General features: G+C 42.3%; 6 protein-coding genes, 1 long non-coding RNA gene and 1 other non-coding gene across 22 annotated transcripts in view; 3 read left to right on the top strand and 5 right to left on the bottom strand.

The window, feature by feature from the left end:
- MECOM (MDS1 and EVI1 complex locus) overlaps nt 1-4,326 on the bottom strand; it is a 445,868-nt gene extending 441,542 nt beyond the window's left edge. For 2 of the 5 annotated variants that reach the window (XM_043522425.1, XM_043522426.1), the window contains exon 1: nt 4,120-4,285. In XM_043522425.1, the coding sequence (XP_043378360.1) occupies nt 4,120-4,156 (37 nt within the window). In that variant the 5' untranslated portion in view covers nt 4,157-4,285. Of the gene's footprint in view, nt 1-4,119 lie in introns of all 5 variants that reach the window. The other 3 variants (XM_043522424.1, XM_043522423.1, XM_043522430.1) reach the window with 3 other exon arrangements.
- Nucleotides 4,327-27,361: 23,035 nt separating this feature from the next.
- On the bottom strand, nt 27,362-45,818 carry LOC122461791. The gene is made up of 3 exons (XR_006283970.1): nt 44,391-45,818; nt 37,564-37,655; nt 27,362-28,607 (listed from the first exon to the last, which is right to left on the bottom strand). It is a non-coding gene; the product is annotated as an uncharacterized LOC122461791 (long non-coding RNA).
- Nucleotides 45,819-46,747: 929 nt separating this feature from the next.
- ACTRT3 (actin related protein T3) lies at nt 46,748-52,214 on the bottom strand. The gene is made up of 2 exons (XM_007055500.3): nt 52,012-52,214; nt 46,748-47,712 (listed from the first exon to the last, which is right to left on the bottom strand). The coding sequence occupies exons 1-2, from the start codon at nt 52,212-52,214 to the stop codon at nt 46,794-46,796; spliced, it is 1,122 nt and encodes a 373-aa protein (XP_007055562.1). The 3' UTR covers nt 46,748-46,793.
- Nucleotides 52,215-54,790: 2,576 nt separating this feature from the next.
- TRNAV-AAC lies at nt 54,791-54,863 on the top strand. The gene has a single exon. It is a non-coding gene; the product is annotated as a tRNA-Val (tRNA).
- A 6,332-nt stretch (nt 54,864-61,195) lies between these two features.
- Nucleotides 61,196-78,355, top strand: MYNN (myoneurin). Of its 4 annotated transcripts, XR_006283600.1 has the most exons (9): nt 61,196-61,461; nt 65,140-65,942; nt 67,781-67,940; nt 68,710-68,888; nt 69,252-69,335; nt 70,011-70,097; nt 72,368-72,693; nt 76,842-76,973; nt 77,408-78,355. XR_006283600.1 is itself a non-coding variant. In XM_037908325.1 (7 exons), the coding sequence occupies exons 2-7, from the start codon at nt 65,216-65,218 to the stop codon at nt 72,634-72,636; spliced, it is 1,506 nt and encodes a 501-aa protein (XP_037764253.1). In that variant the 5' UTR covers nt 61,196-61,331; nt 65,140-65,215; the 3' UTR covers nt 72,637-78,355. The 4 variants fall into 4 exon arrangements, 2 of the variants coding, with proteins under 2 accessions (XP_037764253.1, XP_007055560.1); XR_003563752.3 differs by having other exon boundaries at nt 72,368-76,973; XM_037908325.1 differs by having other exon boundaries at nt 61,196-61,331; nt 72,368-78,355.
- LRRC34 (leucine rich repeat containing 34) lies at nt 61,343-105,016 on the bottom strand. 3 transcript variants are annotated; one of them, XM_037909624.2, is made up of 13 exons: nt 104,896-105,016; nt 104,122-104,198; nt 98,225-98,345; nt 94,941-95,062; nt 94,723-94,787; nt 93,530-93,613; nt 92,103-92,231; nt 89,850-89,945; nt 88,378-88,532; nt 87,067-87,222; nt 82,752-82,878; nt 82,225-82,433; nt 61,343-61,471 (listed from the first exon to the last, which is right to left on the bottom strand). In XM_037909624.2, the coding sequence occupies exons 2-12, from the start codon at nt 104,141-104,143 to the stop codon at nt 82,230-82,232; spliced, it is 1,281 nt and encodes a 426-aa protein (XP_037765552.1). In that variant the 5' UTR covers nt 104,144-104,198; nt 104,896-105,016; the 3' UTR covers nt 61,343-61,471; nt 82,225-82,229. The 3 variants fall into 3 exon arrangements, with proteins under 3 accessions (XP_037765552.1, XP_043377907.1, XP_043377908.1); XM_043521972.1 differs by lacking the exon at nt 98,225-98,345 and having other exon boundaries at nt 104,896-104,958; XM_043521973.1 differs by lacking the exons at nt 94,941-95,062; nt 98,225-98,345.
- LRRIQ4 (leucine rich repeats and IQ motif containing 4) lies at nt 104,910-116,833 on the top strand. 3 transcript variants are annotated; one of them, XM_007055496.3, is made up of 6 exons: nt 104,910-105,044; nt 108,768-109,892; nt 112,627-112,800; nt 113,703-113,841; nt 114,851-115,047; nt 116,301-116,833. In XM_007055496.3, exons 2-6 carry the CDS (start codon nt 108,789-108,791, stop codon nt 116,448-116,450), a joined length of 1,764 nt encoding a protein of 587 aa, XP_007055558.2. In that variant the 5' UTR covers nt 104,910-105,044; nt 108,768-108,788; the 3' UTR covers nt 116,451-116,833. The 3 variants fall into 3 exon arrangements, with proteins under 3 accessions (XP_007055558.2, XP_043377906.1, XP_043377905.1); XM_043521971.1 differs by lacking the exon at nt 104,910-105,044 and adding an exon at nt 105,053-106,739; XM_043521970.1 differs by lacking the exon at nt 104,910-105,044 and adding an exon at nt 105,053-107,199.
- Nucleotides 116,834-122,204: 5,371 nt separating this feature from the next.
- LRRC31 (leucine rich repeat containing 31) lies at nt 122,205-139,877 on the bottom strand. 4 transcript variants are annotated; one of them, XM_007055515.3, is made up of 9 exons: nt 138,740-139,874; nt 136,439-136,588; nt 135,879-136,046; nt 131,927-132,094; nt 130,756-130,923; nt 129,223-129,390; nt 127,382-127,549; nt 124,523-124,690; nt 122,205-123,136 (listed from the first exon to the last, which is right to left on the bottom strand). In XM_007055515.3, the coding sequence occupies exons 1-9, from the start codon at nt 139,041-139,043 to the stop codon at nt 122,817-122,819; spliced, it is 1,782 nt and encodes a 593-aa protein (XP_007055577.2). In that variant the 5' UTR covers nt 139,044-139,874; the 3' UTR covers nt 122,205-122,816. The 4 variants fall into 4 exon arrangements, with proteins under 4 accessions (XP_007055577.2, XP_043378714.1, XP_043378716.1 ...); XM_043522779.1 differs by having other exon boundaries at nt 122,212-123,136; nt 124,523-124,759; nt 136,511-136,588; nt 138,740-139,877; XM_043522781.1 differs by lacking the exon at nt 138,740-139,874 and adding an exon at nt 137,116-137,150 and having other exon boundaries at nt 122,212-123,136; nt 124,523-124,759.
- Between the last annotated feature and the right edge of the window lie 3,414 nt (nt 139,878-143,291).

Raw genomic sequence — 143,291 nt, 5'->3', positions numbered from 1 at the left:
GCTAGAGACAATAGCGCTGATCGTAGTACGTGTCCAGGTCCTCCCTTTACCCGGGCCCCCTTTCCCAAAAAGCAGGACTGAGAGTTGAAGAACCCCTCTCTCCTTCTCTGGAAGGCCACATCAAATCACTCAGCTAAACGGGACTCCTGTCAACTACTCCACATGAATCGCAATTTGTGAGGTGGGGGGGGGGGGGAACGACTAGGAAACCCGTCTGTTTCCAAGCCATACAAAAAGTGTTATGGTTGGTGTGGATGAGTTGGATGGGTGTGTAGTGCATAAGCTACAGATATCATGTATCATCTGTGAAATATACATATCCAGAAATCCATTTAGCTATGAATTGGCCGAATGCATAGCGATATAGATGTGGAGGGATTTTTTTACCGTCAAAATAAATGGAGAGAAAGAGTATCTCCCTCCATCTTTTCCTTAATGAACCGTCTCTTTCCCCTACCCCACTATTTCAAAATAGAGCGACGCGTTATTAACCTTCCTCTAAACTTAGAGGGTTTCTTTGACGAAGTATACTGAAATGTTTTAGGAGACTATTTACACAAAGTGCCAAGTGCAATAAAGAAGTACTAAGCCAGAGGTAATGGCAAATAAACAGCCTTGCTAAAGGGGGCTGAAAGCCTGGACACTGGCAAACATTTCCCTTTTCAAAAACAAATTCCCGGACAGAGTCTTAAACAGGCAAATAAACTTGCCAGGCTTTTAAGTAGTAGAGAGGCAAGTTACAGGCGCAGGAAAACCTGCTGGAACTCGGGAAAGTGTTATTTTACTATCTCAGATGGTTAGATAGCTCTGGACCTGCACTAAATTGCCTGTTTAAAAATAAAAACCCGGTGATAAAGTGTAAAAGTAACAAGTGCCCCCTTATTCACGTGCATTCTCCTAATCTGATCACCTTCTGTCTCTTTACGAGGCTACTGGGTGGCTAATGGCTACCACTGGTTTAGACTGTACAGCTTGTTCGGTGCACGGGGCTGAGTTCTGTGAAGTGTCACTCTTCAGGAGTGATTTTCAGACAGGGATACAGTCGGACAAAAAAAAAAAAACCGCCACAGTGTGACACCCCTTATAGCACAAATGCTGGTCGCTGTAAATTACTGTCGCCATGCAGGTGCAATCCTAGAACTCTAAAAAGGTGCAGCGGTGTAGACACTGTCTTTGCTCGGGAGCTTTGCAATTTGCACCCTTCTTTTTCCCATATTATATTCAGACTTCATTTCGAATATGCCTTCAAAAAGAAAAAAAAATGTCTTGCCTCTTTTCCTTTCCTTTATTTTTACAGCTGGAGGTTTAAAATATTCACTAACTATTCATAACGTGGCTTCTTTTGTTTCGTCTGAGATTTTTCAGGTTAGCAAAAGTCCCTAAACTGCTATTTCAATATATAGAGGGAAAATATAAGCATCCAATTTCCCTTGGTTAATTATGGGCAGAACTTTCCCGACTACTGGTGTTAGTCACAATTTGGGGGGTGTTGTCTCTAGTTTATTTCACACACAGAGAGGCAAAAGTGGAATAATAAGAGAATTCCAATTGTATCCCGAGTGGGGTGTTTTTCCAAGTAAGTTACAGCCACAAAACGTTTCTTTTTTTTTCTTCTTCACAGCTCCGCAATTAAATCGTGAAGAGAAGGGGTCACAGGATGAAACCAAAAGCTGAAAACTTTTCCTGTTGAATGATTGAATTACAGGGGTCACCACTAATTTTCCCCCACCAGCACAGGCGCGCATACACCACGCCATGAAACTCACACGGTATTCGAAGGAGAAATTAAAGGGGTCTCAAAATACAAAAATCTCAACTTTTTAATACGATTTCCTTTATGAGCGTATTGTAACCGAAGGATTATATAATGCAACGCATCTGTCTAGGGAAAGCTGCTGCCGCTGCTGTGACTGCCAATGAATGCAGCCCAAAGAAGAAAGTTTGAAAGTGATCAAATCTAAGCATTGCAAAGCAGCAGCAGCCCAGAAACGTTAGGGGAAATTTATGATACATATGTGCTAGTGAATGTAACACACAATTTTCACAATTAGCCTAAAAGCAGGGATGGTGACCTGGAAGCTTATTTGTTTTCAAATTGTGCTGATGGATCTACTTTAAAATCAGCTAATCAAATATAGGTTGTTGTTAAGTTTCACAGAAAAGTAGATGAAGATCCAAAGATCTTTTGCTTTCCCTTTTCTCTAGTCACATATTTTTTCACTAGTAGACAAAAACCGATTGTTAGTTATTTAAGATGTTATGCAGCACACATTTTCCAGCACACTTTCAGATGGAAATTAAAGTTGCAATTGAGATACATATCAAATGAAACTTGCATATAGTATATCCCTACTCACACACACAAATAAAAGACATCAGTTGTATTTAAAATAAGACACGAAGGCAGGGTACTTTTCTTTTTTTTGCAACTGTTGCAATTAAAAGATCATTATCGCTGTCAAAAAGGAGAAGATGGAGTGCCTGTAAAAATAAATAGAGCAGTATTTATGCCGATTGCTGAGACCCAAGCTAACACAATATAGACCTAGTGCAGCCGAACTGAATAAACTGCGAGAAAACGCCTGAAATTACAATATTTAGATCAACTTCATCGTGTGGCTCCAGTGGGCAGAGAGCTGAGCTAGCGTTTAAACTGGGCTGATGGCCCAATCACTTCTGCCCTCTCCCCAGCTCCTCACATATACTCCATTTACGAGGAGTCACGGCAAAACGCTGCCACTCTGGGCTAGTGCTGAGACGGAATGTATTATTCGTCTGAAGCAGGCTCCGGGATTTTGTTGTTTGTTTGTTTTTTAAACCGACCAGAGCACTCGATCCCAAGGAGACATAGTGGAAAGTTGCAGGAAGCCACTGAAGAACGAAACCGTTTGGCCTCGTTTTGCAGCCAAAGCCCTGCTACCTTGCACCTTCAGATTGCACTGGCAGGAGATTTTTTGAGCCTTTGCCCCACGCAGGACGAATTTAACTTACACTAAAATCAAATGCATCAAAATCTGGTCAACAAGCCTTGTCCACTGTCACTCGGGACGCTCTGCGTTTGACAGCGTCTGCAATGTTGCACACAGGAAATAAACTGGAACATTTCCTCCACAACTATTTCTTTCTGTTTCCTGAGTGCATAGGAATGGGGCGGGAGGGGTCCCCATTAACGCAGCGTTTCCAGCGGGTGTGTGTGTGTGTCCCCATTAATGCAGAGTTCCCAGCCGATCCATTAAGCTAAGATTTTACTTTCTGCGTCTTCTCATTACCACCAATGCAAGAGGGGAGGGAGCCCGGGAGCTGCCTCCCTGGGCGCAGAGATTGCAGCCTCACAACCCAGTGTCGAGAAAACAGAGAGTCAAAGCCCCAGGCTAAAGGTCCCTGACCAGCCCCCCTTCGGAGAGCTCTGCTAGCTACCTGTGCAAAGCACTAGCTGGGATGCCCTCCTGGGAGACCTAGAGGGAGGGGGGAGCTCTCGCTTCCCCTTGCCCCCTCCCCCCCCCCCCACCTGCCTGGACTCTCCTGCTTTGCCCGCTGGAAGCTCAGAGCGAGACCTGCAGCCTGACTCCCTCCCCCTCCCCTGACCCACACACCCCTCCCCTCCCCTCCCGAGCTTGCCGAGAGCCGACAGCGCCCACTATGGTCTCAGCTGCTCTTCGCAGCCCCGGCGGCGGCAGCCACCGCTCAACTTCCAGCGCTCGCCACTGAACTTTTCCTCAACTCCTTCTCCGCCTCCCAGCGCCCCCGCAGCCAGCCCGAGCGGCCGGGCAGCGCCTCCTCAGCGACCCCGCAGCCTCCCCCTCCTCCGAGATGAGCACAACCCCCCCCCCCCCACCGCAACCCAGCGATCTGCCTGCTGGAGGGACTGCCTGAAATCCTCCCCTCACCCCCGCCTCTGATCCCCCCCCCCGCCCCCCAGCCAGCACCCCCAGCCTGAGCCTGCGTCCGCTCTCCCAGCCGCTGCGCTGCGCTCCGGGATGCGCTCCCCGGCTGGGCTCCGGCGCAGGGGTGCTGGGATGCTGCAGGTTGCGCTGCGCCCCAGACCCCGGCGCATCCGACATTCCACGCAACATGGCAGAGAGCGGGTGAAAAGCCAATGGAAAGGGATATTGCACCTACTTGTGGCCAGTTTTCTTGCCCTGCCTTTGGATCTCATGCTGCCAGTCCCGCGCCGCTGCTGTGGTGGGTGGGTGGGGGTGGGGGTTCCCTCTCGGATCTTTTGCTCCTTTTTCTCCCCCCTCTCTCTCTCTCACTCTCTCTCACACTCTCTCTTTCTCTCAATCCAGGCTCGCTATCTCTCCAGCATTGTCAGTTTGGACACCTTCGCACATGCGCACGGGCGGCTCCCCCCCCCCCCCCCCCCCCACTCTTCCACATCTCAGCGCCGCCAAAAAAAGTTTGGAGCGATCTATCACTTCGATTTCAGGATCTTGTCAGCTGGCAATCGGTGGAGGGGAGGAGGCCGCCCAGGGAAGGGAGCGAGGACACCTCTTCCTCTCCAATAAAAACAACCTGGACAGAGCCAACCAGTCGCAAACAGCCAGATGCCCGAATTCTTCTTCTTCTTTATTCCGCCATCAACCCCCAACAGTTATTATTATTCATTAATAAACCGGCATCGGGGTAACACACTCTAGAGCTTTTCCTGTCCCAATCTGCTGGAGAAGGAATGGATTCTGAGCCTCTTTTCATTGACTCGAGGGGCGGCAGTGAGGCAGATTATTTATAACAGAAAAAAATCTCCCTGCTCTTGATGTCCCAGAGTTTTAGAGTAGAATAAATGACACTTTCTTTCTAGCTGTTTATGTAAGATTAATGATACTCTGTCATCTTTGCAACATGTTAATAGTTTATTCCGACCCACTCGTAATTATCATAGATCTGTGGATTTAAACAGACACACAGATATAATTAAATTATACATTTTATGTATGCATATAATTAAATTACATACTCTTCCAAACACACACACTCCCTTTCCCACCTTCAGCTTGAGTTCAGTTCCCCCCCGCTGGATAAAAGAAAAAAGCACTTTAGAGATGATAATCCGTATTGTTTGAATCTGTTTTAATTACAGGGTTTGCCAATCAACAAGGGGACCCGCTGAAACTGGAAATTCCTTCAGGGGATGGCTCTGTTCAAGGTATGAATCAGTCCAAACTACATATAGATTTTCCTCTGGTACAACCTCCTTGCATTAAACAGTTTTGTTCAATACCTTCTATGCGCTATTTATGTTCCCATTAATATCTGTTGCAAATCCTGCCAGACACCATAAAAGAAAATTACAATCTTTCAGACTCGGTGCTGCGCCAGTACATACATGCTGCTCAAGTTTTGGTTTTAATAAAATCTTAAGCATCACTCGCTCTTTTTAAACAAAAATCCTGCTGGTGTTCACGGTCAGAATCATGGCCATTCTAAGGCGAAACAGCAGAAAAGAGCCACCCCTGCCATAAGGTTACAATGGCCAGCAGAACATAAACATTGCAGAGCACAGTAAACCTAATGAAGACGTGTTTGTTTTAGAAGCAACCGCTGAACTTAGTTTAGATTGTGGCAGCACATTTGCGAACGCTACGAGCCTTTGTCCACCCCACAGAAACGTGTTCCGCAAACACCTAGATGATACATGCACACACACGAAACAAATTGAAATGACTGAATAGCAAAGGGAATTTCTCATGTTTCCCTCCCGCCTCTCCAAATGAGGCACAAGTATTTGAAAACCCACCGGAGAGCGAACTTCTTGAACCTCGCCATTATTTTTAATATGTGAATAATAATAATAAAAAAAACCCACCATGCAGCTGTTTTTTGTAGGGGGGAAATTCAGCAATCTAGCGGGAGTACTAATAAAGCCCGACCCCTTTGCATTACAGAGCCCAGCGTGGGGTGGAGGAGAGAGGGACTCCTTCTTGGAAGGTTTCAGAGTGGCAGCCGTGTTAGTCTGTATTCGCAAAAAGAAAAGGAGTCCTTGTGGCACCTTAGAGACTAACAAATAGTCTCTAAGGTGCCACAAGGACTCCTTTTCTTCTTGGAAGGGTTAGGTTAACACACCAAGCTGCGCCAACGCAGAACTTCAGCAAAAGTAGCTGTAAAGTGACCCGACTTCTCTTCTTCTTTCCTCCTCCCTCTGCAATCACCTGTTTCTTTCCATGCCCCCCTCCCCCGATTCTGTGTGTAACCGAGACAAACTCAAAAGCAACATCACACTGACATCCAAAGAATCCCGCTTCAGTGCGCACCCTAGCTTGGGTCTGTGCCCCGCAGCCTGGCCCTTCCATGACGCGCTGCGAACTGGGAAGCTGGGCTTTTAGGACACTTCTTATCAGCTGGCCAGCAGGGACAGCCACGCACCCACCTACCCGCAGTGTCCGGGGGGTGCTACAATTATTTCCCTCGTCTGCCCTCCTTTTAGAAATGATTAGAAGCATTTTGGTTTCCTGGTGAAAGGCTATGAAGTGATATGCGGTGAACTAACTGACCCGCTCAACTAAATGGTGCCCGTGGAAAGCATTAGGCTGGGAGCACAGCACAACTGGAGGGGAGGGGGGAGAAAGAAGAAATTAATTCTGGGAAAGAAGAAAACTTGAGGAGTGGGACTCTACACCTTTCCGGCACTGAACCCCCTTCCTTCTCTATCAGACATTGTTTTCTGTCGGGTTCTTCAAAAGAGTTTCTTAAATGATAAAGATGAATGAACTAACCCAGGTGATGCCAGCTTTCTAACCCTAATCGAAAATGTCTGAGAACTTTTACAAAACTTTTTTTAGCAACAGTCTCAAAGTAATTGTCCAATGGGAAGTATATTTCATTAGCCTTTCTCTGAGATCCAGAACACCACCAAGACAACAAAAACACAAGACTTTCGATTGCTTTGCAGACCTACTGAGGTTATTTAAACAACCCCTTGGCCCCTTGTAGCACATCTGCACCAGAAAAGCAAGCGTCTGTATTTGTACGCCTTTTTGCGACAGAAGGGGAAAGCGACAATCTAATATAGTTAAACAGAGGGATCTGTGCAGATATAGATTCCTCTAAGCAGCCCACTTGGGTCTCTTGACCTTGGAAGACACCAGCTTTCTCCTCCAGCTTGACAGTTTCACCTGTTTAAAGTCCCAAGCGATCACAAGACCCCGAACAGGTGTCTTTCTGTTTTCCCGAACACCCAGCAAACATCTCGATTTTCATTTCGGTTGCATCAAACAGATTTTTCTGATGTCTGATCTATCAGTTGCGGACAGAACCTTCATAAAGTTTGCCACCCTCCCAAAGAGTTCCCTGCTAGACCCCACGAGAAATCCGTTTAATTTCGGTTGGTCACGTTTTTAAGCGTTTCTAGCCCTTCAAGTTGGGGAAATTGCTGACTAGTGAACACTGGAATTGTTGGGGGGGGGGGGTGTTTGTAGTAGAATCAGAGCCACGAAAAAATATTTTAAAAGAGGGGGGATGAAATCTATTTTAATACATGCTGGGGGTGTGGGGGAAAGCAACCCTCAGGTTTCAATGCATTCTATAGAACAGGAAATTTTCTCTTCCTCACATTATAAATGAATAAGCCCCGCAGTGTATTCGGAGGCAAGTTGGAATTCTTCATCGAGCTATTTGCTGTGCTATTGTCTTTGTGCAGTGAACTTTACATCGTGTTATTCAGTCTCAACCTATATTCTCCTAGCTACCCGTAAGATTAATTTAATCATTGTAATGCAATTATTAATACTGTTTACCCAACGCTTGATTTCGGCTTTGCTGTTAAGAAATTAAACCTCTTGCTGGGTGACCAAAAAGCTATGCAGGGGCTTCCAGTGCTTGTTGAAATGAAACAGTCCTCTTTATTTAGTCTCAGAATTCAGCTTTCAGCCATGGGCTCAATTAGGCAAAATGGAAACAATTTTCATTCATTGCAATAACTCACTGTTCTGCAGATCACTTTCAAAATATACACTTTATTATTATATGCTGGCCTCAATGCCGTGAAGTGGCAAGGCTAGAAAGAGGCAGAGGGATCTCTCTAGCCCCCTTGGGCTGTAATTATTAGAAATTAATTGGGTTCAGGACCCTGGGAAGCATGGGTAAATTAATAGCTTGTCTGGTTGTTTAAATCCGAATTCTCAGTCCACAGGAGAAAAGGGGAGGGAGACTCTCAAACGTGAAATTCAGACCCAAGAGACATTGAGTTTACTCGCAAGTTCAGTATCTATTAAACACTAGTGCACAGCATACATGGGGTGGGGGGGGAGCTGAGTGCGCAACGGAGACTGCGAGAGAGTTTATTTTCCTAAGATTTTCTCCAATGCATTGTTTTCGGGGGGCTATTTAGGGGTTAAAATAAAAAATAAAGATCCTGTATACTTGGAGCTGTCGTGCTGGAGTAAAAGTGAAAAGGGAGCCTTAGGCAAAAGGAAATTACTGCAAGCCCGCGTGACCTTTCAGAGAGGTAATCAATCAAGTGATCAACAGGGATATTTATCATTGCTAGATGGGGCTACTTTACAAATGCACAGAAAGGGGGGGGGGGGTATGAAAGAGAGACACACACGAAACTTTGGATCAACCCGATGTGCCTAAAGACAAATATGTAGACTTTAATCAATGGGAAGATTGCACTTTTTCCCCCTTGTCTGGCATTCTCGAAAGGAAGGGGAACCACTAGGAAGTTTCCCAGTAGAAAATGCCTCCTCCGTTAGGTGTTCGCTTTAAGCTGTCTACTTAAAACTGTGGGAAAGGCTGGCAATGATAGATGCGATTTAAAAAAAAAACAAACATCTAAACACGAGAGAAAAATAATACAAAAGGAGTGAGGCTTTTCTACCTGGGCACTGTGTTAAGAAAGGTATCTTGATTTGTTTGCTTATTAATGTGGGATTGAAGAATTTGCATCGGAGAACGCGATCCTTTCTGCTTTTAGTCCCAGACCTTTAATGGTTAATTTAAAACACACACACACACACACACTCTCACACATACACACACAAACCATGCCCCATGTTAAATGAAATCGTCGATCTTGTTCAATTAAACTTGCTCTCCATGGCATAAAGCATCCACCACAACACAGGCAATGAAAAGCAACAATAAAAGCAAATGCATTTTCTGCACAGTTTCCTTCACCCTTGTAAAACATGCCGTCTTGTAAAGCACCGGACATTTAATTTTCCTTCCTATAACTCACCGGATTCCTTAGCAAACCTTTCATTGTTTATTTAGTTGTTTGTTTGTTTGTTTAACATTGTGTTCGTCCCCCCTGCTCTGTGCTACCCCGGAAGGGGATTACTATTATTATTATTTTACTTGATGTTGATTGCTCGCCTCTCTCTTTAAATGACTTTAAATCAGAGTCACAAAATGTGGGAGGCCTTCACGCAACTGAATTACTATTAGTCTGCTAGTCTTCGGAGAGAAGTTAGAGGCTCACGATTGCTGAGCGCAATCACGGAGCATGTAAACGGCTGGCTTGTGCGGGAGAAGCAGCACTGCTAGATGGACACATAAATATAGAGGTCGTTTTAAGATGCCTCCCAGGTAGTCCAACGATCCTCTTGGGGTGTGGGAATGTGGTGCGTTGCCAGCGCTGCTCAGGTTCACACCAGATGCTGCTCTGCTAACACCGCCCCTTTCTCCCCAGCCTCCCACAAACAGGCGAGTCTCAGCTTCACAAGCTACCGGGGGGCAAAGACAGATCGGTCTGCGCTGCCCCCGTCCGGTGTCAAGGGGGAACTGCAGCGAGCCAGCACTATTGGCCGCACGAGCACTGGGGAGTGATTACCTTCTCGGCCCTCCGCCCGTGCCCCCTACTCCTAGCTAAGGCCATTAAACGCATAGCGCGAGAGAGGAAGGAAAGCGGTGGAATGCGCCCCACGCCTGCACTATGCGAGAAGGGAGCGAGCCACGCTGGCAGCTCAAACATTAGCACAGGCACCTTCAGCTGCGCCTGCAGTGCAATGCAAACAGCCCAACCTGCGGCTCAGCAGCATGCTCCTGCTCATTTCCCCTCCGCTCCTGCTGCTACCTTTCCGGAGGAGCCCCCTTTCTCTCTTTCTGGGATCCCCGCAGAAAGCTGGAGCTGGAGGAAAGCAGCAGGAGCAGGGCTGAGGATGTAGCTTAACAAACCACGTGCGTAGGTCTACTTGCGTGAAGGTAAAGTGTATGCAGCTATATACCCAGTGGAGGTTCCAGGCACTGCCTGCTCTTTACACGGCTAGATGCAGTGTGATTCCTAACAGCTTCTGTAAATAGTCTTTGAATGTACCTTCCCATTTTCAGACATCACTAGCCTCCATTGTATCCCTCTAGATATGTTCCTTGTTCTTCCTAGGTATGCCCCAGCTAGGCATGTGTGTTTCTATTAAGACTAGATCAGCCAGTTCAGAGTAAAATAAGTACTTCCAACACACCTCCGCCCAAACCGTTGCCCCAAATACTAATCCATTTCTAAAACCTACCTCCAACTTCACCTTTCTGTTAAGATTCAGAAAGATCTTCATGTTTGTAATTTTTGCAGTCCTTCTCTCTTGCCCTTCTGGGTCCCAGTGGGAGTGAAGCACCAGGAGAGTTGTCCATGCTGCAGCTGGGATCAAACGTAGAAATCTGAAAAATTATAATATATGGTTCACAGAAGATTTCCACCCTGATCTCATAGATCTGTAGAGTGCAGATAAGCATCCAAGCTCTGAACCTTTTGAAGTTCATCCATTATGACTATCAGGCATTACACAATGGGCCTGATCCAATGCTGATTGAGGTCAAAGGAAAGACCTCTCCACGCTGACTTCAATGATCATTGAATCAGGTCCAGTATAAGCATAGTGATTATTATTTTTATAGTCACAAGTTTCTGAACACTTTAAAGATAAGAGCTAACTAGGGGTAAAGTCTGAACTTTCTGCTATCCACATTAGTATTGCTGGAGTTGGGTATTACCGATCAGTACTGAGGTAAACCATCAAGGTAATGGGGAAAAGATTGTTTGTTTTCTTCCTCCAAGAAAAAGCCTTACCTGGCAGCATTGGGCTTGGCTTGGGAAGATGGTATTCCATACGAATTTAATATCTGACACCTCTTGCGATCAATGAAGACAATTAACTAAAAATAGATGTTAAACTGATTTAATTGATGTATATAATGTTAGATTGAGATATTTGAGGAAAAGCAAAACCTGCATGATGTCTCAAAGAAGCCTGAGATCTAACCCATACTTGGCATAACCTTTGCTGAAATCTGTGAAATTAACCCGGGATGTAGTTGGTCCCTACTGAGGAACAAAATACAAGATGCCAGTAGGCTATACAAAATATTGCACTGGGGGAATAAAATATGGAACAAAACGATATGGAGGATGTATGCCTACTACATACAGCTACAAGCAGGACTGTGAATTTCACAGTACACACGGGGAGAGAAAAAACAGGCAGTGGAGAAAATTACCAGGCTTCTATCTGGAAGAGACAAGAAAAAAGGACTGGAGGTTGAAGAAAGGATCAGAGGGTGGTTAGGACACTCCCTGGGATCCAAGAGATCTGGTTGCAATTCCCTGCTCTATAACTCTGGACAAGTCATTTAATCTCTCACCTCTATTCCCCATATGTAAAATGGGGATAATAGTACTTCCCTACCTCAGAGGGGCATTGTCAGGATAAATACAGTAAAGGCTTGATGTTAGGGTGCTGGGAGGCGGACAGTACATAAAATAAAGATGACACAGAAGTCTATCCCCAACCTCCATTCTGTAGCTTATACCCTGGCAAACCTTTGACCAAAGCTGGGACCAGACACTGTTGGGTTCACAGTAATCTGAAGGATTCAGATAGACCTTGGATTCACTTTGAGTTGTTATCCCATAGAAATTAACATTCTAGTTCATCTAGTAGGGTTTTTTGTCTTTAACTGACCAGTAACAGGTGTTTCAATGAAAGGATTCCCCTAAGGCACAATTATGGATAACCTGCTCATTATTATTTATTCACGGAGTTCCTATAAGTCAGAATTTAGATATACACTATGAACGTAGTCTTTCCCCGCCAGAATTTACAGCATAAGAATAGATCTGACAAGATAAAGGATGGTCAAACAGAGGGACAGGTGGGGCAAATGAGGATTAAAGTTACAAATGCAAGGTCATAGCCCAGAAGCATTATAGATCTTGTTACATTTTCAAAGTGAATTAATTATATAGTCAGACTATGCTGAGGAGTTTTTGTGGGGAGACAAGCTGATAGGAAACTGCTGTGCATGAACTGGAGGTGGGGGAAAGGAGAGACAAGGAAGAGACAAGTGAAGAGTGACAGTTATAGGGCAGCAGGTAGCAGTGAGCATTAGGATAATGATGGTCATGTACATGGTCAGATGACCATAAAAATAGGCTGAATGTTGAGAGATGCTTCCTAACTTCCATCACTTGATTTATATATTTTATATTACAATGCAGCATTTATTGAGGGTGGAGCTCAAGGGAAATCTTGGAAAGTGGACTTTGCAACACTTATTACAACAGTATTTGCACTCCTGTTAGCTGACCTGTGTAGGTTAGAGTGGTATCTCTTTCAGTGCATGCTGCAATGTGAGCTGAGTCTACAGATGTATGGTCTAGCAAAAGGAGTGTGACATATTAGAGAGGCCCTAGCCCTACATCCTAAATATTAAAGACAAAATCCTAGATTCATTCAAGTCAGTGAGATGGTTTGCCATTGACTACATTGGTGCTAGACCTTCACTCTCAGAAAGTGGCATATGTCCTCTTCAGGGTTAGCAGGAAATCCCAGTGCTCCTGGCTCCTCCACCAAACATATATTACACTCATCTGCATCCCAGAGCCTAAACAGCAGTAGAACTCAAGACCAAGCCCCTTTTATTAGAAACAAATGCCACTAAAAGATACCAATACCTTCAAACTTTCAAGGTCTGCAACTCTTTCCTTTACCAAAGACTAGACTGATTTCCTACTGCTGACCTTTGTTTTATATCATGGAGAGGATTCCCAGACTGCCCTGCTCTTAAAGGGACAGCATAGTGCAGACATAATATTTTGGAAAATTGAAAAGAAGGGGTGGGGGAAATACAGCAAACAAAAGAAAAAATATTTGGAATGTAGACAAAACATTAAACAAATGGGAATAATACAGCAGTTCAAAGTGTAAGTGGAAAGATCAACAGAATGTGAACTTCATGTTAAGTGAAATTGGAATAAAATTTTATCACAGGGAGATAAAACAAACAGAGCAAATAAAAGAGTATGTGAATCTGCGTATGGGCCCAATCCTACAGCTCCTTCATAGCCATTTAAGTCAATGGGTGAAATCCTGGACCTACTGAAGTCAATAGGCATTTTATCATTGACTTCAATGTGGCCAGAATTTCACCCCATGAGTGTTTTGCCTGAGTAATAGCAAGATTGGACCCTATATCTGAAAGGAACAGGACAAGGTACAGCAAACTAACGGGTACAGTAAAGGATAATTTCAACAGAAGAAGCAAGGCAGGGGAAAACCTAATTATATGACCCTCACATATTAACACTATAATAATATAGGTACATGACCCACTATGGACTCAGTCCTGCTTCCACTGAAGTCAATGGGAGTTTTACCATTGGCTGAGGTCTGCTCAGACTTCAGTTTCATCAAGTGCAAAATCTGTGGTCAGACCTGGTGTCCTCTTGCCTATGCCTCAGCCTCTGAAATGGGGACTTCCTATGGGAAGCATGGCAAACGTAGAGTGGAGGAGGTCCCCAGTGCTGGAGCCATAAAGTAATGTACTGTATTCCTGGGGAGGGATGAGGGGAAAAGGGGAGAGACAAAAAGCAGCAGTACTAAGGAACCCAAACTGATCTGTTTTAATGGGTAAGTAAAATACTTGTTTTAAAGCATAAAAAAAAGGAGTACTTGTGGCACCTTAGAGACTAACCAATTTATTTGAGCATGAGCTTTCGTGAGCTACAGCTCACTTCATCGGATGAAGTCCGATGCATCCGATGAAGTGAGCTGTAGCTCACGAAAGCTCATGCTCAAATAAATTGGTTAGTCTCTAAGGTGCCACAAGTACTCCTTTTCTTTTTGCGAATACAGACTAACACGGCTGTTACTCTGAAACCTGCTTTAAAGCATGTTTCTTGTACTAAAGCCACTCTTTGAAACAACCTTGTACAATAGTTTGCAAGTCTGGGCAAGCTATTTCTTTGGTTATTGAGCTATTTAAGTAAGATTTTAGTATTACTGAATACAAGAGCTATTACCCTATAGGGTAAAGTCTTTACACTGATAAAGTCCTCTTTGAGCCTAGTCCTCTTTCTCTGAAGTCAAGAGCAAAGCTCCCACTTGCTTTAGTGGGAGCAGAACAGGGGCCTCTATCATCAAGAATGTTCCCAGTTCCTCTAAGTCAGTGGTTTATTTGCATTTATCTGTAGTAACATTACAAGACAAACAGAATTCTGCTTTTCTTGCTAAGGAGCCACTAAGTAAGGCAAACTCTAGCACATTTGTAAAACCAACAAACCTGTTTTTTTCTTTAATATGTAAGGAACACATTTATATTTCACTCCTATTTCATTCCAGTACAAAAAACACAGTGTCAGAATTAATGAATAAAGTATTTTTGTGACGTTTTGTATTGCATCACATTGTATTGGCATTTATACAGCGTTTTTCACAGGCTTCATGTCAAAACCCTTTACAGGGCAATACCTTTCCTGATGAAATTGTATGCAGGGCATAACTGTGTAAGATCCTGTAACGGTATTTCCCAGAAATGGATATAGGTCTTCCCAATTGAATACCCTACAGAATATAATGTCTTTAGCACCCACTTGAACGGGCACTGGAAACAGATTCACAAGACCTAACATTAACATTTTATGGAAAAGATTCTGTGTATTATGGTGTCTGTGTTATCCACCAATCCATGTCTTATTGTGGATTGTGCACCGATAGCTTTCTGGCCACCGGCAAAATTGTACAAAATGTCTGTCTACACTGATAACAAGAGATTCTTAAAGTTTTTTTCCCTCCATGAAAAATAATAATGGTTACTTACTAGACTAAACCTAATTACAACAATTTTAGATCTAAATTATTAGTATTTAAAATATAACCCCAAACGTAGATTTCAAAATGAAGCAAGGCATCTCTGTATTTCTGTGGTTTGTTTCTCCTTTGCAGTTTACTCCTAAGCTTAAAAGAAGTGCCAGAGGATTGACTATATGACCCAACACATTGTTTCCCTGTAATCTTCCTTTGATTCTTCAATTCCTACAGTATTCCCAAAGCAAGGTTTGGGTAATACAGAGTAGGGACTCACAAATTATAGTAAAATAATTGTTAATAAATATTATCTATGTTTATGTTGCATGTTTCATCCTCGAGAATCACAAAGTGCTTTACTTACATAATAATCTGGGGTGAAATTCTGGCCCCACTGAAGTCAATGGAAGTTTTTCTCAGATTTCACCCTGATATACTAGGATCACACCATCCATCGCTGAAATGCAGCCACCTCTAGGATGCAACACAGCAATGACTTAAGAGAACATGGCAACATTTTACAACTATTTAATAGAATTAGAAACCATTTTAAAACTACCATTCTACCCAGGCTAGTCAGAAAACATTTTTGAAACCAGTACCAACATTCCTTACACCTATTTACACTGGTTGATGGTTAAAATGCATTAGAAACTAGGTTAGCTGGAACTTAATTTATTGGCCAGTTAAGCTGTTAGAGTGGTTTCTAGCCTGTAACAAAGACACACACAAATTTTGCTCTCCAGAAGACTTTACTTTTGTCCTTTCTTGGTTTTGATATACTCAATCTAAAACAAAAGTCATTCAGCTGAAAATACTGTGTTTGCTCTTTTCGTGTATGTAAAAACATAGCACTGAGCACCACTAACTTTCACTGACTACAGTGGAAGTTGAGAGCTCTCAGCACCATCCAGGAGGCAATCAGCACCTTGCAGGATCAGGCCATTAGGTAGACAGTATAACTATACTAGTATAGCTTTTCCTTTCTTCTAAGTACCAGCCCACACTTAATTCATAAGAGGTCAAATTCACACATGACCCAAGATCACACTGTTGTACTCTGATGATAACATAGCAACATAGCATAATTTGAACTCCTGATCCCTTGTCTGTATATGAGTCATTTAGCAGTTTCAGGAATAATCTGTAAATAATACACATGCACAGACTTTATTGAGATGGATGACTTTGATAATTAAGATAGTCTTTTCAGTGGTGGACACCATCAGCAGGTCAATAGTTAAAGTGGAATTTTAAGAGTAACCAATGCATTAGAGCTTGTCAATTCTATTCTTTCTGGCAGTAATACATTCTGGAGATTAAATTAAACCACATTTGTTACAATGGAAATGGATTTATGTTAGCATTCAGGATTATGTTCCTAGTCAATTTTTATTATGTTTTTGTTCATATTTATTCTTGAGGTCTCACTTCATCATTTCCATCATTTTTGATCAATTAGTTTAAACTGGAAACCATTTGTTTTTAATTTTTAAAAATTACTATTTATTCTCCTTTGAAACTTTGTGCGTTATGGTCTCTGAAGTACAAAAGAAGAGAGAAACAAGAGAAGAATAATTTATTATATAATCCATCTATGGTATTTCTAAGGTACCTATTACCATGATATCAAAGTACTGGATCTTTGATCTTTACATTGGACTCTTTATAGTATTTTTAATTAAACTTTTTCTTCGATGCCAGCAGTACCTAACATGCGAACAACGCTATATAAAACAAAAAAACCTATGAGCACAAATAGTAGAAAATGGAGGCCAGTTATGGCATTTTTATAACAACATTACAAATGGTCCAATCCTCTAATCCTTACTCAGTAAAAATTTCCAGCTATTTCGGTGAAAGTTTTGCCTGAGTAAGAATTGCCAGATTAGTCACAACGTAATAAAGTAATAAATCTACTAAAACTAAATGAATAAAACAAGCTAAAGTATATGTTAGAGGCCAATTTAAGGTATTCACTTTCAGAAATTATTCAGAAAAGCTCACACCTCCAGGCATGCATTCTAAAGCAGGATTAGGCCCTACAATACATGGCAAATATTTTAGGTCACTCTGTAGGCTTTAAACAAAAGAGCTTTGTTTAGGACTCATTTCTATACCAGTATTTCAGACATTCTCCTTCATCTTCTTTTATTTTCTGCTTGAAAAGTTACACCACAAACTCATATAACATTCATTACTACTCAAACACACAGACATTAAATAATCTTTACACAGCAGTTGAACCCATGGTTGATTTAGCAAGAGGACTATTTTTAAGATAAAATAAAAGGGAATAATTAATTGTATCTTCTTTTGAGTATTATCACTATTTCTACTTCAGATCTATTGAGGCTAATATGAAGACACATTCTGAAGTCTATTCTTCCACTGAGGCATGGAAAATATACACGGATAACTCTCCATTAATGCTAATGGAAGTTAAGTGTGTATATTTCCTCATTCATCAGTATGAGAATCACTTTCTTTGACCTGATATTCTGCTAGTTATATTCAGCTGTAGAGCCAAATACTGCCATCAGTATTGAGCTGGGTCTACATCATCAGATGTAGGTGATCAAGAAGAAACAAGTACAGTTCTGGATTTGTGGAATCCCAAAAGATAAGACTAAATTCTGCTGCCCTTATTCACACTGACCACCAACCTATTCCACAAGGCCCACTGTTTTCAGTGGGACCCCTCATGAAATATGATACAACTCAAAGGTCATATTATGATACCCTTATACTGAGTGGTGTCTTCTCCACCAGGAGCCCCACTAACATATATTCTATTCTTGGTAGCTTCTCATACTGCACTCATCACCACAGTATGAATGCCTTCTAGTAGTGCATTAAGCATCATGACTAACAGCTGTCATGTGTGATTGGTTCTCTCTCTCATCCTCTTCCCAGGTGGAGAACTGTGTGGATAGAATAGCATTTTGGTTTGGTAGGATTTTTGTTTGTTTACTTTGATTTTGATGTGACCCAGTGAATGTACCATTTGATGTGAGTAAGGGTATCACAGTCTGGTCCCTTTGCATAAAGACAGCAGAACTAAACAGATACAGCTCTGGGGACAGGCTCCTTGAAACTGGTCTCTCTAAAGAAATGGACAGTAAATGTCAGTTTATTCACACCAGTGTGAGATTAGAATCAGACCTTCTGTTTCAACATCCAGACAGATTTAAAAGGCTTTAAGATTTCCTTAAGCTTTGAATAAATCTATTATTAAGCATTATAAAAAGTTAAGGCTGCGCCAAAATCAGAAAGTGAGTAAATGACATAACAAATGCTAGGTTGCAGGAAGAACAGCAGATGGCAATTTTCATTAAAAAATGTAAATAATCAGAATTTTAATAGTTATTTTTAAATAAACCTTATGTATTCCTGGCTGTTGATCCAAGTAAATGTGTGGTTTCCCTTAAACTGAGCAGTTTTCAGTGTTGTCAATTATCAGTGGATCAAACACAATGTTGCCAACACATAGGCTTCTCTTTCACACATTTTGCTGACTCTGCAGTCTGGAGCAGTTTAGAAACTCAGTAAGTTCCTTAGACAGTGTTACCACAGCAGTGTTCCATTTTATTTCAGTTTTGAGCAAGTGCAGATCTCCATCAATGGAAAGCACCTGGATCAAGCTATCATCAGTATCAGTGACTTCCTGAATCAGCATTTCAGAAGGATAAATGATAATAACCAAACTGGCCATAAGATTCCAGCGGATGGGCTGGAGAACAAAGATCTTTGCCTTTCTCTCTTGCACTTCCAGAGATAGCTCAGGTTTAATCTTTTAGTTTTATTTCTTCAGGAAAGCCTATTAAGCCTATTTCACAGCAACTTTTATGTCTGAGAGCTCTTTCATCAAAAGCAAAACCACATGCACAAAAACTACATGATGGAGTAATGAGGTATACCAGTCTGAGTCTAGGACATCACTGCCAAAGATGGATTACAATGATACAAGCCAAAATTTCAAACTTATGTGCTTAAAGCAAGGTGGGGAGATTTTCAAAGCAAAAATGGCTTTTAGGTGGGTTTTACCATAAATGCTGATACACAAATAATTCCTGGAGATAAAGAACTATTCAGAGAGAAAACTGAAGGAATGCCATGTCCTTCCTACTATTATGGCAATTTCATTTTTTATATCACTGATGTGTCAGAAGACACTGGTGCTAAATTTTCTCTGCCAAAGATGTTTATTAACTATATAATCTCCTAAAAGATAATATAGATATCTGGGGCATCTTCCCAACAATCACTTCCTATATTCTCTTTTGAGAATTTCTTGTATAGATGCAATGTGCAGGCACTTTTGGTGCCAAGCTGATATCTGCCAGTAAAGCAATGACAGAGGGTGGAAATAACCAGAATTACACAACTGATGACCTACAAATTGTGCCTCTCTGTTCAACTGTTCATTTTCTTCCCTCATATTCCCACCCTGTTTATCTGATTGGACCTCCTATTTTGTTCTGTTATTTAAATTGTAAGCTGTCTGGGGCAAGCACTATGTTTTTACGTTTGTACAGTGCCTAATACAATGGGGCCCGATCCATGACTGTGGTTCCTATGTTGCATTATAATTAAAAATCATGCTAAATAATATACACGTATGCCTGGAACAAAATATAATTAAGGTCAAGAATGATCAATTCACACTATTTATATTGGTTAATAAAGGATCCATTGTGTGTTTTATCTTCCTGTGGGGCTGCATTTTCATACTTAACAATAGCACATACAAGGCCTGACCATGCAGTGCTCTCACAGGCAAAATTTCAGTTAGATAGGCAAAATTCTCTATTGTCTTCAGTGGAAGTTTTACTTGCATTAAAACGGCAAGTCTGGGCCCATCATGTATAACTATGCTGCTTGTTGTCTGTGAGAGCAAACAAAGCAGGGATTTCCTTTTAACAAGGTAATGAACTTTCTTATGTGAAGTTTAGCAGCTGCTGCTTGTTCATATTATGGAACTGGCTAAAACTGAGAAGTCAGATTTTTGCCCAATGTGCGGTAACAGACATGAGTGTCTGGCTACTTATCCAAATTCCTGGGAGTGAGGGCAACTTGGCATCCTTCAGCTTTAGGAGATCATCCATTTCCCCCTGCTCTGCAGTTTCTTAAGGCCGTGAATGTGCTTTTCTGGGGAAGAAATCCTGAAAAGGAGCCTGCTAATGTAGGCCAGCTGCAGCCATGAATCTGATGAAAAGTTTGCTGAAAAGCACAGCAAAAGTCCCCATATCAGCCCTATACTCTGCTCCTTTTAAATCTGTGCGGCTAGCTATTTTGGAGTGGGTTTGCCTTTCACACTTTGAGGCAGTGTCTGTTTTTGAAGACATGGGTGCTGATTCAGGAGACACTATTAAAGACCATTGTTGCTCTTTAATTTTCTGCTGCAATCCTGAGTGCAGGAAAAGTGGGGAGTATTTGGAACTTGGCTGGTGTTATCTTCATACTAGGCTTCAGACATACTCTTCTCATTACTAGACTCGGACCGTGACAGAACAGTGATTTGCACTTGAACACACACACTAACCAATCCACTGTACCTTCATTATCCTTTGAATGCCCTTTGTTTCCCAAGATAGACACTACACACAAAATATGATCACTAAAACAGCAGGTGTTACCAGGGGAGATGAAAACAGGATCCTTGTAATAAGGGCAGGAGAGAAGATCTCCACTGGCTGGTCTCACCAAACAGAAAGTGGAGGAAGGGCTCATCTCTCTAGGGTGGCTTGGACCGAACAGCCAGAGTCTGGAAATATATAGTTGTCTGTTTGAGGCCCAAAAAAAGCAGTGGAGGGAAGAGAGGCCAGGACACAACATCTGATTTCTGAGTTGTAGATCACTGTGGTCACACTAATAGTTTTACTGATTTAAAGTCTGTTCCTGCACTCACTGAAGAGAATGGAAACACTCACTGACTTCAGTGGGTACAGAATTGGGCCTTAGATAGATTTTTTATAGTGACTTTAAAATGGGCAGTTCACTCAGGATCAACTTGAATAAGCTGAAATATCTAGTATAAGGTTTAAATAGTTCTATATGCACAGCAGTTTGAGAAGACGTAGTGCTCTGTAAGTGCTTATTTTCATATCAATATTTATATTGTTCTTCATTCATTGCTTCCCATCCCCATTGTTCCTCCCCCCAAGCCCTGGGATCAATTTATAGGCCAAAATACTACAAGGGTTTTTTTGTTTGGTTTTTTTTTGCGACATCTAGGAAACTGAAATAGAGTAAGAAGGCTAGATTTCTCATGGGAGGAAAGGGTTAAGGCCATGGGCTTGGCATCAGGAGAAAGTTCTATTCTTGGCTCTACCACACACTTGCTGTATGAGCTTGTAGAGCAAGATAGAGACCAGGAGTAGAGACTGAAGCCAATACATTCCTCCTTTGTAACTTCTCCTCCTTCATTATGCATGAGAGCAAGTTTTTCCAGAATTCTAGTATACGGCAGAGGGTGGGGAAATGCGACTCAACCGAAAGACAGAACAAACAGAAGAAAATGTGTGGAAAATGTCAATTAAAAGGTTTTCTTGGGAGCTTGTAATGTATTAAAATGGAATCTCTGCTCACACAACAAAGACAGAGGGCCAAATTCACCTCTGGTGTAAGTAAGCACAACTCCACTGATTGCTGAATTTGGCATAGGATAGCTCTGCTTTCTGCTTTGGGCACCCTTTCTGAAAGAGACACAAGAAAAGACACAGGTCAAGATTTTTAATAATATGAACCTAAAGTTAGGTTCCTAAATAAGTAATCTGATTTTTAAAGAGTGCCGTGTACCCAACAGTTCCACTAAAATCAAACTGAACTGCTAAATGCTCAGATATTTGAAAACCGGACCACTGACTTGGCTTTAAGCTCCAATTTTTGAGAACCATGATCCCAAGAATGTAGCTAAGGGTATGTCCTGGTAATAGAGTCTGGGCATTTTTTAAACATTTGGAGGCAGGAATCTACACTCATCTGTGAATACTGAGGACAAAATGATTTAAAATGACACATTGCAGGTTCCCAGATCTGTTGAAAGAAAAAGAAAAGTGAATATAACACAACAGTTCATCAAAACAGACTGCAATCCACTAGTCGGTCATGTGTCATTAAATTAACATTTGCTACTACTATTAGATTACACAACACATTTCATCTCATGCTCTCCAAACATTTCACAAATGTGAGTTCTATTATCTCCATCCCACAGACAGAAACTGAGGTACATGGAGGTTAATTAATTTACCCAAGTCAAAAAGCACAACCACAGAAGCAGGAACAGAATCGAAGTGTCCAATCACCTGGCTCAGACCACTAGATAAGATTGCCTCCCGGAACATTACTGCACTACTTCCTGCTTTTCATTGTGACCATTTCAAATCAAAACTCCCTCTAAAAGAGGAGGTTACTTACCTGTAACTGGAAGTTTTTCGAGATGTGTGATTCCTATCCATATTCTTCTGAGGGTTACGCATGCGCGCCATGCACCAGGAGTCAGAGAATTTGAAAGTAGTGCCCATTTGTCTATGCATGTGCCTTGGCTTGCTTCGTACTTCCATTTAAGGTGATAAGGGGCAGGGCAGATCGACTGTATCTCCAGGTCCTTCTCCACTGTGAATCAAACAAATCCGTGGCAAAGGAGAAGGAGGGCAGGAAGTGGAATACAAATAGGGACCGCACATCTCAAAGAACCTCCAGTTACAGGTAAGACACCTCCTCTTCTTCTTCGAGTGATGGTCCCTATTGTATTCCCCTGAAAGTAATTAACAAGCAGTATCTAAGTTGGAGGAGGATGTGAGGATGAGAATGGAATGGTCGTGCAGAGAACTGCCATACTCAAGGAGACATCTGCTGCTGAGTCCTGTACTAGGGCATAGCGCACTGCAGAGGTGTGCACAGAACTCCATGTGGCTATCCTACATATGTCCATAAGTGGCACATCCTGTGGTCAAGGCTTGAGCTCTCGTGCAGTGAGTCCTCTCCCCTCTATGGGGGAGGTAGGCCTGACAGTTGGTAGCAGAGTTTAATGCAACCCAAAATCCACTTGGTGATTCTTTGGGTGAAGATGGCTTGTCCTCTGAGTCCTTCTGCTACCAAAACAAACAGTCTAGGGGACTTCCTGATGGATTTTGTTCTCTGCAAGTAGAAGGCCAGGGCTTGCTGGACATCTAGGGAATGGAGTCAATGTTCCTCAGAGGATGTGTGAGGCTTCGGGAAAAAAACAGGTATGTGACTGGATTAATTGATGTGAAACTGGAAGACCACCTTTGGTAAAAATTTAGGGTGTAGATGCAGGGAGACTCTGTCCTTCTAAAAAACGGTGAAAGGTGGGTCTGCCATCAGAGCGCCAAGTTTGCCAACCCAACTCATAAAAGTGACAACAACAACAAAGGCAACTTTCATGGAAAGGAGGGACATGGAGTACAATGCCAACAGCTCAAAGAGTGGTTTTGTTAGCATGGAAAGAACTAGATTCAGGTTCCATTGGGGCATGATCGTTTGGACAGGTGAGAAGGTTTTGGCGGACTTTCCAAAAGCTAGTGGTTAGTGGTTGTGTAAATACGGACCAACCTTCCAATGGAGGGTAGAATGCACTAATCACTGCCAAATGAACTCTCAAAGAGTTGAGGGCAAGAGCTGATGACTTCAAGGACAGAACATAACCCAGGATGAGAGGGATTCCCGCCAACTCAGGTGAAACTCCTTTCTGGTGGAACCAAGATGAGAAACATTTCTATTTGGCTTGGTAACATTGCCTAGTGGAGTCCTTCCCACTGCTAGAGAAGATGTCTTGCACAGCTGGAGAGCACATGCATTCTAAAGCAGAAGCCCATCCAAATACCATGCTCTGAGGTGGAGTGCATGTGGATTGGGATGCTTGATCTCTCCATCGTACTGGGTCAGCAGGTCAGGGAAGTTGTGGAGGTAAATCAGTGGGCAGGCTGACATGTGGAGAAGACTGGGAAACCAGAATTACCTGGGGCAGCAGGGAGCGATCAGAATGACCATCGCTCTGCCTCGTCAGATCTCATACAGTACCTGCAGCAGGAGAGGTTGGGACCCCCATCAGGTGAAGATGTCGTGTAACTTAACTGTGAAGTTCCCACTCGTGGTCGATCGCAAAATGTCTGCAGAGTGAGTCCATGAGTACATTCTGTGTCCCTGGAAGACAGGCTGCAGACAAGAGGATGTGATGATTGATGCACCAATTCCAGAGAGTGGCTGCTTCTGCACATAGAGCGGTCAATCCCTGTTTGTTGATACAGAAAACAGTGGTTGTGTTGTCCGACATGATAAGAATGTGATGGGAATGAATGTACAGACAAAAGGATTGGCATGCCTTCCTTACGGCTTAGAGTTCCAGGATATTTATGGGTATCCTGGATTCTCGGGGAAATCACATGTCATGTGATTGTCCATGTGGGCTCCCCAGCCCACCAGGGATACATCGGTGATGATCATCTTGTCCTGGAAGGAGGGAAGGAAGGAAGGACTGAGATGTCAGAGATCGAGGATTTGTTTCCATCCGCCTTTCTTCTTCGGTATCAGGAAGTAAGTCGAGTAAAACCCAATTCCCTGGTATTCTGGGGGAACACATTCTACAGATCCTCATAGTAAGGAGCTTATTTCTTGGGTGAGGATGCTGTCATGAGAGTGGTCCCTAAAGAGGGACAGGGAGGAGGGGGGTCTTGGAGGAGATAGCATGACAAACTCGATTGTAAGCCATGGTGAATAATGTTCAACATCCATTTGTGTATTGTTATTACACTCCAAGGGTGGGTAAAGAGTGCTAAACGACCCCCAAAGGGAACAGGGTGATCGTGAGGTGGTAGGCATAGTGGTTGGTGGCTCTGAGGTTTGCCTCAGAAATATCTCTTAGGTGGAGATTGTGTCTGCAACGTCAAAGCCTGCGAAGGCGGCCCAAGAAGGTGAGGTCTATGAGTCTTTTGGCATTTCCTCCGGGGCTCATATGGTCTGAGGGTGGAAATGGGGAACCTGTAGTGTTGGGAGGATGGCAGGTGGTGGAATTTGCTCTCAACAGCAGTAGTGTAGATGCCCAGTGAACGAAGGCTGGCTCTGGAGTCCTTGAGGGTATGCAGCGATTCATTCATCTTTTGGTTAAAAAGATGAGATTAATCATAAATAACATCTTCACTGGTGTTCTTTACCTCCCTCAGGAAACCAGAAGAATGGAGCCAAGACTCCCTACGCATAACTATAGCCATGGCCCTGGAAGAGGTAGCTGGTGCATCCACGACCAATGAGAGGGCTATCCTAGCTACCAACTTTAAGCACCTGAAAATGAGCCTGATCTTTTTGAGGCCGGCTACTGGTAAAATCCTCAAACTTACTGTAATTCAGAAAATCGTATTTGGCTGATAAACCTGGTATTTTTTGATCCTGAATTGAAGGCTAGATGAGGAAAACACCTTGCATCCCAAAAGGTCCAAGTGTTTGCCCTCTTTATAGGCTGGTGTAGATCAAGGGAGCTGGTGTTTGGCTCATTCAGTCGCCGCCTGGACAACCAGGGAATTTGGAAGAGGGTGTGAAAACAGGAACCCCTTGGTGGGGACATAAAACATTTTGGGCCCCTTTGGGGGTAGCTGTGTATGTGGGAGGGGTATGCCATACTGTCCTGGCAGGCTCCAAGATAGTGTCATTAACTGGCAGTGCCATTCTGGCCAGTGCAAAGGTATGGAGGGAAGCCACCAGCTTATCCTCTCTCAAAGTGTTTGAACAAAAAAGCCAAGGCTATGGTGTGTGTTATAGAGAAGCACCTTTTTCCTTATTGACCCATAAGAGAACTGGAATCATCCCTGTTCACCAGCATTGTACATATTTTATGCATCTGAATTTATAAATGACAAATTTTGAACAAACTCCCATTGGTGTCAGTGGGGAACTTTCCATTTACTTTAATAGGAGCTGGACTGGATCAACAGATATCACTGGCTTAAATATTCGTGGTCTAATAAATAAAGTTATAACCTTTTCTACCATTTTGAAACCAAAGACAGCCATGTATATCCCCATTTAGGCATGCCCTCAACATGGACACTGCATATGACTTTCCTATCTCTTCAGTATGCTAATAATTAAGAGCAAGATTGTGCAACCTTGCTTATCTATTCCTAAAATGAAACTTTGTGAAACTGATCTGTCACCTGTCCTTGCTTATAAAAAAAATAGAGTTTTTGTACTACCTACCCAGTGAATCAATACAATATTCTGCTTTGAGCCATGCTCTAAAACAGGGGTAGGCAACCTATGGTATGCGTGCCAAAGCATGCACGAAATCTGATTTTCAGTGGCATTCACACTGCCCGGGTCCTGGCCACCAGTCCCGGGGGCTCCACTGCTGACCTGGGGTACCAGCTGTTGGCCTCCTGCCAGCTGCGGTTCCGTCCGCTGGCCCCGCTCAACCTGCTGCCGGCCCTGGGTCCCGGCCACCGGTCCAGGGCGGCTCTGCTGCCGGCCCAGGGTCCGGCCGCCAGCCCGGGGCTCTGCAGCTGCCCCCAGTTGTGGCCCACTCACCTCAGCCTGGGGCAGTGAGGAGTGCCGACAGGGGCAAGAGGGGGCACAGCTCAGCACCCCCACCTTAAAAATTGTTTCAGCACCACTGGTGCTGGGATATTTTTAAGTCCTGGTTTGCTGCTTACATCACTATCACGCCACGTGGAACAGCGCTCTGCATTTGACGTTGAGATTAGAATGTACATACAAGAACTGGAATCAGAATTTTCTGACAGATTTCAAGATTTCCAGCAATTTGGCTCAATGCTTTCTTTTCTAATTAAACCTGAAAAGTTCAACAAAAGAGACTTGGATTTGTCTGTATTTCAGTGGATGGGTGTTGAAGATTTCGAAATGCAGCTCATTCAGTTAAAAAGCTCAGAATTGTGGGCATTAAAGTTTGGAGATCTGCAGAGTTCACTTGAAGCTACCGAGAGAGATCATGGGGCCTCTATTCTGACCTGCTGGATGTCCCTGCCAGTGAAATTTAACTGTTTGAAAAAAATTGCGTTTGCAATGCTTTCAGCATTTGGATCCACATACCTGTGTGAACAGGTATCTTCACACATGAAATCTCTCCTCTGTCCCTCTCTGAGCCCGTCAACAACTGATCACTCAGAAGCCTGTGTGCAGCTTAAAGTATCCAAATACGTGCCAGACATTGGAAAACTCAGCAAGGAAAAGCAACGGCAAGGATCACACTAAACTGATAAGATCTGTATTTTAATTTAATTTTAAATGAAGCTTCTTAAACATTTTAAAAACCTTATTTACTTTACATACAACAATAGTTTAATTATATATTATAGACTTATAGAAAGAGACCTTCTAAAAACGTTAAAATGTATTACTGGCACACGAAACCTTAGAGTGAATAAATGAAGACTCAGCACACCACTTCTGAAAGGTTGCCGACCCCTGCTCTAAATATTCTGTGTTGAGTTAACGGAGCGATACATTCAGGAAGGCCCCATAGCCCAATCCCAAACCTTTCAGGATGGTAAAGATTGAAAACTAATATAATGTAGAAAATATTCTACAACTGTCTTCTCCAAAATACCTGTAACTTATGTGAATGCTATAGAAGTAGATTGTTTTAAAGATTAGACTGATAGGAAATCATATATTGAATATTATGAACTCTTATGAAAGAGGCCCCTTTCCTGTACTACAGTCCACTAACAATTGCAACATCAGTAATATATGAACATACTAGTATGCACTGACCAAGATTTTAATAAATGACTAGTGATTTTGAGATTCCTTCAAAGGGCCTAATTTTTACCAAGTACGGAACATTGCTAATATTTGTAGAACATTGCATAATATTTGTAGAAAAATGTTCCATATTGTAACTAGCTGGAATATTACGTAGAGCTCACCTCAAGTCTTTAATCTGTAGCAATAAGTATGATGCATACCTGATATATAATAGCAATTATTTCACAATAAAATATACAATAAAAATTACAATAAAAATAAAGGGAACCTCTGAGAGAATGTGTGACTGAACTGTGAATCCATTCAAGGGATTATTCAAAGATTTATGTATTTTATGCATTATAAAAAATATAGGATTTCTTAGGATATTATCAACAAAGGAGAAACCAAATTTTTTTTAAACTTGAGTTTCACTCATTGCATTATTAAATTCAATTTTATTAGCCTAAATCTTCTGGGAAGGATCTTATTTTAATAATGCATAAAAGATTTGTCTTCTAGTTGGATGGTGGCTTTTGATTGATACTTAATGTAATCTGTAATTACTAAAGCAGCTCCTGTGTTGGCCAGTGTGTTAAGGTCACTGGAAAGCTATACTTTATAGTACTTGGTGTACAAGAACATCCTTCTGGTGATTGATGTCTACACCCTATGGAAGTATTTTAATTTTGTCCTTGAAGCATGTCTTAAGAAATGCTGTCAACATGTATTCTTCCCTGTCAAGCATTACACGGTATTTAGTTAGGAACCTGTAAACAGCTTAAGAACTATGCCTTTCTGACAGTGGTAATACGTCTCCTCTGGATTTCAAATTTGGTTCCCAAGTCTTCAACCAAGTAGCATACATACCTGTTAACAACTAGAAATAGCTGGTTTAAAGACAGATCTCCAACAATGATGACCAAAGGGAAAAAAAACAACCACCCCGTTGGTAAATCACTGAGTTGACTACCAGATTCCAATGAGTAGTGTTTACTCTTCACAGTCAAACATGTCATTCAAGAATAATTTCTCAATGGCACAACCAGCTCCAATGTCTGTCCTACATTTTGATACTGATTTGATGCACCAACAAGAGTTTAGCCAAGCTAAGTAGTTGCAAAAGACAAAGATTATGTGAACAGCAACAGAACAGTAGTTTGTTTTTTTTCCTAAGCACCTGTCTTTCCATTTGCCTCAGCATCAAGATGGAAAAAAATTTAGGCCCTCTCTACATTTTGAAAAATCTGCTGTGTTGCAAGAGCTGGTTACAGCAAGGTTATAACAAATGTCAACTCTACATCATTCAATCTTGCAGTTATCCTGCTTTAACCGCATTCCTGAACCAGGCAATACTCTGGGCAAGGCTGTAGTATAATTCAGGAATATGGTTAAAAGACGGTTTGCACCCATCAATGCTGCAAGACTAAACCATATTTCAAACATGTTAGCCATTACAGTTTTGTAACCAAGTCCTACAACACAGAGTTTCATCGTGTAGGGGTGACCATCAATTCAACAGACAACTCTATGGCATTATATGGTATATACAATGTTAGTACCACTGACTGATAAACTTCAGCGTGGTAGAAAAACACCTGGAAATATGCCAGTCCTGCAGTATGTTGTGAAGTCCTTTTAAGAGCCTGGAATACCCAGCACTATGTGTGCTTTGGTATTTTCAGTGTTATGTACAATCATGATGCATGGAATAAATATTTCCCCAAAAGAATTTACCATAGAATCAATAATTTGACCACTAGTTTGTGTTTCTGTTCTTGAAGAGGGTATGATGCTCATTGGCTTTATAGAGGTCATATGAGACTTTTGTCCATAAGATGCAGTTATGCTATCGTGAGGAATAGCCTTTCCCGAGGGCAAAGAAATTGGCTATTTTTAAAAGCTTATTAATGTTCATGTATTTTAATTGTATTTATTTCATTTTGTTAGAATAACAATTTCCATTTAAGCAGAGATGTTAACTATATATTTTTCATCAAATTAATTTGTCATAAAATGTAATTTATGATTAATTGCAAGGCATATCATTAATTTTTCATCAATTACTTCCAATGAAAAACGGTTTGTACAATGTGTTTTTGCACAATGAATCACGCATAGAAAGGCCAACAGAAAAAGCATTTTCATCAAAACGACTGTCCTTACACCACAGCCAATTATGTAGCCAGTGCTTCACTGGCTGAGCTATAAGAAAGGATCCTCTCTCAGAACATGCCCCCTGAATGTCAGAAAGGCTGCACAAGGGGTGTTGTTCTCCTCCAGACTTTCTAGGTGCACAAAATACCTACATTTTGCATCTCCTAATGCAAGCAAAACAGGATCTTCTCTCCAGGCAGCCCCTGGGAAGGCCCCTTTTCCCATTACTCTGGATACAATTTTGTCATGGTAAAATTAAACAAAATTCATCCAACTGCCATGGTAAAAATGTACAAAATCAGGATAAAGTCATGGCAGGGCTGATGCCTGGGCCCCCCACAGGTGGCTTACACCAGAGCCCGAGCCCCACTGCCCAGGGCTGACCGTCCGAGACCCCCTGCCCAGGGCTGACAGCCCAAGCTCCGCCACCTGGGGCTGAGGGCGGACAGTCCCAGCTCCGCCACCAGCGCTGACAGCCCAAGCCTGAGTCTCACCACCTGGGGCTGAAGCCAAAGCAGTCTCAGAGAGCTGTTAAAGTCAAGGAATCTGTGACCTCCATGACCAGATCATCTCTTTACCCATTACATCCTGACCAGTGACCACTGAGTCCAACGCTCCCCTACTGCTGCTTCCACATCCCTGTTACTGGACCCTCTCAACTACCGTGTAAAGTTTTCTACTTGTAAATTATAAGCACATGTGTTTTTGATATATACGTTTTATATAGTTATATATTTTCTATTATAATTTTTATATGTACAATCTTTGCAAGCAGTAGTTCTGGCTGAAATTTTCAAAACCATCTAGGGATTTTAGGATGTACAATTCCCACTGAAATTAAAATGAGTTGTGCATCTAAATCCCCTAAGTGGTTCTGAATATCTTAGCCTATACATATAAAAGTTAAGCATTTAATAGTCTACCAGGGGAACACTGGATACGTCAGTAAACGGGGAAGAGAAAGTATCTGCCTAGAACTTAAAGCATGGGATGGAAACTGGCTGAGGGTCTTGGAAGCAGAACTGGCTAGAAAGCAGCGCTAGGGAAAACAGGGGGCCAGGGAAGCAGTAATATCTGCTCTGTTTAAAACTTTTCACTCCCGTTGGAGAAAGTTTTAAATGACATTTATTTTTTCTCTGCTCAGCACTCAAAGCTTTCAGCCTACCAGGCTCCTGCAACTTCATACGAAAGTGCCAGACTGAAGAAGCTGTAGCATCAGTAAAGCTCTTTCCACCAGGCTTGCAAAGTTTTAAAGGGAGATGATACAATAATTTGACAAACTCTGCAGCACCCCCACACCCATCTAGACCCTCTCACTAGCCCTTCAGCTAGTTTCCACTTCTGGTTCCCCAGCCTAAATATGTATTATTTTAAACACTAGGAAATTCCACCATACAAAAACATCATTAACTTGGAGTTGAGGTTTCCCCAAGCATTTTTCCTTACAACATAAGCTCTGAAAAGGAAGGAAATCATATGTTAAGGCAGCACTCACACGCAGCACAGCACCAGTCTTCAGGCATTAGCCTACTACCATCATGACACTCAGTCACCCCAACACACTAACAACCTCTCTCATACATTCACTTTCAGATCACCAATATTATCACCCTCAATACACATATCAAAGATCTGAAAACATGTTCATGTCCTGTTTTTAGAAGCATGAAATTTTTTTAATATTTAGCCGTCCTGGTTAAGTTTCTTTCTATAAAACAGATATCCCAATTCAGTAAGCCAGTTTCAGGCTAATTTTTCACTGAAGTCCATAGGTGTTTGCATGAATAAAGAATGCACGAGCAGGATCCCAGTTTGCATTTCCCGATATTTATCATTCATTCTGATTGCTCCAGATGTACAGAGATTGATTGTATTATGGGCCTCATCCTGCTCGCATTTAAGTCAATTAGAATTCTGCCACTGACCTCAACTGTAGAATTGAACTCCATAATTTAGGATGAAGGAAAATAAGTCATGTAAATGCAACTTTTCAAAATTTTCAACATTTACCATCATCATGGCAAATCCCAAAGGGACATGACCACCTTGCAAATCAAGTACCACCCAGATCGATCTCTGGCAAGGTGCCTAAGGTGGTCAGTGTATTTATGCCCATCAATCACAATCTTATTGCACCACTGAAGCTTTTGATGCCCATGTGGTCAGCAGCCATGTAGTGGCATTCCTTGGTACACACTTCAGAATTCATTGGTCTTCCAGTCTAATATGTCCATACTAAGAACACTGGGTTCTTAAGTTGCTGGGTTTGGCTTCAAATATCCACATTTCTTATCTTGTCCTGCAAGTTGGCATGGAGCAGCTGACAAAGATAACAAGAATTGAAAACATCAATCCAGTGTTCTTCAGCCTCTCTCAGCACCCAGATTTCAGTTCCATACAACAGAATTGGTATAACCATGGTTCTATAGATCTGTGGCTTCACAGCAAGCTCCATAGCAAGGACATCCCCACAGAAGCCGTTGAAGGACCTGAAACATGGCAGCAGCTGCTGACACACAAGCATCCACATCTTTCAAGTATCTTCCAGTACTGTCTATGACACTGCCCAAATATTTGACAATGCCACATGCTTGATGTTCCACCCAAATTAGTTAATACTAAACTGGTTGTAATTTAGAGCTGGAGACTGTTTTATGGTAATGGTCAGGGACTTAGTTATAATACGATGAAACTGGCAGAAGCAGGCTGATTTAACTTTCACCAACTATTATTAAACATACCTATAAGAACACAGACCCCTAAAACCAGTCTCATTTCAGCTGAATATTCTTGATTTTTCTTTTTAGACTAAAACTTGACTATATGGGAGCTCGACTACATGGGAACTTCTTCCTTTATTCACAAATTGCCAGTTAACTAGGTTCACTGCAACATTATCCAAACATTGATGGTAAGCTTATATTCATTTCATATTTATTAAATGAATGGTCCAGCCTAGTGAGAGGCTGAATCCTTTCAGCTCCAATCCTAGACAACTTTGAGTACATTTTTATGCACCTCCTAATCCACACTGACAGTGATCTACGTGCTTCAGGGGGACAGCTACATTTAAATTGTAGATGAGAGCCAAAATAATTTATTATAATAACAATCAATTCATCTTAACTCTCATCTTAAACTTAAACTTGCTGCTACACCAACAAAGATGTGTCACTCTTCCAGGGTAATTGCACCTGTACTCCTCCAGGTACCATTCCCGGAGTTCCCAATCAGGTCTCCTGCCATTACTTGACTCCAAACAGGGACTCTTGTCCTTTCTGATTGGGGATTTTAAAACTTCACAGCCCCCTGACATACACTGTGATATCTGCAGCAAGCTAGTCTCCTAACAGCCAGTGCCTGTGTGTTGCTTTCTCTCCAAGTACTACGAACAGTGTGTTGCCACCAGTTATAAGTTGCCACACAACTCCTTTCTAAGCAAGCACATTTATTCTTAAGGTAAAAGCACTACATAGAAAAAACACACAAAACCAATAAACGTTCCTATACACATGCTAAAAGCTGCCAGAGATCACCCATCAGTTTTATTGGACCACTAGTAGGTAGGACTGGAGTGCTCCCTAGAACAGAAAGTCCTGTCCATTTGCTGGATCTGAAAGAAGGCCCTGAGCCAGTTTAAATTCAGCCTTTTTTATATCAAAAACCCTTTCTTTCTCTGTTGATCTCTGGAAAACCTAGTTTGAAACAGCATATGCAAGCCTACCCATTAGGGGGTACCTCTCTAAAGGTGTTTACAACCTAAGTGATTTACCTTAATCACACCCCACTGTTTTTGGTTCCTGGGGGTGCTGCACACAATCCCTGGCCCACAGTGATACATCAACTTAATACAATATGGTCCCCAAAGGCATTGCTTGTGGTTGCAGTATCTGTCACAAGATGGAAACTAAACATATTCTTGGTCATATCTAATGAAAGAGCAGAGTGTGTTTAAACAATGCTTTGTTTAACTACTAAATAACATTTTAGCACATAGAAGCCAATAAACCTCTGCCCTTTAATGAGTCTTATGATTGTCTACACTGAAAAATGAGTTTTGTTGTGCATGTCAGCTGTGTTGCATCATTGTCCTCTACAAACTGCAACAGCCGCTAGAAACCGGGCAGCAAAACAACTACAAACTTTTCTGCTTAATCAGATCAAGATCAGACATGTCCTAGTCTGTAGGTTTACCTTTTAACTATAAATAAAAACACAGTAAGATCAACATAAGTACACAACAAAATTGCTATTTAATACTGCAGTGAGTATCCCAGTTTGCCTGTAATGCCCCTACTGTAATCTCTGATAATTTCTTGGGAGCAGAATCAAAGGGCTGCAGTACGTGACTTCAACACTATAAAAAAATCCAGCCAGAATAAATGGAGAACACACAAAAACAGCTATTTTCTGGCACTCTATTTAAAAGGAAGAGTTAAATTAATACATGAAAAGATCCTAGCAGCCACAATTCGTCTGAGTTATTAACTGAACACCTTCTTGGAAACATGTAGATAAAGAGGTGTACCTTAGAGAATTTGAGATAAGAGTGAAAGGAAAGGGAGAGAAATCAGCAGACTTTTGCCAGTTCACTCCCTTAATTGTCATGTTAAGCTTGTGCAAAGCTTCCTAGAGAAGCATAATATGAAATTGTAACTAGAATGTAAGCTGATGGTACAGAAGATAAAAACTTCAGAATTATACTTAAACATACTTATCTTTAGACACAGAAGAGGACATAAAAGCAGCTGAACAGCATAAAGCTATTCTAAAACAAGACAAACGTATACTTTATGTGTTATAAGCAGTTCAAGATGCTTCTTGTGATGAAAAACATGGACTGTATGGTAGACATACTTAGTTAAACATAGTAGATCCCATGATACAGTTCTTTAAAATAATATAAAAGAATATTAGTGTGATGGAAGGAGTGATGCAATTCTGATCTTTAGAAGGCTATTAGGCTGAAGGAAACAGAATTAAGTGCAAATATGGTAGCCTGATGGGTTTGTACTGATCCTGAGAATTTGCTGTTAGAAGGTATGTTCACATTATGGAAGGCCTGGCCTCAAAAAATAATATGGGTGTATCAAGTTTTTACTCTGGGTCAGGGGTATTAAGAGAATAATATAATTAGCACTTTTCATCTGTAGATCTCAAAAGAAGGTAACTATCATTATCCCCATTCTATGGATGGAGACACCAAGAAGTTAAGTGCCCCAGTGCATAACGGGACTCAACAGAATAGCTGGGACTAAACCCTACATCTCCTAATTTCCTGTCCTATCCTCTGTACCATACTTTCCCCCTCACAAATCACAGCAAACCATTCAACGGTACGATTCACTTGACCCAGATATGCGTCAAAAAGAAACAAAATCTTAGAGAAAAAATATGCCACCAATACATTATTATCACTTCTGTGAATGATCCATAATTCAGTATATTATCACCACACAAGAGTCTGGTCATCTTCTCACTAAAACTGCTATTCTTGACATCTGTTGTCTGCTCAGAACATTAATTATTACAATAACTCATGAGAACTTTTGAAAATTTTATAACTGAAAATCAATGCTGTGAAGTGGTTGTAACTTTGGGCAACAGACAGTTAGACCACTCACTCTCACACCTGACATGACTGACATTCACACTTGCAGAGCAAACCAGGTATTTCACAGAATCAAAGAGTGAAATTATTTAAACAGTAAAAGAAATTGAAACATATTATTATATATCTGCATTGGCTTAATTTTTCAATTTTTTCATATTTAAGTACTAAATAAAGTGACCTGATTTTCAGAAATGTTGAGCAATAAAAAAATCACTGAAGTCAATGAGAGCTGCAGGTACTCAGCACTTTCTAAAAATCAGGTTATTCATATTTTGGTTCCTAAACAGAGATTTAGGAGCTTAACTTTGGGTACACAGGTTTGAACATTTTGGCCATTATTTATTTAGCTACATGGTATCCGAACAAATTATGAATCATAATGAGTGAAATCTTGCCCTCTTTGAAGTCAATGGGAGTTTTGCCATTAATTTCAACAGAGCCAGGATCTCAAACTCTTACGTCTCAAGGTAAATCCTAAAGTTAAAGGTCTAGAAATCATATTCTCCACCTGCAGTGGTAAGCACATTTTGCACATTTTCTAAGCACAGTGCAAACTATGAAGCGTAACTGATATCTGAGACAAAACTATTAACCATCTTGCTTGCAATCAGGTGAAGGTGCTCAAACAACACTCCTTAGTCTTTTACAAAGCTTAACGGAAGTATATATTAAAATATACGCTTATTCCATACTTGCTCAGGAATGAGGTTTCACAGTGGTGTCCTGCTGCAAAGCTTAACAAACATCCTTCTAATCAGTATAAAAACAAGGAACCTGCAACAACTGCAATTGCAGACTGCAATTTCACTGTAACCCCTTTTTGAGTTGGAAAACAATCACAATCATAGCATATCAGGGCTCATATAAATTGTTTCACTTTGAATCTACAACTGTAAACGATCATTTTAAGAATGGTTCTATTTCACACTATTGATATTTTCAGACTTGTACATTAGGTTGTGTAATGTGTTGAATATTTGTGTTGGGTTTTTGCTACAGGTGAATAGATGTTGCCATCTACTGTTCAAAAAACATATGATAGATCAGCCAAGACCTATACAGTACAGCTAGGACAAACCTGCTTCGTTGCACTGATTTTAAAAGTAAAAACAAAGGCTTACAAAGTTATAGGAAAGAAACTAATTAAATAGAAATCTGCATAACTGTACCATTCTCCTGGACAAAAGGGAAGAAAAAAAATAGTTCTGCTCCTAAACCATTATTATATTAGGGGCTGATACAACTAAGAGCTGAATGTCCATGGTTGCTTTTTTTGTGCACATAAAACTGGGTACTCTTAATTACCATTGACTTCAAAAGCTGAAACCCCACTGAAAAAGATAATTAATTTTAAGATAACCTGAGTCCTGATCCTGAACTTTTATTTTTATTATGTTTTGTTAGCGGCAAACAATGATCACATAGGAAACAATTCATCCCTGTGCTGTCTGTACAAAGCTTACACAGTACTAAAGTCTCACAAACATGCATAGACCTGGTTGGTACTCTGTACAAGGATGAATTTCACCCATATAGAGGCAACTTGGTCTAGTGGCCTGGGCAATAGGAACTCCTGAGTTCCAATACTGGCTCTGGGACTGACTTATGTGGCATCAGGCAAGTCTATGAATTCTCTGGGGACAACATCCAGGCCCCATTGAATTCAATAGGAGTTTTGTGTTGAATTCAATGGAGCCAGGATTTCACTGAGTTTCAGTTTTCTCCTCAGTAGAGCAAGGACAATACTTATGTTTGCAGAGCACTTTGAAGACAGAAGTTGCAAGGTGTTATAAAGATACAATAGTATTTTTATTTTATTTTACTTAATTTCAATCGGCTAGAGTAAAAGCATTTAAGTCATTTCATTATTTTTTGTTACAAATTCACATTTGTCCAAATAACATCTAGACAGTAAATACGGGGTTAATGAAAGACAATGTAATTAGGTAATTCAAGGACCAAAACAAAACAAACAAAAAATCCAGCAATCCACAGAAAAAAGATTAATTTGTACTGTGAGAACAACCTGCACAGCTGATAGCATAATGGACCTACCGGAACCAGAGAATTCTTGAGCCTTTGAATGACACATCCATCCTTCTGGCTTCAATTTTCTGAATCAAGCATGTCAACTTGAAAATGCAGATCTTTGCACAGCAAAAAGGGATATATAAATATGAAAAGCCAGTATGTGTTTCAGTTCCTATTTTTATTAATTATACAGATTTGATTTAACAACATTTTACATATAAAGATTATTTCCAAAAATCAATACAATGGTTAAAAAAGCTACATCTCTCCCATTGCTGATTCATATCTGTATATATGACATCACATCTACATTTTAGAAATGTCCATGTACCCTTAGATTAGTGTATGAACAGGACTAGGTTAAGTTCTTTTAATGTTTAGCCAGATTCATCAGTAGTTAAACAATCTTTAAATAAAACAATTCTTCATTCTTTGATAACTATTATTCCTCATCAGGACACTTTTTTGTTTGTTTCACAAGTAAGATCAAACTGTTTTGTTAGACTTAATACTGTAGTTCAGTTTAACCTCTACCTTAATTTTCTTATACAACCACATAAATATTTGGGTTTTTTTAATATATATATTTTATTGGAATTTTCTTTAACTATAATAAATAATATTAATAAGCAGCCCTTATAAAATATTTTTAAAGCATAGATCTCACTGTTAGGTATGGTCTACACAAAAAGTTGTACCAGTTTACCTACTAAGGATGTGATTTTATATCGATTTACCTTAACTGGTACAACTTTATGTGTGGACACCACTTTTATATGAGTTAAACCTGACTTATATTGGTTTAGCTTGTGTCACCAAATTTACAGGCACAAACTAAACCAATATAGCTAATTTTAAACCAATAGGAGAGTTCACACATGCACACACACAAGTTACAGCAGTTTAATTGAATTTTAGCTAAACCTGTGCAGCTTCTGCATACAGATAAGCCCTTAGGTGGTTATGTATTATTATTCATATTTTACTGATAGGGGAACTGAAGTTATGTGACTTGACTGAAGTCACAAAGCCAGTGGCAGACCCAGGCATAGAAAGTAGGTCCCCTGTCTCCAGTCCAGTGTTCTATCCACTGAACCACAGACAAAACCAAAATACATATTGCAAAACATGCAGCCGAAAGAGCATATTAAAAATAGAGGGGGAAATGTGCATACTTTTATGTCTCAAACTAAACAGCACATATACGTTCTTCAGGGCCATCAAGATTTATTTTATTGTAGCATTTTCAGGTCTTCAGTTTGAGACATTCCTGCTGTTTTTACTGTTCTTTCTATATTATTGCATTGTTATTCCTCCTACCTGATGCACTTCAGCAAATTTACCATTTTTATGCAAGTGGGCTGAGAGGCTGCTTCTAAGAAATTAACTGGATTCATGCTTTTACCAGACCCAATGACACCTTTGGGCGGTGTCTCCTCCAAACTCCCCTCTTTCTAACCATTCCTCCCACACTAACCTATTTAAATAGTAAATTCTTTTATTTTTTAAATTGAAAACAACAAAGGCCCAGTTTGATCCTGCATGTGACAGAAACCCACAGAGGGAAAGAAATGCTATGGGATGCCTATCACAGAGTTTTCTCCAAATTCTTTTACTGGGAACTGATGTCTCAATGCCTCAGAACCTGCAGCCCGTTCAAGAACCACACAGCTCTTGGGGGATACATGGGAGGAGAGGGCCATCTGTGTAGCACTCTGCACTTGCAAACTAACTCTCTGATCCCTTTCCTCCTCCAGCTCCTTGGCAGCAGCACTGCCACTTCCACTATCCTGAACTGGAAAGGTGTGTCCCACCGCATAGAAGGTCTCTGAAGGAAATTTAACAGCCCCAGGCTGTATTTTCTTACAGATGCTCCACAGGGATGGTGGAATGATGGGGAACATTTCCCATAGCCTGCCCTCTAGCCACAGCATCTCCCTGCCACTATGGAGAATACACCAAGGTAAAAAGAGGCACAATACCAAAGGCAGCTACCCATCTGCCTGAAGTGGAACCTCCATGCATAAATCACCGGCACAGTGGGGCCATGTTTTAAAATTAAATCCTAACATGATGCAAACCTTATGAAAGCAACTTCATAACCTTATTGTATGTAAATCCTCCTTTTCCCCCCTTGAGTGATGTTCTCTCTCCTTGTATAACATCATGTCATACCTATCCTAGATTATGAGGTCCTCGAAGCAGGGATCATGTCTTTATTCTTTTTACCCACAGCAAGTGTACATATGGCACTGTACACAAGTGTTAAATAAGTCATGTTATGCTTTAAAAAAATAATTTAAAATTTGAAACATGTAATGAAGCAAGGTATGACACGATTGCAGACCTGCTTCCCCAAGCTGCTCACTCTCACAGGGGCTGCTGCTTGGTACCAGTTGAATTTCATCAAGGGGAGAACTATCAAGTGTGAATTCCTTCACTTTCTGTGGTGGCTGCCACTTACAAATAGTTTTAAGCTCTTAAGGCAAAAACTTGCTGAGAGCTTGAGTTATTTTGATTCCTGAAAAGCCACAGCAGTGCTCTTTCGAATCATTTCTGTGGTAAAGCACTAGTGTATCTGGGAAGGCAGCACAACCACAATAGCTGAATCTTCCCCCTGATTATTTTTTTTGTAGAATCATCAGTAGTAACGCCCCAAGGCGGCCATCTCGCACAAGATTTTGCTTGCTGCCGTACAAACCAATAGAAGTAAAATTGGGGAACGGGGGAAGTCCCAGATGACTGGAAAAAGGCTAATGTAGTGCCAATCTTTAAAAAAGGGGAGGAGGAGGATCCTGGGAACTACAGGCCAGTCAGCCTCACCTCAGTCCCCGGAAAAATCATGGAGCAGGTCCTCAAGGAATCAATCCTGAAGCACTTACACAAGAGGAAAGTGATCAGGAACAGTCAGCATGGATTCACCAAGGGTAGGTCATGCCTGACTAATCTAATCGCCTTCTATGATGAGATTACTGGTTCTGTGGATGAAGGGAAAGCAGTGGATGTATTGTTTCTAGACTTCAGCAAAGCTTTTGACACAGTATTCTCGTCAGCAAGTTAAAGAAATATGGGCTGGATGAATGCACTATAAGGTGGGTAGAAAGTTGGCTAGATTGTCGGGCTCAACGGGTAGTGATCAACGGTCCATGTCTAGTTGGCAGCCGGTGTCAAGTGGAGTGCCCCAGGGGTCGGTCCTGGGGCCGGTTTTGTTCAATATCTTCATAAATGATCTGGACGATGGTGTGGATTGCACTCTCAGCAAATTTGCGGATGATACTAAACTGGGAGGAGTGGTAGATACGCTGGAGGGCAGGGATAGGATACAGAGGGACCTAGACAAATTGGAGGATTGGGCCAAAAGAAACCTGATGAGGTTCAATAAGGATAAGTGCAGGGTCATGCACTTAGGACAGAAGAACCCAATGCACAGCTACAGACTAGGGACCGAATGGCTAGGCAGCAGTTCTGCGGAAAAGGACCTAGAGGTTACAGTGGACGAGAAGCTGGATATGAGTCAGCAGTGTGCCCTTGTTGCCAAGAAGGCCAATGGCATTTTGGGATGTATAAGTAGGGGCACAGCGAGCAGATCGAGGGACCTGATCGTTCCCCTCTATTCGACATTGGTGAGGCCTCATCTGGAGTACTGTGTCCAGTTTTGGGCCCGACGCTACAAGAAGGATGTGGATAAATTGGAGAGAGTCCAGCGAAGGGCAACAAAAATGATTAGGGGTCTGGAACACATGAGTTATGAGGAGAGGCTGAGGGAACTGGGATTGTTTAGTCTGCAGAAGAGAAGAATGAGGGGGCATTTGATAGCTGCTTTCAACTACCTGAGAGGTGGTTCCAGAGAGGATGGTTCTAGACTATTCTCAGTGGTAGAAGAGGACAGGACAAGGAGTAATGGTCTCAAGTTGCAGTGGGGGAGGTTTAGGTTGGATATTAGGAAAAACTTAGGTGAAACACTGGAATGCGTTACCTAGGGAGGTGGTAGAATCTCCTTCCTTGGAAGTTTTTAAGGTCAGGCTTGACAAAGCCCTGGCTGGGATGATTTGATTGGGGATTGGTCCTGCTTTGAGCAGGGGGTTGGACTAGATGACCTCCTGAGGTCCCTTCCAACCCTGATATTCTATGATTCTATGGAGTAATATACTCCCCAGTTTCACAAAGACCTAAGTTCCCTGAAATTTGTAAATAATTTGTAAACTCCACTAAAATGAGGTACACAAGGAATAGATTTGGCCCAGTGTTATTTTCATACGCTGGACTGGAAAACCAAATTAAACATAGTAAGAGTAGGAGCCTAAGAATTTTAAAAAAACTGTGGATAATGAACTATGTAAAATTTCCAATTTTATTTAAAATTGTTGAAAACAATGTTATCCTCTTCCCTTCTGTGGTCTGCAAGGCTCCTCTCTTTCCCTTGCTGTTCAGAATGCCACAGGAGAAGATCACGTGGTGGTGGATGGTGGTATCAATATGCAGACACACAATTCTAGATCTTTTTACTGGTCCATGTGGACCATTTCTTAGCTATTAAATTGTCTAGCCAACATTTTTATGTTGGTGAGATAGCTGACAAACTCAAACCAAGTGATTTTCAGAGCCAAGTGGGAGTATTTTCAGGGATTTTGAGAGTACCCAATTATTCAGGGAGCACACCCCTGCTGGTCAGCCAGATGGGGAAAGGGAGAGAAGGAACATTCAAGGGTTGGTCTCTTGACTGCTTTCTAGAGATGCTGCAAAAGCAGTCAACTCCAGCACATGCTTGAGGCTCACTCATTTCTCTTATACAAAGATCTCACCATACTCATTGCCACTGCCATCCCCAGGCTAGCCAACAGCAATGCACACACAACTGAGCTTTCCAGGCACCCGATCTGGAGGCTGCAATCATTGCAGCACATGGCTGATCTTTCACTCCTTTGAATAGGAATTACATCTACCTCCGCAAGCTACATCTAACAAAGCCTACCATCACCTAGGCCCCAAATACTTGAACAATCACTTCTTGCCCTATTCATTTTAATTTATAAAACATCCAGCCCAACCAATAAATCAACCCAAGGGTTGTTTCTTAGGCATTAGGTCCTGGCCAGACTGGGACTTTTCCAGTCAAGTATATTTAATTGAGGACTTTTTTCTCCAATTTCACCTTAGATGGTCCTAGGGCATTTGGCAGGATCCACTTGTTTCATCCGGACCCTTCTTTCCATCCAGTTTTACATTTTGGCACTTGCCATCTTCCTTTCCCCTACCTTGACTAATGGCACGTCTAGAGGTAATTATTTCATCTAGTGCTAGATTTGTCTGACAAAAAGGCATGTTAAACATAAGAGTGAACATATGTACCGTGAGCTTACTTTTAACTTGCAGGAGAACTGAAAGGAGAAAAAAGAGTGAGGTTTTTTACAGAGGGGATTCCAGCTATTCAGAGACGTGGCAGAGAGACACGTTTAGTTTCTTGGGAAGTAAGCATCTTATAGCAATGAACATAGTTAAGCAAGGACTGACACTTGTGTAGTTTCAGGTAGGAACCCCATACAATTCTATTTAACTACTGTCAAAGAGGGGTGAGGGAGGGAGAGCCCTGAAGGACAGAAGGGTAGGAACCCTCACTTGAAAATATTTTACCTTAGGATGTTTTGTTGAGTGTGAAGTAAACTTGCCTTCTCTTTGGTTAGCTGCAAGTCCCAAAAGCAATATTTGATAGATGTTAAGCTAAAGTTATAGATGAGAAAACAAAAGATATTCCTAACTTATCAAGTAAAAATGAGTAAAGCAGTTACTTTGAACTAAGAAACTGGACCACAGGACAATGATAAAGGGTTGTAGAGCTTTATATTTTTAGTAAGAACAAATTCATTAGAACTGTTATACATACAAAACAGGAACATGTGTTTTCTTTTACCAATCCACAAGACACATACATAGCTTTCTTACTTTTCCTTTGGCAACGTAGCATGTATTTTCCCACTCACTCCACTCTGCCTTAGTCTACCCTCATTTTACATTAAAGAAAGAAAACAGCCACTAGGTGGTGCTGGTCAAACATCAATTTACTAAACTGCAGCTATAGGATGCAGTTAGGCCCTGCACCGAGTTTTAGGCCTGGTCCACACTTAAAATGTAGGTTGAGATAGCTACTCACTTAGGGAGGTGGTATTCTCACACCAAAAGAAAAACCCCTTCCATCGGCGTAGGCTGCATCTACACTTTGGGGTTATGCCAACACAGTATAGCCCCATAGTGTAAACATGGCCTAAGATACACATTCATCCAAAATATGATCCTAATACTTTAGTTGACTTGGTTATATCAATCACATGGATGTGAAAAATTCACAGCCCTCAGAGATGCAGTTAAGCCAACCCAAGGCCCAGTGTAGACACCATGAGGCTGACAAAAGAATTCATCCTTCAGCTACCCCCTCTCAAGGGGATAGATTTACTACAACAGCAAAACTCCTGTTACTGTAGCATCCACACTACAGCAGCACAGCTGCCACGCTGCTTGCAGTGGAGACATACCCTATGAAAACCCAGGCTCTGTAAGAAAGAGGTAAACAGAAGACAAGCCTGAACACCTTCTACACCCTCCTTATCATGCTTCCCATTGCACAACACAGGACATTATTTATAGACAGTTTTCCTTTTGTGCTTGTATAGTCAGGACTGTTGCATTTCTCCCACAATTAGCCTCCATGTCAGTGATACTTAGACCTCAGTGATTCAAAGAACCAAATTAGCAATCAAAAGAGCCACAGTAGTGTGAATTCATTGTTTCATTTACAATAGTACTATATATTCATATTTTAAATACAGATAGAGATATTTCCACAGAAAATGACTGACCAAGTATTTTATCAACTGCAATTGGTTAACAACATTGTAAAAGCATCCTGATAGATTAATAACTTAGATTGCTTCATAAATTAAATCAGTTTAATATCACGAGCCTGAATCACTGCATGTATGTCTGAGTTGCAGCACTCAAAAAAATATTAAAAATCTTGTTTAATTATACATGGCAAGACTGATGGGCAAGTGAGAGGAAATTAACTCTCAGCCTGATTTTTTTTTATTATTCCTGGACAAAAAGAGGCTTCTCCTCTAAGAGAGGCCGAACATTCAAGGCTCCAGAAGCCCTGCTTTTGTTTTCACCTGCAGCTCTCCTCTTGGATCCAGGAAGTCCGCAGATAATGAAACTGGGTCTCTGTGGCCGCCCTTCTCCCAACAACCTCTTTACCATGCTTTGACCCTGCTACTCCCCCAACCACACACACACACCGCGCCAACCTGTGGCCCTTCTTTCCATATTCACGCACTACCAAGCATGGAGAGTCACAGAGCACAGCCCTGTGTGCCGGGGGGCCGCCAGAGGGGGAAGAGTAACAGATCATGGGTGTCGGGGGGGCGGCACGGAGCAGGACCCTGTGCATGTGTTGGGGTCCCAGAGCAGGATCCTGGGAGAGGTGGGGTCCCAGGGACAGGCTGGGGGGGTCAGAGAGCAGGGCCCCCACCATGTTGGGGGAGACTCACAGACGGGGTGGGGCCGGGGTCACGCAGTGGGGCCCCGGGCGTACGTTGGGGGGGCAAGGTGACGGAGCAGGGCGCCAGAGGCGAGTGTCTGGGGGACGGCGGGGGTCACGGAGCAGGGCCACGGGCGCATGTTTTGGAGGGGGGGAACAAAGCAGGGGGCTTAGGAAACCGCTCGCCCGTCGTTGGGCAGCACAGCGGAGCAGTCTCCTCACGGCGGACGGAGCCCGGGGCAGACTCGCGCGGCTGCAGGAGACGGGCCCGCCTCCGCCCCCGACTCGGCGTGTCTGAGAGCAGCCCCGACCGCGGGCCCCACAGCTCAGGGGACGGCGGTTGCGCTGGGGCTGCCGCTCACGTTTGCTCTCCCGGCCGACCCTCCCGGGACCCGCCCTTCCACCCCGGCCGCCCCCGAGGCTGACAGAGACGAACTCTTCGCGGCAGCAGTGGCGCGAACCGGCTGACCGCGGCCTCACCAGGGCGGGGCGGCGGGGACTCCGCTGGCGGGTCCCACCACCGGCCCAGGTCGGCGTGGGAGGGGAGGACCCCTCGCTGACGTTTTTTGGTTGGTGTCTCCGCCCGCTCCCCCCGGCCGCTGAAAGTCAGCGAGTAAAACAGCGGCCGGCTGCGGCGGGGAAGGGGCCACGTTAAGCTTAGGGTTAGAAAAACTGGGGCCCCCCCGCGCCGCCGTTCGAGCCCGCCTTGCAGCGGATCTTATATACCCTGCACCGTCCCGCCCCCGCTCATGGATTGGCTAGCGGGAGTCTCGTCTGTTTCCATTGGCTTGGCGGGGCGCGGAGGGGAAACGGTATCGCTCGCGGGAAACTGGAAATGCCTGACTCCGCCCACAAGCAAACCACGTGGCTTAAGAGTCTCTTTTCTTTCTCTCGCTACCCCAGTTCTAGCAGCAGTGCTATGTAAGGTGGCCCGCTTGTAGTGTTCTTACCTCACCTGCTCCATAGTCACAAAAGTCACATGGCCAGTAAACCCGTTCTGTTCTCCCCCCCAATTACCCCCACAAAACCCACACACTCCAATGGCCCCCATCGGCTAGGGCCAGAGAGGCTATTGTCTCTTCAACATAGGCATCAAATCCACCTGGCCAGAGTTCTCTCTTCTACCCTATTCTAGGGAGAATTTTCCCTAATGAGGCAGGCGCTTCGGCTGACCTTAGTTCCAACCAAAGGAAAACAAAGTGGATCTCTTTATTTTGTGGTCATAACTCAAAAGAAAGGAGTTTCTCGTCTGTAAATATCTCTCTTCCAATTAGGTCTCGCTAGAAAAATAATCTACCAAATATGTGCATAATAACATTGCAATGGCCTGTGTCCCTCATTTATTTCCTGCTCAGTATTACATTTTAGTAATGGAAATGTCTGTTAGAAAGTGTGGGGATATTACACTTATGCATACATTCAGTAATAATGGGATAAGTTTTAAAAAGCCGTTGTTGTAAAATTGTCACTTTCATCTACTTCACTTGTTTTCCGCACTGTTTTGTCCTTGTGTAAAGAACTCTCTCGCTAGAAATCCAGAACATTTTATACATATTCATAAAGATATATTCTAGAACAAGCACACCCAGAGTCATGATTTTTATTAGTCTTTCACCAAACAAATACTACAGGCATAGGCCTCCTAGAGTTTTGAGGTTACTATAATTTGAGGTTCTTTTCTTTCCCACAACACTTTCAGTTAGATCCTTTTAAAAACAACTGGATTTCAGAAGCATTTTCTATGCACTATGTTAGGCCCAATTTCCCTGTACTCTGCCATGGTAATCCACATTTGCTGGAAGGCAGAGAGGGAGGAGAGGATGGAGCCCCCCATCCAAACAGAGAACTTCCTGTCAGGGGGAGCCATGACCTTCACCTCAGTGTCACTGGGGACCATGCGGATTAACTCTTTGGTTACGCGCTCAGCCAAGCCAGGGAAGAGGCTGGAACCACCAGACAGGATTATGTTGGAGTAAAAGTTGGTCCTCAGGTCAATGTCACACTTCATGATGGTGTTGAAGCAGAGCTTGTCAATCCCTGGGGCCTCTATGCCAATATTAGATGGGCAGAAAAGGGTCTCAGGGCAGCGGAACCTTTGATTCTGGACTTTAATAACCTGCCCATCAGGCAGCCTGTAAGATTTCTCTACTTCACTTGGATTCTTAGCCATCTCCTCTTCTGGATACAGACACACATAACACATGTTCTCCTTCATGTCACGTACAATCTCCCTTTCAGCTGTACTGACCAGCGAGACACCACTCTCTTTAAGGATCCTCATCAGGTAGTCTGTAAGGTCACGGCCAGCCAGGTCAAGCCGGAGAACGGCATGGGACAAGCAGTAGCCCTCAAAGATAGGTACAGTGTGGGTAACGCCATCACCAGAGTCCATCACACAGCCCGTGGTAAGGCCTGATGCATAGAGTGCCAGTACGGCCTGGATGGCCACATAAAGGGCTGGTACCTCAAAGCGCTCAAAGAGAACCTTTGTCATATGTTCTCGATTGACCAGTGGGTTGAGCGGTGCCTCGGTGAACAGTGCTGGCCGCTCACTTGCCTTCATCTTCAGGTCATGGTCATAGACATTCTTCCACACAGCCTCCATGTCTGCCCAAGATGTGACAATCCCATGTTCCACTGGGTACCTACATGTGGTTCAAACAGACGAAAAACAAAGGCAACATTTTCCTAACAAAATCACCATGCCCATAACCCCAGCATTCACCATTTACCAGGTTCACCTTGTCTGGTGATTCCCAAGTATAGCATTTCATGAAGTGTACTGTATATAAAACTCTTAAGTCACAAGTGTTTACTTGAAAAATAAAATGAATAATGGCCTGTGCTCAAGAAAGTTGGTGATTGCCTCCTAGAGCTGCTGAACATCCTTAACTCTCAGCACATCTAAGAAGGGATATAGCACGTTGCAGGATTAGGACCTACATTTTAAAAAGTATTTAAACATGATTTTTAAAATATTACTGAAAAGTCCAATATGAATCTTTTACAATTTATTAATTTCATTATTGATAATGTATGTTTATTAAACATTATTGTGGGAATATTTCTTCTGCCAAACCTCAAAAATTCATCCAGTAGATTAGTAGCTAGAAGATTTACCTTACTCTCTGATAGCACTCAACAAGTATAGAGAGTGTAAAGCAGGGGTGGCCAACCTGAGGCTGAGAAGGAGCCAGAATTTACCAGTATACATTGCCAAAGAGCCACATTAATACGTCAGCAGCTCCCCATATCCGCTCCCAGCATCTCTCACCCACCAGCAGCCCTGCCAATCACGCCTCCTCCTCCTTCCCTTCACCTCCCGATCAGCTGTTTCGTGGCATGCAGGAGACTCTGCGGGGCAGAGGGGAGGAGTGAGGGCATGGCAGGCTCAGGGGAGGGGGCAGGGCCTGTAGCAGAGCCAGGGGTTGAGCAGTGAGCACCCCCTCGCACATTGAAAATTGGCGCCTGTAGCTCCAGCCCCGGAGTCGATGCCTATACAAGGAGCCGCATATGAACTTCTGAAGAGCCGCATGTGACTCCGGAGCCACAGGTTGGCCACCCCAGTGTAGAGGGTAGAGAAAGATGATTAAAGACTCTTGGAAGTCCCAGACATTAGCCTTGTCTTCACTAGAGAAATCTTGCAAAAAATCACCATCAATGTTGGGAGCCTTAACATACAGTGGGTGCTGGCAGTGTTTTAAGCACCAAGTTGATTAATTCTGATCTGGACAGGGCTAGATAACTAGGGGTTTAAAACACCGCTGGTGGCAGCGGTCTATGGTAGTTCTCCCAACATTGCTAATGCCAGTGGAGCATTAGCTGTGATAGGCAGAAACTGAAGACCAGATTCTCTGTTGGTCTGCATCTTGTGCGGTCATTTACACCAGAGCTTAGTGAATAGAAAGTGGGTACAAAATGCTACTATTCTGATTTAGTAGAATTTTACACCTATTATGCACTCCTTTTGAACTGGCACAAGTTGCAGTGCATGGAGAATCTGGCCCTACACAGTGCTTGGTGTTAACACTGAAAGGAAGCAGTTTGTATCTCTCTAAAGTTGTTTCAGGCTGGCTAGCTGGAGACACAAAAAGGGCTGGTCTATGCAGAAATTTGCCTCATAATAATGTTATGCCCTGGGTGAAGCCTTGTTATGGGTTGAGTTAAAAACTCATTGAGATTGATAAGTGTGAACACTCCCTTCACGTAAGATAGTGGTAAGAGTCATTTAAGAGGCCACACCTAAAACAAAGCCTAATAGTGTCTGCCCAGAAACTAGCACCATGTAGGCAAAGGGTTCAACTGGGTATTGTGTGTATTGCATGTGGTTGTGTGAGAGAACAAACAGACCATGTCTACATTACTGAGACTATAGCAGCATAACCCTGTAGTGTAGACTCGGGGGGTGTTGTATCCAGAAAAAAATGTCTGTGGAGTATCTAGTTTAGCACTTTACACTCACATTTGCTAATCTGAACTAATTGGTAAGCTAGTCTAGACAAGCCCTGAGAGATCTATGTATTTGTTTTCCCTTTTTCTGTCTCCTTTTTTACTCTTTGTTGTGTACAATTTTCCAGTCTCTTCTTCTTTTCATTCTCTCCAATTTTTCTTTTTCTTCTTTTAGTGCTTCCTTTTCTCCACCAGATCCCTTGAATTCTTCTTTTCCTAACCCAGAGCTTTTCCTATTCCCTCCTCTAATTCCTCTCCCTGCTGCTACTCCGTACACAACCTTCCCAGCTATTTGTAGGTGCATTGTCAATCAATAGCTTTATCTACATCAAAGAAAAGCACCATTATATTTTATAGTGGTTCCTGTGGAACTGCTGTAAATTGTAATGGTGCGGTGTGTCCACAAACTAGCCATCTTGGCTAATATAAAACTGTTCAGCATGTCACACCACTCTTTCCAATCATTGTACTTCTACTGTAAAATGGGTGCAATGCTTCCAGCACAGGTCCCTAAAGCAGCGTTTTGTAGGAGTTATCCACAACTGGAGAAGTGCTATACCATTTAAAAGAAAACTGGAACTGTATAAATCAGTGTATTTCAATATACAAAATAGCACATGCTTTATGGAAGCTTCTCTATTTTTTTTAAAGAAGAAAACCCCGAAAACTGCATGCATCACACCTTATTAAACAGAAAACTCTAATGTGTAAAAATAATAGACTCTTCAGTAATTTATCACAGGAATGTAGTTTGAAATACAAGAGACACTGTACGTTGCAACTGCTAAAGAGATTACAAGAGCAGTAGCGTATTATTGTGTGTAGCTGCAGTCTAGGCCTATGAAAAGGTGCAGCTGCAATTACAGCATTTTCTGTCTACATTAGCACTGCAGTGGGGCAGGGTGATGCAGGATACAATGGTGCTCGGGAAGGACAACTGCAGCAGTGCACTCCTGCAACTGCTTTTGTGTGTCGACATGAGGTGTGTTTCAAGGATAATAGGGATAATAGGCCCTCCTCAGGCCCTACGCTACCAGCACTCCCAGCTACCTTCGAATTGGATACAATTAACTTAGGCTTGAATAGAGACTGGGAATGGTTGATTCATTATAAAAAGTAACCTATTTCCCCTTGTTTATTCCCCCCACCCCCACTGTTCCTCAGACTTTCTTGTTAAACCCTGGATTTGTGCTGGAAATGGCCCACCTTGATTATCATACACATTGTAAGGAGAGTGATCACTTTAGATAAGCTATTACCAACAGGAGAGTAGGGTGGGGGGATGGGGGGGAGAAAACCTGGATTTGTGCTGGAAATGGCCCACCTTGATTATCATACACATTGTAAGGAGAGTGATCACTTTAGATAAGCTATTACCAACAGGAGAGTGGGTGGGGGGAGAGAAAACCTTTTGTAGTGATAAACACCCATTTTTTCATGGTCTCTGTGTATAAAAACATCTTCTGTATTTTCCACAGTATGCATCCGATGAAGTGAGCTGTAGCTCACAAAAGCTTATGCTCAAATAAATCGGTTAGTCGCTAAGGTGCCACAAGTATTCCTTTTCTTTTTGTGAATACAGACTAACATGGCTGTTACTCTGAAAGGTGTTTGTAATGTCTCTTTTATACCCAAATGCACTAACGTAGCTACATGGCAGATGAAATTGTTTTGCACACCTCCCCATGCCCTTTGGAAACCTTCACACCGGCTGCAAAAGTTCATAAAGCTGTAGCAGTCGAACTGCACAGACTTTTGGATGCAGCTTTCTCTGTCTCTACCCTCTCTTTCTTTGTTTCTGTGGCCCCCTTCCCTTCTTTTCCACACTTCCAGCCTCCTCTGTTAGTCTCTATTCTTTCTTCCTTGTTTTGCTCTCCCTCCCACTTTTTGACCTTGTTTGGCCTTGTCTCGTGTTTATCTTTGGGATGCTTGTATCAGTCTGTGCAGAGCAAAAGCCAATAGCAACAGCCTTTCATTTGGAAAAGGCCCTACAGGTTCTTCGACAGTTTCCTTCTGCAGCCCCTTCCATGATCAAACATTTAAGTGACTAGTACAGAGGAAAACTCTTCCTCCTGTACCAAACTCTCTCCATGAGGAGAGGCCTCCAAAAGAGACTGCTGTCTGAGGCAATGCTCCCTCCTTGTTCAGATGCCAGCCTTCCTGTCCCAGTTCACCCTGCATCCACCTAACTGCTGCTTCACAACATTCCTCCCACAAGGCTAATGGTACCTGATGGGCAGGGATAGCTCCTCCTCCCTCCTCAGTACCTGACGGACACATTCTTCATTAAAGCAACCTGCCTCTCCACCTTGGGCAGGGGCCCCTGTCATCTCCTTTCCTACCTGGTACCCAATGAAGAGGACCCCCAGACTTGGCCTGCTCCCTACCCACTTTCCATCTTTCCATGTCCCCCTCTTTAGACCAGGTGGAGAGAACCCACTCCTTCGCCTGCTCTCCTCATTTCCCCAGGCCTAGCCCCCACCATTCTCTGTTACCTGATGGAGAGGATCCCACGCTTGGCTTGTGCCTCATCCCCAATATAGAGGTCCTTCTGGCCTGCCCCCAACATCACAGCCTTGGCTTTAGGCCGGCCTGTTATGTTGCTGTAGGTGAAACGTGGTTCCTTGTCCCCAGCTATGCCTGCCTTGATCAGGCCCGAGCCATTGTCTATAACCACAGCCGGTAACAGATCCCCCATCCCAGGATGTGGCTTTCCACCTGCCACTTCCCACTCAGGCCACTGGGGAGTGGTGAGGGCCAGCAACTTCCCCTTCATGTGATAATCCCCTCCTATTATGACAGAGGCACATACAGGAGTAGTGCCCTCGTTGCTAAGAAACCCCCTCAGCCCTTATCAAGCTAAGAAAAGTCCAGCCTGTTCACTACCTGCATGGGAAACTCCCTGATTGCTGGAGGAACTGGCTTGGAGCCCCATGATTTAACTTGCTACCTGTCACTGTAGTAGCTGAGTGCCTCATTGCCTTCCATATGAAAACTAATAGCAATAACAACATTCCTGGGGATCCCTTTTTTTTAGGATAAAATATTTGATTGGGGTAGGGTTTTTCTTTTTTAAATTTGATTAATATACTTTAAAAATAATTAGAATAATCTGCTAGGGAGGCCCAAGATCTGCAAGTTGCCACTGGGAATTGATGGTGTTAATTCTGGTGGTGGGACTTTTCCCTCTGAGTCAGTAATGAAATCTTCTAACACACCTTTAGGGCAGGCAGCACCTTGAGACTGGCAAGCCTGCCATCATCATGTGGTCAGACCCAAGCTTTGCTCTGGACAATGGTGGGGAATCTCTCCTTATTCTGTTGCTTGAAAGGGAGGCTGGACAGATCCACAGAATACTGAATTAGTTCTCTGGGTTTCCAATACACAAGTCTCAGTAGATGCCTATTTTGCTTTTGCCTAAGGCAGGTCCTAGCAGCTTAATTTAATATATGGGATATGAGGTCTTGATGATTTGAGGTCATTAAAGAGTGCAAGACACTTTTTGTAAGAGTCAAGCTGTTAACCATTGTGTCCAAGACAAATTCCAACTCAGGCAATTGTATTTTGCAGTCTAGGTTCCCAAAATAGTTTTAATTGGGCACAGTCTTCTTTACTTTCCCTAAACTGAATGGTATTGTTAAATAGTGGATGAATTTCATTCCAAAGATGGTTTCATTTCTGAGGTGAATGAAGTGATTCCTATATATATATATATAGTTTGCCTGTCAATTTGTTAAATTTGTAAAGGGATTTGTTATACTTTGGGATTAAAGACACCGTAGGTATATGTTATTGCTAATATAAATACAACATTTACTTTTCTTCTTATAGCTTTTTTCAGCTTTTTATGAGAAATTTTACCCTCTTCAGTGTTGCTATAATGTTCTTTTTTTCTTGGTCCTACAAATTAAGGCCAGGATTTTGTAACTGGGTCTGTGTAGGTGGCTATTGGGGTCCAGCCACGTGCATCCAATTGTATGATCAGAGCCATAACTTCCACTATTTACTATCACAATGCTGCATTGTTTAGATACAAATATCAGTGGGGGACTGTTTGCTTTCTGATTTCAAAAAATCCTGCTTTTACTGTCCTTGTTTTTTAAATTAACAGAAATATTTGGCAGGTTTCAGAGTGATAGCTGTGTTAGTCTGTATCAACAAAAATAACGAGGACTCCTTGTGGCACCTTAGAGACTAACAAATTTATCTATTTATTTATTTTAGATATTTGACTGATTTTTGGTTTTGTAAAGTTATTTTAACAACATTTAAATTTTAGTCCAAAACTGACCTCCCTTTAATACTACAGTACTAAACGAATATTGAGTCACTTCATCTACAGGAATAATAGTTTATTAGAACTCAGATATTAATTTTAATACACTCTAGTTGTTGAAGGAATATCTTCCACCAACCATCCAATCTATAAAACGAAAAATTAAACATAAATGGTGGTATGCCGGTGGGGATTCCGGGCAAGGGCACCGGGCAGGCTGCGGAGGGGCACACACTGCAGGCCCGTTTAGGGAGGGAACCCGGGATTATTATACACGCTCCCCAGGCTCATGCGTACTGCGGGGCGGTGCTGCGCACAGCCGCGGAGGCAGGGGATACATACTGTACTCAGCCCCCACCCGGGAGGGGGGTGCGCTGCGCCTGCCCCGGGGCTGGGGGGCGCCTGGAGTGGGGGCTCTGTTGTGCACGTGACGCTCGGGAAAGTCGCGTGGGGGGAGAGGAGGCGTAAATTGATGCCTACTAAGTGGCGAATCGATTAATTGCATCCTCGGAGGCGGGTGCTGCGCAGTGATGTGTTGCAGTCCTCAGGAGAGGGTGCTGTCCCTGCTGGGCGCTAGGGTGCCAGGCCTGATGGGTGGGTGGCATGCGGTGCTCGGAGCAGAGGGGCCAGTCCACAGTCACGGGGGGCCGTGCATGCTCCGGAAGCGCAGTCGCGTGGAGCCCCGTTGCGGTGGCCCGGGGAGAGCGATCTCCTCCCCCCCCCCCCCCCCAAACTGTTTTCACTGTGGTGTTTCAAGCAATTTTTGCGTCAGTCTAACCCATGTTTGTGTTAGGAGCGCCACTGAGTGGCTGGAGACCTGGTCAGATGCAAGTGTCGTCCACCTGAATCTAGGCAGGGGTTGCGTCTCCGGAAAATGTGCCGGTTTTAGGCGCTAACGTTGTAAATAAAGGTCCTGTACATTGCAACTCTTATTAGACCATTCAGGGTCCTCCAGCACATTCATAAAAGAGACAGTTTCAAAGCTCTTTAACAGGCAAGTTTCCGTAGTGTAGTGGTTATCACGTTCGCCTAACACGCGAAAGGTCCCCGGTTCGAAACCGGGCGGAAACAGTTTTGTCCGTAAATCTGTGTTTTAAGACTTCTTTTAAATACATTGTACTATACTGGATACTGTTGCATTAGGGGGGAAAAAAAGTACATTTCCAAAAGGGGCAGTTTAAAATCTCTTTGACTGGTACCATTTTAATCCTTTCATTTTTTCAGGATGAGATCTTCGAAAAAGTAAAGTGCTTTATAGCATTGACCAGCCAGCTGTCCGGTTTTGTTTTTGTTTAATAATTCATACTTGAATGTACACTAGCAGAATCTGTTTCAAATTAATAGTTTTGTTAGATTCTTTTTAAACAGCAGTTTAAATGAGTGCAAAAATACACAATTTGAAGTTGATTAAAAGTTTTGAGCACCGTTTTAGGTTTCAGTTATGTGTATTTTGTAATGAAATCATATCTCGTATATGAGAAGAGCCTAAGGGCAATATCAAAGCCCTGAAAATAGTGAATAATATTAAGCAGGTTATTATTTTGCTAGTCTTTCTTTGTTAACAATGAAATTTGTCTAACATTAAAGTTGACGCCTTCTGTACCATCCTGTGATCTCCATGGATAACAAAATAAAAATTAGCATACAGTATTAATTATGTTATTTTTATTATTCTGATATTAATTATTCAAATAATTCCTTAAGAAACACTTCTTTTGCAAAGACTTTCAATGTTCAAGAAAGAAAGAAAGAAAGAAAAAGCTGGTACATTCTTTGATTTAACTGTATTTCTAATACATGCTCTGACCATGCAAACATTTACACAGGTAGCTTTATTCCTCTGAATAGTCCCATTGAGTTCAAATAAAATTGCTTATGTGCATAAAGGCTTGCAGGATTGGGGCCTTAGCATGTATGCTCTTTTGGGCAGGGACCATATTTTCCTATGTGTAATGAAATGGTGCAAAGCATACTGATGGTCCTCAGTAAACAACAAATAATAATAGAGCAAGCAATAATAAAACTAATGTAGCAAATAGGTCACTTTGCAATGGTAATAATGGAAACAATTGTTAAAACATATATATTGTGATAATACAATTGGCCATTAGATTTTCAACAAGAAATTATAATTGTGTGCATATATTTAAAGGGTAGATGGGGGCTTACATATCTTGCTATCTTTGTCAGACAATTAGCCTGAAATGCATTGTCTGAACCTTTGACAGGCAACATTAGTGCTGATAAATAACTACTGTAATATTGTCACTTTCATTCATATTATTGATATCTGAAATGTAGGGACATTGGTAACAAAAGCAACGGAACCAAAGAAGACACACCAGGCAGCTCAAAATTTTTAACAGCAAATAAAACTGATTTTAATTTAGTTCATCTAGTAAAACAGAACCTTTAAAATAGCGTATTCTACTATCTTAATTAAATATTTAATTATCTGCATTAACTCTAGACTGTACCAATTAACATTCCCTTAATGGATCTGTGAAAGCTTTTTCCTATTTATGGGTCAGCCACAGATGCACTTTAGCTATAGTTGCTGTGACAGCCTTGAAGATGCTATGTTATAATAAGCTAAAGATACTGAGATGTAATAATTTTATAAACACTTTATGTGACCTGGTCAGTAAGATAAAGTTACTGTAGAATTATGTTGGGTTATTCAAATTTCCTGTTTGAATGTATTATCCTAACTTAATAAGGGGCTCTGGGAAAAACAAGCTTAAAGCAATACAATGGATCCAGATAAATAATTTCCCAGCAAACATGGGGGGGGGGGCAGTCACAACAGAATGGTGTAATTCCAGACACCAGTTTGATATAATACAGTTGTTTTTTAATGTCGGGAGCTTAGAGATCAAAAGAACACAAAGGGCTTGTCTACACTTAAAAAGCTATAGTGGTGCCACTGAGCACTTGAGTGTAGACACTAACTATGATGATGGGAGTGGTTCTCCCGTTGGTGTAGGTAATCCACTTCCCTGAGAGGCAGTAGCTAGGTCAATGGAAGAATTCTTCCCCCGTCTACACGGGGGAAAAAACACCCCCGAGGGCAGGAAGTTTCAGCGCTGTAAAGCACCAGTGTAGACAGTGCACCAGCACTGGGAGCCGTGCTCCCAGCACTGGTAGCTATTCCCCTCGTGGAGGCGGTTTTTTAGAGCGCTGGGAAACCTGTCTCCCAGCACTCTGCCATGACTACACAAGCAACGCTAAAACGCTGCCGCAGCAGCACTTTAGCATTGCTAGTGAAGACGTGCCCTTAGGTAGGATTTTTCATACTCCTGTTTGATGTAGTTAAACTGACCTAACTTGCTATGTAGACCAGGTCTGAACAGTTAAAAGGTGAGAGGAAAGGGGTCAGTTCCAGGAGCTGCCGAGGAAAACAAGGTGACACAGAGAGAGGGTCTGAAGAAGAGTCTGAAGGAAGTTAGAATTACTAGGTCCTCCATATAGGAAATTGTTAGATACCTGTTTAGCTAGACATACATACAGTCTATAGTTTTAATAGAGCATTTCAGAGAAAACATTCATATTTAAATAATACTTTGCTTTCAGAAGGCTGTCTTGTCACTGGTTACCATGGTCATTGCTCCGAGAGGTAAGAAAACTGCAAGTGCTGAACATAAGTCAGACCTTCTGAGGTAATCACAATAACCAGGGACTGCAGCCAGGGCAGTAGAGTGGAAGAATCCCATGATTCTAATCCAAGGAAGGTGATGGCGTGAGGCACAAGATCTAAGAGGGGTGCACTCAATGAGTCTAAGAGGAGTCAGATATGCATTTAGTGCAGTTACTGTGACAGCTGAAATGTAGTTTTTGTTTAAAGCAGAACTTTGCTAAAATCCACATACATCATCATATCCGTTTGAAAATGATAGTGCCAACCAATTAAGGAACTAGGGTAGTTTATGGTGCAAATTCAACCTCATTTGATCAAGAGGTTTCCAAGACACAGCTCTTCCCCTCCCTCCAGTAACCAGTATTTTTTTTAAAAAAAAGTCATAACTATAATGATTTTTGTGCACAAATTTGGAAAAGTGAGTGGGGTGGGGGGAAAGGAGTTAAAAATCCACATGAAATATATCACTTGAATACCCCCAATTAAATGCAATGTGTCTGTACCAAGATCAAACTACTAGTCAATAGGAAGTTATTCACAACTGTACAGACTGGTCCATATTCCTGCCCACCACTCTCAGGTAGAGATGAGAGGTAGAGATCTGAGAGCACAAGTGCACATCTTTCTGATAAAGTACTCTTTAGGGGAACGGGCACCAGGTTGACACCCAGAAGCTCGTCTCTTCATCAGCTGACTGCATTTAATATTTCTGTACACTTCACAACCTTAATTATTGACCATGGCCTCATAACACTCGTGTGGAGAGAAGCAACCAGCATTCCCATCATTTACAGATAAGATTGCTGAGAGGTAGCATAAAGTAAAAAATAAAGACCTTCAATTTCCCTTTCTAGATGAGGCAAAGGAAGCCAAGAAGGCTGCACAATCATCTGAGAAGATCTAACTAACTAATCAGATCTTACTATCAAACTGTAACAGTTATCTGTGAGAGTGCGTGCACATGGTTCTATGTGCATCGTTCTCTGTGCATGGCTGTGTGCCTCTCCATGTTCTTGTTTGAATATATGTATGCATGTGACTGTGTGTCTCAGAGTACATATTTCACACTGGAATCTACATCCAGAAACTATGTTTAAAGAGTTCTGTATGTTTTTGCTGGAAAAAGGGTTAAACCAACCACCTGGAACCAGACTCGCTGAATCATGGCTTGAGATATGGATCTTAAGTTCAAGGTTGGCTCCTTGCTTTAAGAGGCCATGTCTACACAGCAAGGGCCCTGCTCCCACACCAGTTTAAGGCAAGGTGTGAACTTAAACCAATATAGTTTTTCTTCTTCCAGTCTTAGTACCATCTATATGGGTCAGCTCTTTGAATCCTTTTTTCTCCATTCCAGTCTGTCTTGAAGCAGTTCCTCAGAAATTCTGCAGCTAATCAAATTATTTTGTATGACATCAGTCCACCTAGTCTGCAGTCTTCCAAACGTTCTCTTACATTGAGGAAGTGGAGGGTAACACCCTGTGTCCCATATATTCTTCCACAATCTTGTTTTCCTGTACCCAAACCACCTAAATCGTTTCCATCAGTTTTTCCTATAATTGGTACCAATATAATTATATCATTTTAATCCTCCCATATAGGCTTCCCAATTCTGCTATGAAGCTGCCATTTTGGGGCTGTCGATAAATTATGTAATGCACTGGGGAGGAGGCGGGTAGGCTAGGCAGGCCCTTAACTTTGCCCGACACAGTGTTTGTTTCAGTGGTACAAGGGGATAGGTGGGTCTTGGGAAAAACAACAACAACCCAAAAATGTGTTACATAACTTACAGACAGCCGCTTTTCTGTGTTGCTTGGGAAGGAGTTTAAGCTAACCTGAAAAAGCCACTGGGACAACAGAATAAGAGTATCCCTGCGGGGGGCTATACCAGTATGACTATATTGTGTAACTGGTAAACTATCCCACCTAGTCAAGGTCATCCGCAGCTTGGGCCCCTACCCCTCTGTAAATCACACGTGGGACTCATGGGAAAGAGCGGCCCAGACTTTGTAACACGAGCTGCCAGACCTCGGCGTTGGAGGCCTATTTCTGGCAGCCACATGACCCGCCAACCGCACTGAGTAGAGGGGCAGCCTTACCGGGACTACATCTCCCATCGTGCACCGCTCCACGCTGAATCGGGGCTCCCACCCGCGGTGCTGCAGTGCACGATGGGAATTGTTGTCCACGCCCTGCCCACCGCCTCTATTCCACCGTCCCCCGCAGCCCCACAAGACCGAGACCGGAGGATCACGCCGTGCCACTGTGGGAGGCAGGTCCTGTTAGCGACGTAACGTGGAGCTTGGCTGGCTCCAAGATGGATGGGGGCAGAGACCTCCCAGGCTGGGACCGGAAGTGATATTCCGGAAGCGGACAAGCGGTGCGTGTGCTGTCATCATAAAATGGCGGCCTGAGGTGAACGGACTCGGTCTCCCCTTCCTCAGGTGTGTGTACAGTTTTCCCCCACCCCAGCTGGGCCTCACTCAGTTGGCTCCGCCGCTTGGGGATTGGGCAGGCGGGACCGAATCGACCAGTCTTGGGGGGCTGTGGGAGCGGACGGGACTAAATCGCCCAGCTCCGGAGGGGTGGTGGCCTCGGCAGACGGGACGGAACCACCACCCCGGGGTATACGTGGGTGTAGTCAGAGCCGCGTTAGCCGCTCCTTGGAGGGGACTGACTGGGCCGAGCCAGCCGGCTCGGAGTCGGGCGGGGGCTGACGTGATGGGAGAATTGGGGGTGCGACCAAACCATCTAGCGGGGGGGGGGGGAAACCGGACCGAACCAAGTAACTGGGGGGGCCGGGGATTGGGCAAAGGAACCGCCCCAGGCAGCTAACTGAGGAGCGGGGGTAGGTGCCCCCTTCCTCCTCCCCGCTGACACAGAAACAAATAGCAGCAGCCCTGGGCCCCTGTCTACGCTGGGCACTTTACTCTCATTCCCCGCCGCTGGGTCGGGGCAGGCGTGCCTAGTGCAACCCAGGGCGAAGTGCTGCCCAGCCCACCTGGCAAATGTGCTGGCTTTATACAGATGTCCCCCCCCCGCCCCCCCCCCGTTGCTGTGTTAATGACCCACACAGACAGCGGCTACTGACTGCCAAGTACGAAGAGTGCCTAGCCAGGGCACTCAGGTATAGCCAGGGAAAGTGATTTAAAAAAAAAAAAGGTTGATAGGATCCCTGATCTTCACAGCACTCCTGTGACATAGCTGTAAGTAAACATTATCCCCCTTGTATACCTGGAGAAAGTTATGCACAAAGAGGTTGCATCTTGCCAACTGCCCCACAGTTGCACTAGAACTCAGTAGTTTCCTAGTAACTGCTCCCGTGATCTGTTCAATGGAAAAAATCTGTTTCTGTCAGGAGATACTCCACCGATTAGAAACTTCAACATTCATTTTACAGGACCATTTCTATAAAAGCATCAGGCTGATAGACTTGGACCAATGAACAATTCACCTAGTATTCAGATTTTGGGGGCAGGGGAGAATATGTCCCCACATGCACAATGTGTCCTTTTTCCTCCCACATCTTGTCTCTATATGCATTAAGACTAACCAGTCCCACATTGAGAGGGATCCAGGGCTCTGTTTCTCGCTGTTTTTTATATTTTGCTCAAAGGACACTATATTAAAGAGAGTTGCACTGCAATGATCATGGGAACAGTATTGGACAGTGTCCCACTTTACAACTGTAATTTCATGTCTTTCAAACACAGTAAGTTAACAAGTTTCTTTGCTTCTTTAGGCCAAGACACTCCATCCCTCTACCAAAATGCAGTATTCCCATCACTGTGAGCACCTTCTAGAGAGGCTGAACAAGCAGCGAGAGGCAGGCTTCCTTTGTGACTGCACGGTAGTTATTGGTGAATTCCAGTTCAAAGCTCACAGAAACGTGCTTGCCTCCTTCAGTGAGTACTTTGGTGCATTTTACAGGGATGCCTCTGACAATAATGTGGTTTTGGATCAGACTCAAGTGAAGGCTGATGGATTTCAGAAACTCCTGGAGTTTATATACACAGGAAACTTAAACCTTGACAGGTAACATAACCTTTATTTAAAAAAAAAAAAAATGAGTTAAAGAGATTCAGTACTGATTTCTTTGCCATAAATTATGGAAGAACACATTTAATTTCAGATACAGTACATACCAAAGAATAAAGGTCAGCTGTCTACATGGCTTTTAAAATGCATGTATAATACTACATATGAACCAAATAGGGTTCCTTTATTATTTTCTATTCAAAGTGTGTGATAGTGTCTAACCTGTTAGACCTGAAATTTGTTTCCTATTTTCTCTTGCTAAGGTATCTAAACCCATTATTAGGCTATACAATTGCTGTCACCTAATTATTTTTCAGATTGAGTTGCTGTAGTTCTCTGTCTCCTCTTCCAGTCATCTACTTAATTTCTACACCACAGCCTTTCTCTATGTGCATACCAGACTCACCTTGGCGACCCTGATCTCATGTGTTATATTAGGGGTGTGTGTGTATATATATTTTAAAAAAATAAAACTTAATTTGTGTAAGCCATCCAGATGCCATTTAGAGTGTGTCTGTGACAATTCAGACAATTCACATCCATATTAAGAGGCATATGTTCTCTAACTACAATCAAATTTCCATAGTGTCTATATAAATCTTCAAACTATATTTGGTCAAATGACTTGCTGGTAGGAGTTTTCATATTTGTGACTCTGGCTCTCTGGATTGAGATTAAAAAGATATCCTACTTAATTTCTGGGAGGAGAAGGATAACCCCCACAGTAATGTTGGTTGTACAGGAGCCCATTTTTCCTTATATACATAGACAGACCTAGCTGCATAAGCAGGAAAGGCAAATACCAAAGTTTGAGAGAAGATGTAACAGGCTCACATCTGGTGGTGGTGAGCCAACCATGATGGGTCAGGGCTAGTCCTCCCTCAATTTCTCCTACAATCTCTGGGGCTGAGTGAGTTGCCCAGCTTTTCCTCCATGGATCACCCTGAAGGTCACCTTTCCTCACCCAGAAGGACAACATTCCTTTCCTATGTCCAAGTGAAGCTCTGCTTCTGGGTACAACTTATTAATAGAATTCCAACCTTCAGCAAGTCCCTCTGAGAAATACAGTTCTCAAAAACCCCAAAATAAGGCAGGTTGAAATACAGCAATCCTCCAGCTCCACACTCTTGGCTGCCCACCCAAGAGTAAACAGTCCCTCTTCTCCAATTCCTATGCCCAGGCTGCCACATCTCTGGAGGACTCTCCACAGTGTTTCATTCCCCAGCCTCCTTTCTTGCAAGTCCTACCCCTTCTTATGGGAACCTCCCTCTAGAATCAGTTCTCTATTCATGGGATTGGCCTACGCTGACTGAGCTAGTTCTTCCCCTTTACCTTGATGCTTCTATTTCTCAGGGTTTCCTCATCTGACCAGTTCTTTCCAATAGCTCCCATCTGCTTCACTCTCCCAACAGTTTTCTGCATTTCTTTCTCTTCACAAGAAGCTCCCAACTATCACTGTCTTATGTAGCACTCTCCTAGTAATTCTTACATGCTCCCTTTTCTCAACTGCTGCCATGGTCTGTATAGAGGCAAGGTGCCTTCTGTCAGGTCCTGTTGGGAGGCAGCTAACTCGTCACAGGTGAACTGGATCCATTTCCTCTTAAAGGGACCATTCACCCTGTGATAGATAGTTTAGGGACACTAAACTAATTCAAAAATTAGACTTCTGTATGAATTTGTTTTACCTGTTACTGTTACAAGTAACACCTCTTATTACTGTACCCAAAAGTGGTAAGAGAACAAATATTTCTCCATCTTTTTCGTTATTAACTTTGTGCACTTTACATCACTTTGTGTATAGTCAGTTTTTCCTGTTGTTTGTGTGGGGAAAGAAAACAATTGCTTCCATGCAGAAGTAGTTAAAAGATTGGAGCCACAGACAACTTCACTCTGCAATCAGTGCTGGAGAGGAAAATTTATATAATACAAGGTATTCTAATCACTACCTCTGAGTACCAAAAATAGCAGGTTTTAGTTATTTAGGCTCTGATCCTGCAATTGGATCCACTCTGGCAGAAATTGAATGTGAAACTGTTAGTACAGCATCTTGGTTGCACAAATAAAATGACAAAAAGTCAGACAATGTAAGAGCATCATTAGTTCTGCCACACTGTACATATGTAGTACAGTGAGCGTTATTAAAAATATGGATTTTTTACAGCACCACTGTATTTACTTTTTATACCGTTGTATTTTTGGTAGTCCCTATTAGACCAGGATATATCTCATGTACCATGATAAATGTCTAGTTTTTAATAGTTTCCACGGTATTTTCTATTCTTTGTGTATCTTTAAGATATATATTTTTGTGGTAAAATCATGTACCTTATATATAATAAAATTTAATGTTCCATCAGCAGTGCAGACAAGTTAATGCAATAGATGGAACCTTAGTTTTGTATTTCCTGGCTTGTTATGATTTGAACTGTGCAACCCTAATGCTGAACTAACTTCGGGGTTTGTGTTCAAGATACTATTCTGTAGTTAATATTTATCTTTCTAAGCTATTAAAACCAATTACTGCAGTTTTTCTTTAAGAAAGTGCTTTTACAAACCACTGCAGCATCCTTAGAATGCTTCTGTAACGGCCGGCCTTGCCCTTAATGAAGAGAGGTAAAGAGAGAGGAAGAGGAGGAGAAAATAGATGGACAAGAAGAAAGGCAGGAAAGAAAGACAGATAAGACAAGAAAGGAGAATGGGAAGGAGAAAAGAAAAAAGGGGTTGAAAGAACACTTGTGGTAAATTCTGTTTTACTCACTTTAGTATTGGATATTATTTCACATGAAGGAATATTCAGAATATCAAAACTTGGGCTGACTTTCTGAACTTTACTACTTTTCTTTTTTTTAATCATAATTTTTTCCCTTTTGCATTTATACTGAATCCATATAAGCTCAGACCAAAGTGATCTGTATCATTCTTAGTCATTTTATTGTACTGAAAGTAATTGCTTTGTATATTGTGTTGATGGAGAATAGCTTTGTTATTTAAAGACTGTCCTTTGGGGAACCTATTACCATAATAAAATCACTTTGTTTACCACTGATTTTGTTTCCAAGCATTGTAAGCTCCAGAGATAGTTATTTGTTAGAATACTGTATAACACGTATTTTTAGAGGGGTTTTTTTTAAATCATTATAGGTTGACCTCTGTTCAGGTATAACAAAAGTATAGTGTCCTAAAGCTATACTTCCTGGGTTTTACTCCTGTCTTTGCCACTGATCCACAGTAATGACCATTTGAAAACAATTTTGTCTGTAAAACGGGGTTAATACATACTTCACAGAGGTGTTGAGGTTTTATTCATTGTCTGTGAAATGCTTTGAGATTCTTGAATGAAACCACTATAGAATTATTATTTTTGTCAGCTTATATGTCTCCTATCATATATCAGTGTTAAATAATCTCAAAATATCAAAGATATAAAGTTAGATTTTGTTAGATTCTCCTGACAGTTATAATTTTTAACCATGAAACTATTTTTAAATAAGAGAACAGCCATGTAAAAGTGTTAAAGAAAAAAAAAGTCTTAGTCCCCTTTTCTTTTTGCGAATACAGACTAACACGGCTGCTACTCTGAAACCTGTAAAAGTCTTAGTATTTATTTATATTGATTCTCAGTGACACAGGTTTTCTTTGTCCAGAATATTGTCATTTAGCCTTGTTTCCTTGCAGTTGGAATGTTAAAGAAATTCACCAGGCTGCTGACTATCTCAAAGTGGAGGAGGTGGTCACTAAATGTAAAATAAAAATGGAAGACTTTGCTTTTATTGCTAATCCCTCCTCTACAGAGATTTCTAGTATTACGGGAAACATTGAACTGAACCAACAGACTTGCCTCCTCACTCTTCGAGATTATAATAATAGAGAGAAATCAGATGCCCCTTCTGCAGACTCAGTTCAGCCACAAGCAAAAAAAGTGGGTTTAGAAAAGAAATCTGCTCAGACCAGGAAGCGAAAAAAGACTTTTAACTCTCAGAAAAACATGAAGAATAAACCAGTGCAATATCAGAATGACATAATTGAGAACTCATCAGTCGATATGTTTTTAGATGCAAATAAACTGGCCACACAGATAACGGAACAAGCTGCCCAAGGCAGCGATAACTCAGAGCTACAGCTAGCGGCTGTGGTGGAAAGTGAAACTTTTGCAGCACAAGATGTTTTGATTCAGACTATTACAGTGAAACAAAAACGGGGGAAGCCACAGCAGAACTGTGCATTGAAAGAACACAGTATGTCTAATATAGCTAGTGAAAAGAACTCTTACCAACTGGAGAGCGCCGGAGAAGAACTAGATCAGAAATATTCCAAGGCCAAGCCAGTATGCAACACTTGCGGGAAAATATTTTCAGAAGCCAGTAGTCTACGACGACACATGAGAATACACAAAGGAGTAAAACCATATGTGTGTCAACTCTGCGGGAAAGCATTTACACAGTGTAATCAGCTGAAAACACATGTCAGAACGCACACAGGTAAGCTGTGGTCTTTTTTATAAGGGCTTCTTTTGTTTTTAATGATAGCATGGGGAAGAATAACTAGAAAGGAGCCCTGTTTTCTTCTAATATGTTGTTTCAGAAGCTTCAGATCTTCATGCTGATGTTCTGTATATTTGGATGGTTACTGCTGGTCAGTGCTAATTGCATCCCACCAGTCTGCAATATTTTAAAATAGAAACTATGAATGTGTCTAGAAAAATAGTAGAGCTAGAAAGGATAGCATTGCAGTTAAAGCACCCTGTAGGGAATACCGTGACTTCCTGAAGTCCCAGCAGATCTGATTCAGTCCTTTATCCTTGTAAGGTAAATAAGTGGAGTGCAATGCAGAAAATGTCTGACTGATATACAAGAGATCAGACTATCCTTTCAAGCTATGTCACATTAATGGCATTTATAATTTATTAGTTCACTGTCAGATTTCCATCATGTACACAATATAGTAATCTGTGCAGCTATTTATGTCTGTCAAGTCTTGATGTACCAGAATGAGTTTGATAACATCTGGGGTTGAAAAATCCAATCTCCGGTGGCAAGTAGGAAACTTCGACAATGATATTTTGTTATAGTGCATGGCTAAGCCATACATTATTACAGAATCTGAGCTTTAATTTAATTACAAAAAGTTTATAGCACATGGTTATGAGAATAACTTTCCAAATGTGAATTGATGCTGTCTGCAGAGAGCCACAGTGCCTTTGCTGCTGCTGCTCATAGCCTTCTCAGTAGGTGACAGAGTAAAATTGTCTACACACAGGTGCCTTTTACTGCTGTTATTCAGGACTCTAGGGGAGGAGTGAAACTTCCAAAAATGATGTCACTTTCATTGTGCTCCCATTTGGGCAGATTCAGGCAGTGGAGCTATTTCCAGGAATCTCAGAAAGGAGTTAGAGTAGGAGGAAATAAGAGGGTGTAAGGATGGGCAGATGAAGAACTCCTTTCCCTTCCAGTAGTCAAAGGGGAAGGCGTCAAATCTACCAGATGCTGACTAGCCAGAGTCTAATATGAAAGTTGGAGCCCCTGAGAAGGGTCCAAGGACAGTGTTTTTGGTAGAAACATCAGCAGTGCATTTCCCTTTCCTGGTTCTTGCACCTGGACTTTGCATGGACGGGTGAGAAACCTTATCATTTGCATCAGCCACTCGATGGCAGATTTAGTCCTCTAGAGAGCAGGTGTCTGGTAATTTATTTTTTTGTCAAGCCTTGATCTATGGCATTATGTATTAAATTTAAGGATCTCTGAAACCTCTGCCTACTAACAGATTCTGCACTACTATAGTAATATAAACTCATGTTCTCCTACGATACAGTCACATGAGACCTAGGAATAGTACTGAGCACATATTTATTAGAGAATACCATAATATCTATTAAAAAATAGTGGATGGTCAGGGAACCGCTGTTAGCATGCTGCAGCAGATACTAAGGAAATATTAGCAAGAGCAGAAGAACATACTAGTTGGACAGACCAGATGACTTAATAGGTCTTCTCCAGCTCTAATATCTAGGATTTTGCATAAGTTAAAATGATTCTGTGCCTACTGACAATGCAGTGCTAGTATTAATTGTGAAGAATAGATTTTATTAAAACTAATAGTTAATTACCGGAGAATTTTCAAATGGTGATGCTTTAAAAAAATTATCTGCTGCAGTTCTGATAATGTGCAGACTCAACTGCTTGATTGTTGGGTGCTATGTGGCATCACTAAACAAGAAGTACTAGGGTCAACTCCTGAGTTTGGGTCAACTAACTTAACTGAAGGCTTTCTTACATAGACACCAAGACAGTGGAAAGGTAACAGTTTATCTCTTTCCCAGGGGAGAAGCCATATAAATGTGAATTGTGCGACAAAGGCTTTGCCCAGAAATGCCAGCTAGTTTTCCACAGTCGTATGCATCATGGAGAAGAGAAACCATATAAATGTGATGTATGTAATCTGCAGTTTGCAACTTCAAGCAATCTGAAGATCCATGCCAGGTGAGTGAAAGTACTAACTAAAGCCCTGATCCTGCAAACACTTATGCACAAGCTTAGTTTCATGTATGAGAACAGTTGACTTAAACAACTACTTGCTCAGGAAGTTCAGTGTGTGTGTGCACTTGCAGGATCAGGCCTAAATAAATGTTGTACTTGTTTTTGTCATTCCCAGTCCTTCCCTACTTTCAGCTCCAGGTCTTCATTGCAGACTAATGTATGTACTCGGCCTGCTTCTTCCACCCACGGTAGTGATTTGGAACAGCAGTCCATGTGGGAACATTCATCCTAGCACCCCTGTTGCATTTGGTAATTTCTTCCCTTTCTAACCATACTGAGAGAAGAGAACTTCTCTGCCATTGTTGTTTTGGTGTAGGGATGAGTCCATTTATATTCTCTGGCAGGGGAGAGTACAATGTGTCTCTCTGCAGTAGCTGTCAGCGTTGTTGGTAGTCAGCTTTCATTACTAGAGTGACACAAGTCTTGCTTACTTCTCAGGGTTGACCTATTGCCTGTGCAATGCCCTTAGCCTGATCCAACAGCCACTGAGGTCAGTGGGACTCTTTCCGTTGACTTTGGGAATTGGAGCAGTCCCTGAGGGTGAGAAACTTCCATCTGAAAACTAGACTCTAATCTTACTCCTGTTAGGCCACAAAATATCACCATAGTGAGGCCAGATATAAGATATTAACTGGTTTAACACAAAGTTCCTTTCATCTTGTGTCCTCTTCTCCCTTGTGTGGGATTCTCTAAGGCGTGTGTTTCTTACTAGGAAGCACAGTGGTGAGAAGCCTTACGTGTGTGATAGGTGTGGGCAGAGGTTTGCTCAGGCCAGCACGCTGACGTACCATGTTCGTCGCCATACAGGAGAAAAGCCGTATGTGTGTGATACATGTGGGAAAGCATTTGCAGTATCCAGTTCTCTTATCACTCATTCACGAAAACATACAGGTGAGGATAAGTGGGCTGCTGAGTGAGCTGGTGTAAATTGGGGATCCATCTTGGAGAGGGTTGGCTGCAGCGGAAGAGGTGAAGGGATCAATTAGTGATAATGGAGTCTAAAGAGCAGGATTTGGGGAGGGAGTGGAGTAATGGAGTCTGCATTAGTGGGTATGGAATCTGTATAGGAGAAAGGACCAGAGTCGTGTTGGCTCTTTCCTCGGGCTTTTCTTTGAGGGTTGCTTAGTGGTGCAAATCTGAATTTTTATTGGGGTTTGGGGAGCTCTTCACACCATTGTACACTGACTCTGTTTAATATGTATTTTACATACACATCTGTATATTGAAATACTAACCGCCTTGTGTACCCTTCAGGAGAGAAACCATATATATGTGGTATTTGTGGCAAAAGTTTTATTTCCTCAGGAGAGCTCAACAAACATTTTCGGTCTCATACAGGTCAGTTTCCAGATAGGCCACTTCCTGTGTTGTAAATTTTTTTCAGTATGATCTTTTGCATTTAAAATTATGTACTATGCTATAATTGAGACAAATTAAGAGGACACAATGTATCTGTGTTAACTCATTTAAAAATTGATTAGATAGTTTTTCTTTAAATAAATCTAAACTGTTGTAAATCTAAAATAACAAGACTTCAGCAGAGTAGGGAATCAGGAACTCCGATGCTAAACTTTCTCTGTGTGAGTCAGCATGTCACTTAACCTCTTGGTGTCTCTGTTTTCTCAACTGTAAAATAGAGATTATACTTTTTTATCCATTCCTTGGATTATAAAGTGTGGTCTATTTGTAAAGCATTGTAATATAGAGTAACATGGGAATTATTTAAATATTAAAGAAAATATTCACGTTGTAGTATTAATTTTCAGATAAACATTTGTACAAAGACAAGTTGGGTGTCTGATCTGCTTCAAATAAAGCAGTCAGTCCTGTATTCATCATTTTCATCTTGTCTTTTTTTGAATGTTTTCCTTCTGGATACTGTTTTTAGATGGGTTTAGTTCATAAAGCTGTTAAAGTAATTTTCATTGCAGTTATTTTGCCTTTTGTCCTACAGACAGCTTAAGAAATAGTTTTTCTCTGTTCTGCAATTCTAACTGTCAAACCATTTTTCAGGTGAAAGGCCATTTATCTGTGAACTGTGTGGAAATTCTTACACCGATATAAAAAATTTAAAAAAGCACAAAACAAAAGTTCACACAGGTAAGTATTAGTCTTGTAAAAATGAATTTTTGGGGTCAAAGAATAACAATTCTGCTTTAGTGTTTTTAAATGTAACATAAAATTAGATAAGAAAAGAGGTCTATTTAATGCCTAGAATATGTGCTCTAATGGCACCCAAATCTTTCAGATAAGGATTGGAAAAAGCAGGCTTTAAAATGGAAGGTCCTGGGGAGATGTTAAAAAAGAAAATGCAGTGACTACTACAGTGTTAAGCCACTATTGTCAATAGGGAGTGGGGGGCTGCTGACAAGACTATTAACGTTTAAAAATCTGGTCTCATCTAATAAAACTGTGAAAGATTTCTGCTCTGAGACAGCTGTGAAAGTCATCTGGGTCACAAAAGAATTTTATGAATCCTATTCAGTGTGGCTCTACCCCACATCTGATGGCTCTCACAGGTATAGATTTGAGGTGAATGATTCATACCAGTTCCAGGAATTACTCTTCCTGATTCTTTGTAGGCCCAGATGTTCCTTTATGCAATGATTAAAGATGGTGGGTTTGTTCGGGTTTTTTTTATATGGTCAAAGTTAATCCATGTCTGAGCTGGATTAACAGGCACACAAGCTCAGATAGACAGCTGGTGCAACACTTACAATTAGGAATTCTATCCTAAAAAAGATTTCTCATTTATACCTAGTCCTGTTCTTCCTAGATTTACATGCAAGTGTTTGAATGGCAGTAACTTTGGTATACAGATAGCTTACAGTACTGAGCATGGAGGCGTTGTATGTGGGCAGTTAAGATGATAATGTAAACAACCTCCTTCCAGACTGGCTCTGCATGCCTTCTTACAGTGGATCACATCTGTCCATACTTAAGTGCATTAAGTCCATAACTCCCTTACCTCTAGTTGTATAAAAAAAGAAATCACGGGGGCTGGCCCAGACAGTGCAGGGGAGAGACTAGCAGAATGAAAGGAGAAGTAACATGCCGTGGCAGCTTTGAGGATCATGGACTGGTGAAACTGCATGTAGAGGATGGGTGGGGAGGATCTAGTAAAGCAGGAAGATAACGGAAGGGAGTGTCAGGGAGAGACAAGCTGTAAGTTGCTGGGGAGGGTTTGTTGGAAGTGGAGCTGGAAGAATAGTGAAGAGACAGGTTGGGAGAGGGACGTAGAGGCTGCCAAGCAAAGGAGGGCCAGGCTGGGGGAGCTGGAATGTGGAGACATGGAAGATGAGGTGAGAAAGAAGCAGAAGTGGTGGCAGAGAGAGAAGGGAGTTAAAGTAGCATAAACAGGAGAACTGCAAACCTTTGCTTAGTGTGTGGCCCTTGCATGCTACCATAATATTGTATTAGCATGGCACGATTAATTAATATCCTTATCTAGCCTCAGCAGGGCCTGAATCAAAGCCCTACAAGGATTCGGGGCGGGGGAGACGTGAAAGTTTTTAATGAAAGGTCCACTGTCACCCATTTCAGCTGAGACCTGATCAAAACTGATTTTTCAAGTGCACTTGTACTCTAGAAAGTGACTGTGTAAAAATAACCTTCTTCTGCAAAAGTTCTGTTCTTCCTAGCACTGTGTTAATTGAAAGAGATGATGCCTGACATGCCCATGGTTCTACAGCCCACTGCTAGAATATTTCAAGGAATCCCTGCTGATTTTCCCCATAAACTGTGACCTTAAGGATTTGTTACTCTACTGTGGCCCAGATAACAGAGGCTCTGTTGTGATGTATCATTTCTCGAGCCGTCATGACCTGGACACGGGCACCAGGGACTTGATACTTAAAGCTCAGACTAAGCTCAGACTGGCTTGGTGGCTGAGTTTCAGGCAGTGTCATTCTCAGACACCCCAAATGCTTACACTTAAAGAACTCTTTTTTTTAAGTCTACCAGCCAGCTGGATTAAAAGGATAGCTTTGCAGTGCTACAGAGCACCCTTGATGAATTTTGAGCAATTCTCTATCCAGTCTTTGTTCCCTAGAAAAGAATAGTTGTAACAAAGTGTTTTAAGGGGACTGAACTAGGTGTACTTGTTCCTGCTTCCAGGGTTGGGGGAGAGGGAGACTGGACTAGATGACTTCTCGAGTTTCCTTCCACTCCTGCATTTCTATGATTCTGTAATTTGAGGGTGGGGGACTGTTGAGGTTTTTTGAGGGATAAAAAAGGTTAATCTCTTAATTTACCTCATCCACTCAATGGTTTTTCCTGTCACAAGTGTACTTTTCCTTACATTAATTGCAGGCATTTTACTTTTTCCTCATGAATGAATGTGTTATAAATTTTGTTTGTTTTGTTTTGAGGATCTGAAACCACCCTTGATTCTAACACAGTTGATAATTCCTACAATGAGCAAGAATCCATTCAAAATCAAAAAAGCCCTTTGTCAGAGTCTGCAGATGTGAAGCCTTCTGAGATGTCTTTACCACTTCCTCTTCCCATTGGGACTGAAGACCATCAGATGCTGCTGCCTATAACTGGTAATCAGTCTCCTTCCTCAGACACGTTGCTGAGGTCTGCTGTGACTGGATATTCAGAACCTCAGTTTATTTTCCTGCAGCAGTTGTACTGACTCTGTGCAATATGGGAACCAACAAGACAATCCTGGTAGTGAACACACACATTATTGGTAAGGTGAACATAATCATCCAAGCTGTTGGACTTCCTCTTTCTCATTCTTTTAAGTGAAGACATTTGGTAATGTATCTACACTGTGCAGTGCTGTTTCTCATTTCTTGTTAAATTTTGCTAATCCGGAATCATATTTATCATTGTAATTGACCACTGACTTTTCCTAGGAGGAAATACTTTTCCAGAGCACCTGCCTTAAGAAACGTGTGCTAAATAGATACGTAACTGTACTCTGGAGATCTCCTCCAATGCTCATGCAGAGCTAACATGTTAGTGTCATTTGTGAGCAGACTTTCAAGCCATATTTTTGTAAGTTAATTTACTTTAAATACCTTAACTCACAGGTGTGGTCCTTGTACACAGCCTTGTATAAAAAAAAAAAAATTGCATGACAAATTTATTAAACACAGGCTCCCAAACTCCAGGCCAACGTAAGAGGAGTATATGATGGCAACTGGGCCAGTTCTTTGGTGAAATGTTTTTGAAGCATTACTGGTGTTGATCAGAAGCAGCTGTTTGCCAGTCAGACTAGATGGAAAGCTTTGGGCAAATGCCATGACAGGTGGGGGAGGCTTTTTCCTTGAGCAATGATTTAGAGGCTAGATAGCACATAGCCTTTCCCTTTCCAAGGCCTGGATTCACATTCAGATGTGACAAACATGAGTTTGATCCTAACTGTCATCTCTCCACATCCCCCAAACATCTCGTAGTTTGACAGAAGTGACAGTCTTCTGCTCAGGAGAGGTCAAAAGATGGAATATGATGAATGGTGTAGGTCAGATTGGATTAAGATGATTGTAAGTAAGAAGATGTATTGAGTTAGCTGTGAGGAGACATGGCTAGCAAATGTCTGACTTTCATCATCATAGTTACTAATATTACAGTAGCACCTAGAGCTCCCAGTCAGGATCAGAGCCCTTTTGGGTTAAGCACTGTACAGACACATCAGTTCCTGCCCTGAAGAGTTTACAATAAATGAGCAATAAATTTACTCTAAAAAAATTAAGTGAAAGCTAAAGATGGGGGTGTTTTAGTAAAGAAGATTGATCCAAGGCCCTAAACTTTGGGGTTACCCACAATAGGCTCTTACTATTCCATGCCAGAATTCAGGAGGGCATAATTGAAAAACATTTCCTTAAAAAGTAAATGCAGTGTTTATCTACTGCTTTATTTCCCATGCCAGTAGTGCAGTTTTAGGCAGTTGCTGTGGTTTGTAGCAAGACCCATGTGAAAAAGGTTTGTTTTTTATACCACAATGTGTGGTGTTATTCTGTTTTGTTTGTTTTGGTTTTTTTAACATTCTTGTGCAAGGGTTGGCACACAGGGCAGAAATTAGGGTCTTCAATTCCTCTGTCTTTTGCTGCTGCTTCTGTCTGCTCTGTGGTGCTGAGACAAACTACTCTGTCCTCTCTGCTAAGGGTTCTTCTTAAGGTTTCTCTTGGACTCCTTATTTCCTCACACCAGTTGGTTTCCACTGAACAGTTTTCATGTGGAGTCTTTGTGTTGACATCCAGAGTACATTCCCCAGATATGTTCAGGGCTTCCTTCTGAGTCTGGTGGAAATGAGTTGCTGATTGATGATTTCATGGATCTCTTCATTGGTAATGAAGTCTTTCTCACTGTCCAGAATCTTTCATAGGCACTTATTTTCAATGGTGTCTAGTTTTCTGTCTAACCATTGGTAGATCTCCATCTGTCACAGCCATATGTTAGCACTGAGATTACATTAGAATTGAAAATTCTCAGTTTTGGTCTGATGCTCTATCTCTCATTGATTTCCATACTAAGGTTAGTAAATGCTGTGGGTGCCTTTCCTATTCTTGATGTCACTTTCTTCTTGTGATGTGTATTGGTCAGTATGGTGCTGCCAAGGTAGATGAATGGGTTTACTTTCTTGATATTTTTGTTATCTAATATTACTGCTTGAAATCTAGGTTTCAAAGATGTTTGTTTTAGGTTTGTTTGTGCTAGGGCTCCCCGGCCCCCCTGAAAGGGTTCATGGAACCCCAGGGGGCCATGGACCCCCAGTTGAGAACTGCCGTACTAGAGGGACTTAACAAAGATAGGCAAAGGTTGTTCTTGGCAAGGTTGTCTGTCTTTATTAGTAACTTTTCATGGGTGTCATTCAGCATGTTATCATCAGCAAAGTCTAGGCTTTCTAGACATTTGTCAACTCCCCCACACTATATCAGTGTTAGTATTGCTAATACACTTCTTCAATATTCAGTCTATGGCAGTGCCAAACAGCAGCAGCAATGAAATGCAGCCCTGTTTCACGTTAGTGTCCACACTGAATCATTCAGTTGTCTGGGTGTCCACCTTTGCAGAACACTTCACATCTCTGTACATGGCCTTGATGATGATTACAACTTTAGCTGGGATTCCATAGGAGTGAAGAATGAATAGTCCATAATGTAGGTCTATCTTTGAAAAAAAAAAAAATCAGTGAAATTGTTGAGGGGACCTTGCCATTCTGTACTTTCTTCTGTGGTGGTCCTTAACTGAATATCTGGTCTACACAGAATCTCTTGGGCCTGAATCCAGTCTGTTTTCTACGCTTTGCATCCACTGCCTCTTTCTTCCTGTTTAGAATCACACTACCGAAGGTTTTCCCTGCAACAGAGTAGTGTAACTCCTCTCCAGTTGTTACAGTCAATAAGATCACCCCTTTTGGACATTCTGACAATGATTCCATGTTTCCATTCGTCAGGAGGCTTCTCTTTTTCCCAAACTTTATGGGACAGCTCTGTCAGTTTCATTAAGGTGATAGTATCAAATGCTTTTAGCATTTCTGCAGTGATTTGATCATCTCCTGCTGCTTTGTTATTTTTTTCAGTTTCCTGATTGTGGCCTGTACTTCTGTCATCTCTCTTGGACTGATGGTAACGTCACGTTGGTCAGGTTTGCATGTTTAAATGGAAGTCTGGTGCTGAAGTCGGTCTTGGTCTGTTGAGGACTTCTGTGAATGCTTTGCCCATTTATTTTTCTATTCTACCTTAGTTGTAAGCATTTTTCCATCTTTGCTTTTTATTGGCCCATGTCCTATTCTGAAATTGACACACAGGATTTTAATCACTTGGTACATAGCCCTGACATCCATAATAGCAGCAGCTTCAGCTGCTAGATCTTCAATGTTTCTTCATTCATCTGCCCTTGTTTTGCTTTTCACCGCTCTATCTGCTTTCATGCACTCCTCTGCTTTTTCCAATACTCTGGTTGGTTTTAGCATTCAGGAGTTTTCCTTTGATATCCAAATGTGGCTACTGCAGCTTGAACCACATTGTCTGTAAGCCGGACCCAAGGAGTTTATATTAGCTTTTTTTTTAACATGCAGCGTTTCTGGTGTCTGACAGTGTCACTGCTTAAGCTCCATTGTGATTAGTGGGAGTGTTTTTATGCCTCACCAAGCCAATCTTAGAACTGTCAAGAATAATCAAATAAAGAGCCACAGAGGCATGTTTTCTCCAGTCAGAAACAGCATCTGTGATATTTTTAAGTGCATTCTTTGCCGGTTGTTTATTTGGTGATATCATTTTATCTGCATTGGTGCCTAGGGTCTAGGCCTTGGTAAACAGAAGAGCATAGAAGATATCTATTAATATAATTCCTACTCTACTCCCTATAACTCATCTTCACCTTAATTAAAAGGGCTTTGTGAAAAATTTCTTAGTGGATTTATCCGCTGCAAATGGAACCCTGAATCCTGGGCATGGCTCTGTCTTTTATTTGTTGCTTTCTTTATCCATGTGTTTGTTTTCCTCTTTTTCTGTACCTTTTAAATTAAATAGACCTTTCATCTTTTGTTGTTTATCATTTTAAATGTGACATGTGTAATACTGTTTTTGATTGTTTAATGCTTAATTACATGCGGTCAATTTGCTGTTGAGGGTTACTGGACATTATGAAGTACAACCAAGTCTCCCAAGAGTCTTCTCACTGCAGTAAAGCCAATCCTTGTCATTGCTTCCTGACCTTCGCAGTATTTGCTTGTCTCCATCATGTCTATGACACAGCATTTGCCAGCATCTACTATCCTTCAGCACACGGGTGTAGCACATTGGATGAATCATTTTGGGTTTTCAGTGGTGCAGTGTGGCTTTTTTCATTCTTTTGAAATCTTTGTTTTTTCCCTCGTAATCTTTCAAGGATTCCGTGTCCAACTGGTAATTCTGTGACTGAAGAATCGCACCAAAAAGCAGGGCCTTGAATATAAGTGACAAAGGTCCACTCCTTGTGACCAGATCTAAGGCTGCATTTTCTACCAAAAATACAGCAAAGGTATAAAGATGAATGCAGTTTCAGTAATTAGTATTGCACAAAAGAAAAGCCATCTTAAGTGCTCTGCCAACTTATATGGTTACACTGCTCTTTGGCAAGTTCATCTTTAAATGTACTAAAGTACATCTCTTCTGATGTCCTTATTGCTTTTAAAAAAAAAAAAAGTTTAACTTGTTCAGAATTACTGAGTAATGCATATGTTACCAGAAGAGCAAACTAACTCTGAAAAACACATTCCTGTGTAGAATATGCATTCCATAAGAATGTTTGTTTCAACTGTTCTTATATTTCTAAAATTTTAGATTACTACAGTATTCTTACATTTCAGACTTAAAAAAAAAACAACAGTGCTTAGATTTATACTGGATCCAGTTTAGATATTTATAGAGGTGACATTTGCTTTATATTACTCATTTAGTTTTCTTTATACACAGGAAGATCATCATTTTTACAAGACAACGGTTTTAAACCTCTCTTCACAGAATACACAGGTTCTGATAAAGTTGTTCTCTTGCAGCAATAATTTAATGATCTGTACTCTTGAGTACCAATTCTTATCCTCAACTTTGATGAAAATGACTCAGCTGCTGAGTTGATTTCCCTTAAATATATTAATTTAATATAACATATAATTTAAAAAAATGTGTAGGAGTGTTCCAGCTGGGTGCTGAAGAACTTTGAGAGAGAGAGAGCTGTCCTGCATATCTGTGGCAATGCCTGGAGTACTTTCCATGCCTCTCTTATGTGGCGGCTTACTGCTCTCAAGTTCAATTTGGAGCTGGAAGTTATATCAAGAGGATTGATGGTCCATGTAAAGAGTGGATGGGGGAAAACGTGGACGTCTTAAATAGTCAAATGCCGTTAATAGTTAACCAAAGTTCTCCTTTCTGAAAAATGAAAGCGGGACCATTAAAATTTCTTTAAAATCTTGAAAAAGACTTCTAAAGACGATCTCAAGTGTGATCCAAATCTCAGCAAGTCCACTAACTTCAATGGAAGTTTTGCCTGAGGGCTTGACTACTCTTGGAAATTTACCAAAATAGCTAGCTATTCCAGAATGGGGAGTTATACCAGAATAGCTATTCTGCAATAATTTTTTTGGTAAGTCCCAAGTGTAGAAAAGCCCAGAGTAAGGATTACAAGACTGGACTTTGAGACGCCGTTGGTAAGACTTACAGAAATAGGTCTAGATAAGAACTAATAATCGATTTGGGTTAAGTTATTTTTGAAGTATTTTTCCTGTATATACAAAGTGTTTTTCCTTCTGCTATGTGTATATAGTTCAATTCTTTTTTTATAATCCCATGGGCGGGGGGGTGTACATACTTAGGTTGCAGTGTTTATGTTAGGCTTTAATAAACTTGTTTTGTAATTTTCCCTCAGCTCGTGTCTGGTGTTTGTAATTACAAAGGGTAGTAATTAAAGGAGGAGGGAAGCAGTCTAACATAACCACTATCACAACACACTACACTAGCGGCAGAGAGGGCTCAGAGACAGCCCTTAGCACTGTATACAGCTGTATAGGGGTTATTTGGGAACAGCATCATTCATTACATTTTCCTTCCAACAGAAAAAAAACCACCCAAGTCCCTTGCTACAAGGCAATATTTTGGGTGTAAAGGAACAAAAAATTTGTTCTAAATACTACTTACTATAATTATTTTTGAGCACTGAAAGATGCAAAGCAGTGTGCAAAACAACGTAAGTTTACCCCCATGTTTTAAAGCAGATATAAACTACTTTGCAGTGAATGTCTTCTACAAAGGATATCTTAATTTTTTTTAAAAAATCACTTGTATTTTTTTCTATGGAGACAGTAGAGCCTGTTGGCTAAAGCACTGTGCCACTGACTTCCTGGGTAACCTTGGGCAAATCATATCCCGTCCCCGTGCCTCAGTTTCCCTTTGTAAAGTGCTTGGAGTGCCGAAGATGAGAACTAGGTAGCATTTTAGCTATTACAGTTTATTCACAGGAATAAAGTAGTAGTTTCTTGCCTATAGTAATTTTTTTATTCAGAAGTATACAAGATAACTTAGTCCTTGGACAGAATTTGTGATTTTGGCTATTTTAATTTGAAGAAACCTGCTGAAATAAGTACTGTAACAGATTTAGAAGTAGTCATTTTATAGCACTCTCTGAGAAAAAGTATGTGAAGGAATTAGTGGTGTTAGATATGTGGACAACTTTTGCGGATAATGTCAATGGAACAGAATGCTGTCACAGGCTAAAGCTCTTAAAGTTAAAATAAATAATGAGGTGTAGTGAAGGTGTTCTTTGAAAATACACATCACTTATTTTCAAAGTGGGTGCCATTTATCCTTTCACATTTTGTTTGTGATGTTATTGCTCTCATCAAACCAATTAAAATTAAAACACTGCATTTGGCAGAGTCATGGTTACTTATCACAGCCTATTTTAAGCTTACATTACTTTTATGAATAAAATTATCCATCATTAGCATTAATCATTAATTAACAATCCGTAAGTTGTTAATTTAATCATTAGAAGTAGTTTGAACATAAATGTGCAGCAAAAGGGGAGGATGATCTACCTTAAATTTTGACAAAGAATATAAACACACTATCATGCTTCTAAAATAAACCTACCACTAAGGGTATGTCTACACTAGAAACTTAAGTTGACCTATATTATGTCTACTTACAGCCACCACGGTAATTACTCTGGTGGTGCCTGTCCACATTACCCTGCTTGTGTTGGTGGTGCACCAGGAGTGCTTCCACCGACCTAAGAGGGGCAGTGTGGGAAGCCCGGTCTCTCAACTCTGCTGGCAGCTCCCTGCTGGGAGTCTGGCTTGCCTCCCGCCCCCTAGGCTTCTCGCCCTGGCTCCCAGCTGGAAGTGGGGTCCAGATGCCCAGCTCTCCAGGGAGATGGGTGACAGCTGGGCTCTAGCTACCCAGCTTTCTTGTCAATTTCATGGCCATGCCATGAAACTGACAAGACAGCCAACAGCCTATGTAAGTAACAGACACTGCATCACCCTAACTACACCAACATAAGCCCTGTACCTCTTGTGGAGGTGGACTTATTATGTTTGTGTAGTAGGGCACTTACATCGGCGGGAGGAAGGCTGTAGGGTAGACACTGACATAATTAGGTTGACGTAAGGTGCTTTATGTCAACCTAACTCTGGGGTAGACCAGGCCTACCTAGCAATAGGAAGAAACGTTATCTGGAAGCAGGCTATTCCATAACTGTCTGTTATGGGCCAATATGCGTCTTTCTCATCGACACTGGGAGACAGGATACTGGAGCAGATCAATCACTGGCCTAAGTCATTACAGTGATTCTGAGCTGCATGGTATCTAACAGGCACAAAAGCCCAACATCTCTCTCTCCACCTCCAGGGCTAAGGCTAACTTTGTGCATGGCTTTTTTTTTTTTAATTGTGTTGAAGGAAAGCTGTATTGAAAAGGCATATTTTATACCTTGGCATGAACTGGTTGGGCTCATATTGATCTCTGACAAGGAACTCCACAGCCAGGGTCTACACCACTGAGTGTTCTATTCAGAGTGATAGTTGGAACCTAGGTCTATCCAGCTGCATTATTCCTGTAAAGCTGTTATCTTGGGGGATTATAGAGAGGGTGCAGTTTCCAGGTCCCAAACTCTAACAGCATCTATTCTCTGTTAAAGTACAGTCTCTTATCACCTTTGCTTCAGAATCATTTACATGCTATTAAATAATGGTAAGTTTTGTATAATTATTCTTTAAGTTCCATTGCATTCTCCTTTCTATAAAATGCAAGATAATACGTGGTTATTGTCTGGAAGATGAAGTAAAACTGATTAGGTCCAACCTCAACAAGTATGTTTATGGTATTTAAGTAGGGCCATCTCTGTTCTGAAGTACTTAAGTTTTACGAAAGGGAAAAAGTTGAATAAAATGTGCTAAATATTTTTAATGAGCTTTCCCAACCCTTTCAATGTGAAAACCAATGAAGAAGTGTACTGAAGTTATTTATAGTCTTGCAGAGAAAATGAGAAGCTGGTTTACAGGATAGAATATTTATAAGTTTCTCCTGCCCCAGTTCTCTTCATCTAAAATGACAGAGAACCCAGGTTATTCTTGAACCTGGTTATTTGTCCACATAGCTAGTATATGACCATCTAATGTAACCAAATCATCCCAATTCTTCCTATTTTATCTTAGCCTTCATCTTTTTTTGTAGACCCTTAAGAGGAGGAGGAGTTTTGGCTCAGCACAGAGTGACAAGCCCAAGCCGTCCTCTCAGCTTGCCGTATTAGCTTAGCGATTGCTTGGTAACACATAGTTCTACAGCAACTGGCTAGTTAGTATCTCGTCAGTCAGATTTTGTTACTTCCCCTTATGAGCGTAACTATTTTTGAGAGCAACTCAAAGAGTAAATTCTAAGTGAGCACACACAATCAGTATCAATACCCTCTTGGATATTTCTGCCTGATACAGTGGAGCCCCAAGTAGTCCCAAAGCGCTAGGAGAGCAACGTTGTGGCACTAAGAGTCAAACTAACAATAATACTTACATAGTTGCTCTCTAAGTGCATTGCTGTAGCTACTTGACAAATTTTGCTTTATTTTAGAAGCCTGATTTTCTTGCCAATGTACACTTTCTATTTAAGGGCATTATAAGCTGTCACTTAAAAAAACCCACAACTTTGTGCTGAACTTTGGGAAGATTTTAGTGCAAAGTATTGCTATCATAGTTGGTTGCTCTTCCTCTGTTAGAGGGTGGATCATATTGACTAAATGAGCGGGCAGAGAAAGAAGACAGAAGCTTGAGACAATAGTCTGTAACAGAGACTATCCTGTCTCCTTATATAAAAAATGAATGCAATTAAATCTATGCACTTTCATCATAAGAGTCCTTTAATCATAGTCTGTTTACCTACAGCAGTGGTTCTCAACCCACAGCCCAATCAGCACACAGCTGTGGCCCATATGACATCCTCAGGGGCATAGAGGTAGTATGTATATTGTGTGGATGCGGCCCACATGCAGTTCTTTCTGTGTTATATGTGGCCCACCATGCTAAATAGGTTGAGAACCACTGCCTACAGCAACAATATATACTTTGTTAAAAAGCTCACGTTGGACTCAGTTTGAGTTGGTTTTATCTCTAGTACTTTTCAAACTTATATTGGCACACTCCAAAATAACTTCCTCAAGAAACTACATACTATCATTTTGATTTACAAAGAAATAAGCCAGAAAAACCCTCAAGCTGATAGATATAAATGCATCAAGTTGTTACCTTGTTCACAAATGTTCTGCAACTGCTCCTATTGCAAGACTGGCATTAGCATCTTTGTTATCAGCCTCCCCATAACTTGGTGTCCAATAGTAATGCCTTTTAAGGCCATGAGAGAGTTCTGCAAGATATTCATGCCCATCCACTTCATACGGATCCACGTCTGTACAATTTGGTTTCAAGCGGCCAGTTTTAATTAAGTCTGAAAATGCCTGAAATGAACAAATGCAAAGGATTTAAATTTAACATTCTTCTAACACGTTCTACCTGCCAGAGGCTTAGAAAGTGCAAAGCAGAACAGTAGAAGATGATACAGACTAGGTCAGCACTAAATGGCATTTTAATCACTTGTATACTTTTCCTGTCCCGTAATTGTTTGGCATGAGAAGACTACGCCACAACTACCATAATTTTACAATAAAATAAAATATAATGAACTACACATCAGTCTTACAAATAGTTTTCATGAGCACACTAGTATAAAATGAAGATAAACTGTGGAAAAGATCAGTGATGAAGAAAACACTTACGACACAGGTGGCCTCATCCAGTTTGTTTCCCCAAATATAAATGTAGGAAAGCACCATGTTTGTTTTCATTGAATCCGAAAGAGCAACAAGTCCTTTTCCACTTATATTGTTGCTTGCTACTGCTAACCTAGTAAACAGAAGAAATAAAACAAATTATATAAGTAAATTCCAAGCCATTTGATTCCTACCACTTAAGTACAGTATTTCGAACAAATCAGCAACAAAAACTATCTTTATAGCTCAAATCTGTTATTAATACTGATATTCCTCAAGGCACTTCCTTGATTTGGTTGCCAAAGACTTTGACAATTCATTTCTTCAAAGCAGATGACCCTATGCTTGGTGGCTAGCTCTCATATTTAGTCTGTTTTAAAGCATGGCCTTGGTTTCTAGCCAAGTTAAACTTTGATCCTGGAGCTGGGAGAGGTATGTTTGTATTGGTGAACCTGAGAGTTTTTCAGAGGCATCTAGCAGACCCTTTGATCTTTACTCCCCAAAACTAATGGCTTCAGGCAAAACCTATGATCAGAGCTTACCTCCAGCCAAAGGTATGGTTTTCTGCAAGACATAAAATATATCCTGTAGGAGAGATTAGACAATCTCCTGGTGAACTTGAAATAAACTATAAAAAGGCTTCAAGAAAAATTATTTTTAAGACCTGAAACAAGAAGACCCTTATTCTTGCAGTGTGTCATGCTGACTTAAATGGCACTCCATGCAGCAATTAGGAATTTTGTTTGCAAAACATTTTACAGGAAAGGGCCTAAACAGTCAAGATACTAAAATGAATCGAGAACCAGATCTGACAGCCGTATGTTCATTCGAGTGACTCGAGATGTGTACTGTGAACCAAATATAATACAGAGGAAAATACTATCAAATTAATTTTAGATTCATCCATAAGGGAAAAAGAAGAACTTGCTAAAATATCACAAGTATGAGAACAAGCAGTAAAAACACTTGGAACAGAAACTACTGTTCTATAGCAACAATTAACTTAATCCAAGGGGGGGAAAACAAGTAAAATGGAAAAAAGTTTAAAGGGCTTTTAGTAGAATTGGCCGTAGGAAGGGTAAACCAGAAAATGTAGCAGCTTGGAAGTGTGCCTGGTGGAGGGAGGAGAGTTTGGGACTTTTGCCATAAAGGGAAGGGCTTGGCAGCAGTCGTGTTCCAGGGTTTAGTCACTGAGGTGGTAAAGTTTGGCCTCCTTTTGTCAGGTGGATGATCAAATTTAGGGGTCAGAAGCTGAGTAGGGAAACTACTAGGGCTTTGTCACTGGTGGGAAGGGAGCATCTTCATAGAATATCAGGGTTGGAAGGGACCTCAGGAGGTCATCTAGTCCAAACACCTGCTCAGAGCAGGACCAATCCTCAACTAAATCATCCCAGCCAGGGCTTTGTCAAGCATGACCTAAAAAACCTCAAAGGAAGGAGATTCCACCACCACCCTAGGTAACACATTCCAGTGCTTCACCACCCTCCTAGTGAAAAAGTTTTTCCTAATATCCAACCTAAACCTCCCCCACTGCAACTTGAGACCATTACGCTTTGTTCTGTCATCTGCTACTACTGAGAACAGTCTAGATCCATCTTCTTTGGAACCCCCTTTCAGGTAGTTGAAAGCAGCTATCAAATCCCCCCTCTTTCTTCTCTTCTGCAGACTTAAACAATCCCAGTTCCCTCAGCCTCTCCTCAGAAGTCATGTGTTCCAGTCCCCTCATCAGTTTTGTTGCCCTCTGCTGGACGCTTTCCAATTTTTCCACATCCTTTCTGTAGTGGGGGGGCCCAAAACTGGACACAGTACTCCAGAATAGGCCTCACCAATGTCGAATAGAGAGGAACGATCACGTCCCTCGATCTGCTGGCAGTGCCCCTACTTATACAGCCCAAAATGCCTTTAGCCTTCTTGGCAACAAGGGCACACTGTTGACTCATATCCAGCTTCTCATCCACTGTAACCCCTAGGTCCTTTTCTGCAGAACTGCTGCCTAGCCATTCGGTCCCTAGTCTGTAGCAGTGCGTGGGGATTCTTCCATCCTAACTGCAGGACTCTGCACTTGTCTTTGTTGAACTTCATCAGATTTCTTTTGGCCCAATCCTCTAATTTGTCTAGGGCCCTCTGTATCCCATCCCTACCCTCTAATGTATCTCCACTCCTCCGAGTTTAGTGTAATCTGCAAACTTGCTGAGGGTGCAGTCCATGCCATCCTCCAGAGCATTAATGAAGATATTGAACAAAACCGGCCCCAGGACTGACCCTTGGGGCACTCTGCTTGATACCGGCTGCCAACTAGACATGGAACCTTTGATCGCTACCCGTTGAGCCCAACGATCTAGCCAGCTTTCTATCCACCTTACAGTCCATGCATCCAGCCCATACTTCTTTAACTTGCTGGCAAGAATACTGTGGGAGACCGTGTCAAAAGCTTTGCTAAAGTCAAGGAAGAACACGTCCACTGCTTTCACCTCATCCATAGAGCCAGTTATCTCGTCATAGAAGGCAATTAGATTAGTCAGGCATGACTTGCCCTTGGTGAATCCATGCTGACTGTTCCGGATCACTTTCCTCTCCTTTAAGTGCTTCAGAATTGATTCCTTGAGGACCTGCTCCATGATTTTTCCAGGGACTGAGGTGAGGCTGACTGGCCTGTAGTTCCCCGGATCCTCCTCCTTCTCTTTTTTAAAGATGGGCACTACATTAGCCTTTTTCCAGTCATCCGGGACCTCCCCCGATTGCCATGAGTTTTCAAAGGTAATGACCAATGGCTCTGCAATCACATCCGCCAATTCCTTTAGCACCCTCGGATGCAGTGTATCCGGCCCCATGGACTTGTGCTCGTCCAGCTTTCCTAAATTGTCCCGAACCACTTCTTTCTCCACAGAGGGCTAGTCGCCTCCTCCCCATGCTGTGCTGCCCAGTGCAGTAGTCTGGGAGTTGACCTTGTTCGTGAAGACAGAGGCAAAAAAAGCATTGACTACATTAGCTTTTTCCACATCCTCTGTCACTAGGTTGCCTCCCTTATTCAGTAAGGGGCCCATACTTTCCTTGGCTTTCTTCTTGTTGCTAACATACCTGAAGAAACCCTTCTTGTTACTCTTAACATCTCTTGCTAGCTGCAAGTCCAAGTGTGATTTGGCCTTCCTGATTTCACTCCTGCATGCCTGAGCAATATTTTTGTACTCCTCCCTGGTCATTTGTCCAATCTTCCACTTCTTGTAAGCTTCTTTTTTGTATTTAAGATCAGCAAGGATTTCACTGTTAAGCCAAGCTGGTCGCCTGTTATATTTACTATTCTTTCTACACATCGGGATAGTTTGTTCCTGTAACCTCAATAAGGATTCTTTAAAATACAGCTAGCTCTCTGGACCCCTTTCCCCCTCATGTTATTCTCCCACGGGATCCTGCCCATCAGTTACCTGAGGGAGTCAAAGTCTGCTTTTCTGAAGTCCAGGATCCATATTCTGCTGCTCTCCTTTCTTCCTTCTGTCAGGATTCTGAACTCGACCATCTTATGGTCACTGCCTCCCAGGTTCCCATCCACTTTTGCTTCCCCTACTAAATTCTTCCCAGTTTGTGAGCAGCAGGTCAAGAAGAGCTCTGCCCCTAGTTGGTTCCTCCAGCACTTGCACCAGGAAATTGTCCCCTACACTTTCGGGAAACTTCTTGGATTGTCTGTGCACCGCTGTATTGCTCTCCCAGCAGATATCAGAGTGATTGAAGTCTCCCAGGAGAACCAAGGCCTGCAATCTAGTAACGTCCATTAGTTGCCGGAAGAAAGCCTTGTCCACCTCATCCCCCTGGTCTGGTAGTCTATAGCAGACTCCCACCATGACATCACCCTTGTTGCTCACACTTCTAAACTTAATCCAGAGACTCTCAGGTTTTTCTGCAGTTTCATACCAAAGCTCTTCATGTTTCTCCCTCTCTTCCCTCTGCCCTTAGCCTTTCTTGTTCCTAGCATCCCTCCTCCCAAAAGAGGAGAGTCCATGTGACTTCCCTCCCACAGATTGACCCAGCAGTTCAACCCAGCCAGTCCAGACACTCAGGTTTGCTTTGCTGAGTGGGGAGCATTCCTTGGACTTGCATTTCACTGGTTCTGCCAGAGCCCAGGTGAAACCATGGGTCTGTCATCATCAGTGTCCCCAGCTGTCCCCATCCATGTGTGATTTTGGAAACTCTTTGACTTTGCAGTTTGGATCACTAGCATAAAAAAGTGATGTACTACAATACCAACTCATATACTGCTGTGTCACATTTTCTGATTTTCCAATAGTTACATCTGCAATCTCTTTTGGGGAGTTTTATATATACTAACGCTTGAAGAGTCCTGTTGTACAAAGCCAGGGCTTCACTCAGGTAGATGGCTCCATCATCTTCTATCCGGTTTGAATTAAGATCTAGGATTTCCAGAATTTGGTTCCGTTTCAGCAGTTCTCCCAAAAATTTCACACCATCACGAGTTATTTTATTACTGAAAGAGAAATATTTTTTTTAAAAGGGGGATCTTATTGAGAAACCTGCAGTACTACTTCCGAGGCAGAAAATGCCCCTCAGGCTCCTGAATAAACTGTTCTGAAATTTACAGCTGTTGAAGCAATCTACAATACATATACTTTAACTGGATTTTTATTCAAACTAGCACCTATTAACACAAGCTAATAGATTAATGGGATTTTTAGAACCCATTCTTGCAATTCATGTGCAGGCACTTCCAATAGTTGCTGGGTAACAGGTTCAGGTCCTAAATGTCTTTTTTTGTATTCTTCCAATTTTGATTTTTTACATCTTCTGTAAAGTGGCATAATTTGACACTGTCTGATTAATATGTACTGGAGAGTAAGTGCTCTTTCTTCACTCAAGTGTACAGTACTACAGAATTTAAGGCCAGAAGGGACCATCAGATTATCTAGTCTAACATCCTCTATATTACAGGCCACCAGCACCACCCAGCTACCCTACCTCCACACCAAGCTCAACAAGAATTAGACCAAAGTATTAAAACCCTCAGGAGACTAAACTATTGCGTGACAATGGGTAGAAGAGAAGGAGGGACTGAAATGCACTCAGGCCTGAGGCCCCTGTAAGGCAGGGAAATGATTTAATGAGGTATAGCTGACCACGTAGGCTGAAGCTTGTAAATTGAGGATTAGACTATGGCATAGCCCTTAAGCAGAGGGGGGAGGGGCGAGAGGGAGACCTCTCTTCCCCTCCTTCTGTGGCCAGAGTCATAGCAGAGTTGACCAGCCAGGCTGGGGAGGGTGGAAGATGCTGCACTCCTTAAAGGGGTGTTGTCAGTTGCTCCTCCATATACACAGGGGGCATTGCACCTCCCTGAGGCAGAATGTTTTCTCCTTCTGTGCTCCTTCTGTGGTGGCATAGCTCTGCACCACCCCCACAGGTGTGGCTAAATACTAATTTATCCCTTAGTAATGTTGCATTCCCTCCAACTATGGCTTCCACCTCAACTCTCCATCTCACCTAGAAAAATCACATTTTTTCTGGAGGGAGCGGTAGCAAGTACCATACAATACTGCTATACTGATATTGCATGGTGCACAGTTTTCACCAGCAACAATATACTCTATGTTTGTGTAGTTTAAACAAAATCAGAGGGTGAATCTTTTACCAACTGAGGTCAAGATATCGCAGGCTGTGGTTTTCATACAATGCATCACACAGTCGCTCCACACCGAAGTTCTTCATTTCATGTTTGCACAAATGCAGTTCCATAAGACAAGAGTTATTTTTCATCATTAGAGCTATGTGAACTGTGGACTCTTCCTAAAAATAAAATCTCAGTTAAACTATCGTTTTAACATCCCATCAGTTTTTAGGGCCAAACACCATTCTTTGATGTTTGGCCCCAGGAACAAGTACAACTTTCCCTGCAGTCAATGGTAGATGTTTACACACATCCGAGAGCAGAATATGACCTTAACTCATCTTCCTTCTGATGTATTACAAATTGATATACAAAAAGTCAGGAAACAATTTCTTATTGTGATCACTGGGAAAATAGTGAGTTACCAAAATGTGGCTGCAGATTTACAGAACTGTATATCCCTGCAGTGTAAATCTCAGGCAAGTCGATACTCTAACAACTACTAGTTCTCTCATCTACCTTGATCATTTCTTTTCCAAGTTTCCATGACACAGTGTTTTAGGACTTGATCCAGTTCCCACTGATGTCAATGGTGTGACAGAAATACGTATCAACAATTATTTTATGAAGAGCAGAAGTCTTTGAAAGAGGGATTAAGTATAGAAAAAAACATATATCCTGCCTCTATAAGAGGCAGTGAATTGGTTTTAAAGTTATCACCTGGTGGTTAAAACAATAATTTATAAGGGGCTTCAGTCAGGTAGACACAATGGAGAAGCCTACAGAGCAGAGAGGAGTGACAAATGGGACGACTCCCATAATCTTCAATTGGTGTCGGATTGGGCCCTTAATATAGCGTGGTGTTTATTCTGGTCCAGATTTTTTCAAAAGCAGGAGCCTAAAATTAGGTTCCTAAATCCATGATTAGGCACCTTTGGTCTTGTCGACACAGGAAAGTTTTTTCAGTAAAAGCCAAGGTGTGAATTTAAACTGATGCAGTTATACTGTCAGAACCCCCCAAATGGACACTTATCTCACTTTAAGAGTGACATTTCTCTGGTTCTGTTTATGTCACTTAGGAAGGAGTTTAAGCTAAACAAAAAAAGCCATTCTTACTCTGCAATTCCCATTTAGACAATCCCTAAATAAGTGCTGATCATCCAACTGCTTCTATTGAGGTCAAGAACTGAGCACTTTGAAAAGAAGGCTGTTTCTTCATGTGCCTAAATTATGGTTCAGGAGCATAACTCTAGGTAAGGAGGTATGAAAATCTTGGCCCCTGAGTCTGAGTCTACAATCCTTTTTGTTGGTGTTCTCTCTTCCTTGGGCAGAAAGACTTAAAAAACAACTCTGGCAGCTATCACACAAGCATATAAAGAAGCCCCAGAGAGTCACACTGTCCAAGACCACTATCGGCCTCCATAAAGCTATCAATATTGAGTCTATGTATGCATATATCTGTTTAATTGAACTGACCCTACAGTATATACACATACCTCTTGGCTATACAGTGTAGGACGATTTAGGTTTAGGGCTTTCATCGCTTTGTTATGGCTCATAACTGTTGCTATTGCTATTAGACTTTGTGTACCCTGAAAACAAAAACAGATAAACTCTTTAGGGAAACCTGTTCAATATATAAATAAAGCAACATACCAAAGATACCATGCCTTCTTACAGGATGTATTTTTAGAAGATCATAAATATCAAATTGACATGAGTTAGAAATACTATTATTTTTAGCTCCATGTGTTTTGGAGATATTCAGTGGTCATCTGCCTCTGCAGTATTGCAATACATACAAACATTTCCTGGAAATACCAGCAGGCAAAGGATGTTAAGAGAGTGGAACTGAACTAATTGGCACGAATTACTATGAGACCTGCTGAAAACAAACAGAATCTGATAAACTAGAGAAGAAGAATTTTTCGCAATGCATGGGGTAAAACTGTTAGTAATATCACGGGTATAGGGGGGCAGAGCTCCCTGGGTTCGGGATAGGGTTATGGAATGCAGGGCTATCTGGTCTAAGGTTAGGATTCAGGTAGGTGGGCCTCACTGAGCTAGGGTGAGGGTTGTGGAGGGCAGGGCTCTCCAGGTGAGGGTTAGGGTTCAGGTGAGTAAGCCTTCTTCAGCTAGGACTATGACTGTGGAGGGTAGGCTTCCCAGAGCTAGAGTTAGTGTTCAGGTGCATATGTCTAAAATGGGCTAGTATTAGGGATGTGGAGCTAAGGTGAGCTTTCAGGTCAGTAGCCGTCGCTGCGCTAGGGTTAGCGTTGTGGAGTGTAGGGTTCTCAGCTAAGTTTAGTGATTAAGAGTGTAGGACTCCTAAGGCTAGGGGTAGGGTTCTGGTGGGTAGGGCTCCCTAGGCTGGCGTTAGGACTGGGCTCCTTGATCCAGGGTTAGTGTTCAAGTGAACAGGCCTCTCCGGACTAGGGTTGTAGAGAGTGGGGCTCCCCGGCTTGGGTTAGGGTAGGCTTGTGGAAGGTATAGCCCTTAGGGCAAGGATAGCATGGGTAGGGGGTCCCTAAGATAAGGCTGGAATTGAGGTGGGTTGGCCTCTCTAGCTAGGGTTTTGGAGGGTAGAGCTCCCTGGGGTAAGGTGGGGATTGTGGATATGCATGGCTCCCCAGGCCAAGGGTGAGGGGCAGGGTAGATGAGAACTCACTAAAGCTAACACTCTTCTATTAATTATCTTCATATTAAGTGGATATATATTATCTTCCACAGGAAAATTATGAAGTGTGTGAATCAGTGAAGTCAAATTAGTGAGGTTCTACTGTAGATGCCAGTTCTGATCTTTTATTCCTTTCCCCTCAGTCATACTTCTGTAACACGCTGAACTGTCAAAGGAACACTGTCTTTTGACAAGCCGGTTATGCTCCTGTTTTTATAATCACATAGTGAAGCAGGAGACACTCCCTTAAACTGATTTTACTCAAGCATAGAAGTACAATTATCCAAAGCCTCTAAGAGCTGTGTTTATCTCTGGTGACTATATCTTCCCAGTAATACATGCTTGTAATGCCTTTAATTTTTAAAAGCATTTTCACCTTCCAGTTTGGGAGCACCAGAAATATTATGAGAATGAAACCTCATTCTCCATAGGTTTCTTCACTCAGACAGTACCCTGCACTAGAAACTTTCGTTACTTATATTAGCAGCCTTGTTCTCCAGGAAAGAACCCACTGCCATTATACGGATGGCCTGACAACTAGACTGGGTAGTCTGTGAGTGCACCTAGGGGAAGCTGGGGGCACCCATGGACATTAACACAACATTGCTTTTGACACAATGTGGCTGATAATGAGAGGAGAGCACTTCTTGAAAGGGAGTGCACTTTTCAACGCTTCATACCCTTGCAGAAGCCTCTTTAGAATGAAAAGAGCCCTTAGAGAATAAGGAATCTCTTTCTTACATGAATTAGATGAACTCTAGATGATATGACATATATAACACAAACTGAATCTCAAAAAATATTAGACTCTTTTCTCTTTGGGAGTAAAGGAACTGACCGTTAGAGGCTATAATGTACTACATCACATATTCCTATAAACACACTATGCTACAGGTCCTTCCAAGTGCATCTTGTTAGTTGCAACAGGACATTTTGTGATAGTTGAAGATATCACAGTATATAAAACAAGGGCAACACATGGCATCTTCCACTAATTTAACCACAGGACCTTTATAATACACTTGAAAGGCTATTAGTTTGCAGTTTAAGTTGATAATTTTACTTTACTCACCAAATCACAGTCTCCAAGATCTAACTTCTCTAAGGTCGAATTAATTTGCAGCATTGAAGCAAAGTACATCCCACCTTTGTTTTCAATTTTGTTGCCAGTCATTCTCAAGTGTTGGAGCGTTTCATTCCTCTAGTAAAGAAAATTTAAAAGGATTTTCCTGAAATGATCTAAGCTGTGATATTATACATTTAACTACCAATTTTTTAATTGTGGCATACAGACAAAATGTCATCTTCTATAAGGAACACAGCCAATTGCTAACAGTAAGTTAGCTGCCTATCTTTTCACTGGGACTAGTTGCCTGAGTAAAGTCTACCAAGAGCATAAGGGTTTGCAAGGGTGGGAGGGCTCTGAATTATTTATGGGTATCTGTGCTTCCAGTATAATCTCCCAATTTTCATATGTTTATTAAAGAATTCCAGACTGGTATTTGTGTCTAAATTGATAGCATAGACACAAACTGCTTAAAAATAAAGTTAAATCCATTCATCATTATATTTTATTATAATGTCTGTCTTTTCACATATTTAGCTAATAGCTGAATTTTGTAATGTAGAAAACTAGAATTTTGCAGGTCTTTCATCTGCCTTTATCCCATGAGTAATCAAAGCCCACTGAAGTCAACTGACTTCAGTGGAATTCCTCATGTGCAGACAGTTAAGCTTGTGTGCAGATCTTTGCAAGATTGGCCTCTTTTTTGGCAAACTAAGGGCTTGATCCAAAGTCCACTGAAGACAAGACTTCAGTGGGCATTGGATCAGGCCCTAGCTGTAGTGTATACACAATAATTTTCACTTTTTAATTCCTCAGTGCCACTGTAACAGAAATTGTGCTGAAAAATCCATTCTGAGCAATTTAAATATGAAATTACAAAAAACACATTTTATACACTGATATATGAGGTTACACAGTGATGTCCTTAACAAACTGATGTGAAGGCTAATCAGGTGACCATAAAAAAGGAAAATTTAAAAACAAAAACAGGAAAATAATAGTAATCCGATAGCAAGTTTCAGAACATAATGGAAAAATAAAATAAAAAAAATCTTGGCTATGTATGGATTTGTGTGAAATTTTGCCCCATCAAATTTTGGTGAAATACATGACATTTTGGTTTTATTTTTCAGTTTCATAATTTTCACAAAGAGATATCCAGCTATTTTATAGTTGAAATCAATAAATATCAATGGCTGAAGAGGGCAGTTTTCTCTTCTTCTGAAAGATGATCTAAAAGTAGCAGAGAAACAGTCTGTCTTGAGAAGACAAGCAATCTCTTTGTTACAACAAATACTGTATATAAGGGGAAAAAAGAGATTTTTTAGATTAACTTTGATGCTGATGAGGGAATTAGTTTTGTCCATCAGAAAATATAATATCAAATCAGATGCTATTGTCAAAATTACTATAGCATATCGATTAATACTTACATGCAATGCTTTAGCTATCAATTCGGCTCCATTGGTGCCAATATCATTAAACATCAGATTGAAGTAGCACAGGGTTGCGTTTTCCTGCAGTACACAAACAGGAAACCAACGCCAAACTCAAAAATTCATTTTACAGAGAAATTTTTCATTTTAAACAGCTGATGCCTCACACCGTTTTGAAAGACATTTTATTTGGAAACAGTTTTCTCCATAATTAATGTACTGAGCATAAACCTTTAAAAACAACTGTAACACAAAAATGAACACAGTAGTGATTAACCAAAAACTAACAAACATCCTTATTAACCAATAGACCAGCTTCAAACTGCTATCATTTGCATATTCAGTTTTCAACATGCCAAAGGTTTTTGTACCTACAACAAATAACCTCATCACAGAAAATGACAAGGGGCAAATCAGAGGTTTAGGCAAGTGGGGAAGTATTTGTTTTGATACCTGGGGAGGTGTGGGAGGAAGCTTGGGACGGGGGATACCGGTGCTAAAATACTACTAAAATGACCATCAGTAATAAAGTTAATAGTGTTGATATTTAAATTGTCATCCTTAGGTTTCAGTTCAAAGCCCCGGGAAAAGACTGGGATAGTATGTGCCTCAGAGGTACTGTTTCAAGCAGTCAGCAGACTCAGGAAAGCAATACTGCATTGGTTTACACTGATCACATTTTCAAGATTTTCTACACAACTATTAGAGCTAGAAACATACATTTTCTTTTAAAAATGAAAGTTTAGGTTCGGAGCATGATTCTGCAGCGATGAGCTGACTCCATAGATGTGGAGTTGCAGACTACAGGGATTCCTATAAATAGCTTGCTTCTAGATGGCACCAGAAGCCTATGTTTTAAGTTTCCATACATACTAAGGATATACATTATGTTTTTGTCCATTTCTGTTAATTTTTTGTCATGCATAATATGCTACCAAAATGCTATACAAATGCCTCTTTTGCAGACTGTACTGTAAAAACCACATATATTGAAACAACTGCAAAAATGTTATGATGAATACAATCTGATATTCTAAATTGATGGATTTGGATATGAAAAGCCAAGATTTCTGGAATTTTTTCCAAAACAACACATACTGTCACCAATATATTGTACATAAATGTTATCATGGCCAATGAAACCACAAACTTGAGGTAAAAATCAATTATTTTGGCACAGAGAAAACTACCTGAAGGAATTTTGCAGCATGCTCTGCTCCAACATCAGTTAATACATTATATCTAAGGTCCAGCCCTGAAAGGCAAAGAATACAGAAATAAATAAGACTAACAACACTTATTAATAACTAATTGATCTCCACATGAAAGGTAAGAAGAAAGAACCAATACTCAAAAATGTTTCTTGTTTCCAATTTATAAAGAGATATGAAGTAATGAGACAACTTACCTGTAACAAATGTGTTATTGCTTAAGATGCAGGCAAGCATTCGAAAATCCTCATCTGTAACTTTCTGTACTGGCAGCAAGCGGTTATTTCCAGCTATTTTTAATGTGATCCCTTTTGTCAATCTGTTGTAATGTAGGAATACTTTGAAACATAAGGATGGCAGGAAAAAGAAATACTATACAAAAGTATTAGTTCTATATGTATCACGGGATGGAGATGCAATGGTTCTTTCCCTCCACTAGTATATTTATCAGGATTGTGAAATCTGGATCAAAAAAATCCATGGAGCACTATGCTATACTAGCTGTAATTCATAATTGTTCATTTTGGCAGCTTCATACACTGTACTGCCACAAGATCCCACTTAGAATTTTAGCAGCAAAATGATTCAGGAGCTTATTCTGAAAGGTTCATTCTCACCTTTTTCCTTATCCCCTTTCCTTTGTTTTATTCCACTCCACCCTCAATAATTGAGCACAGAAGAAAGCAGTTCTTCTTTCCATTTTCTCTACATCATCTTTCCTCAGACCACCCCAAACACGGAAGAAATCTGTTATCTATAGCCAGGCACTCAGATGACACAGAATATGCTCCAAGGAGAAAGTCCTGGATACACACCTTAACACGCTTAAAACTGCCTTCACCAAACAAGGGACACTCCACCAAAGTAGATCACGTCATGGAACGGACCACCCAAATACCCCAAGAGAACCTGCTTCAATGCGGAAATAAAACCCTGTCTGACAACACACCCCTACTTGTCCTCCTGCACCCACACTGGAACCCATACACAGTGCCGTCAAACAACCACAACCCAGACTCAATTGGGACCCCCGCATCCTGAAAGAAATCTTTCCTGAACTTCCACTTCTGGCCTTCAAACTACCCCCCAACCACAGGCGCCAACTTTTGTTGGCACCGGTGGGGGCTCGCGCACCCCCTTGCCACCCCGACTCCACCCCCTCCCTTCCCTATTGGACCCCTCCCCAAATCCGTGCGCTGGCCCTGCCTCTTCCCCCAAGCGAGCGCACCGCGTTCCTCCTCCTCCCCCCTCCCCCCCAGTGCTTGCCGCACGAAACAGCTGTTTCATAGCACAAGCGCTGGGAGGGAGGGGGAAGAAGCAGGACGTGGTGGCGCGCTCAGGGGAGGAGGCAGAGCGGAGGTGAGCTGGGGCGGGGAGCTGCCGGTGGGTGCAGAGCACCCACCAATTTTTCCCCATGGGTGCTCCAGCCCCAGAGCACCCACGGAGTCGGCGCCTATGCCCCCAACCTCTCCAAGCTCATCATCAGAAGCAAACTCTCCACAGACCAGGATACACCAACTCAAAGCAGTACCAGATCCTGCCAGAACAACAGATGCAAAACCTGCAGAGATATCTCCACTGCCACAATAATCAACACACCTTTCAAGATCCATGGGTCCTATACATGCCTATCACATCATCCAGTGCACTAAATGCTCAAATAACAATTACATGTGTGAAACCAGACAATCACTACGCTCTCGAATGAACTCACACAGAGAAATGATAAAGGACAAAAACACCCTATCACCTGTGGGTGAACACTTTTCACAAAGCAATCATGCTATATCTGACATATCAGTCCTCATCCTCAAAGAAAACCTGCTTTCAAAAGATGAGCCTTGGAGCTTAAATTCATTACTCTGTTAGATACCAAAAATCAGAGACAGTGGATTTATGGCTTATTACAACAATCTGTAACCCACTAACCCCTTCTTTTTATCCTATGACTGCAGAGGTGTTAACGAGCGACTCTACCTTGAATGATCGCTTAGAGCACGTGCTGAGTACTTATGTTAAACAGTCGGTTCCACCTTGCAGTTAGCTGTGTTACTTGAAATACCTTTCCCACCAGAACCTGAAGAGCTCTGCGTGACTCGAAATCTTGTCTCTCTCACCAACAGAAGTTGGTCCAATAAAATATATTACCTCACCCACCTTGTCTCTCTAATATCCTGGGACCAACATGGCTACAACTACACTGCATGCTTCTCTGCCTAAAGGGTAGTTATCTCCTGCCCCAGTGGTGTTCCTAGGAGGAAGCTCTATCAAGTCAGACAATGGGCTAGAATTTGGTGTTTAATTCCCAGAAAGGAATGGCTCAGCGAACCAACTGTAGCTAATCAGGTGCAGTTGAACCTATTAAGGCTATATCTACACTATGGACCCGCGTAGCCACTCAGTGCCAGCGGAAGAGACCTCTCCTGCCAACATAATTAAACCACCCCAACAAGTGGCAGTAGCTTTTGTCAGTGAAAATTTTGTCGGTCAGGGTGTGTTTTTTTCACACCCCTGACCGCCAAAAGTCCTAGTGCAGAGATAGCCTTGGGCTCAACAAAGAAGGGCATAAACTGTATGGAGTGAGGGATAAAAAGGGGTATGTCCTAATCAGAAGCCAGGAGAGACTGCTCTAGGAAAAACAGAGGTGTTACCCTAAATCAATGGTTTTCAAACTTTTTAGGCTGCATACCCTTTCCAAATAATGTAGTCCACCATGTCCCCCATCTGGGATCAGAGATGATGCATGGCAGAAGGGGCACATGGGTCACGTGTCCCTCCAGATTTCTGCTTTCCATTTAGCAACAGCTTCTAAAGGTTTTCAAACCGTGGGGCGCGGAGAACGTTCAGAGGGGTGAGCGGCAACGCTAGGCCTGTCTGGGTTGGGGGGCACATCCAAAAATTGTAACTCAAAGGGGAGGCTCAGCTCAAATTTGGGTGGCCTGCTGAGGTGAGTCAGGGTGGAGGAGGCGCTCCCCCCACCCACCAAGCGCCGCTGCCTGGGGCTGGCCCCCGGTGAGTCAGGCAGTGGAGGTGGGAGTCCCTCCCTGAGCCCCACCACTTTGGGCCGGCCCAAGCCACCTGGCGTCACTGCTCGCACTCCCCCCACCCTGAACATTCCTCCAGGGCATGCTCCAGTTTGAGAACCTCTGTACTAAATAAAATGCGTTGTCCACCATTACAGGATTTTTATCAGGTACCTGTTGACAAGAGCTTCCGTAGTTTGGAAACCACTGCCCTAAATGTTTTGTACATTTTAAGTTTTCTGCCTGGAAGGAATATGCAGCTACAGACTTTTGCCAAGCTGTTGTCAACTTGAATTAAACCAGAACTCCTGCAATAAAACCTAAACCCAAAAAGGGTGATTTGTATTTAAACCTGAGACTCCAGAGAACTGTCCTTTTTCATCATTCCATTCCTGGTCCTGTTACACTGTCCAAAGCTTTCAGAAATATTTTAAAAATGCTATTTATTATTTCCTTACGTTATATCTGCTTTCTCAGCTTCTTCAAGCATGTGTGCAATGAAAGGATTTTCTGGTTGGCTCGACTGTTGGCAGGCTTGCAAATACTGTTTATGGAGACTTAGATGAGTTGACATGACAGCTTGAAAATAAAAGCAATTTAGTAGACAGTTTTATGCATTTCTAATGTGCCCATCATATAGAATCTGGGGCCTCTACAAAATTGAGAGACAGCAGTAAGTCAAAGCACGCTACAGACTTTTAGTGTGCTGCAGGAGTTCCCATATGGCCAGTTAGTACATGGCAGGCTAGAGCACTGTAGATTTACACTATTTCCCGCGCACTAACTCTCCATACAGACAAGCCCAGAGTGATCTTTAGTGTTAACACCAGGTAAGAGTGTGTGTTGCAATAATGCAGTCTGGAGGATTCACATGCATGAATCTCTGTGATAAGGCCATAACACAGGGGAATAGTTCAATCACTTAGCCATTTCTGGATGGAATAATGCATTTCAGGCTACTCCATTTCGAGCATCGAGGTCAAGTATTACGATCTGGGACTATGAGCCATCTTGACTTTTCGGCCGTGTCTACACTACAAACTTTGGTCAACGCAAGCATAAAGCTGCCATAGTTATTATTTTGGCTCTTTGCATCAGTGCTCTGCATATTCACCAGGAGTGCTTGTGCTGATGCACAGCAGTGCACCGTGCATAGGTATTCCAGTGTGCGACTCACCATCATCCAGCACAGTGTCTTTTGGGAAATTCTAGCAGTGCCTGGTGGGGCAGGAATAAGTTGTGCAGGGATGACTGGGAGCAAAGGGTCAAGTTCTCATCATGCAACTTTCTCTATCCCATAATGCCATCCATATCCCATCATTTTGGTGCCTTTTAAAAAAATCCTACAAAACTGCACAGTATTTCTCACTGTCTGCCATCGCTGACGCATGGAGCCCACAAAGCTCTACACTCTTGTCACGAGCATTGCAAATGCAAGGATGTATGATCCTCTGATATTTGCAGAACTTCAAGAAGAACTACAGTAGCAGAGGATATAAACATTTATTGGAGGACAGATTATTGTGGAACATAGCGAGAACCAATTCAATGTTGTTGGTGGAGTTCACGGAGCAGCTGCAGATGGTGGAATGCTGCTTCTGAGCCCGAGAAACAAGCACTGACTGGGGGATTATATCTTAATGCAGATTTGGGAAGACAAGGCTTGGCTGCAGAATTTTCTGATGTGAAAGGCCACATTTCTGGATCTGTATGCTGAATCCCCAGCCCTCCAGCACAGGGACACCAGAATTAGAGCTGCATGGACAGTTGAGAAGTGATCGCACTGTGGAAACTTGCAACACTAGATTGCTACCAGTCAGTGGGAAATTATTTTGGAGTTGGAAAATCCACAGTGGAAGCAGCTGTCATGCAAGTGTGCAGGGCCATTAATCGTCTCCTGCTACACAGGACTGGACTCTTAGTAATGGGCATGACGTAGTGGATGGATTTGCATCAGTGCAGTTCCCGAACTGTTGTGGGGTGACAGATGGCATGTATATCTCTATTTTGGCAACAGACCATCTTGCCAAAGACTACATCAACAGAAAGGCTTTTCTATGGTAATACAAGCATTGGGGGCTCACCGGAGACACTTCCCCACTATCAGTATTGGCTGGTCAGCGATGATGCACAACGCTTACATCTTTAAGAACAGAGGACTGTTCAAGAAAGTTGCACCCAAGGACATTCTTTCCTGACCAGCAGATTACCATTGGCAATGCTGAAATGCCAGTAGTGATCCCGGGGGACCCAGCCTACCCCTTGGTTATGAAGCCAGCCATCTCAACAGCACCAAGGAAAGCAGGTGCAGAATGACAGCTGAATGTGCTTATGATAGATTGAGGGGAATCTGGCCATGTTTATTATCATGATTGGATCTCAGTAAGAAAAACATCCCAACTGGTTGTAGCTGCCAGTCATATCCTGCATAGTATCTGTGAGGCAAAGGGAGAAACGTTGCCACCAGGGTGGAGGTGGAGTGGCTGTCTGCTGAATTCGAATGAATGCCAGACACAAGAGCTATTAGAATGAATGCTGAATGCCAGACACAAGAGCTATTAGAAGAGCTCAACATGGAGCTATGCAGCTGAAGGAGGCCTTGAAAGAGCCCTTTAACAGTTAGCCACAGTACTGTAATGTGGTGTCGTGGATTGTGCTCTCTACCTGGTACTGAAGTTTTGGGGACTGCGGGGTCCTGTGCGGTGGTTGATGTACATTTATGAATGTAAGACTCTCTGTTAATGCACCTATTAATATGCAGTGCTAGCTGTAACTTTATAATTATTACACTATGTTTGTCACTGATCCTATGAGTTCTGTCGTCCTGTATAATAAGAAGTTGTGGGTGCTTTCAGTAGTTCTAGACATTCTGCAGCATATGTTGTGAAGTAATAAAGATGCCAAAAAATAGAATTTTATTGTGTCCCAAAACTAGTGCAAACAATCTATGTGCAATTAAAAAACAAATACAGTAAAATATTCTGAAATAAATTAACAGAACTTACAAGGGGAAAGAATGTTTATGTCCATTTCAGTCCATTTTGCCCACACAAACAGCAACTGGGGCTCTCTCAGGTCAGTTTATGTTAAGCTGTTCTTACTGTCCTCCAGCATGGAGTGGGAGGCATAGAGACACAGCCCCTGATGCCACATGGAAAGCTGGGGGCCTAGGGAGGTGCTAACATGGAGTTCTCCATTGACTGCAAAGGGAGGTGAGCCCATGCTTGTTGAACCTGTAGATCAAGAGGCTGCAGCATCTGTGTTTGCTGCTGGAGAAGCCCCATTATGTCCTAGTGCAGCTCCCTCCCTCTCCTTTTCCTGCTGGGACTCCTGGGCCTTTCACCCACCAGCCCCTCTGCTCACAGTCTGAAACGCCACCGTCTTGCAGGATCTCAGAGAACATATCCTTCTGAGTCATCTTCTTTTTCCTCCTTATCCAGGTCAGACTTTCAACAAGTGTGGAGGGGGACGCCTCCAGGCCACAACCGCAGCAGACACAGAAAAAATACCCAGCGGTATCGTATTTATAAAGTGAAAGTTAAGTTTCAGAACTCCCTTCCCTTGCTCTCCTTAAGTTTTAAACAAGACATGCTTATTGTCACTTCAGCTCCAGAGTGCCTGTGCCCAGCACTGCTCTCCAGCTCCAGCCATGGTGAGCATGGCCCAGCAGGGCCATGGGGGAAATGAGGAGGGAATTGTTCTGTAGGATGAAACAATAATATTTTGGCCCCCATGGGTATGAATGCAGGGCAATGGTGCTGAGTACTGGCACTATTTTCCACAGGCAGTGGTGATTTTAGCTGGTCTCTTGCTTCTGAGGTTAACCAAGGCCTAGAGAGCACAGCTGCTGCTGGCATCCCAAAGCCACTTGGGCCCATATGCTGCTGGCCTATTTACCGCCATGGTGCCTGCTGAAGTCATTGCGGACTGGCATCGGAAAGTGTCCTACTGCAGAGGAAGAAATGAGACTGCCATCCCTAGAAAGCTTTGGGAGAGGATTGCGGAGTATGAAAGTTTCATCGAGATCTCTCAGGAGGATTCAAGGGACATCCCTGTGTACATAAACAAACTGCTCTGCATGGCCTCCCTTGCCTGACTCTACAAGGAAATGAAAACTAGATAACTCTACCTCTGGTTTGATGTACCACTACCTCTTCTAGGAGGAGTAAATTAATGAAAAGTCAATACCTGCTTCCTGCTGCACTGGGTCAGGCACCATCTGTACATTTAATCACTGTCATGGGAACTGCATTCACACATTTACCCAAGGCTCCTTTCCCCACTCACCCGAACTCTGCTGCTACGACTGACTAGACAGCGGTGGAGCCTCAAACGGGTCCTGGCTCGCAGCATACTTGGACACCCCTGACCGCATGTCCCCCATCCTCCTCCTCACTGTTCACAGCGGGGGTCTGTCTCTCAGGCTCCTCAGCAAGTATGGCATGCAGCTCATTATAACAGCAGCAGGTCTGTAGCTCAGCACTAGATCAACTGTTGGGTCCCCATGCCTTCTGGTATGCCTCCTGCAGTTCCTTAGCTTTCACACGTCATCGCTGCTGATTCCTGTCATACCCCTTCACCTGCATCCCCCATGTAATCTGTCACATTTTTGTGGCTGTTTCATGCCTCCACAGTCTCTTTTCCCCACAGGCCAAGGAGATCTGATGCCTCTTGTCTATTCCAGGCAGGAATGCATCTGGAGCATGTAGCCAGCAGGGTCGGTTTGGCAGTTGCACACAACAATGTGCATGGTGTGTTCACAAGCTGGGCAATCAGGAAAAGGCATTTCAAAAACGTGAGGTTTTTAGTGAGGGTGGGTGGGTAGCTTCGGATCTCTGTAACCCCTGGGCAGCAGAGTTCACACTTCTGACCAAAGCAGTGAGTTTCAAGCATTGTGGGACAGCTGCTGGAGGACTGTTCAGGTCAATATAGATCAGACAGTGTCTACACTGTATTCGATCAACCACAGTACGTCCACCATGGCTCGATGCCATTTGGGCAGGTGGAGTTACTGCGTTGCTGTAACAGGGTGTTTACATAGACAGGAGACCAATTTGTATCTCATGCAAAACTAGGTTGATGCAAGGCAACTTACATCAACCTAACTTTGTAGTATAGACCAGTCCTGAGAGGCAGATACTCAGAGAAATGAAATCAAAGTTCCTCAAAACGATGTAGTGAGCTTGAGATGTGAATGTTGCAGACACACTCAAACTTTTAAAATAACTCAATTAAAAATAACTGCAACTCTGCTGACAAATAAACAACAGAGCAATTTTCCCCTTTTGGGCTGAGGTTCAACAGTCAGCAGTTCTGATAGCAAGATTGATCCCATCTCCAAACTTGGGGGGGGAAACAAAAAAAATACCACCTTGGTAGAAAGACTCTAGACTTGGCACTTTTAATCAATATTCAGCATCAGGCAAATGACAGCGTAATACAGATGAAAGACAAAACAACCACTTAAGCATCCCTGGTCCAGTTTAGAGTTATATTTTGTCCTTGCATATGTACATGTTTATTCATACATTCCCGAGCACTCAACGCAGGCCCTTGTCTTCACTAGGAGAAAAAATGGCATGTTCCTACCTCGAAGTAAAACTCTAGTGAAGACAAGGCAGTTTGGAGTTTTTACATAAATTAACAGATTGGCCTGTTAAAGGCTACGGGTCAGACCTTGAAGACAAGGCCCTAACTCACACAGGGTCTGATGCAGACAAGCCCACAGAATCAGGAACCACTCCTCTGCTCTACTGCACTGAACAAATCTTGGATGCTTGAGAGAATCTTCCCACAATGTTTACTATAGGATTGTACATATAGGGTATGTCTACGCTGCAGCTGGGAGCTACCCTCCCAGCGCAGGTAGACAGACTCATGCTAGTTAAGCTTGAACTAGTATGTAAAAATAGCAGCATGGTTGGCCCTGGTGGAGACGCAGGCTAGCCACCCTAGCTCAGATCCATGGGGTTGGGAGTGCCTGAGAGCCCAAGCCACAAAATCCACACTGATATTTTTTGTTTGATAGCTCAAGCCTGACTAGCACAAGTCTGTCTGCCTGCGACCAGCTGCAGTGTAGACTACCCAGACATTCTTTCCTCCATGGCAAAATAACAAGCCCAAGGGTGTGAGTACTGAATTTTTTACTAAGCAAAACCAAGAGAGAGACTTCACTGTTGCAACATACTTGATCATCTTTAATCTACTTTTAAATTAGACTATACTCTTAAAGGCCTGTATCTTATACTGATATTTCCTTAAATAATAAATAATGTGTGTCAATATGCAGCAGTGGAGAATTTCAACACAAATTACATATTAACTTATGGCATAACTTTTCTAGCAATAAAGTTACCTTCAGAGGCGTGAGCTGTCATTTCACAAAAATCACACTGCTCTCTAGGTGCTCTCACTGACAACTCTGATGTCACACTACAGGGGGGGTGGAAATAGCCTAATATTAAAAAATAAATCAATTCCCCTTCTACAAACAGCCAAACACACACACCCATCTCTTCTAAAGGCTTTCCCCTTATTTCTGTTGGGCTAGTAAGAGTCGCTTGTTTGCCCATTACAAGTGGATGCTTCAAACATTAACGATATGCCTCACGGGTTTTAGTTTCAAAGAAGTTTTTTTTTTTTTTAAAACCAGGCGCAGCAAAGCACAGCTCACCGGGTAGGGGCCCGATCCAGCCGAGCGTGCATCGCGTTCACGGCGGATGGAGGCAGCCCCATTGTGCCCACGAGGAAGCGCTGCTGGGCCGGCAGAATGGGGCCCTGGGCTACGTGCCTGTGGGTCCTTCCCAGCCGCGCCCCACCTGGCCGGTCTCTCCCCCTGCACGCAAGGGGGGCTGCAGATCCGATCACGCCCAGAGACGCCGTGGAGAATATCCTCCGCCGCCCGCTCCCGCCTTTGCTTCTGCACCCTCCACGCCGGGGCCTCCCGCGAAACGCGGCGGCGTGAGCCCCCCACCCCTGCGGCGCACCGGGCCGCCTGCCCCCGTGACGCCAGCCTGGGGTCTCCCTGGCCGGCGGGCCCCTGCGCCCTGAACGCCTGGGGCTCCCCGGGGCTGGGGGGTCAGAGTCCGGGGGCCCCGGCGGCACGCGGCAGCCCCCTCCCCGTGGCTACCTGCGGCCGCTGCCCTGGGGGTTCCCGAGCGCTGCCCCCGCCGCGAGCTCAGGTCCCCGGCCGTGGTTGCCATGGGGACAGCGACCGCACGCGCTTCTCGTGCGGCCGGAGGGTTCTCCAGTGCGCCTGCGTCCCCTCGTCCCACTCCGGTAAGGAACGAGCCCCGCGGGCACTGCAGGGAAGGCGCTGAGCGAGCCTGCCCCTGGTCGAGGGTCACCCTCGCACGCCCCCACGCAGGGCGGGCTGATTCCGAGACCCAGCGGTTGCTGGCGCGGAGCCTTCCCTGTGCCAGCAAAGCCCCTCGCTTGCGAGACATGCCATGCATTAGCTTGGGGTATCCCCGGAGCGCCGTGAAACTGGGGACCCCTCCCAGGAGTGCTCTGCAACGGGGTGAAACTGGCCCGGTGAATGCATTGAACTGGGGTGCTCTGCAATGCCGTGAGCCTGGGGATCCCTCCCCATGAAGAACATATGGGAGCAGAGTCCCCCTACACAGCCATGAAAATACCTCTCCATACAGAGGAGTTCATTCTGAAAAGCCACAAACTTGGGGTTCCCTCCACAGGAGGATGTTTGATTGGGGTCCTCCCTGCAAAGCCACAAACTGCCTACCTCCCTCCCCCCCTCACACAAGCCTTGGAATTGGTTGAGTCTCATCCTGTGATGGCATCAATTTGTCAGAACCATGAAATTGGAGGGTTGATAGGGGTGCCCCAACAGACTTCACTGGAAGTACTCCTTTTTCTGGTGCTCTGACCCACTTTGTGTGTCCCTTTAATGGATGCCTTACATGTTGCTTAATGGAGGAATTGTTAGGAGGCAGTCCCAACCCCCTACCCCTTGGATGAAATAGCACCCTGCATAATTGCAGGTTATTACTGGGCAATCTCTCTTGATGTGGCCAGGTTTGCTGGATCAGTAACCTACCCCCAGGACTTCTCCCTCTCAAGGGAAATTCTCCAACACTGTGGAGCTGAACCATTCTGAAACCCTACATCTAGGGCTAGCCAGGAGTCTGACCCCTTGAGAGCTTCCCCCAACCTCCCATTCTTGCTCTCCCCCCGGGACACTCCCACTCTGCTCAGGTCTCTCCCCAGATGATGGCCAAAACCGCCTGACCCAACTTTGGGCTCCCACAGGCAGAATCTACAAGAATTGGTCCAGAACCACCAGTCAATAATTGTCTTCACACAACCAGCAGGTAGCAAGATCCTGTAAGCACTGGACCATGTTCTTCACCAACCTGTATTCTTCACCACATGTATGCTACTGGTCTGTCTCCCCCACCTAGGAAGGACTAATGACCAGCACACCCAACACTCTACAGGCCTCCAACTGAGCTTTATAGGGAGCTCCTGCCCCTTCTGCACTGTGTCTGATGATTGACCAGGACAGGTTGGTCCCAGGCCTCCTGACATCCTTAAAGGGGCAGACCAGCCTGTTCACACAGGGGTCTGTATCGGTCCCTCTCATTTAATACATTTTTCTGCTGTCTGTCACTGTCTTAATATTACCCTTGTATACAGGACATGTGCTGCTGCTTCTCACAGGGCAGAAGCAGGGTGTATGACAGTGCACAAACTTTGGTTCTACATCAAAAATAGAAAACTATTCCAACCTGCATGTTTGGAACTATTCCAACTAATCCCAAACTGCATGGTTATGATGGCTACTGCTTTGTCTCCAAATCCGAGCTTCTTTCCCTGTCTCCCCATCTCTTTTTCCATTCATAGGAACACAAGAATCACCATACTGGATCAGATATGTGGTCCATCCCGTCCAATATCCTGCTGAGGGAGTGGCCAGCACTGGATTCTTCAGAAGAACATGCAAGAAATGCTGCAGTAGGCAGATGAGGGATAATTTGCTCCCTAAAAATTCTCCTCTTAGCCCCTAATAGTCAGAGATTGGTTTAAATCCCAAGTCATGAGATTTTATATGCCTTCCAAAACTTTTTTTTTTTTTTTTAGCATTTACTATTATAATTCTGGATATTCTTGTTATAAGTGTCCAATCTCTTTTTGAATCTTGCTAATTTCTTGGCTTCAAGGGCATCCTGTGACAATGAGTTCTGCAGTCTAATTTACGGCTTGTGTGAAAAAGTATTTCCTTTTATCAGCTTTGAATTTGCTGCCTTTCAATTTCATTGGTTGTTCCCTTGTTCTTGTTTTATGAGATGGGGCAACAGACATTCTGAATCCAATTTCTCTATACCACTTGTTATTTTGTATATTTTTCATTCCTCTCTCCCTTTCTGCTGATGCTTGCAAACAGCTCATCTTTGGGATTATGACATCCTTTCAGGTGAGATTATGATGTAGAGGTAAATGAGTCAGCCACCAGCCTCTTGATTTTTTCCTCCCATTGCTTTCTCTGCTGCTGCTGCTACTCTTTGAACATTGACTTGTGGGATCATGACGTCCACCCCAGTAGGTTTAAGACATCAGATGCAAGTGAGCTAATCACCTCCTCTTCCTATTATTCCCTGTTTTCCTTTATTCAGTAACATTCTGCAATCCTAGGATTTTAAATGCATATATACATATGATTCAAATGACACGTACCTTGTCCATATTGGTCAGAAACTATAGAAGTAATAAATGTCATGTAAAATGGTGATATCATTTGTAAAACTCTGCTATTATTGAATTATTATTTAATCTAGTAGTGGTCAGAGGCCTGAGCTGAGATCTGGAGGCCATTGTGCTAGGGGCAGCATAATCATAAAACTATATCCAACATGGTGCCTGTTGCACAAAACCCATAGGACAACTCTCTGGTCCTGATTCAGCAAAGCATTTAAACACATCCTTAGCCTAAATGTGGATAATCCTGTTCCTATTCGGCCAAGCACATAGGCACATGCTTTAAATTAAGTGTTTTGCTGCCTTTGAGCCTATAAAGGCGTGATGCTTCTTAGGTTCATCAACTCCCACTGAAATCAAGATCATGCCCCAGTTGAGCAAAAATTCCAAAGCAATACTAGAATATGAAAATCGGGACATTTTAACGATAGAAAAGATCTAATTTCCAGGAGGTATCACTGTTTGGTGCTCCAGTAAACTGGAAACTTTGAAAAAAACACTGAATTTTGGGAGGAGAAATCCAAATTGATCTGTACTGAAAACATTTTAAGAATATGAGCACATCTCTGCTGGTATAAACTTTTATAGCTCAATGGAGCTATGCTGATTTACACCAAATGAGGATCTGCCACATAAAACTTACTTCAAAAAAGGTCTTGAATTTATTTCAAAACACACTGAATGCATCCGATGAAGTGAGCCGAGCTCACGAAAGCTTATGCTCAAATAAATTGGTTAGTCTCTAAGGTGCCACAAGTACTCCTTTTCTTTTTGCGAATACAGACTAACACGGCTGCTACTCTGAAATCTATGTAAGAACTGTTTATTCAGTTTAAAATCACTTGACAATATAGGGCCAAATTCTGCTCTTGGTTACACTGGTATAAATTGCAGTAACTGCTTTAGCTTCAATGGCATTACTCCAAATTTACACTGGTGTAGCTGAGAACAAAATTTGGTCCAAATAATTTTATACCTAGGACTTTCTGGCGCATTGGGCTAAATTCAGTCATGGTGTAAGCAGATGCATCTCTGTTGACTTCAGTAGCATTTCATCCACTGAATTTGGCCCTTTGTGCCTTTACCAATACACTAAGGGCCAAAAAATGCCTTTATTTTCATTCTTTCAAGCTTTGGATGTCAGTGAGTAACATCAGCTTCAGTGGTATGGGTGCATCTGAAGTCAGAATCTGTCCCTAAATATTGAACTATTTCATCCTTTGATTGTTATTTATTTAAGTGGGTTAAAGTTGGAGTATTACTGATTCCTTGTTGTTTTCTCTTTAGAGTTAAAAATAAGTAGCACAGATGGTTGAGTTTCAGCAGAGCCCTGATGCCATCACAGTGAATGTTCATTTCTCCAGAGCAGATACCACAATTCTTGAGAATGACAGTTTGCAGATTTCACAGGAAACACAAGAAACTAAAGAACTAGAGGAGGTTGCTCTACCTGTACACGCCACAGATCGGATATTTTTTATTGATTTAGCCAATAAGCAACAGACAACTATCCCTTTACAAATCTTTGAACTGGAAGATCTGGAAGAATTGCACTTGGAAAAAAACTTAATTGAAAACATCCCAGATGATATCCATCGTCTTAAGAAGGTGAAAGTTCTCTATCTGAATAAGAACTACATACACAACATATGTGAAGAACTTGGGGAGCTGAAATATCTTCAGAGCTTAGATTTAAGTAGCAATCCACTCTCTTACAGTTCGCTACATATAATCAGCAAACTGCAGGCTCTCCGTCAGCTCAGGCTCTATGATGTAAACTTGGATGAGTTCCCAGTGGAGATCTGTAAATGCCTCCATCATGTTGAGCTGCTTGGACTCTCTGGCAATAATCTAAGGTATCTGCCTAAAGAAGTAGTGAATCTGAGACAACTTAAAGAGATCTACCTGCAAAAAAACAGATTTGAAAGCTTTCCCCTGGAGCTTTGTCACCTTCTTAACCTGGAAATACTAGATCTGGAACAAAATCGAGTGAGTTTTGTCCCGGAAGAGATTGTATCTTTAACAAACTTAGTGAAATTATTTTTAGCTTTCAATAACCTGTTATCAGTCCCTGATACATTGCATCACTGCCGGAGACTGACTGTGCTTGATTTGTCTAATAACCTCCTGCGTAGGCTCCCTCCTAGCTTCAAGCAGCTCACAGAAATGAACGAGCTTGGTCTGTCTGGTAACAACTTGGAAAAGTTTCCACGTCAGATTTGCCATTGGATGTCCCTTTGCCTCATTTATTTGAAAAACACTGGCTTGCAAATGCTACCATCTTCCTTTACCAGATTAACCTGTATCAAGATATTAGATCTTAGTGAAAATTTCTTTGATGAATTCCCTAAAGAGATTTGTGCTATGGAAAATCTGGAAATATTGTCACTGGATGACAATCAAATACGTGAGGTATTGATTTCTTTATTTTTGGTGTGGGATTCTAGATACACTTCAAATTCACTAGGCTAATATGCATCTCAAATGTAATAGTATGAGCCACTTAACTCTACAACATAGGGAGATAATCATATGTACGGTCTTTTGGGGCAGGATCCATCTTTTTGTTCTGTGTTTGTACAGCACCTGGCACAATGGGGTCTTGGCCCATCACTGGTGTTCCTAGATGCTAAAATAATAAATAGTAATAATAATAATACAAGCCTGACTTCAAGGACGTGAGACTCAAGAATATGTAAGCCTCTAAGGTATGCAAACCCCAGCAATCCTTATGCCAGGCAGCACAGCCACATAGAGATGCCACTAATTGGGGAAACAGGAAACAAAAGATTCTGTTCCTGGCTCTGCCATTGTCCAGCTGTGTGATCCTGGGCAGGTCACTTCACCTCTTTGCCTCAGTCTCTCAATCTCTAAAACAGAGCTGATAATACTTACTTTCCTTTGCAAAGCGCTCTGAGATCTTTGGCTGGAAAGCACCACTATAACTGTTGAATATTATTTTACAGGGAAGAGGTCTACCCAATGCAGAAGCCAAAATGTTTCCAACTTCCCATACAGTGAGACTTCCTACTGTAATTTCTCTTCTCTCTTCCCAATTTAGGGACATGCCTTTTGCTGGGGTGGTCTCATCCACGTTAGTCACCGGATGAGGGCAGCTGTAGAAGCAATATAATTTACCTTCCCTTTCTCATTTCTCCTCCATTGCAATTCAGAGCCGGTTTATCATGATTCAGTCTACCCTCCACCACGCAGTGGAGTTAGGTATCAGTAACCTGGCAGTTCCCACTGTCCCTGCTAGCCCCATTCAATGAGTGTCAATACCAAAGCTGGCCTGCAACTTAATTTTTAATCTATTCAGATAGCTACAGCTCACTCTTCTTTAACACATGTTTATAGGATGGCATTGAGCTATCTAAGGTATTCTAAATATTCATTGTTTTCCTTTAACATTAACGGGAGTCTTGAAACTATATCCCAAGGCATCAAGAATCCTTTCACCTCTAAGTACTTGATGGCCCCAATCCTGTAATAAGGTTCTTGCAGGTACTGGGGTGCAAAGCGTGAGCTTCATAAAGGATGGGAGCCTAGATTGCCCAAGAATGATATGATAGGGAAGAATTGTACTTCGGTGCTTTACTTGAAGGATATTTTCTTTGATGCTTGTGCAGTGTTCATTATAAGGTGGGGTGACCAAATTTACTGATCCTGGGAGCTGCAGATGATAATCTTCAGAAGTTTGAGAACCTAGCAGGCCTGCCAGGAGTTGGGGCTTCTGCCCTGCAGCGGGGTGGTGGGGTTCTCGAGGCTTCTGCCCTGCAGGAGATGCCTGCCAAGACTTGGGGCTTCTGCCCAGAGAGGCGTTTGCCAAGGCTCGGGGCTTCTGCCCTGCTCCTGTTGAAGCTCCAGCAGGTGCTTCCTGTGGGGCTGATGCCCCAAGACCCCCCTTCCCTCTGGGTAGACGCTCCTAACCTGACCACTGCACTGTGGGGCTGAAACCCTGAGCTCCCCACACCCAGTGGAAAATGTGAGGGATGACATGGTGGGTTCCATGAGCTGCACTTTAACTATAAAAGAACCACGTGCGGCTCGCAAGACGCGGTTTGGCCACCCCTGTTATAAGGCATTATGTACAAGCTGTTTGTGATATGAGACACTGCTATACACTACCCAAAGGCAGCAAGGTGCTAGAATAACCCATTCTTAAAGCCACTGGAGCAGATGAGTGACAGTAGCTTAATTAAAATTGCAGTTAATAAAACTACTGATAGTTATTATGTTCAGAACGTTTCTTTCCTAATGCTGATGTGCATGACAGCCTCACTACCCCCTGTAACCAACTGCCACTGACAAGCAGATATTCAGCCAGGAAAAAAGGAACCAAAACCAAACCACTAAAAAGTGACATGGTGACCTGCTTTGAATAGCAGAGATTAGATGCTAAAAGGGCCTGGTTCCATTTATTCCTCTCTTTTTCAGAAGTAATGGTCTGATAATTGCACTTGCCTAGTATCAATAAATGTGACATACTATTTGAAACAGAGCAGGAGGCAAGTTTACAATGGATGTACAAGTTGTTAATGCTTTTAGATCCATTATCTTATTCTAGCCTAGGGGACAATTATACAGCTGAAATCTGTCAATAAATGAACAACAATAATGGGTGTCTTGCTCTTAGGGCATCAAACACATTTCCCTTTTGTGATATAATGCAATCCTCCCCATCTTCTGCCAGGAGATCATGATTTGTGTTACTTTTTTTCCCTTGAAGGCTAAATTTGTGGAAGTGGTAATATATGCAAATGATCCAATTTAACATTTTAATTTACGTAAATTATCTTATAATACACAGATACTGTCAGAGGAATTGGGAAGCACAGGAACTGTTCTTACATTTCATTCTCCAGGTAGCCTCTTCTGGAAGGAACATATATGCTAAGAAATAGCCTAATTCAGATAAAGTTTACATGGAGACACCTTTCAGTCACGGAATATAGCAGGGAAATGTTGCAAAAATTTCAGCCATAATATGGCAATGTAATAGAATGTGGCCAGCATGATATTCTTCATTGATCTGTAGTAATGTGACAGAGTATTTCCCAGAACTGCAAACAACAAATAACAAAACATAGCTATTTAACGGAGATAAATGTATTTTTTTTAAATGTATGTTTTGGAACATGCCTAGATACCTCCAGAGGTGACGGGACTCTCTAACTTAAAATGCCTTGGTCTGACTGGAAACAGATTCAGTGTCTTTCCAGAGGAAGTTTTTCTCCTTCAGTCATTAGAGAAATTATATCTGGGACAAGATAAAGGGATCAAATTCATGACTCTTCCAAGAGACATCAGCAAACTGCAGGTAAGAAAAAGAGGAGGGAGAGGAGCTCAATAATAACTCTGCCTGGTACCACAAAGAAGCACAGAAGAAGTAAGCTGTTTGAAGAGAACGAATCCCAATCCCGCAGGCCTTCCACAAGTGCACCTTCCATGGACTTCAGTGGGATTTGGTGTACAGGGCCTGGAAACAGCAGGTGCTGAGCAAACTAAAGTCCCATTTAATTCAATGGGACACAGCACCTTGCAGAACTGGGCCCATTGAGGTCTGGCAGGCTTGGGTAAAACATTTGTAACAAACAGGTCTTGTTAAAGTTGATGGACCCAAGACTTAGGTATCTCTATCTATCTATATTATATATAACCTATTTCACATAGATTCTCTATTATTTCCTTCTCCTTATGTGGAATAGGTTATGTATGTTTATCTTTCTGATCCCATAAAATGTGTTGGGCCTCTACACCAGGGCTGTAGCATTGTTAAACCCGTGTTTTAGTGGGTGCTCAATCACCCCCCAGGCCTAGGCAATAAGCCACTTTCCAATTGCTGATGGAATTCATGTTTTCCCTTCTCTTTGCCTGCCTACAGAGCAGCCGCTATACCTTTCAAGAGGTTGCTAGCACGCAGGAGTGACAGAAGGACCACATAGTGCATGTACATGACTATGAACCAAGGCAAAGGAAGAAAATTCTCAAGCCTTGATAGGTCATGCGGCACTTTAAAGGGACGCTCAAACTCGGAGAACACTGCTGGATACATTTATCCAGTTATATCACACTCATTACCATAGTATCTGAGCACCTAACAATGCTGTCTCCCCAGTCATATGTTTTGCATTTGCCGATGTTCAGTTGTGCATTGTTCAATGATCTCCCTAAGGAAACAAATCCTTTTTTAAATAGAAAATCATGCACATTTTTTTCCAGAATCTGAAAGAGCTGTACCTAGAGAACAATTGTCTGGAGTACCTGCCACCTTCCATCGGCTTGCTGAGCAACCTAGAAATAGTTGACTGTCACAACAACCTCCTTAAGGAACTCCCAGACTCCATATGTCAAGTACAAGGTGGAAAAACATCCTATGCATTTGTGTCTGTAAGGGCACAAGTTTAAGCAGGGATTTCAGAGTTCGAAAGTCTTCCTCTTCTCATCCAGACACCTTTCCTGGTCCAAATGAGAGACTAGGCTGAGTAATCTGTATTATTAAAAATTCTTATTGTCTGATGATCTGTTGAAGACTTTCCCCTATTTAATAGATTTAGATGCAATATACACCATGGGAAAGTTAATGATCTGCAGATATAAGTGGCATTGTTTTTTCAAATTGGTTGATGACAAAGTAGAACAATTAACAATTCTTGCAGCTTTCTTACCAAGAAAGCATTTTGCTGCCTCACAAAACTCCCCTGAGTATGAGGCACAGATGCAGTGTGTAGGTGGTGTTTATGTAACCCACACCCACTCAGTGTGGCCTTCTCTCCTCCCCTAATGATGGTTGGGCCACAAATAGAGGTCAATAAGCCTGATTTCAGCCTTGGCTAACAGACAGGTGTCTTTTAAGCTTAGAGGATCATACTTTAAGATCCCCAGCTCCCAAGTCTAGTTCTCATTGCCAGTGACCCGCCTCAGGGTGTGGCATATCATTTAGAAAATGAAGCTTTCTGTTGAGTGCTTCACTCTAGTTCTTATTTTGGGGGAAAAACAATTTTGTATTCTTGCAATTACCTTGAGCCTAAGCCTAAAAACTCATAACTCAGGGCTGTGGAAGTAGAAAGGCACAACAGCAGTAACACCCTTCTTGTGGATATTTTTGTAGAAAAAAAAAATTTGATCACACCATTAGAACAAACATATTGGTGTTACTGAAGTCCTGTGAAAAATCTCTCCATGTTTGGGAACTAGGCCCTTTATACTATAGAATGAAATAATATATTGATGTACTGGGAAATATTTATATACACACAGTAAATATTTCACACCCCAGCAATACATTGTTTTATTGTAAACACACCCAGGGAAACACTCCAGATTATTATTAGTCTGTGCATTGCAGTTTTGTGATTTTATTTGTTTAGGTTTGCAAAGGTTGCTTGTTCAGAACAATCAGTTGTTCCAACTCCCAGAAAACTTGGACAATCTTCAGAAGTTGCAGCTTGTCTTGCTGGATGGGAACCCTATGACAGACCCCCCAGTTGAGGTGTGCAGGCAGGGGAACTTGGCTATCTGGGAGTATTTACGGGAAAAGAGGCATCAAAAGGCCAAGGCTACAAAGGTACAAGGCATAAGAGATCTACTACACTGCACAAACTGCATTATTAATAATCCAGTGTTTGACATAACATTCTACAGGGCATGCTATGCAAGGCCCTGAAGTATCTTAAAAATTCTGTGTCAGCTATGATGGGGCAGTAAAGCAGCAGACACTCCATTGCACACAATGAGGTATCTATCTCATTGCCAAACGGGGAATGTGGGCTTGGCAGGGGGATGGCCACTGGGTCCATGCACAATGCAGATCCATTAAGCCAAATCCCTGCTTGGGGAAGAAGCTATAAGCTGCAGCCTCTAGCCCCAAGACTGTAGAGCCTGGGGGCACAGAGATTCAGCCTGGAACAGCCCTAGATCAGTGATACTCAGACTGAGGCTCAGGAGCTGCAAGTGGCTCTTTAGTATGTCTCCTGCAACTCTTTGTAGCACATATTAAAACAATGATAATTAACAACCAATCAGGATGCTTTTACTATGTTATTAGCCAATTGTAGAATACTTGTTCAGTCATTTTTCTGTGAGATTCTAATTATATAATATAAATGAGAGAGAGAAAAAGAAACAATGAATTATCGTGGCTCTTTTGGGTAATGGTGATTGCTAATTTGGCTCCTGAACCACTGTGGTTTGAGTATCACAGCCCTAGATGGTTATTAGAAACTCAATCTACAGCACCAGTGGGCAGTAAAGTCGTTCTGCTCAAAAGATGGGGATGAGGAACAAAGGGCAGGTCCTCCCTTCCCTGATTCTCCTGTACTTCAAATTCTTCCCTTCCCACAGTTATTGTCTCTTATTTCTAACACATTGCTACCCAACATCTGAAAGGAAACAACTTCCCTTTTATTGGGCCCAAATTAGGACAATTAGCTAGGTCCAAATTGGCTGTGGGTACATGGGCTAACGTAACAGCCAAATAGGGACATCTGAAGTTGGGAAGATGACTTCTCTTCACTTGAAGTCCTTGCCTGGACCAAAAAGTGGAGAGAACAACGAGAGTGTTCCCTCCCTTAGAGAAATTTTAGTTTAATTTTAAAATAGCACATGGAAATAATCTGAAAAATATAATTTAGTTGGTTGGCAGGTCCTCTTAATTTAAATTAATTTAGTCTAATCAGGAATTTAACCCCAGTTTACTCCAGCAGATCCCAATGCATTCAGCTTTTTGCATCAATACTAGCCGACATAGTGCTCAATTCAATTGTTTGAAGTCACCCTCTTCTCCTCGAGGTAACAATATTGTTCCATCCTCTCTTTCAGATCCAGGCTTGGTGGCGTGGGCAGATGGTGCAGAAGGGGCTTGGAATTTTTGCTGAGCTTCAAAAACTGTTAAAGAAAGGAAAGAAAGATAAGAAAGGAAAAGAAAAGGGGAAAGAAAAGCCTGGCAAAGGTGCAAAGGGCAAAAAGTAGTAATTCCATATGATTTTTACATCAAACTGTTTATAGCTCTTGCACATTGGGAGGGCAGATATAGGGAGAGGCAAGAAAGTACGGGATAGTCAATACTAAAATGTCCAGAATACTGAACATTAGAATTAAAAAAATAACATAGGTGCTTTATGGCCAGTTTTGTGCATGTGTCAAAACGACTCCAGTTACATGAGGTTAGATGGTAAAATAATGTATATGATTGCAAAGCACAAGGGTAATTGATTAACTGGAAGTGAATTGTATCTGTGGAGCTCTGTGCTGACTAAAATCTTTAAAATTCATGTCTTCTGTAATGAGAATGGTCTTACAGTGGTTTAGTGTTTTCATACCATCCCTACTGGGTCAGGCCAATGGTCCATCTAGGCCTGTATCTTGTCTTCTGACAGTGACCAGTGCCAGGTTCTTCAGAGGTAATGAACAGAACAGGCAATCACAATCTATTCCCAGCTTCTGGCAAACAGAGGCTAGGGACACCCGGGGCATGGGGTTGCATCCCTGCCCATGCTGGCTAATAGCTATTGATGGACCTATCCTCCAGGAACTTATCTAGTTGGTTGGTTTTTTTTTAAACCCTATTATAGTTTTGGCCTTCACAGCATCCCCTGGCAAAGAGTTCCACAGGTTGACTATGCGTTGTGTGAAGTAGGACTTCCTTTTGTTTTAAACCTGCTGTTAATTTTATTGGGTGACCCCTGGGGCAGCTGCACTACTGTAGAGTTTTAAATGTGCATATACCATTAGACAGCACTTTGCCTACCACTGAGGTGCAGCCACCTCTGGGGAAAAACACAGCAACTGTAGCACTGAACAGAGCAATACTACACAAGAGTTCATGAGAAGTGATGACTGCCTCACTTGACAATACAAGAGGAATGGTAGGTGAAATATAATTATTCCCACCAGGACATCTTAATTATAATCCTATTCTTATAAAAAAGTCCAAAATTTCTAGATTTTTGCAAAAATGCCCCTTTTTAATTAAAAATTTTGAGTAGGTCTAGTCACAGCATTTAATACTTGCAAATTGTCAGGTCCTCAGATTTATGTCTAGTCCCAAAAACAATACACGCAGTTGCAAATTGTCTTCATATAAAAGGCTTATTTGCAGCACATAGTGAATTTGAAAACTACAAAATGGTTCTGTGATTTCTGGATTTCACATATTAATGTGCCCCTGCTCATATAGAGCAATTGATGGATGTTTCTAGTGTGCTAGTATAACCCATTTACACATTACTACACATTTACACAACCGCAGTCCACAAGCAGAGGGCCAAACTCTGAATCACTGCCTAGTTTTGATTTAGTACTGCTCAGGCAACGCTTCCTTCCCTTGACTTCACTGAGAGATTTACCTGGGTAAGGCCTGAATCCAAACTGAGAGTCAGGCTGTGACTAGCCCATTTGCTGCTTCACAGAGCATGAATGGGTGGAAGCACTTGGGTGGTCTGTGTAAGGCAAAAATTGAAGTCCTGCTTCCTCCCAGCATGTACTAGAGGTGGGGAGAAGATAGGGCACTGGCCCTTCCCCATTGGCTCACACAAAGGAGGGGTATGGTAGGGTCACCATATTTCAGGTTCCCAGAAAGAGAACACTGCTGGGGGGGAGCTGAAGGGGGTTCCTGAGGCCTCACTCCCTGTCACAGTGGCAGGGCAGCTGGCACAGGCCCAGGAGGCAGTACTTCCCTGTGGGCCTCTCCCCTGAGCCAGAGCTGGGAGCCAGGGCCTGGGTAGGTAGGATACAGCAGCTGTAGCTACAGGGAAGGGACCAATTGGGGCACAGAGACAGTGCTTTCTGAGCTGTGCCGCAAAAATCCCAGACATTGCCTCTTATTTGAAAAATCTGCCCAGGCTGAGGATCAAAAAAAAAAAGAGTCCTATCTGGGAAAACCCAGAGGTATGGTAACCCTAGATATGCAGTACTCCCTGAAGGGATGTAAGAAGCATGGGCAATCAGATAGAATGTTTCTAGGGCTGGGCCTACATTCCACAACTAAGGATTTGGTCAATAGATTGTTGACCTGCAAAAGTCATCTATTTAATAGGTCTTCTGATGAAAGCAGGGGCCAGGGCACTTTGGGTGGAGTGGGATGGAGTTTTGCTGCTCTTTGAGTTGGCATGCAAATACTTCCATTGTATTGGGTTACTAGATGATATTTTAATAGATTGGGAACATAATTGCTGTTAAGGCCCCTAGAGTTCATACAAAGGGGTTTTTTGGTAAGATTTTTTTTAAAAAAACCAGACGAACAAATAAATAAGTCATGTTTTTGACCCTTAAAAACCTTGCAGACTAAATAAAATGAGACATGACATAAAACAATAATTCAAGTTAGGGAGGATACAGGACTGATTGAAGAGGGTGTTGCTGGAAGAGAGGAGGGATTTGAAGGAGAGCTAGGACTTTTGGCAGATGTGAATTGCTGTAGGAGGTTACTGTAATCAAGGGAAGAGACAACCTGCAGATGGACAAGGGTTTCCACACTGAGGACAATCATGAGAAGCTGGGGGTTTGGAGATATCAGAAAAATACTCGTCAGGTCTTGGATACTTGCTATGGGGTGTAGCAAAGGAGAGAGGTGTTTCAGTAGATCATTGTAATGTTATCTCAATGCCACATAAAGTGTGTGTTAAAACTCATGTTGGAATGTTTTCAGTGCCTCCATATTAGAAGATTCTCCTGGCATATTTATTGCTAGAAATGGACACATTGACAGCACAGGCTTCAAGTAGTAAGTGTTAGTCCTGAGTGGAACATAAACTGATGCTCTTTGCTTCTTTTTAATGTTTGCATTATCAGTGTTCCATGCTCACCTTTACAGAATTTCTCTTCTGAAAACAATTGATTACAAACTAACTTTTTATGCCATGTCTGACCAAACGTACAATTTGATCTCAGTTTTGCCTCCTGGGGGATAGTAAAGTGCATTTTTACAATCAAGCTGTGACAAGAATAAGGAAGTTCAGAGATGCCCCAATGAAATCAGAGTAAACAGTGTAGTAATTCAGTATGGGAAGAGTAAACAAAGCAGCAGCATATTCAGCTGTTACTCATATTGACTAGCCAGAAGAGGATTTTCCTCTACAAAAATTAATCCCCCCAGTATAGCAGTGCTCAATGCTGCCAAAGAATCTTCAACGTACTAAACTCCTGAACAGAAGTGGTTTCCGGCAGGGGCTCCTTCCTGAAGTAAGTGACTTGGGCTGAGAATGATCCTAGTGTGTCTTTGCCACTGGGAAAAGGTTTCTGCATGGAGTTCTCAGGGCTAATTGAGCAGTACTTTTTATTACTCAGTCTGTCCCATGATTTCAATAGGACTCTTCACTTAGGGGGCAGCTTCTGATACTACCACTTAGTAAATGTACCTTACTTTACAAATAATCCCCTTAAAGTCAATGGGGCATCTTGTGGACTAAGGTGCTACTCAACATAAGTACATGTTGCAGAATCTGGCCCTTTGTAAGGCAGCAATTAACATGAGCGAGGGTAGGTGAGTCTGGCCCTAGCAAACAAAACAACAGAAGGGTTACTTTACACTAGTCAGCTCCTTGGTTTAATGGGTCAGATGGGCTGAGTTTAAGACTGGGCACCAGGAAATCCTAAACTCTGTTCCTGATTATTCTGCCCTGTTTTGCTGTATGGCCTAGAGTAAAGCACTCAACTTCTTTGTGTTGATTTTCTTCATCTGTAAAGCAGAGAGATGAATCTTAACAGTACCTACTTCACAGGGACATTGTGAGAATGTGATGGGAGGCTTGTGCTGCATATCAAAACATGTAATACATGCTCTAGGGGCCTGAGCCAGGACCCAGAGGCAGGAGCAGAAGCTCCCTAAAGTGGAGGGCCACTGGCATCCTTCCCCCCAAGCCCCATCTCTCTCCACCCATCACTCACCCTCCAGCTAGTAAAAAACTGATGGGGGTCATAACCCCCATCCCTGCACCCCTGCTCAGAGGAGTCATTAGGAGGACTCTGACAGGGGGTGTTCTGCTCACCAGTGGATAGCACCTCCTGCTGGCAATTAGCTCCAGCTGGTTCAGCAACTCCTTTCTTCTCTTCCCACATGCCACTCTCCTTCCACGCCACAGACTTGCAACACAGCTGCTTTGTGATTCAGCCCTCCAGCCAGATCACACTGTGATTTCCCCTTCTAGGGGAGTCTCCTAAGGTCTCGGTTTTACCAGCAGCATCAGGCAGGCCTCACACCTGCTGTCTTGACTAGCTTACTCCCACAGTAACTAAAGCAGTCTTCCCATTCAGAGCTCCTAGCAGTACCACTCTGCAGTGGATGGTAGGGGAACCTAGGCCCACCCTCTACTCTAGGTTCCACTTCAGGGTACTGTATCAAGCCATTAAGGTCTGTGTTTACACCCACCTTATTGCTCTTATCCTTGAACCCCTTCCTACCATACATCTTCTCCCGTACCCTAGGGAGAAGATCTGCAAACTCATTTCTGTTGCCAGCTTCCTGGCTTTATAGAAGCCCTGCCTCTTCCCTCACAATTGAGCTTCTTCCTAATTAGTGTCCTCCAAGCAATGACAGGTTTCAGAGTAACAGCCATGTTAGTCTGTATTTGCAAAAAGAAAAGGAGTACTTGTGGCACCTTAGAGACTAACCAATTTATTTGAGCATAAGCTTTCGTGAGCTACATAGGATGCATCACGAAAGCTTATGCTCAAATAAATTGGTTAGTCTCTAAGGTGCCAAAAGTACTCCTTTTCTTTTTTCTCCAAGCAATGTAAACCTCCCCTATTTGGAGTTTAACTGATGGATTGGGCCCACCTGTCCTAATTCAACTCTCTCAGGGCTGGTGTGAGGAGGACAGTGCGTCACAGACTCCCCTTGCTTTCAGTGAGCAGTGGATCAGACCCCTTAATGGTAATGGCTAGACTCCATGGCTGTACCTACTGAGATAGGCAACACAGAGTAGTCTAGCTAGAGGGCAATAAAGGCTGTGGCAGGGGCTTAATCAGACCCTCACATAAGCAGGAAGAGCCCCAAGGGATCCTGTAATTTGTTACAGTCATACCCAGAATGCCTATGACTTGCTCTGCAGTCCAGCATCGCTGCAGCATGGAGAATTATAAGCATACTACTGCCCTGCCCACGCTGATCCCCAGCATACCCCCTATGCTGTGGTCCTTTTATGGCCCCCATGTCATTGGCATACCATACAAGGGTCAGAATTGTGTGCAGTCCTGAATTATGAATAAGTGTTCCAAGGTGCTCCAACCTTTCTATCAGCAGATATGTCTAAGGGTGTCAAGATTCCTTTCCCACTCTGAACTCTAGGGTACAGATATGGGGACCTGCATGAAAAACCCCCTAAGCTTATTTTTACCAGCTTAGGTTAAAACTTCTGCAAGGTAAAAGCTATTTTACCTTTTGTCCCTGGACTTTATTGCTGCCACCACCAAGCGTCTAACAGGGAAAGAGCCCACTTGGAAACGTCTTTCCCCCCATAATCCCCCCCAAGCCCTACACCCCCTTTCCTGGGGAAGGCTTGATAAAAATCCTCAATTTGCACAGGTGAACACAGACCCAAACTCTTGGATCTTAAGAACAATGAAAAAGCAATCAGGTTCTTAAAAGAAGAATTTTAATTAAAGAAAAGGTAAGAGAATCACCTCTGTAAAATCAGGATGGTAAATATCTTACAGGGTAATCAGATTCAAAACAGAGAATCCCTCTCGGCAAAACCTTAAGTTACAAAAAGACACAAAAACAGGAATACACATTCCATTCAGCACAATTTATTTTATCAGCCATTTAAACAAAACAGAATCTAACGCATATCTAACTAGATTGCTTATTAGCCCTTTACAGGAGTTCTGACCTGCATTCCTGCTCTGGTGCCGGCAAAAACAACTCTCAGACCGAGAGAACCCTTTGTCACCCCACCAGCTTTTCCTCATTGGTCATTTTGGTCAGGTGCCAGCGAGGTTATCTTAGCTTCTTAACCCTTTACAGGTGAAAGGGTTTTTCCTCTGGCCAGGAGGGATTTAAAGGTGTTTACCCTTCCCTTTATATTTATGACAAAAGGGCATTACCACAAATGAGGCAGAAGAGGCTCACATTTTAAATGTAGCTTATTAAAAACAGTTAGATATGTATATAAGACAGACCTTCCTTACATACCCAGACATTTGGAGTTTATCTGGTGTATTTCACAGGTTAAATAACGGTGTAGTTCGCAACTATTTCAAGAGACACAATGAAAACAGATTTCTAGTAAAAAAAAAAAAAAAAAAAAAAAAAAAAAAAGCTATTTTCTGAGTCAGAATCCCAGAATACAGAATGCATGTGCTACTTGGAAAGGCCTTTTCAGAAACCCAGGCCCTGCATCAATAGTCAAAGTGAACATTCCTTTTAGTGTTCTGATTAAAGCTTTCCATTTGCCTCTGCTGTGATTCCAGAAGGGCCCACCTTTGCATCCCTATCTCTGTGAATGCAGGCAGCTTTGACAAATCTGTTAGCAACTTGCTGAACCACATTCCACAGTCACGACAAGATGATGGCCGAAGACTGACATCCAACTCTGAAAGTTCTTTGAGTGCAGTTAAGCCTTGAAAGAAAGTGGCCCATCCTTCATCAGAAACAGTGTCATTATAACTCAGATCTAGCTTCTGTAATTTGGCTAGATGCCCACCTTGGGCCTCTAATGCTGAAAGAAATAGATATTGGAATACACATTGAATATATACTTACAAATATTGTTTAAAAAAATCATATGACTAAGAATAGTGCTCTTTTACTACCATGTTATTTATGGTCCTTTAGCAATAAACCATGGCAATGGTTACTCACTCAGTGATACGAAACATGTTGCTCAAATGAAATCAGAGATACTTGCTGTTGGTCTCACAAAGCCTATTTTATCGCAAAAGAAGGTGTGTAGTTTACAACATGCAATTCAAAGGGAACTAAAGGGATTACAGAGGTGTTCGGTTAAAACTGTGTGGCAACCTCATGATGGATCAGTAAGAGGGAGTTTAGCATCAAGCATAGGACAAAACCGGCAGGAAGATTTTCCAGTGAGATCTGGAGAGAGAAACGTTGAAAGAGCCATGCCTAATTCTGAAAAGCTAATGGGAGTTAAGTCTTGTCTTCCTTAAGAAAATTAGGACCTGTAATTTACCACTGGTGCCATTTGGTCAGTGGTAGTAATAGTGAAGGCTGTAGGGTCAATAGGGCTCAAGCATTTTTTTACCATTGTGTGGTCTACAGGGACCCAAAATGTTTTAAAGCAGCTATTACTGTACTGCCAACTCCAAGCATTCAAAAGTCATGTGTCAGGCCCCCAAAAATCAAGAGACTGACTTAAAAATCAGGAGGTTTTTAAAAAAATTATGAGAAATTTTAATTTGATTTCTGGTGTTTGAGACTTCAGGATTCGCATTTTCCAGCATTTCTCAGCAACTAAGAGGGCTAAAAGTTTACTTTTTAAACAAGCTGATATTCTCCTCTAACAACATGGACTCCAGGAGTTGGGGCTTTCACAAAAACACCTAACATCCAGAGATTTGGCACCACTGCAGTTACATGTAATGCTATTAAAATATAATTTAGCTGGAGTTACTGAGCCCAGAAATACTGGTTGTGCAATATAAAACTTCTCAGAAGTGGCTTTAAATCTAGTATCAGAGGGGTAGCCGTGTTTGCTGCTTTTACAGATCCAGACTAAGTCCTGTGGCCCCTTATAGTGCCACAGGACTGTTTGCCGCTTTTAAATCTAGTGTTTATATTGTACATTTTATTTTTTTAAGTGTTGCATTTGTGAAGTAATACAAATAGCTCAGCTAAAATGGATCCCTGCATATTTTTCCAGTATTGTCTATACTCTCCAGTTTTTGACCTGTCACTGTGTAAAGTACTGAGTAAATATCCCTCATCAGCAGGATGAAAATTCCCTGGTGGAAAGATACTGCCGCATTCTGCCTCTTGTCATCTGATTAATGCATAAATCTGCTCTACCCAAGGAACAAGTCTCTGAATTGTGGTATAAATGCAGCGGCTGCTTGCCTGCTAGTAAACATCACATTATACATACCTAAAAGAGTCAGATCCTCAGCCACCAAGTTACAGCTGCTCAGTCTCAACGTTCGAATCTCCGTTGCAAGCTTTAGTGCTTCCAAAAGCAGCTTTAGGTTCCCACCAACGCATTTATTCCAAGAAAGGTCTAATATCTCCAGTTCAGGGAGGTGAAGGGCAGTCTCAGCTGAAAAGATTAACACCAGGAACTTCTGCTTACTAACAGAAATCGTGGCCTTAGTAGACATGTATTCACCTGTAAATAGGTTTTAAGTATGTTGCCTACTTACTTGTGCTTAGAATGTAGGTTTATTGGATCTCAGTAAAAGTTAGACAAAATAAAATCTCACATACTCCCTAAAGAGTTCAACATTTGATTTTTCACATATAGAATGGGTATTTAACATAGACAAGTCCTTGAGCCGTCTTCCTTAAAAGGGGTTGGGAATGTGTGACCCTATGGGCATCCCAGTGTCAGATGGCCTGGAGCTCCCCGATATGCAGCAGTGATGAGTGTCAGCTGGCCTGACCAGTTCAGTGCATCCAGCTGTGCTAGAAATAGGTCACTAAAATGTATTTAAATCAAGCATGTCAGGGGTAGTTGATAAACAGGTTTTTCCTGACAAAGAAAAGGGGCCGACCCCTCAAGCCAGGTGTGCCCAAGGACAGAGGCCTATTCATTTGTATCAGAGGTTGCAGGAAGATCATTTGCATTGTAAAAAAAAAAAAAAAAAAAAATCACAAGTGGGGGAGAAGCCAGCACTGCATTTACACTAAACATGGTGTCTACACCCCCAGGGGAAAGGAACTTGATCTGGGGATACACTTCAGAAGAATACATTTCAGAGTTTTACTGGACTATAAAGAGCGAGAGAACCCCTAAGTTATCCTTTATCTGATCAGACAAAGAAACCAAGTGCTGTGAACTTTGTATTTGGATTCTGACTAAGGACTAGCCAGCCATACTGGAAGAATGACTACGGTAAGAAAACCATGAACAAAAGACTAGTTTGTTAAGTTGTGTTTCAGTCTAAGTAGAGTATTTTAACTTTTGTTTGTAGCCATTTCTATCCTTATTCCTTCTACTTGATTGATATCACTTAAACCTATGTCCTTTTGTTAATAAATTTGTTTTGGTTTTACTATAAACCAGCTTGCACTGTGATTGAAGGGAAGGATACGTTAACCCCAGTTAAACTAACAGGCTGCTGTGTATTGTCTCTTGATAGGAGCAGCAAACCTGAAAAGGTTTTGTGAGTACTGTGTGTGTGAAGCTGTGCACTGCAGAATAGGGTTGCCAGTTTTGGTTGTACATATTCCTGGAGGTCTCATCACATCACATAATCTTTCATTAAAGATTAATCTTTCATTCCTGGAGACTCCAGGCCAATCCTGGAGGGTTGGCAACTCCACAGCAGAGACATTTTTGCAGGAGAACTTGGGGCTGGAAGGGTTGTTGAGACCCCTGTCAGAGTAACAGGGAAGTGAAAGCCAAGATGTGATCAGCAAGCTTGTGGACTGTTGATGTGGACTGTTGATGTCAAGTCTGTGGGCATACAGGGTCATGTGTCCCCTCACAGATTTGCTGCTTGGCTTGTATTGAGCATGCTCACACGGACTGAGCATGTTCGGGAACACTGCTGAAGCCAGCTGCCCTCACTCTGCCCCTCCCTGCCCTCACCATCGGCAGGCACAAGTCATTTCTGTCTGTGGACCACACAGCAACATAGCATTTAGGCACCCAGAGCTGCAAGGCAGGTGTTAACTGAACCCCTTACTGGCCTGGGTGAAACCCAACCCATCACAGATGGATAGTTTTGTTTTACATTAGCAATATTGGCCTGATCCTGCCCCACTGAAGTAAATTTAATGTAAAAAGAGCACTTTTGACCATTTTATGACAATTTAAAGGGAGCAGTTCTTGCTGCAAACCCATTTATGCAAGGTGAGATTCGTTACATTTTCTGACAATGCTGACTTGAAGATATCAAGAAATCACCATTCAATAACATTTTATGCTTCTTTAGCACATTGCCTGCAAAGACCTCAAGCCAGTGCTAGCCTGATTCTGATTCCTCTGAAGTCAGTGGAAATTTTGCTATTGACTTCAGTAGAGCAAGCAGTAACAAACAGGTTCTCTTTTCTGTATGCAACATTTACTATAATCCCTTTTATAGGCTCTTGATTTGCACACATGCTGCTTACTTGGAGGCCAGAAAGTTTCTGTTGGTACCTAGAGATGGAAAAAAAAAAAGGGAGTACTTGTGGCACCTTAGAGACTAACCAATTTATTTGAGCATAAGCTTTCGTGAGCTACAGCTCACTTCATCGGATGCAAAAAAAACTTTACCCAAACATAAAGGTATATGCTCTCGACTATTGGTCTCTTATGGGCATGTGTCAAGATCCCTTTGCACTTAGGAGTGGTAAATATTAAGACATCAGTATTAAATGGATAATTACTACAAGGTCTGCCCACTAATGATTAAAATTCCAGCACAGTATGAGATCATACACTTTAGCATTCTTTTCTAAAATTAATACATTATAGTTCTTTGGAAGATGATTTTAATGTAGTCCTATTAATCCTTCAGGTATGTGATCAGAAGCTGTTACAATGCACTTAAGTCCTGACCTGTAGTACTGCTGGTATTCCACTTTCAGACTTCCCTTTGCAGACAGGCCAAATTATGTGATGGTTTTGTGACATGGGCAGACAGAGCCAAGGGTGAGACCAAAAGATACATTTTTACTCATGACCAAAGCCACAATTCAACCACAGATCTGCTGAATCCCATCAAAGGACAATGCAAAACTACTGCATTATCGCATCTTGCTGCATACAGAGAATATATAATAGTTTAAAAAACATTCCTACCTAGTGACGCAAAAGACTCTTCCCCTAAAGAACAACTGCTGACGACCACAGATTTCAACTTTGGTAAAAATCTGAGCCTGCTAAAAAGGTAGTTGGAAGACACTCCAATGTTTTTATTGGATGATAAATTCAGCTCCTGAAGACTCGAGAGTAAAGGTATCACCTGTGCTTTAAAAATACACAATATTTATTAGTCGTGATCCTAAATGACTATATAGCTGTAGTTTTATTTGCTACAATTTTTTATTTATCACTCAACCCAAAACATACTGCCAGACTGACACCCTTACACATGCTGAGTAATACTTTACCCTATAAATAGTCCCATTGTTTTCAATAGGGCTACTCAAGGAGTAGGTACTACTTAGCGCTAAGTAAGGGTGTCAGAGTCTGGCCTCCAACGGATAGAGTGGCTGAGATTTTCAAAGCCAACCAGGGGGTTTAAACATACAACTCCTATTAAAATTAATGGGGGAATCTATATCCAAATCTCACTGCCTTTGCTAACGTCAAGTAGTATATGTTCATATAATGTATACCAGTAGATCATTATCAAAGTCCTATTACATGTGCATCAAATGAAAAAAAAATCACCAGAACTGAAAATTATTACTAAAATGATTAAGTTAACTCTCCTCCTTACTAGTATTACTTCATCTGTAGCTTTTCACATTATCTTCCTCATCAGGAAGACCAAGCTTGTATGCTTCAAGTCATGGGATTTTTTTATTTTTTTTACTCTAAAGGTTAAAATCCATGTCAAAATAGAATGGTGACAGAAAACAAAAACTAAACCATCTCCTTGGTGGGAGGTGAACTGTGTATTTCCTGTAATAGGAAGTGAAATTAGTGCTCTTGAACAGGGTTTGAACAAGCCCTGGAGAATGAAATCAGTTTCTTCAAAGCACAGCAGCGCAAGCTTCCCCCACACCACCCTGCCACTGTACTTTTTTCTGCCTTGATATGGAGTTACCACTATGGGCCACAGGAGAGTTCAATTTTCATGTGCATTCATCCCTGGGAGTCATGCCAACTACACCTTCTGAGGATCTGGCCCTTGGTTTCTCCAGTGTGATCAACTAACAAAACAAGATTGCCTAGTTGGTGCTAGTGTCTATGATGTGGACATCTGTCCAAATGGGCTTATGTCACTTGCATTGAGAAATGCCCCTTTAGTGTTGTGGCCTATCAAAAATAATATTCTAACAGTATTTTCTCTCCATTCAAGCATCTCAAAGTACTTTATGAACATTAATGAATTAAGCCTCTCAAAATCTGAGAGGCAAGTAACTGTTACTAGCTCTGTTTTACACAAGGCTATTTAAGGCCTGGTCTACACTAGAAAATTAAATCTGTTTAACTGTGGGGAAAAATCCATGCCCCGAGAGGTGTAGTGAAGCCGACTTAAGTCCCTGTGTAGACAGCGCTAGGTCAACAGAAGAATTCTTCCAGCCACCTCTTGCGGGGGTGGATTACCTGTGCCAACGGGAGAATCCCTCCTGTCAGCATAGGTAGTGTCTGAAGTGCTACAATGGCTCAGCTGCAGTGGTACTGCTGTAGCATTTAAGTTTAGGCAAGTCCTAAGGTGCTGAATAAGGGAAATTGCAGGTTCTTAGCACCTCTCAAGATCAGCCCCCATGTGACTAGCCCAAGATAATCAGTCCTGTACCTTAACCAAAAGGCTAGCTGTTCACCACAATCACTGCAGTACCAAATCTGTGTGGATAAACTAGTCCTGACTATTAAAATCTGATGGAGATGGAGTCCATTTTCTGCCTATGAGAAGTTTTCAAAGTTAAAAACATTTATATTCTTAATGAATTTTCTAACAATGTTCTTACTGAGAACCACCATGTCCTCTTCTGTTACACAGCACCGGTGGAGATCCAGGACTTCTAGGTCTTTAAAACTGGCCAAATGAGTTGCTGAATCCTTAAACCCTCCACCAATCTCTTTATTGCATGATAGGTCTAATTTGTTTAGCTCTGGTAAGTACTGGAAAGCCGTGCCTAAAATGAAAAAGGCAGAATTCATGGTCACTGAATATTCTAACACACAAGGCAGACTGGACTTAATGTTTGTTTACTCTAGTATTAATATTTGAGAAAGGTGTCAGAATGACAGCTCTGGAGAATGAGGTTTTCTGTGCAATTACATCAGAAGTCAGTCAACATTGCAAAGCTCTTCCCACCAATGTCACTCAACCTTACTCTAAAAGAACCACCCAGAAGTGAGAGAGCAGCTCCCCCTTCATACCCATTAATGTTACAGTCTATTTACTGAGAAAACCATCAAGGGTGCCAAATAGCACCACTTGTGATATGGAGTTGTGTGGTGAATAATTAGTCTGCTAGGAACTAGACAAAAATAATTTGGACAGACTTCAGGTGATGACTTTTAAGGTATGTCTATACTGTAATGTAAGCTCATGCTTGAGCCGGGGCATCTACATTATACTAACCCAGGATTTGAACCCAGGGACCCAGAACCCTGCAGGGCTGGAGGGTCCAAGCTCAAGTCAAGCTGGGGCCCAGGATCCAAGCCCTATTGCTTTACAGTGTAGTCACAGCCCTGCTTGACTCAGGTCCCGGGAGTCATCCAGAAGTATCCCACAATTCCATGGGACAACTAACTTAGTCCTCTAACGCAACAATTGGCAAACCACTCTGTTGAAAATGGAAGCCCCTCAAACTTGCCCTCCCCGGCAAATGGCAGCAGCTCAGGTCAGCATTAACCCATTCTGTTCTGATCACCAATCTGCAAGCATACTATCAGAGAACCTCCTTAGTTTGCAAAGGAAAAGGGAACCAGTTAAGCCTTTTGCAAAGCAAGCTGATTCCTGGTAATGTGCAGGCCAGGCAGTAAAGTTTCCCCACAGTGCACCACATTCCTAGGGCCAGAGCAGCCACATTTCAGGAGATGGGGAGGGCGAAGCACTAGCGACTCTGGGATATGATTTTTTTGGCTTGGGTCTGGCATCCACACTGCAGCGTGCAGAGCCCTAAGTTTGAGCATGGGTCACAAAAGTCTTAACCCAGGGTTAAAATACAGTATAAATGCTCAAGGCCAGGGTTCCGTAACATGGGTCAGCTGACTCAAGTCCCACTAACCCTGGGCTCACATTGCAATGTAGACATATCCTGTGTTACTAGCCCCTTAAGGTGACTTTGAACCAAGAAATTGGTGCTGAAAGTTGTTTACTAAAGGAAACAGACTGTCCCCAAACAGAAGAGAATAATTATCTATCAATATTTGATATTCTTACGATTTCTATCACACAAAATACCTATTTCATTGCCTTTAGCCTAAACATTTTCTTAGATAGGTTTTAGATTTGGTATTCCAAATCTAAAGCACTCTAAATCTAGACTAACCTAAATACTGGAAGCTATCTTTCTTTAATCCACACATGTGCAAATTTAATTCTTTCAGAACTGGCACATTTTTCAATTCCTGAGCGATACTCTTCAGACTGCAGCCAATGTTTCTGTTAAAAGAAATATCTAATACTTCAAGGTCATGGAGGACATTTAGAACCTCAGCTGAAAAAAAAGGAAAACAGAATTGGTTAGTTATCAGATTTACTGGAAGGATATTGCAGAAAACACCACTATAAAGCAGGATTGAGCCAACTTGTTTTGTCTATATTCAAACACACTAACATGGGTTCAAATGTTTGATTTAGATTCATTGGGTTCATGTTCTGCTTAAGAAACAGTGAAAAAAGGAGTAAGGCGGGACTAGAGAAATAAAAATCAGTGAAACAGTAGGGTGAAAAAGTGGAAAAAAATACAAAGAACTATACAAGGAACAGTGAGGGGAAGAGAACATTCTAATGCAAAAGGATGAACTATATATATTGAATACAGACCACCCACTGGAGCTATTCTAGCTTTGGGGAGTGGGAAGAAGGTTTAATCCTTTATCTTTAGCTCATAGCACAAAAGTTTCCCTTTAGACAGAAAAATGTTTTCAAAATACAGAATCACTTCAAAAGAACACAGTATTCAGTTATTGGGTGGGTGCAGAGGGAAAAGAAGTGTCAAACTCAGCTAGTTTTGCAAACTAGTTTATTAACATAGCTGAAGTTGCATAACTTAGATCAGTCCCACCCCCGTGTAGACCAGGCCTTAGTCTCTGTTTGAAGAGTCTCCAGATCTCTGAAAATCAGGCCATTTTTATGCACGTGCTTAAATACACATTTAATTGTCTAACTTTAGACTCTCAGCTTTGAAAATTTTGGCCTAAGTGACTTGCCCAAGGTCAGACAGGAAATCACAGGCAGCTCTGAGATTCAAATCCAGATATCCTTCCTCCCAACCCCATGCTATAACCACAAAATCATCTGACCTCATACGGTTAACAAAGAGGGCTTCTTTGGAAACCAATACAGATACTGTTATAGTGGACAGCCAGAAATTTAATAACTTTCAATCAATACTAAGCTTAATATTGATTCTTGTAAAATGCCAAATTTTACTGAAACCAAATAGTTGCAGGTCTGAGGAGCCAGTATTTCAACATAGATATGTGAAATACACTTACCTAGAGATTCTCCATCTTTTGTTGTTAGACTGCAATCTGTAAATTTTAGGATTTTGATCTTGCAGCCTGTCTGGAATCTTTTGGTCAAGAGGGATAATTTTCCACCTATGTTATTATTCCAGGATAAATCCAGTTCTTCAAGGTGAGGAATGGTTTCAAGTGCCTCTCCTGTTACAAAGAGCCCAGAAGTCTAAGATGAATCATTCGAGATACTATTTTGAGTACAAGATAAAAATACAGCTTGACACAATATGAAAGGATGTCACTAGTCATTTAATTCTCATTTTAGTTATGCAGTTGTGTTTTCTTCTTTGAAAAAGAAAGTGCAAGTCAGGAGGTGATTTGCTGTTGCATAAATACACATCTTGTAACACACACACCCACCTCCTACTCTCCACCCCTGACACTTAGGCCTTGTTTACACTGCCACTTTACAGTGCTGAAACTTTCTCGCTCGGGGGTGTGAAAAAATATCCCCCTGAGCGATGCAAGTTTCAGCATTGTAAAGTGGCGGTGTAGACAGTGCACCAGCACTGGGAGCCGTGCTCCCAGAGCTGGTAGCTATTCCCCTCCTGGGGGTGGTTTTTTTTTTTTACAGCCCTGGGATTGCTCTCTCCCAGCGCTGGTGCCACGGCTTCACAGCCATGTTAAAGTGCTGTTGCAGCAAGGCTTTAACATTGGTAGTGAAGACATACCCTTAGCCCGGCCTCAGAAAAAATACCACATTGCTTGAGTTTCCCTGTAGACCTGTGTCAATGACCCAGATTCTGTAATCTGCAGGGAAACCAGTGTAAATGGGAGATCTGTATGGCTTATCCTTTACAGCTCTGCTTTTGTAGACATCTGGCAAATTTCCAACTCCCTCTGAACTGCATCTGGAGATCACAGTATTGCCAACCCCAAATGTTAAAAAAAAAAAATCACACGTCCAGCTCACCAAAAATCATGAGATAGGCTTTACAATCATGAGATTATGTAAAAATAGATTTGGTGTTTATTTGCCTTCTGCTTGAGCCTTTAGAGTGCTCTGGAGTCACATTTTGAAGCTTTCACCACAGCCACAAGGGCTAGAAACTTATTTTTTCTTTAAGAATGAAGGCTGAAATCATTACATATCCCCTTGACTCCAGGAGCTGGAGCTTTAAGAAAAATAATCATCATGAGACATGACAAAATCATGAGATTTGGCAACACTGAGGCCATCTTGGATAAGTGCAGAGCTAAGAAGAAAGAAGTCCTCATATAGCTGTTTTTGAACCTTTAAAAGCATCATTTCTGGCAAAGAGAACCAACTTAAACATTGTTTAGGCCAGGTCTACACTGTGGGAGGAAGGGGGCAAGGGAACCTATCTAAGTTACGCAACTTCAGCTATGTGAATAATGTAGCTGAAGTCGACATACTTAGATCTACTCACCATGGTGTCTTCATTGCGGTGAGTTGACAGCTGACGCTCTCCCGTCGACTCTGCCTGTGCTTCTCGCTCCGGTGGAGTACCAGAGTTGACAGGAGAGCGCTCAGCAGTTGATTTATCACGTCTAGACTAGATGCGATAAATCGACCCCCGCTGGATCGATCGCTGCTTGCTGATCCGGCAGATAGTATAGACAAGCCCTTAGACTCAAACTGGCTGTCTCCAGTTAAAACTGGATTTGAATCAGCAAAGCATGCAGGCACCAGCCATTCTGCATGCACTCAGAGGTAGCGCGTCATCTCTTTGCCCTTTTGACACCTCTTTACTGCCATTGGCTTGGCAGTGAAAAGTGTTAGCATTTCAAAGAAATGCTAATATTTAATTGCAAATCTCATGCTTCAAAAGGGACACCTAGTGTGCATTCTGACTGAAGTAATAGTTATGAACCACAGTACACAATGGTTAAAAGGCTAGCTCCTTTTTGGGGAAAAGACAAAAAATGTTGTTAGTTTAAACTAGTTCCCAACTGAAATCAGTTGGTCAGCCTACATGTAAATGCAATTTTGGGATGTTAAAAACAAAGGAAGATTTGTTTTGGGGTTTTTTTTTAAATAATTACCAACATGATAATTTACAGTTATAATCTAATGGGGAAATCTTCATATGACTGTTTTAATAATGAATTATAACTATATGGTTTGTAATACAAAAATAACCATGCCTGTTGTTTTGTACTAAATGAGTATAGAAGTCAGAGAGAGACCCCTTAAAATGCCTCCTAATTTTTGAGACACACAAGATGGGTGAGATATCTTACTGGACCAACTTCTGTCAGAGAGAGAGAGACAAGCTTTCGAGCTTACACAGAGCTCTTCTTCAGGCCTAATTTTTTTTTTTAATCTGTTAAACAATCATATCTACTTAGAATAATTTCCCAGATCTTGAAAATGGACCAGAGTTTTTGCATTGAGAAGCTGTTTTTCCTAAGCAGTGCAATGTGTTAATGTTTGGTGGACCAATTTACATTCCAGACATCTTTTCCACCCTGAAGATAAATAAAGGACAATGAGTATGAAGAACAGTTTTCTTCCACTTCTCACACAAGTTAGTCAGAGCTTCTACAAGGAACAGAGTATGGTTCAATAATTGTGTTTTCAGGCCTATGTTTTCTTATTGTGAACACACCAATGCAACCCCCTGTTTTTTCAAAAGCAGACACATATATTCAAGCAGGCACCTGTTTACTTTAACCACTTTATCACCAAATGTGCATACTGTTCTCAAAATGCATCATGGACAGATAAATAAATAAGCTCTAAAGTACATGCCAGAGACACCAAAGGCCTACGGTTTGATTCTTAAACCTTTTTTACATCAGGGTAACTCCGCTGGCTTCAAGGAAAGTATACCTAATTTACATTGGTGTAAGCAAGATGAAAATCAGGCCTCCAGACTTCAACTTTGGTACTCCATAGCCCTAAAAATAAAACTGAAGTCCTGAGCTGGACTAAAGTCTTGAAACAGCAATTACCATTATAGTTGCATTTACAGCTATAAGAATTAATGCTGGACATGTTCATTTTGCTTAATTTCAAATCCAGCCGTGATTTGAAAGTTCAACTCAGCTATCATCAGGTTTGCATCCCCTTAAGCAAAGGCTGCGGTGGAAAAAGGGGCAGAGACAGGATAGAGGGGAAAAAATATCCACTGACAGATAAAATATAAAACAAGAAAAAAAAAAGTAAGTATAAAAAAGGAGTGAGAAAAAAATAATAAATTAAAAGCAGACTCTAGCTCATGACAGTTTGTGAACCTTCAAAATAATCCATAAACTTTGCAGAGCCTCAAACGCCACTGGGTTTGCCCTTCCTTTGTATGTACACAATGAACTCACTCACAGTAGTAAATTCTACATTCAGTGGTAAGTGTTTGCAAGACCAGGGCTTCTTATACAAATACCATCTCTAAAATGGAACTTCACCCTTTGTTGGGTGGCCGGTTGCAGCCAATTACAGCAAAACAGTGAGAGGAAGGCAAATTTTAGCCAAATTTCTTACAAAAGATGCCATCTGTTTTTAAGGTCTCTTCCAAAAGATCTCAGTACACCATCATCTGCACGGAACTCTCTGTATCTGTTGCTGAAGGAAAAAGGCCTAAACTGATCATGCTGTGATTTGATCTTCCAATTCTGATCAGTCTATCAGTAGGCATTTCAAGCCTGTTGCTTAAAATGTTAAACCACTTGGGTAATTTTGTTGCTCTTGCACAAATAAGCCCTGATTCTTCAGCCATTCTGCATGTGAGCGACTTTTTGCCCACGAATAGTTCCTTTGAACTCAATAGGACTAATTTTATGTATAAAGTTACTCACAAGTATAAGTGAGTTACACTTCTTTATAGCCGAGAGTTTACATTGTCAGTGTGGAGACACGGATTGAGATTTTGGCTGCTGTGGTCTGATGGAAGTATAGATTTAATAGGTCACAATAGACCCTTGGTAACAAGCTGTTTGGAGGGTAAATGTAACTGCCATACTGTACCTAAAGAAGTAACATCCTCAGCTGTCAACCTGCAGTTGTTTAGTTGGAGGATTTTTAACTTGCTCATATGATGGAGCCGAAGAGCAAGGAGTTTCAGAGCCCCTCCTACAAAATCATTCCAGGAAAGATTGAGCTCCTCCAGCTCTGGTAGAAAAGATAACACAGGAACTAGAGGTAAAAACAAACAGCAGCAAAAATAACCCACATAATTTGTGAATGTTATGTGTCAATATGCCTTAATATAGAGGTGCTTTTCTAAACTAATATGGTAACATGATAGAGTGATTTGTCTTCAGAAGGGAAACTGAGGCACAGTTTCCCTATCTGTAGGATGGGTATAAGGCTATCTACCTGATTCACAGCATTGCTGCATGACTTAAATTGTTATTTAATGTTTGCAAAATGCTTTGGAATCACCAGATGAAAATACTGAATAAGAAGAAAGTATCATTATCAGAGAGAGAGGAGAAAGAAGTGGGGTTGGACTATTTCATTGGCAAATGAGAATAGAAAACTCTGTCCCAGAAACTTTCAGTAAGTAGGTGGGAAAACTTGCTTACCCAGCTCCATTAAATCTGTTGCATCTAATGCACAATTATTTAGGTCCATATTCTTGCTGTTGGGCTTCTTACCCAGTTTTTGCATGAACTGCTTAATGCGCCACATACCAGATGTTGTGTTTGTTTTGGAAATGAGATGTGGAGGTTCATCTGCATAACCAAGAAACAGGACTGTTGTTACCCCAACAGTAATCTTATTGATGCGTGTCACAGGGCAAGACTCACCCCTATGGCACCTCCTGCTGGTGTCTCACAGAATTAGCACTTTTAGCCTTCAGAGCACCCTCTGCAGGCCGGTGTCCCACTTGCCGCTGGCCCCCATGTCCCTCCCGGACCCCAGTGCCCCTTTCCCTGGGGTGCTACCCCCTGGCAGTAACCCCAGTGTCTCTGGGTCTCCCCTCCCCAGGGAACGCCCACCCACTATCCCCACCTCGCCTCAGTCTTTGGCTACTGCCAGACACCGTTGAGCCCCTGCACACTGGGGCGGACTGCAGTATATAAGCCAATCATCACAGGCAAGGGGGGTTTGGACCTGCTGCATCTGCCTACCCATGGGCTGCTCCCTGCAACTCCAGTACCCTTTTTAGGCCATCTTCAAGGCCTGCAGCCTGGGGCTTTTCCAGTCTCAAGCCTCCCAGCTCCTCTGGCCTTCCCCAGCCCTGCTTCACCTCAGGTACCTGAGGTAGGCTCCCCAACAGCCAGGCCCATGTCCCTCTGCAGCTAGAGGATACTTTGTGTGCTCCTGGCCCACTGCCCTCTTATAAGGGCCACCTGAGCCCTGATTGGGGTGTGGCCACAGCTGAGCCTGCTTCCCCAATCAGCCTGGGAACTGCTTGCTCCCAGTCACAGCCCTCTCCTAGGCTGTTTTAAGCCCTTTAAGGCCGGAGTGGGTGACCACCCCACTACAGTGAGATTTTGTCTTGTGTAACTACAACTGTCCGCTTAAGACATAATGAAACATTCTGACCCTGGCAGAATTTGTGTAATGGCTGCATTCCCATTTTAGAGATTACTGGTGGAACCTCTGGACCATGTCATTGTCCATTGTTACCCTAAGTAATGGGAACAGGTGCGCCATGCTCTGGTTGATGGTACGTGATGCTGAATGAGAGAAGAATCTGCCATTGGAAGTCTTTGGGCTGGTCTACATTAGAGACTTTTGACATTAACAGCACCAGTTCAAGCACACAAAATGCTTGTAAATCACTAAGCGGATGTATTCTGTGTATCATTATCCCTGCACTCGTCCTGCACAAGTATTCTATCCACCTCGGTTCAGCCTGTTATAGTGCTGGTATAGATTGGAAGCACAGGCAACAGAGCATCACCAGTTCAATTAGTCCTTGCAGTGCAATCCCACAAGGCTTCTGCCCCGTCCTTCAGTGACAGCTCTGACCACTGTCTCTACCATCTGTAAACCTTGTTTTATGGATGCCCAATAGGTACTGAGGTGGCTCTTGGCGGGTCTTGGGTCTGCTCAGCAACCCCTCTTTCATCTTATTTATTCATTCCAATTCGTACATAAAGTAACAGTGCACCTATCCTGGCCTTCAGGAACGCTTAGCAAATATGTAAAAATACTCCTCCAGCAATTTTACCTAATATCCTTGGCCAAAAATGAGCAGCCAAAAGCTGCACAAAAAACAGTAACCCCCTCTTTCTACATTTTGCCTCTCCACCCCATCTCCACCCCTTTTGCAAACCTCACCTTCCACCAGCCTTTCAATGATAGCTTTATTTCTTCCATGGTGCAGAGGTTAATAGTAACCTTGTATACACACAAAAATTAGAAGATTGATTTCCATCCTCACGATATCAAGTGTTGAGAAATATCCTGCTTTGAGCAGGGGATTGGACTAGATGACCTCCTGAGGTCCCTTCCAACCCTCATATTCTGTGATTCTGTGATCTGCTTTTGTTGTTGTCTTAAAATTTCTAGCAGCAGGGTGCGCAGAAGCTGACCTTTAACGCAAGCAAACCAAGCTACCACTTGAGGTGCGGATGTCCCACAGAAACTCTGCAACCGATGAGCTGATTCTGATATTGACTTCTGGCACTAGGAATCAAGAGGGAGGTAACTCAAAAGCTTTATCCCTCCAGCCTCAGCAACATGGGTCCCAGTTGTTGCATTGTGTCTCTCAAATTATAAGGCACAGCATGATAGTGGCTTAATCAAGAGAAAACAACACATACAAAATAAGCTATCAACAACAAATAAGAGGATTCTGGCTAGCAGTAAAACCAAGCACTCATTCTTTAATACTATTTCTAATGCACCCATCACTGTGGTATCAGCATTACCTGCTACCCAGGGAGCTTGCTTCTCATTCTGATTATATGGTCTAGAGTTATCAATTTCTGCTCTTTCACTTTCTCCTTTGCTTCCACCATCAGATTTCCCAGTGTGTAAGCCCCTGAAGAATCTAGTGCCTGATGAGCACTGATGTTTTTCCTTTTCCACAGAGGATTTCTTCCTTTTGATCTGGTTCATAATCAACTGAAATGGAGATCGCTTCAAGATGCCCTCTTCACATCTATCCTGGGAACTCCAGTTTGCTCCTTTCAGAAGATTGGCAAACATAGTTAGAACTGTTTTTAGCAACATTTATTAATTGGTTACCCGCCCACCCCCTATAGTGGATATTATCAGGAATTTCTTAGCTACTTTCCCACCATTCTCTTCATGTCGGTATCAATGGTATACAGTTCAGTGGACCAGATTCTGAACTCATTGCAATTTCTGTTGCCTTCAAAGAGAGCTGATGATGTTGAGCACCACAGTGGAGGTGCTCAGGATTTTGCACAGGTGGACCTAATGGTCCTAAGTCTCTGCTACACTGGTGTCATTTTATGTTGGTTCATTGGGCATAGTAATCCTAAAAGCCAGCTTATCTCGTCAACGGAGGGGGATACCTAGGTGGGTGGCTCCTTTGTCACCTCCTTCCTAACATTCCACATGAAAATTATTTGCAGACATCTCAGTGCCAAGTGTTGGGGATGACATTCTGGAAAGGTTCCCACTGGCTTCAGTGGAATTAGGATTTTACCCTCTGTATTTACACCAGCCAGAAAAGCCTTGTCATTTCCTTTTACCAACTAATTTCAGGTACAGTGCAAGCATTACTTCTCTCAAAAGAAAAACAAAATTGAAAAGTAACACAAGAAACACGGGGTCCTTCATATAATAGTTCTTATGCTATTTTACCAGCAATTAGGCTGAAGGAAAAAATGGTAAAACAAAGTCTGTTGGCAAACATTCCTTTTATATACAGCTAATTTTTATGCCACTTTGTTTTTAAATGTTTTATTTGGTTTTCATGATGTTTTGTTGGAAAGTCTGTGAAGTGACAGGTGCTTAAGAGGTGGGAAAGGAGAACTTTTAAATACAATTATGTATTAGATGATTAGTCACAACTATGTTTCTCATGACCAATGTACAAAACAAATGATATAACATAAAGCAGAATTATATATACATGATGTAAAGCAATTTTGTTTACATTTGTAACTTTTCATGTACTGGCACTGCAATATTTGTAATAGACAAAGTTACGTACCTGTCTTTTCCAGTTCTGGAATAAAGGATCAGTTGCACCTTTTAAAGCACTTTCATGGCTTGGAAAATGAATGTACCATGCTCTAGAAGTGAAGTTCTCTCTTCCTTAAAAGCCAGATTTGTCTGGCTGTTTTCATTTGTGGTTGTTGCTGTCTGGCAGAGAGTTTCTGTCTTCACAAATTTGAAATCAGCTGTTCAGTGCAAACCAGTTGATCAACTGCAATTTGTTGGGCTGTTTGTTCTGCTGATTTTGAGCTGTCAGGTCTCGCAAAATATGTAGCAAACACTCTTTTTATAACCAGGTCCAGGAATAATTCATTTCACTAGTCTTGTCAGTTTTCTTTTTAGAATAAATTAATAGTAAAAAAATGAGGAAGTCATTGCATGTACTTCGGTACTGAGCTTACTACCTCCCACAGGTTGTTGGAAGCAGCTGATTTTAGAAGGTCTGAGTCAGTTTATAGATCAAATTACGTGACTATCTGAAGAAAAAGCTCTTTGTTTCCTTCACCTCTTCACTCACCCTCAGTACACTCCAAAAGAACTGCAAGAGTGTAAGCAAAGCAGAGCATTTAAATAGTTTGCATACTTTGATTGGAAATGTTTTCATAAGAGGGATAATAGAGGAGAGCTCATTTTCATTCACCTTAGGTACTCGATTGTCTGGACTGTAAACTGATGCAATTCTATGGGCCAAACTTGAAATCCTTGCTCAGTCATAGCTTCAATTGAAGTCAGTTTTGACTGAGTAAAGTTTGCAGGAGCTGTCCCTGTGTGTTTAACTGTACAGCAATATCAGTTCAGTTCCTAGTTGACAAGAGTCCACCAACCAAGACATACTACCATGACTACTACTAGCAGGGCCAGCCCTAGATCAAATAGTGCCCAGCCGAGGAGTATCTTTGGAACCCCCACCCCTCCATTTGTTAAACTTTTGAATACCTTACAGCACCCCTAGCCCGGCACCCCAGGCGGTCACCTGGCTCGCTTGCCCCTAAATCCAGCCCTGACTACTGGCAAGCAATTGTGTCTACAGTCACAGAAGAAAGGCTAAGAACTGTACGGCTCACGGAGACTGAACAACCCACATCTGCAGAGGCAATTCTTCTGGGTCAAGGAGGAGGCATATGGATGGGGCTATATATGGAAGCTTGCTCTGCCATTTCCTGTGTTGTATCTGTTTTGTGGGTAAACAGAGTACCTTCATCTCCAGGACTCTGAGAATGGCCTGAGTGAGCATTAAATCCATTCAAATAATACATTAATAAAAATTAAGGAATATGAGTTACTAAATCCATCCTCAGAGGAGTCTATGTTCCCAACACAGAGAAAGCTACTGTGATCACAAACAGAGGCCCACTGATAATAAATCATGAACCCAGCAAAACCTACCTAATCCACCAAAGGTACTAGCAAACCAGAGGGCATTTGGCAAAGAACAACAAAATTGATCAGCGGGGCTGGAGGGACTGATTTAAAAGCAGTTACATAGTTTGGCTAAAAGACAGGTGGTGTGGGTAAACATGATGCCAGTCTGTAAATAGCTGCATGGTTTAAACACCAAGGAGAGGGAGGAATTATCTAGGGCGATGCACAGGGGTATAGCTAGGAGTAAACAGGATGAGATTAAGACAGGAAAAACCTGGAGTGAGTATCAGGAAAATCTTCTTGACAGTATTAGGCTGTGAAAGAGTCTCCCAGTTGTACTTGGGGTGGGGTGTTTACACTAGACTGGAAAAAAGAATAGAAAATATACTGCAGTGAACTCACTACACGTCTCTGGCAGGGGGTTGGAGAAGTTGGCCTAATAGGTCTTTTCCATTTCCAGCTAGTATAATTCTCCAAGTATGTCTCTACTGGCCTTTACCATTCTTTAGTATTATCCTACACCAGGAATGATAATGCTATCCTGACTCCCGATGCTAGTTTCTTTGCATGGGAGATGCTCATTCCGTCTGGTCCCTTCCTGTGAGCTATGCTTTTATCATCTCACTATGTTACATCTCATGTCACAAAAAGAAAAGGAGTACTTGTGGCACCTTAGAGACTAACCAATTTGTTTGAGCATAAGCTTTCGTGAGCTACAGCTCACTTCATCTGTAGTTCACGAAAGCTTATGCTCAAACAAATTGGTTAGTCTCTAAGGTGCCACAAGTACTCCTTTTCTTTTTGCGAATACAGACTAACACGGCTGTTACTCTGAAACATCTCATGTCACGTCTCTGATCACCTCATCTCACATTTGCTGCCACTGTCAGACCATCTCCAGTCTATCTGACCCACTGCCATGCCTTGCTCTTTTCCTTCCTGCTTGGGAATTGAGTGGTGGGGGTTGAAATGTGGACAAGCTGTTCCCTTCTTTCCTGCAATAATGGCTCAGGTGCTGATGGAACAGAACGCTGCACTCTCACTGCAACGCCACAGAGCCTGTTAAATTGCAGTTTGTGACAATCTGTGCTCATGGTGCTTGGGGATTTCTTAAAGACTCATTCAAGTTCTTTAGTTTAAAGCTAACATTAATGCTTTGACACTAACACTTTATGGGGTGTACTGTCCATTCAAAAATGCTTTCACTGCTACAGGTTTTTAAAGGATTGTGCAGGAAATCTAGTGCCACAGCAACAGCGCCTAGAAATGCAGTTTGTCAGTGACCTAATTTCCTCCTCCCTTAGGGTATATCTGTGGCCTTACTTGCAGGAGCTATGAAGGGAAAGGGGGAAGCAGAGTGATTCCAGTGCAGAGCAGGATGACTCTGGTCAGACAGCTGCAGTGTGGTGGAGTAAACACTGATCTTGCTTTGGAATGGCACAGTTTGTGCCCTGGATTAGTATGTGCGGCAGATTGCAGTGTATGGGCCTGGTCATGTCCTCCTTACCCAGCAGCGCAATGGTCGACTTTCCCTCCAGTGTGCACTCTTGGGTACTTGCTCTACTGCTGCATGATGAACAGACTCTGTGTCTTCTTCCCCCACTAGGGCACCCCCACTGGACAGGGCAGGATTGACTAATGAAAGATCAGCTGTATCTCCCAGTTGATATGCAGGGAGGTGGTTTGTGAGCGCACCACTGTTTGAGTGCCCCACGTAAACACGCTTACGTGTTCTTTCCACTGTGTAATAATTGGGGTGAGGGTAGGAACAGAACCTGCTCTAGAACAAACTAGTTAAAAATGCGTCCTGTTGAGCATCCACTACAGAGAGATTAATTTGAATTTTTGTACTTTGCCTCATCATGACTCCTTAATCCAGCATATATTCCAAGGGAATAATGCCATTAGAAGATTAGTGCCACAAATTGA

Source organism: Chelonia mydas, chromosome 9 (assembly GCF_015237465.2).
Source record: "Chelonia mydas isolate rCheMyd1 chromosome 9, rCheMyd1.pri.v2, whole genome shotgun sequence".
NCBI classification, from domain to species: Eukaryota; Metazoa; Chordata; order Testudines; family Cheloniidae; genus Chelonia; species Chelonia mydas.
This window is presented reverse-complemented; position numbering and strand designations above follow the sequence as displayed.

Coding starts and splice junctions, on each gene's coding strand:
- LRRC34 (XM_037909624.2), bottom strand. CDS start 104,143: ATGACAGCTCACGCCTCTGAAG. Junction 89,946..92,102: donor ATCTTGGAGACTGTGATTTG/GTGAGTAAAGTA, acceptor TTTTGTTTTCAG/GGTACACAAAGTCTAATAGC. Junction 82,879..87,066: donor TACAACAGGACTCTTCAAGC/GTTAGTATATAT, acceptor TCTGTTTACTAG/GTTAGCAGTAGCAAGCAACA.
- ACTRT3 (XM_007055500.3), bottom strand. CDS start 52,214: ATGGGGGATCTGTTACCGGCTGTGGTTATAGACAATGGCTCGGGCCTG. Junction 47,713..52,011: donor CGTGGGATCCTCTCCATCAG/GTAACAGAGAAT, acceptor AACCACATGTAG/GTACCCAGTGGAACATGGGA.
- MYNN (XM_007055498.4), top strand. CDS start 61,196: ATGCAGTATTCCCATCACTGTGAGCACCTTCTAGAGAGGCTGAACAAG. Junction 65,943..67,780: donor ACATGTCAGAACGCACACAG/GTAAGCTGTGGT, acceptor TCTCTTTCCCAG/GGGAGAAGCCATATAAATGT. Junction 67,941..68,709: donor AATCTGAAGATCCATGCCAG/GTGAGTGAAAGT, acceptor GTTTCTTACTAG/GAAGCACAGTGGTGAGAAGC.
- LRRC31 (XM_007055515.3), bottom strand. CDS start 139,043: ATGTTGCTAAAAACAGTTCTAACTATGTTTGCCAATCTTCTGAAAGGA. Junction 129,391..130,755: donor AGATAGCTTCCAGTATTTAG/GTTAGTCTAGAT, acceptor TTTTCATTTTAG/GCACGGCTTTCCAGTACTTA. Junction 124,691..127,381: donor AGAGTCTTTTGCGTCACTAG/GTAGGAATGTTT, acceptor TAATCTTTTCAG/CTGAGACTGCCCTTCACCTC.
- LRRIQ4 (XM_007055496.3), top strand. CDS start 108,789: ATGGTTGAGTTTCAGCAGAGCCCTGATGCCATCACAGTGAATGTTCAT. Junction 112,801..113,702: donor GAGACATCAGCAAACTGCAG/GTAAGAAAAAGA, acceptor ATTTTTTTCCAG/AATCTGAAAGAGCTGTACCT. Junction 115,048..116,300: donor AAAAGGCCAAGGCTACAAAG/GTACAAGGCATA, acceptor CCTCTCTTTCAG/ATCCAGGCTTGGTGGCGTGG.